The sequence below is a fragment of the Macrotis lagotis genome, chromosome 2 (genome assembly GCF_037893015.1).
Source record: "Macrotis lagotis isolate mMagLag1 chromosome 2, bilby.v1.9.chrom.fasta, whole genome shotgun sequence".
In the NCBI taxonomy this organism is placed as follows: domain Eukaryota; kingdom Metazoa; phylum Chordata; class Mammalia; order Peramelemorphia; family Peramelidae; genus Macrotis; species Macrotis lagotis.
This window is the reverse complement of record NC_133659.1, coordinates 64,283,995-64,411,100: the sequence shown is the minus strand read 5'-3', so window position 1 is coordinate 64,411,100 and position 127,106 is coordinate 64,283,995. Positions and strand designations below refer to the sequence as shown.

General features: G+C 36.4%; 2 protein-coding genes across 4 annotated transcripts; both read right to left on the bottom strand.

Moving 5' to 3' along the window:
• Positions 1–5,868: 5,868 nt before the first annotated feature.
• LOC141512782 (dimethylaniline monooxygenase [N-oxide-forming] 2-like) lies at positions 5,869–53,870 on the bottom strand. Of its 2 annotated transcripts, XM_074221992.1 has the most exons (9): positions 53,762–53,870; positions 53,268–53,461; positions 23,531–23,719; positions 16,848–17,010; positions 14,299–14,441; positions 13,968–14,167; positions 11,665–12,017; positions 9,728–9,800; positions 5,872–8,021 (listed from the first exon to the last, which is right to left on the bottom strand). In XM_074221992.1, the coding sequence occupies exons 2-9, from the start codon at positions 53,397–53,399 to the stop codon at positions 7,676–7,678; spliced, it is 1,599 nt and encodes a 532-aa protein (XP_074078093.1). In that variant the 5' UTR covers positions 53,400–53,461; positions 53,762–53,870; the 3' UTR covers positions 5,872–7,675. The 2 variants fall into 2 exon arrangements, with proteins under 2 accessions (XP_074078094.1, XP_074078093.1); XM_074221993.1 differs by lacking the exon at positions 53,762–53,870 and having other exon boundaries at positions 5,869–8,021; positions 53,268–53,441.
• A 26,783-nt stretch (positions 53,871–80,653) lies between these two features.
• On the bottom strand, positions 80,654–116,829 carry LOC141512781 (putative dimethylaniline monooxygenase [N-oxide-forming] 6). Of its 2 annotated transcripts, none has more exons than XM_074221990.1 (9): positions 116,659–116,743; positions 107,636–107,773; positions 104,180–104,368; positions 100,398–100,560; positions 93,694–93,836; positions 91,632–91,831; positions 90,210–90,565; positions 87,691–87,763; positions 80,654–85,278 (listed from the first exon to the last, which is right to left on the bottom strand). In XM_074221990.1, the coding sequence occupies exons 2-9, from the start codon at positions 107,765–107,767 to the stop codon at positions 85,092–85,094; spliced, it is 1,443 nt and encodes a 480-aa protein (XP_074078091.1). In that variant the 5' UTR covers positions 107,768–107,773; positions 116,659–116,743; the 3' UTR covers positions 80,654–85,091. The 2 variants fall into 2 exon arrangements, with proteins under 2 accessions (XP_074078091.1, XP_074078092.1); XM_074221991.1 differs by having other exon boundaries at positions 80,657–85,382; positions 116,659–116,829.
• Between the last annotated feature and the right edge of the window lie 10,277 nt (positions 116,830–127,106).

The following is a 127,106-nucleotide window of genomic DNA, read 5'->3' as shown; positions in this document are numbered from 1 at the left end:
ATTTCAAGAGTTGAGTACTTAAAATTGTAGTTGCCACATTACCTCCTAGGGCTAGATGAATTTAGACTGTGCCAGAAAGTGGGAGCAGGGGTATGATGATGATGTTTGTTTTTCATTCTTGAAGATGACCTTGTCCTCTTGGAAACCTTCCTATTCTACAATACAGATAATGATGTTTTCCCTCATTGTACTTTGTTGTTGAAAGCAATGGAAATGTAAATATAAATAATAGATTGGTGATTGAGCTTCAGTTACTTTTTCCATAAGAGAAAAAAAAATTCAGGATTATTCTCTTTTTTCTTTTTTTTGTCATTGACATACTGTTCCATTTTAGGATGTTTTAATATTTTGTTGTGATGATGCTAAGAACTGTGCACAGTCGTCCCATTTCTTAAAGGCAAACAGCCCAATGGGATCCTTAACCAGAGTTACTTGACCTTCTAAGAATACACAGCAGGTCATGTGTTTGTGTGCATGTGTGTGTGTGTGAGTGTGTTTTTGTGTGTGTGTGTGTGTGTGTGTGTGTGCTCGCCAGTCACAAATAGCTTGATCAAATAAGAGACACAAATTTATATAATAGACCATTTAGGGAGATAGGTCTCAGGCTCCTTAAGATGCTGAATGTTAAAAATTTCCCATTTCTATCCTGTTGTTGCAGAAGTTATTCTAAGTTCCTATTCCTCAATAATCTTTTTCACATCTTTGACCTTGTTTGATTAAGCTCTGGTTGACTGTCCCCAGGTGGATTATCAGTGGAGAACAACATGATTGCACTATACCTCTTGCATTGTTTTCCTTTTGCTAAGTGTCTACACTTTTGTGAGATCATAAGAACATATATTTAAAACTAAAAGGAATCCATCAGTAATTTAATCCAACTTATTTATTTTACAGACAAGGAAATGAGGCCCTGGTGAAGTTCCTTGTTTAGATAAGTTGCAAAATAATCTTTGTGCCAAAGACCTCTGAATAAACCCAGAACTCTTCCTGTTGTCTCTCCATGTTGAACTTGTCCAGTTCTGAAGCCTGTGATTTCATAGTAAGTGTGGTAGACTATGAACTCCTTTCTTTGTATTGCTAGTTCTTAGTTCAGTGTCTGAAATTTGGAAGACATTTAATAAATGTTTATTGTTTGATAGAATAGACTTGAATTTATTTACTTCTTGTTGGGTCCTACATTCTGTAATTGTTGGATATATACTTGTTATCAGTTATTATGAATTCTTATTAGTTTCTTTAACCACCAAGGGTTGGACTTGTGATTGTTTCTTCAGGGTTCCAGCCTGAAGAATATGCCATAATGAACTCATACTTCCAAACCAGTCTGAAGAATATGCCATATTGAACTCACACTTCCAAACCAGATTTGCTCCATTTTCTACTTGGCCCAGTTTGCCCCGCCTTAGGCAATTATGGCAGCTACCAGTTCTGGGGCTCATTATATTATTGCTGAACTTAATATAGACAACTGATCAACCTTTCTCACTACTACTTATCAAGAGATCCTCCATCCTCTGCCTCCCAGTAGCTAGGATTACAATGTGTACCACCATGCCCAGTGGTATTGATTTAACTTTTAAATTTTCTCGCATGATAAGAAGTTTGTTTTCTTTCTCCTCTCCAGACTTGTGATATTGGAAAGTATAGGGACCTTAAATGACTTGCCCAGGGTCACAAGGTCAGATTATATCAGAAGCAGATTTCCTGAGATCCAAAGTGGTTTCTTTTTTTTAATATATTTAATATTTATTTATTCTCATTTTGTACAAATAATGTTTTTTATACATTAATAAAATATTCTTGTTTAAGAGTAAACAAAATACCCCCCCCAAAAAAAACATAGACTCGCTTGAGCAATAAAGTAAAGGGGAGAGAAAAAAATTAAAATTAAAAAATAATAGTAATAATTGTAGGTATGGCCAGGTGGTGCAATGGACGGAGCACCAGACCTGGAGCCATGAGCACTTGAGCCCACATCCAGCCCCATACATCCAACAATCCGGCCTCAGATACCCAACGATCACCCTGTTATGTGGCCCTAGGCAGGCCACCCAGCTCCATTTGCCCTGCACCCCGCCCCCCCAAATAATGATAATAAAAAATGTGCTTCAGTATTTGTTCCAACACCAACAACTCTGTCATGGGTGGATCACATTCTTTATGATAAGTCCATCACAAAAGTTACTTCCATATTTTTCCACCGTTGCCATTGCTGATCTCAACTGCCTCCTTTTGTATTTCTCCACTACCATGTGCCATATTCTCTCTCTCCTTTCACTCTGACTCTGCTGTAGGGTAGCTGAGTGGTGCTGCAGACAGATCCCTGGCCCTGGGGCCAAGAGGCCCCGAGCCCCCATACCACCCCTTAGGCCCAGCATCCACTCGACCCCATGGTCCTGGACAGGCCTTCCAATCCCAGCCCCTTGCAAGAAGCAAAAAAGAAAATGTTATATCTGACCACTCTCCCCCCATGGTCCATCCTCTCCTCCATCACTCACATCACCCCCCTTCCCCCTGTTCCCCCTTCTTACTCCAGATGCCTATACCCCTTCCCCCTTCCATATCATTGCAATAGCTCATTGTAATTAAGAAAAATCTTATTATATGAAATATCTTGGCCCACTCCCCCTCTCCTTCTTCTTTCTCCCTTTACATTTCCCTTTTTTCTATTGACTCCATTTTTACACCATATTTTATCTTCAAATTCAGCTTTCTCCTGTACTTCAACCATAAAAGCTCCTTCTACCTGCTCTATTAACTGAGAAGGTTCATATGAGTATTATCAGTGTCATTTTTCTATGCAGGAATACATGCAGTTCATCCTCATTAAGTCCCTCATATTTTCCCCTTCTCCTCCACTCTCTATGCTTCACCTGAGTCCTGTATCTAAAGATCAAACCTTCTGTTCAGCTCTGGCCATTCTAACAGGAACATTTGAAATTTCCCTGGTTCATTGAAAGTCCATCTTTTTCCCTGGAAGAGGACATTCAGTTTTGCTGGGTAGTTGATTCTCGGTTGCATTCTAAGCTCTTTTGCCTGGTACATTATATTCCAAGCCCTAGGAGCTTTTAATGTAGTTGCTGCTAAGTCCTGTGTGATCCTGACTGCAGCTCCATGATATTTGAATTGTGTCCTTCTGGCTGCTTGTAATATTTTCTCTTTGACATGGGAGTTCTGGAACTTGGCTATAATATTCCTAGGGGTTGTTTTTTTGGGATCTTTTTCTCAGGGAGGATCAGTGGATTCTCTCCATTTCTATTTTGCCCTCTGCTTCTAGGACATCAGGGCAATTTTCCTGTAGTAATTCTTTGAAAATGATATCAAGGCTCTTTTCCTGATCATGACTTTCAGGTATTCCAATAATTTTTAAATTATCTTTCCTAAATCTGTTTTCCATATTAGTTTTTTTTCAATGAGATGTTTCACATTTTCTTCTAATTTTTCATTTTTTTGGTTTTGAAGTATTGAGTCCTGATTTCTCGTAAATTCATCAATCCCCCTGAGTTCTGTTCTTTGTTTGAAGGATTTATTTTCCTAAGAGAGTTTTCTTATCTGTTTTTCCATCTGGCCAATTCTGCTTTTTAAAGCATTCTTCTTCTCAATAACTTTTTGAACTGTTTTATCCATTTGACCTAAGCTGGTTTTTAGCATGTTATTTTCTTCAGCATTTTTTTGGATTTCCTTGACTAAGGTGCTGACTTCATTTTCATGTTTTTCCTGCATCTCTCTCATTTCTTTTCCCAGTTTTTCTTCTAACTCCCTCATTTGATTTTCAGTCTTTTTTGAGTTCTGTCATAGCCTGAGCCCAATTTCTGTTTTTCTTGGAGTTTTTAGATGCAGGAGCTTGTGCTTCTTCATCTTCAGACTGAGTGTTTTGATCCTTCTTGGGCTCATATGCAAAATATTTCTCCATGGTATTCCTCTTTTTTCTCTGCTTGCTCATTTTCCCAGCCTAAGCCTATTTTTGGGGTGCTTCCTGAGTTTTTGGGACACTCCCACAAGGATCTCAGTGTGTGAGGCTCTATCCTCCCTCCTGGTCTGTGAATGACCATATGCGCCCCCCTCTGCCATGGGGTTGAGGTGGGGGTACCCTGCTGTTCTATGGGGGGGCCTAGACTGCGATCAGGATCTGAATGTGGTCAGAGCCCCAGAGTCCTGTTCCAGGGGCAGAGGACAGAGCTCTGCAGTCTCTCTCTCTCTTCACTCCCCTCCCTAGGTTCAATGGGCTCATGCCCTGGGGGCTCCTGTTTACTGGCTCCAGCTCCACCTGCTTCTCTGTTTCCTGGATCTGGGCTGGGGTGGCCAAGCTGCTCACTGTGTGCCCTGAGGGCTGGGTTAGGGTTAGGGTTACAGAGGTCCTCCGCTATTCCCCCAATTTGTGCCCAGTGCTCCCTGGAGCATAGGTCAGGAAACTCCCCTGCTTCTGTGAGCCACTGCTCCCAGTGCCCTGTGTCTGCCTCTGCGAGGCTGAAGTTCTTTCCCTCTGGTGGGCTACCCCTCCCCTCCAACCCCGGGGAGCAGAGCCTTTCTGCTCTTTTCCAGGTTACCTTGTGGGTTCTATCTCTCAAAAATTTAGAGTCCTTAATTTCGAAGATTTATGAGAGAGCGCCTAAGACACGATCTGTTCTTGTCACCATCTTGGCTCTGCCCCCCCAAAGTGGTTTCTTTATCCACTATACCTCATCATCTCTCAAAATTACCTAGGATTGGTGCCCTGATTAAAGGGCATTCCATGATGAGTAGCTACCCTCTATCAATGCAGATCTCTTATCTTCTATGTAACATATGGCATTGGAGAATTATTGAGACTCCCAAAAGTTTATTGATTTCCTAGACTATGGTCACATAGGCAGGCTGAGGACACTAGTAACAACTCAAATAGCAAGAAAGGGGAGTTAACTATAAGAATGAATTTGGATTGAGGATTAGAAAAGATAACTGAAGAACTTGTGGACTCATCCTTTCATTAACAGTAGGGAAAAATCCTCTGTCTGCTATGGGTTGTGAATTGGTACTATCAGAAGGCAGGGAGAAAGAAACTCAGGAGAGGCACATGATATAATGCTTAGAGGACTGGATTTGATGTCACGAAGACCAGTTGAGACTTAACATTTTTGTGACTGTAGGCAAATCATTCAACTACTGGGGATCCTGAGAGTTATGAGATTAAAATAAGGTAGTATGTATATATATACATATATATATGTATATATATATATATGTACATATATATATACATATATATGTAACATTTTGCAAAATTCAAATTTTCAAATAATCAAATATTATATTGAAGCATCTAAATTATTGCTAAATGAATCTTAGCTCTATCAATTTTTGTATCATATAAAAGCAGTGCTCTCCAGGAACAAAGCCTCTTTGCTTTGTAAAATTCCATGCATTCCAAATGCTTCTAAAGATTTTAAGGATTACTCATGCTTTTTTGAAAGATTTCTGGAAGAGAAAGTTTGGTAAGTTTGAATAAATGGCATTCTTGAAATATGCATTTCCTTTCTTTTCTTGTCCCATTTAATCTGCCCCAAAGTGTCAGCACCTGATTGTAGTTTGGACTGTCCATAACCATTAATAAGAGTTATATTTAATAATTGGCAGAGCAATCAGTTTTCCATCAAGATACAGTCACAAATACCTTAGTCTTTTTCCCACAAAGAATTTGCTCCTGTGACCCTGAAAAATATTTTGTGCTTAAATGCTTTCATTCTTTTGTTGACCTTTGCTCTCCAAATGTTCACAATCTCACCTCTTCAGAATGTTGATAAAAAAAGGATTTCTTCCTGACTGAGAAAGAATACTTATACACAACTGCTTTGAAGCCCAAAATTATGAATAATTTCAATGAAAGCTTTGGGGAACTACAGAGAGAGTTTTGCTTGGACCTCAGACATCTCTATGCTTTAACGTGTCTTGGAAAGTATTTCTATGTTGAAAAGTCTATAATCATAAACTCATGGGAAGATTGTCTCTAAAAAGAAGTCATAAAATCAGTTGACAACAATCCACTTAATTTAATATTTGCAAGAGAGTTTATTAATGTGTGAAGCTTACAAAATCATTGGAGGAATAATTACAAATATAATTAAGTGCTCTGTTGATCAAATTATTTATTGATATGTGCTCCATTAATAATAATGAGATTTATTAATGGCAATTGTCAATAAAACAACAAAAAATTAAGAATTTACTAGGTACTAGCAGCACTAGGTTAAGTGCTGGTAATACAATTACAAGTTGAAAGAAAAATTGTGCCTGCCTTCAAAGAGCTTTTGAATGATGGAAGATAAAACATAAAAGGAAGAGACACAAAGATACCTAAGGGGGTTGGAAAAGAAAGTCTAGAATGTACCTAGAAGAGGGATGAGATATGACTGGTCTAGGTGTCCTCCTTAAATGGAGATTCTGGTAGCAGCCATCCAATCATAGGAAGAGTTTACAGAGACAGAAAGCACTTGGAAATTCTAGGATGAAGAGTGAGGGCATGGTAGAGGAAGTCTAGAGTGTATAGTATTATTATTGTAGAACCAGAAGGGAATTTAGATATTATATATATATATATATATATATATATATATATATATATATATTCATATATATAATTTCATTTGACCCCCTCGTTTTATATTTGAGGAAACAGACATAGCAGACCTGGTTTTTGCAACCAAGTCCTCTGCTCCCCAATTCAGTCCTGTTTTGATTATATTTTTCCTATTCACATATGTTGCTAAATGACATATTAAAAAAGCAGGTTTTCTTGTGACCACAATCGAAAGAATGTGATGATTTGTTAAACCATAAGGGTGGAGTATAAAGATGGCATGGATACTTCCAGTCGATCTCTATTCATCTGTGTAATCACTGTTCAAATATTTCCCTTTAGCATTTTGGAGGCTTTGCCAAGGACTTGAGTTTGGGTACAGAACAGACAGGAATTTACCAGATGGACACAAGATGGGAAGGCTGTCAAGAATGTGACTCAAGAGAAATGATTTTAAATAATCCTCTATTTTGATTATCTTACAACTTAGAATCAAGGAATGTGTGTGTTCTATGGCTTTCCCTCCTATAACTACTACATGCTCATAGTTGGCAATGATATTTATGATATTTCATGATAAAAAGGATAATGTTTTAAACTTTTGTCATTCACCGTGGGAAAGATGGAATGGTAAAATATTTAAATGCTATAATTTGCTCTTTGTATATATCCATAAAGCTGGTTTATAATAACTCACTAATTTTCTTCATCATCCATTGTACTTATCAATTGTAATAAAATTGAGCATATAGTCAGGTAGTTTTCAAGCATTTTCCCATATATATTTATATATGCATATGTGTGTATATATATAGAAATAAGTGCATCTCTCTCTCTCTCTCTCTCTCTCTCTCTATATATATATATATATATATATATATTTTGTCTTCAGTTCTAACATTTGTTATACTACAAACTCCTTGAGGGCAAGATCTGCCTTTTGCCTTTCTTTGTTTCCCCAGTCCTTAGAAAATTGTCTCCTTAATAAATGCTTACTGACTTGACTTGAGATTAGGCACTTGGCGCCAAAGATAAAAAACAAAACACTATTTCCCCTCAAGGAACTTATACTCTTCCTAATAAAATCCAATAATCCTAAACTTTCATAATTACAACCCAGACTTAATGAATATTGAAAAAAAGGGCCAACACAATAGCAATAAGACCCAGGGCTTTCATCAAAGAAGTAAAAGAAACTATGGAAGAATCCTTCACAATGCGAGTCTTCAAAGGCTTCAGAATCCTTTGCTCCTGGGTGAAGATGGCATTTCTGGCTTCCTTCCACTTCCCAGGGCCATCAAGGCGATACTGATATGGATTGCAGGGCCCAAAGTACATCTTTAGGGCCAATTTGGGGTCTTTAAAAAAGAGTGACACAATATCAGGCTTGACTCCTATCTCTGTGGCAAGTTCGTCCAAGTAGTCAATATGATTGGTTTGCAAAGTCTGGCTCTGACTCTTCCCAAACCTTAATGAAGAATTAAAAAAAAAAGAAGTATTATGGGTTATATTCAGAATATTCAAAAAGATCTCACTCTTTCTCTTTTGCTCATTTATTTTTATTATACCTAGTGGTAAGTGTGAGGTTATTATATAATTGCATCAAATAACTTATACTTTTCATTTATGTTTCTAAGGGAAAGCAACTACTTATATGAAATAATTTGGTAGCCATGTACTCAGTTCAGATTAGTGAAATTCAATTAATAAGCTTTTATTAAGCACTTAGTGTGTGCCACTTAATAATGTTTATTAAAATAAGAACTTACTATTTGCAAAGTTCTATGTTAGGCACCTGGGAATATAAAAACCAAAAATGAAAATCATTGTTTCCCCTTAAATTTGATCATGACCTCCATTGTGTGGAATTATTTGCTGAGTTTAGAAGTATCAGTCAATCATAGCATTCTCATTCACATTCCTTTTACTGCTCCCCCCATAGTGTATCTACTCATTTTCTTCTCTTGATCTCAGGCAAAGTGGTGAGTATGGTTTCACTGCATATGAAATGTGACATGGAAAATTGATATCTAAACATTCTTTTGAATAGCCTATCATAAGGTCAGAGTCTTTTTAGTTAGTTCCTTAAAATTTCTGAATATCTTTACAGGGATGCTAGGGTTTCTAAAACTTTATGTCCCAAAGCAGCATATCCAATAACATGTAAACTCCTTAAGAGAATGATTGCTTTTTTGTCTTTGACTTCCCAGTGCTTAGTACAGGCACAGTACTCTGCTTAATAAATATTCAATGATTGAGTAATATTGTATTGTATTGCATTATATGATATTGTATTATATTATAGAGTAGAAGTGATTAGTCAAACCCCTGTTTGGCTTGATAAGTTTGCTGGCTATGTGATAAGATTACATGACATGGACTTTTGTTAAATTGCAAAATCTCCCTTGGAATGGGACATGGACCAGGCAGAAACTCCATGAGGAGCTCTTTTCATTGGTTCATAGTTATAAGAGCTATCTCTTCATGCAAGGGTATTGGAAAAGAAAGAGATCTGTCTCCATCTTTCCAGTTTGGATGATGTTACTGGGAAAACCCAGTAGGTCCTCAAAAGTTGAGAATTTCAGGAAAGATGTAGCTATCTTTGTTTTTCTATTTCAAGAGGAGGTATGGCTTATCCTAAGTTAACTGATCATTAGGATTTCCATCTGTCCCATTAGCTATTTTCAAACAATGGTCCCAAACCTGTAATCTCCTCAGTTTGGTTGGGAAAATTCTTTTCCAGAGAGATATAATGACTATTCTTTGATCTGGGACTCCCATGGTCTATTATTTTCATTTGTATAATATACAAATTTCAAGGACAGTCATCTTTCAACAGAATTTTAAGGCCAATAGAACATTTTCTGTAGGTGGCCAAATTCTTGCAAAATAAAGGCAAAGATGGTTACGCAAATGGAAAGTTTAATTCTGAAGTCTAAAATATTTTATCCCAGCTTCCCATTTTTAATTCCTCATGACACCTAAAGAAATATTTCCTATAAACTTTACTTTAACCTCACCTCCTTCCACTTCCCAAAGCTCTAGGAGACTTCCTGCAATTTAAGCTCCAAACAACATAGGTATGGGAATTGGTAGAAAGCTTTCTATCTCAATAGGAATTAACATCCCTAAGTCAAATGAACTTTACTTGAAGGGTCACATGTAATTTCTTACAGTTGAACTCTTTTTTCCTTTCTTGTCTCGATGCTTGCCCTCATAGTGCTCTCTGAGGGTAGTGTACACAGGCCTAGAACAGAAAAAGTGGATTTGTGGTGATTTGATCCTATAACACTTACTGTACAAGCCAGTCATATTTAAATCGTTTTGTAGTCAAAAGTTATGGATGTAGATTTATAGTGACAGAGTCCCATGATGTATCTGCCAAATTTCTCTCATTAAAAACTTCCCAAGAATTTATGTATCAGCCATGATACTTTAGAATGTTTGAAGGCCAAATTAAATGATCAGTAGTCAGAAACATTTGATGAAAAATGTTTTAATTCTCCAGAAGCAATATTCAACAACTAATAAAATTAAATGTATGTGGCATGGTGGATAGAGTTCTGGACCTGGAATCCAGAAGACTTATCTTTGAATTTAAATCTCATCTTGGACACTTAATAGCTATATGACTCTGGGCCAGTCACTTGCATCTATATACTTCAGCTTTCTCAATTGTAAAATGAATTGGAGAAGGAAATGGCAAATGGCTCTATAGTACTTTTGCCAAGAAAACCCCAAATATGGTCTTGAAGAACTGGACATAACTGAATAACTGAACAAAAAAATAAATAACCAATATGACAAAACCCTAAATGGGGCTTTTATAGATTGTTGGAATGCTTCCTGGGGAATGGAATGAATTCTATGGCAACTTCCTGGGCCACTGAATCTTTCAACAATGTGGCTAAGTTCCAAAGGGGCAACTTTCTCAAAAAAAAAAAAAGCAAGTCATCAGGAATGGGCTCCTGGGTCTCTTGACTCTAAGATAACCAGAGAATTTACTGAAATCAATGAATCCAAATTTTGAAATTCAAATGAAACTTTTTGTCAACTGGAATCCAGTTTTTCATAATACTTTTTTTTAGTCTTTTTGCAAGGCAATACGGTTAAGTGGTTTGGCCAAGGCCACATAGCTAGGTAATTATTAAGTGTCTGAGGCCAGATTTGAACTTAGGTACTCCTGACTCCAGGGCCAGTGCTTTATTCACTGCGCCACCCTTTCATAATACTCTTGAGTGGATTCTATGCTCTTTATGATGATTTCCCCTTTTAAAAGGAATAATGATAATTTAGTGACAGAATAGTAGAGTCTACAGGACTGACCACTAAGCCTCTCTTCAAGTCCACACATACACACACACACACACACACACACACACAACTCTCAATATCTCAGTGCTCCAAGTCTCTCTCTAAAACCAGAGGTGTCAGATCTGAGACTAGCAGATCTCTGACACTTATAGAATTTCAAAAGAAATGCTTAACAAAATAAATAAAAATATAATGCAGCATAGATAATGTTCATTTGTCATTTTCTAAGTCAATATGCAGCCACTACCGGTTAAGACTCAATTGCAGAAAAAATGCTGACTTTCAGGAATTCCCGACATTAATGATATCACAACTCCAGTTCTTATTATTAATAATAATTGACATCTCCAGATTGTTGTAAAGTTTAAAAGTACTTTAGAGAAATTATCTCTTTTAAATTTTATAATAACCATGAGGCAAGTATGAGAGTTATTAATATTCTCATCTTATTGATTAGGAAACTGAGACCCAGACTCAAGTTCAAAAAGCTAATAAGTGCCATCAATAGGATATGACTCCCAAACTTCCTTATTCCAACTCCATTACCTTATCCTCTATGAAACAGTGTTTCCCTCATAATTGTAGCTATTGCATCTCTATTGGTGCCAACATAAAAACAGAGACTGAGTTTTCCTACAAGTGATGAATACAGGCCCTGTAATAAAAACTCCTAAAACACCCAACATGATACTCCTTTTTGAGGGTAATTTTGGTAAAAATATACCTTTTGGGCATCCACTTATTAAGCAAAATATACCAGAATTTTAAATACTGACCATACATATTTGCTCATTCACCTTTGAAAACTCTTGTTACCCAGCGAGCTTGGAGTTCAGAGGTTGGGAAGATGGATCCCAGAGGTTGGATGAGACCAATGAATGCCAGAGTTGATTTCTCCAGGTTAGGAGGGAAAATGTACTTGTACAGTTTCACTTGATTGTGTTCCACTTTGACAATTGATTCATCAAGGAAGGGAAAAGAAATCTTATATCCTGTGGCAAAGACAATCACATCTATGTCTTCCCTAGTTCCATCCTCAAAGATGGCAGAGGTTTCTGTGAGTTCCTTTACTTGGGTTTTTACTTTGATGGCCCCATAGAGGATTCTACTGGGAAGATCATCATTCAACACTGGCTCTTTCATCAGGTACCTAAAACACATAGAACAAAACAGAGTAGTTTGAAGTGGTTCAAGTTGAGTCTATCTTATATGAGTGTGATCCTGAAAACATTTCCCCAACAATCCCTAAAATCCTTTGAAATTTGCTCAATCTCCCTCAGCCCTTATGATCTAGCCATACCCCTATATCATAGCTTCTCCTCCACTAAAGGGGGGATGATAGAGGGCAACATGTATCAGGACAAATATATCACCCCAAAATGCTTAGGAAAAATGCTAGTTAACACTCTTGACTATCCCATTTGGGAATAGACTATTTATTTACTTTCCTTCTGCTGCCTACCTCCTCATTATTTTGCTGCTTTGTAAAACCTCTTCCGAGAGTGCATAGGAAACAAGAACCATGAAAAAAATGTCTATCTGCCAATTTGAAATTTCTTAGGGGTTTATGTAAATAATCTTCATAGAATGGTAAATGAAAATAAATGAGGATAAAGTTTTTAGAATGTTTGTGAATTCAAAATCCTGACCCTGTCCTTCATATCACCTGAAAACTTGTGGGTTTTGTTTAATTATTTTCATGGTGGAACATTTGGGTATTATCTCAGTTTCTAATGTCAGTAGCCAATGATGCGGTCTCTTGGATATAATTGACTAAAATAGATTGTTCAAATATCTCTAAACTTTGACACTTAATGAAAGATTTCCAAGTTTCAAAAAGAAGATAGACATTTGGGGAATTATTATTTTTTGGTCTAGAAGGATTCTTAATATTCATCTTAGCCTACTTCCTTATTTTATAGAAGGGGAAACAGAGGCTAGAGAATTAAAGTGATGTGGCCAAGATTACAAAGCTAATTAATTTACCAGAACCCATATCTATTTGACTCCAACTTCAATGTTATTTCCATTTTCATTTCTTCACTGCCTCTAGTAATTATTTAAGTTTACAAGAGTGAAATTTTAAAGTTCTAAGATTAAAGAGAGTTAAAAGTGTAGAGAAAAAGTTTAGAAGCACTTTTTCCCTAAGTCATTCATGGGGAAAACCTTGTGTGAACATGATCACAATTTCTGATGTTAATAACAGTAATATTATTAGTCATTCTTTTGTTTATTATAAATAATGTTATTCATAATAATGGCTAACATTTTGTCTAGCGCTTACTATGTAGAAAAATCTTAGAAGCACTTTTCTTCCAAGCCATCCATGGGGAGAGCTTTTGTGTGAACATGATGACAGTGGTTCATGTTGTTGTTATCATTATTAACATTATGAATTATTATAATTAGAAGTCATAATTAATTTTATTATTAATAGTTAACACTTAGATAATACTAGGTGACTAGAATTTTAAAATTATTATCTAATTTGATCTTCACATCAACCCTTTAAAGTAGGTTCTATTATTATTATCTCCATTTTACAGATGGGAAACTGAGGCCAACAGAGATTGAGTGAATTGCCCAGGGTTACCTAGATGGTAAGTGTTTGAGGCTGGATCTGAACTCAGGCCTTCTTTACTCCAGGTATAGCATGCCATTTACTGTGCCATCTAAATATTATTATATTATTATTATTATTATTTTGACAAGTCAAAATAGAGTCTTTGATGCATGAACTCCTCAAAATTTCCAAATGGACTAAGAATCATTGACCTCTTAGGGACTTCCAATCTCTTATCCAACTCTCTTAGTAGAACTTCTTTTCTATGAGATGAGCCTTTTGCCTTTGTTTGAACTTTTAGGGATGGAATGCTCAGTCCTTCATTACCATTTCATTATAGGATACTCTGATTTTAAATCAAGTTAACTGCCCTATTGATAGTTCCTGAGCTCTTTGAGGAACGGAAACCTTTGAAGACTATCATGTTGGAAGAGGGTTATAGCAAGAAAGGTTCAGCTTTAGACTCTCTATCCTTCAGATACCAGTGCCTTTGCCTATCAGGGAACTTAGAAAAGAAAAGTAAAATAGTCGCTCTACTTGTTTTCAGGTACCAGACCATAGTTTTCATGGTCAAACCATCGATTCATCTGCGTCTCCATCATCCATTGTACAATCTTCACTGGTAGGGTATTTCTGAGCATAGAGCTGAATCTGGTGTGGAATACCATGTCCCAAGGATAGCCATTGTCAGAAATTCGGCTCATGACCCATGAGCCATGCCTGGTGCTCATAAACACCTGAAAAAGCAATACCAAGGAGTGCTCAACATGGGCCAATTTTGATAGATCATTCAGATGACAAATCCCAAATTATGTTTTGCTTCCAGACTTTCACTTGAGACAAATAAAAGTTATCTAAAACATCACACCTGAGCAGCATTCTTACACAGCTCAGATGCAATATCTGAGGCTGAATTTCCAGACCCAATCACCAGAATTCTCTTTCCCTCGAATCCTTCTGAATTCTTGTACTGGCGGCTATGGAAATACTGTCCTTTAAACTTCTCAAAACCTACAAGGGAAGGAAGAGAAAGAATATGACTTTCTTGGTAGATCATTTATGTCTATGTGACAGCACCATTTTCTTGTAAACTAATATGGATATGCCTTTTAGGTTCAGTGACCATCCTCCCAACCCCTTCCATTCTTTGATTTCTTCAACAGTGCCAGAAGGCAAAAGCAGTGAGTTAATTAACCGCAGTACTAATATTTGAATGCCAGAAATATATTTACCCTTTTGAATCAAAGGACTTTAACATTTGGCATAGGGAACAAAGGGTCAAAATTCAAGGGCTGAGGTTTACATTTTTACTCAGAATAAACAAGTTTAATCAGTTCTTAATCAAACCCTTACCCTGAACATTAAACTCAGCCTGCTTTCAATTGACCTTCTACTTAAGGTTATCCCTTTAAAATTTCAGAGTCCTTTCTAAAATAGGAATACAATATGAAATAGGATGTTGAGCAGATGCTATTGTCACTCTCATTTTGCATGAGAGAAAATTGTCAGTAACAGAGAGGTTACATAATTAGTTCAACAAGATGCAGAAAATTAGTGACAAAGAGGTGAGACCAGGTGAATTCCTTGAGGTAAAGAGTTGTTTGTTGTTATATGACCAGGGTCATGTCCAGTTGTCCTGATCCATATCTGGCCGCTGGATACAGATGGCTCCAGAGAAGAAAGTGAGATAGATGATTCAGCACAGCAGTCCCTCACTTAAATCCAATTCATGTGGAAGTCATGGCATCACCTCTCAGACAGCACAGTCTTCAAGAATGAAGGACAAGCATCACATGCCCAGATTGTAGTTTAGTAATTAGAGAGGTTGTCTTAAGAAATTAACTGGTCTCAGGAATGCCAGGACCCTGCTTCAAGTTCTATTTCCAACACCTTCTGAATGCAAATAAAATTGTTGCTGATCAGTTGTATTTAGTTGTGTTTGACTTTTTATGATCCCATTTGGGGTTTTCTTGGCAAAGACTTTGGATTGGTTTGCCATTTCTTTCTTCAACTCATTTTACTGATGAGGAAACTGAGGCAAATGGGGTTAAGTGACTTGCCTAAGGTCACACAATTAGTAGGTATCTTGAGACCAGATTTGAATTCCTGATTCCAGACCCAACACCCTATCTATCCATTGTGCCACCTAATTGTTTCAATGTATCACCATAGAATCCTATAAAATAAAGATTTTTTTTTTTTGCTTGATGGGTAACCACTGTTTCTCTGGAGAAAGTAGAATTAAGGTCCCTGAAGTCAGGCTTTTCATCAGTTATACCTTTAAAATTCCTCTGCACTTTGCATCTAATAGGTTATTCATATTCTAAATGTTTTTTGAAGCTAAAAAGTTAAGTGAGACCACTTTAGAAGATAGTAGTCATTTCTCTGGTGGCCCATAGGAATCCTAGGATCTGTTGGGAGGAAATGGAGGAAAGGAGGGATAGCCAGCTGCCAGTACTAACTATTCTCTCTTTCTTTGAAATTACAAAATGTCACCATCAATTCTATGCCTTCCACCTATAAGAATCTCTTCTAGAAATCTGACCTTTTCCCAGCTTCATGGGTAGAGGTTGTCCCTCCTCCCATCCACTTTTTCTAAAAAGCCTTTTGGGCTATTAAGTATTCATGCATCTTTTTTTTGGGAAGAGGGGAAAAAGACTCAGGAAGACTCATGGTTCAAAAGATAATCATATTCCAAAACTTAGATCAGAGCCTCAAGGGATGAGGCTGGAGAAATGTCTTATTGCTTGATGACCCAGTGAAGTCTGATGACCTAATCATTTCAATTGAATTGCATAAAAAGCTCAGTGGTAAATCACTGAATCACATATACAATCAACCTGTAAGAATATCAGTGATTTGGGAAACATAAAATTCTTCTTTGTGTTTTTCTTCTTGAACAAAAAAGGGATTGGAATTTTCTTGTTCCTTCCTATGCTTGTCTCTCCCTCCAATATGATTCCTATAATAGCTAAGGCCCCAAAGCTAGCTCATATCCATATTAGAGTTTAAAAAAACAAAGCAAAGCAAAACAACAAATAGACCCCGGGTAATCTCTTTATGTGATTAAATACTTTTTCCTAGTTTGTTCAGGACTCAAATAAGCAAATAGAAACAAAGTCAGAAAATTGAAAACGTTTTATAATATCTACAGAATTCCAATGATGCAGATGACAACCTGTCTCCAAAAGAAGAGAAATTCCACAAATCTTAAGACGTGACTACTGCATTATAGGTTTAATACTTCTCAGGTCGAATTTGAACCAAGGACTTCTTTAACCACTAGGTCTCATCCCATGCTGCCTGTCTTAGCTTTAGCATTGTGTCTAAAATAACAGTGAGGTTTATCTTTTGCTCCAAACACATACCAGTGTCACAAATATACTTGAAAAGAGTTTTAGAAAATCCAAGGCTCACCTGGAAATGAGTCTAGGGGCATGTTGGAGACAATGTGATGACCACTGCAAACCATAACTGCATCAAAGGTAGCCGACTCCTCTTTCCCATTTCTCTCAGTAATAACATCCCATTTGCCAGTAGAAGAAAAATTGTTGTGTTTTTTTACACTGTGCACAGTCGTCTGGAATAAACAGAAAAATGTACTATTAGCCATGGGTTCTCTAAATGAAGAGTTCAGCAAACTTAGTCCTGGTAGGATAAATCTGGCCTGTATTTGTATGATCCACTGCTTGTTTTTATATGGCCCACAAGCTAAATTTTTTACATTTAAAAATAACATTTATTGAGAGCCAAAATGACAGAGTAAGGGTAACAACTCAGCTAAACTCTCCTAACATTTCCCTCCAAACTACTTTATAATAGCTCCTGACTTAAATTTTGGAATAGAAGAATCAATAAAACATCAGAGTAAGACATTTTTAAGTCTAAGACAATATAGAAGATTGGCAAGAGAGACCTGTGATGTCAGGGAAGGATCCTTTCTGAGGTATGACAGAAGTACCAGTGGTGACCCTTGGGGATGGCTGAGAGAGTGGCAGAGGCAGCAGCAGCAGCAGCAGCAGCTTTGGGAGATCTCAGCTCAGGGAAAGTGAGACAGTCAGACAACTGGTCAGAAAGAAATTACAGGGGACCCTTTGTTTGCACTGGGTACAGGTGGTGATGATTGACAACTATATTGCCTATACATAATCCTGAGGTCTAGTTCTAGAGCAGCAAGGAATACCTTTGGATGGTTGCATGGGCAAGGGCCCTGGTCACAGTGCCAAGGTAGAGAGGATCACAAGCTCTTATGGTTATAGAATAGCAGGGGACATGGTCACAGTTTTGGGGTCAAAAGGAGTCCTAGTGCATTTGGCTGCAGAATGGTAGACTCCCTTTTGAGTGAAGATTAGAGCACAGTCCAGGACAGCAGTGATCCCCACCTCTCCGTGGAGCACACTCACTTTGGAAGTACCAAAAACTTGCAGACCTCCAGAACTAGTTATGAAAATAGAATCAAGAAAAAGCCTAAAGTTTGGTGCTTTACTTCCCCACCACAAGATCAGATGAGCCCAACTTTAAAATAAAGTTCAAAGTTAAGAAATAGGCAGGAAAAAATTAAGTAAACAGCATGAAAAAAGAACTTGACCATAAAAAAAGTTGCCATGGTAGTAGGGGAGACCAAAACAAATTAAGAAGACAATAATGTGGAAAAGAGCAACAAACAAAGCCTCAGAGAAAAATGGTAATTGGATCAAAGCCCAACAAGAATCTTGGAATCATTAAAGAAAGAATTAAGAGTAGAGGAGAAAAAATCTGAGAAAGAAAATTATGTGAGAAAATTATGAAAAAAATTACAATATAGTAAAAGAAGCATAAAATACTGAAGAAAATAGCACCTTAAAAACAGAATTGGATTGATGATAAAAGTGGTAGAAAAATTCACTGAAGAAAAGAACTCTTGAAAAAAGCAGAATTGGCTAAGTTGAAAAAAAAAGGATACAAAAGCTTACTAAAAAAATAATTCTTTAAAAATTAGAGTTGGGTAAGTGGAAACTAATGATTTTGGGATACATCAAGACATAAAACAAAATCAAAAGAATGGAAAAAATATAAGAAAATGTAAAATATCACAGGGGCAAAATAACTGAACTGAAAAATGGATCAAGGAGAAATAATTTCAGAATAATTGGACTATTTGAAAGTTATGATGGGGGGACAGCTAGGTGGCACAGTGAGAACACCCACCCTGGAGCCAGTTGGACCTGAGTTCAAATTAGGCCTCAAACACTTAATAATTGCCTAGCTGTAGGACCTTGGGCAAGTCACTTTTAACCTCATTGCCATAAATAAAATAAAAATTAAAAAAAAATCCAGGCTTCATATTTCAAGAAACTATAAAGGAAAACTATCCAGTATCCAGAGGGTAATATAGAAATTGAAAGAATCTATCAATCATTTTCCAAAAGGGATCCCAAAATGAAAACTTCTAGGAACATTATACTCAAATTCTGGAGCTACTAGGGCAAGGAGAAAATATTGCAAACAGTTTGAAAGAAACAATTCAGATATTGTGGAACTATGGTCAGAATCACATAAGATTTAGTAGCTTCCACATTAAAGGACCATGGTGCTTTGAATATGATATTCTAGAAGACAAAGGAGCTAGAATTACAGCCAAGAATAAACTACCCATCAAAACTGAGTATAATCCTGGGGCAGCTAAGTGGCACAGTGGATAGAGCACCTGCCCTGGAGTCAGGAGGACCTGAGTTCAAATCTAACCTCAGGCACTTAATAATTACCTAGCTGTGTGACCTTGGGCAAGTCACTTAACCACACTGCTTTGCAAAAAACCTAAAAAAATTGAGTATAATCTTTCTGAGCAAATAAATAGATATTTTATGAAATGGGACTAATTCTTAATTAAACATTTCTAATGAAAACACCAGAGCTGAATAGAAAGTGTGACATTCAAACACAAGACTCAAGAGAAGTATAGCAAAGTAAACATAAAAGACTAATCATATAAGACAATAAAATTTAACTATTTACATTTCTATAGGGAAAGATTATACTTGTAACTACTTCAACCTTTATCATTATTAGGGCAGTTAGAAGAAGACTATATTTGAAAGAGTGAGAAAGAGGGATGCAATGAGAGAAGAGGAAATCCTGAGAAAGAAAGGGGAAAATTATCTCACATAAAGGTATGAAAGCATGAGCTTTTATAATGGAGGGGAAAATATGGATAGATATAATTTTGAATATATCTTATATATATGTACATATCCATATAAATATGTATATATGCTCAGTGTGTAGCAATCCATATTATCCAATAGGAAAATAAGAAGGGAAGGGGATTAGACATATTGGGAGCCCTTATAAAAGAGAGGGTGGATCAAGGGAGGCAGAGGTCAGAAGCAATTTGAGTAGGGACATGATAAAAAGAAGGGAGAAAAAGAAGAAAATGGGATAGAGGGAAATACTCAGTTAGGAATCATAACTGTGAATGTGATTGGGATGAGTTCACTCATGAAACTGAAGTAAATAGCAGACTAGAATAGAAACCAGAATCCAACATATTATTTTCAAAAGACACATTGGAATCAAAAAGTTACACAAAAACGGACTAGAACAGACTCTATCATGCTAAAGCTGAAGTAAAAAAGGCAAAAGTAAAACTAGACCTAGCAAAAAAGATAAACAGGGAAACAATTTAATAAAATGTCCCAAAGACAATGAGGTGTTATAAATTTTCACAGCAATTATCTCTCATAAAATCCTTATTTTTCAAATATATAGGGATCTGGGTCAAAGTTATAAAAATAAGAATTACACTCCAATTTATCATTGGAAAAAAAAGATATTGAACAAGATGTTTTCAGAAGAAATCAAAGCTATTTATATTCATATGAAAAATGCTCTAAAGCATTGTTGCTTTGAGAAAGGCAAATGAAAACAACTCAAAGGTACCATTTTATACCCATCAGAATTGATAAATGCTGGAGGGGATGAAGAAAAATTGGTTCCTTTTTAAATTGTTGCTGGAGTCGTGAACTGGTCCAACCATTCTGGAGAACTATTTAGATCTAGGCCCAAAGGGTTATAAAATAGAGCATACTCTTTGACCCAACAATACCAATATGAAACCTGTATCTCAAAGAGATTAAAGAAAAAAAGGAAAAAGACTGATCATATACAGAAACAGTTATAGAAAATCTTTTGGATGAAAAACTATCTACTTTCAGAGAGAGAATTTAAGAATTTCAGGTACAAATTGAAGTATAATTTTCTTGCTTGCTTTATTTTTTTCCCCTGAAATGTGGTTAATATGGAAATATGTTTTGCACAGAAGCCTTCTCATCCTGGAAATTCACCCCACTTCTATGGTCCCTTCTTCTGATTGGTTGGTTCCTCCTAGAGCCTCCATTTTAAGGAAAGTACACAGGTTAGTCCTTTTCTTCCAGGTTCCACTCCAGTCTCTCTCTGGTACCTTCTCCCTCCCTTTCACTCCTGAGAAATTTAGATGCCTAGGTATTTGTTTTACGGAAGGTAATATGGATTGAATTACCTTTTCAAATACCTTCCTTTTATGTGTTTTGTTCCCCATTAGAATGTATCGAGGGCAGGATTTTTGGCTTTATTTTCTATTTGCATGCTTATCTCTAAGCACAGTGTCTAGCACATCAGAAACACTTAATAAGTGCTTGTGGATCACTTTACTTTCCCTATTACTCTGCCTAACAATCTTTAGTGGTTCCCTCTGGCACATGGGGATCTGGTCAAGAGATCAAAACAAACTTCTTAGCCTGGTGTTTAACTTCTCCAAGATACTTTTCTAGCTTTATCTCACCCTATTCCCCTTTATTCAATCTATGTTCCAGACAGACCAGCCTACCAGATGTTGTGTGTTCTCATCCTCCCCTCTGTGACCTCTCTGCATTCTCAAAGGATGCCCTCCTTGCCTGGAGAGGTCTTCTTCCACTAGCTGAAATTCTTCTTTTCTTCTGGACCATCTGAGGTACCATGCTCTTCCAACTGACTTTCTCATATTAAGTCAAAATGACCATTTGCTAGACTCTGTGTTAAGTCCTAGGAATGCAAAGAGTCAAAAGCATGATCCCTGACTCCCAGGAGCTCACATTTTAATGGATGAGACAATGTGCAAACAACCATGTAGATAAAAGATATAAACAGAATAAATTTGAGGCAATCCAGAAGAAAGACAAGGAGAAAGGAAGTAAAATTAGGGGAACCAGAAACAATCAGTCCTTCCTTAGATTTTTTTAAAGTATCCTTTCATTCTATTCTTTTATTTATAATGACTTTGCTAAAATCCTAACAAGATTATAGCTTTCTTGAGGGCAACAGCTATGCCATTTTTCATCTTTGCATCCTCAGTGTCCAGCACAATTTTGTGGCCATAGTAGATAATTAATAACTTTTTGCTTAATTGTACTGCTTGCTATTCTGGTTGGAGAAAGGGATATAAAGATCTGATGATTTTTATCTGAGTTAGTTTCAGAATGTTTTGAAAAGAGACTGATGAATGAATTCTCTTCAATTCTTAAAATATTAGAACCAGAAGGGCTCTCAGAGAACATTCTGTTGAGGGATTCTTATCCAGGGAATCTATGAATTTTTTTTTCATTTAAAAAATTAGTTTGATAATTATTTCAAGACAACTGGTTTTCTTTATCATTCTAAGTATTTTTATTTTATGCATTTAAAAATGTCATTCTGAAAAGGTTGCCATAGACTTTACCAGATGGTCCATGGCCCCTAAAAACTAAAAAATTCCTGATCCAGTTTCACATTAGCCCTGAGGAAACACAAGCAAAGAATGGTGAAATTATTTGCCCAAGGTCAAGTATCTAACTGAATCAAGTATAAGGTCACCATATATAGATCACTTGTTAGACAAAGACAAACATTTTGCAATTCTTCAACAAATTGTGTTACAGTGGCAATTACTCTTTTAATCAACAATTAATGACTCTTCAGTGTTTTCAGTTAAGACCTGGGGAAACCTATATTAAGACCTGGGGAGAAGTAAAGATAAGAAAGTAAGACTTGTTCCTTTAGGAGATTACATTCTAATTAGAGAGAGAGAGAAGCAATCAAACTAGCCCTATGCTTGGTGCTGTAGGGAGGGAGACTTTTAAAGAGCAACAACCAGGTGGAGTCCTATTTAAATGGGCTCAATAAGAAATAATTGCTACACTGTGCACACATTCAAAAAAGTCATGGTTTCACTGGTATAATCACTCCCTTTATTGATGGATATTAGAGAAGAGGGGAGAGAGAGAGAGAGAGAGAGAGAGAGAGAGAGAGAGAGAGAGAGAGAGAGAGACAGACAGAGAGAGAGAGACAGAGAGACAGAGAGACAGAGAGAGACAGATAGAGAGAGACAGAAAGAGACACAGAGAGAGACAAACACAGACAGACAGATATAGAGACAGAGTCAGAAAGATAGAGACAGAGAGGAGAGGAGAGAAAAGAAGAGGAGAGATATGAGAGGTGAGAGAGTTAGGGATAAGAGAGATAGAGAGACAGAGAGAAGAAAAGAAGAAAGAAGTAGGTAGTGTAAGTATTATTATCCCCATTTTAGCAGAATAAGGAAACTGAGGCTCTTAGAAGGGAAGGATTATAAAATTATCAAGTGATGGAGAAAAGACTAGTCTTCTGCTTTCCAGATGTGCTTAATCCACTGTATAATATTGTCTCCTACAATAATGAATGGTGTTTTCGTTCTCTTTCTTCCTTTCTCAGGATCCAGTTCTAGGACCTTTCCTGAGTTCTTGTTTTCCATTTTCATTAATCTTTTGGACATTTTCAGTTGGATATTTATAGACTTTGCGAACTCAACATTCAAAATGGAATTCATTATGCCTTTTTCCTATTTTTTGCATTTTTCTTGCAGCACCAATATCCTTCTAGACTTCTAGTTTTGTTTCAAGAGAGATGAAATGAGTTTTATACAAGTGCATATCTAGACAATGGCAGAACCAGGATTCAAATCTGATATTTCTGGCTCAGTATTGTCCCCCCAACCTTGACCCCAGGCCTGTTCTGTCCCCTTATAGCATCCTTACAAGAGGTAAATCTGAGCAGAACTTAGATATATAAGACTCTTCCTCTAATATATAGAGTACCTGAAACTGAATATATTTCAGGAGACCAAATTTTTGGGCAAAAATTCGGAAATATTCCAAGAGTTTAGAGTTGGGTAGGAAGTTTGGGAAATCATCAGGCATCGGGAAGTCACTGAAACATGACATTTCTTTGCAGGTATTGGTGATAACAGACTTATAGATACTGGCACGGCCTTCTTCCACTTCTTCCTACAGGAAAAAATGAGAATTGATTAAAATATAAAAAATTCAAAAGATTGATTCATTGTTTTAAATAATGGTAGGTCACAATTATAAAGCAACTTAGAATCAATATGGAACTGTGGATAGAAGACTGAACATAATGTCCATCAATCAATTAATAAACATTTGTTAAATGAATTCAAGGTGCCACTTACTCTTCTAAGTGTTGATGATACAAAAAGAGGAAAAAAGGTCCCTTTTCTCAAGGAGTTTGCAATTTATTGGGGGAGACAACAGGCAAACAAATATATGCAAAGCAAATAATATATAGGAGAAATAGGAAATATTTATCAGAGGGAAGATGGGAAGATCTGGGTCTGATTCTTGCCTTTTATGCCAAATACCTATGTGATCATGGACCAATCATCTAAACTCTCTGTAATTCAGTTTCCTAATCTCCAAGTGGGGAAACTGATACTATAGTTCTGACCTCATAGGACTTTTTCTCCTCATTTAACAGATGAAGAAACTGAGGGACACAGAGCAGTTAAGTGATTTATAGAGTCATAGATTCACAGAATTTTAAAGTCAGAGAGAGAGCCTTGGAAATCATCCCATCTAAACCCTTCTTTTTAAAAGTGCTCTTTGAGGCAATGTGTGTAGTGGGAGGAATCAGAAGTCCTGAATTCAAGTCCCATCTTCAACACTTAATAATTCATGTGTCTTGTTATCCAAGATTACACATCCATAAGGATGCATACTAGACTTAAATCCAGGTTCACCAAATAACAAATGTATTTCTTGGAAAAAAAATTAAAACTTTATGAAAGCAAGAGACACTTCTCAACAAGATCTGAATAGTTTCCCTATCAGTCTCTGCTACAAAATGCAGTCTGCCATAAGTTTATAGATTATAATCAGAAAGGAAGGATGGATGTTTTAATGTTGATAGTATAACAATGACCATTGTATTTGACCAGTTTTAGTGCCTATATGGATTGATTTTATTTTCATTGCTACATCTTGTGTATCTGTTTTCACTCTCTTTCTTTAGTCTAATGCTTTTTTTCCCATGGCAATATACAGACTTATTACTTTTTACCCAAAAAGAAATGTGATTCATTGGCCCAGGACTGCATGATTGGTCCTTTATACTTCCTTTTATATATAGGGATTCAGGGGGTCACTCTTCACTCATAAATTAAAACTCAATTCTGTATTTAGATGATAAGCAGTTATAATTCTTTATATCTTGGTTTGTTCTTGTTCAATAGTTCAGGCAAGTCTGATTTTTTGTGACCCCTTGGACCATTGCACACCAGGTTCTTCTATCATTATTTCCCAAAGTCTGTCCAAGCTCATGTTGTACACTATCCATCTTCTTTCTCTGCCATCCTTTCTCTTGCTGCTGTTAATCTTTCCCAGCATAAGGGGCTTTTCCAAAATTATGTAACCAAAGTATTTAAACCTCAGCTTCTACATTTTCCCTTCAAGTAAATAGTCTCAATTAATTCCTTTAATTGATTTCCATGTTGTCCAATGGACTCTAAAAAATTTTCTCCAGCACCATAATTCAAATGCATTGATTCTGTAATGGTCAATTTTCCTTATAGGCCAGCTTTTAGTCATACATTGTTACTCAAAGAACCATAGCTTTGACTCTATGCACCTTTGTCAGCAAGGTGATGTCTTTCTGTTATTTTAGTAAGCTATCCAGAAATGCCATAGCTTTTCTTACAAGGAATGAGTCTTGTTTTTTTTTTTTTGTTTTTTTTTTAAGGCAAATGGGGTTAAGAGGCTTGCCCAAGGCCACACAGCTGGGTATTTATTAAATGTTTGAGGCAGGATTTGAACTCTGTACTCCTGACTCCAGTGCTGGTGCTCTATCCATTGCACCACCTAGCTGCCCCTGGAATGAGTCTTCTTAATTTCATGACTGCAGTCACCATCTACAGTGATCTTTGAGTCCAAGATTATAAACTCTGACATTTCTTCCATTTCTTTTCCTTATATTTTCCAGAAGGTGATGGAACCAGTTACCGAGGTCTTAGTTTTAGTTTTTTTTTGATGTTAAGCTTCAAGTCAGTTTTTACACTTTCCACTGTTACCCTCATCATAGGTTTCTTTATTCTTCACTTTCTGCCATTAGAATGATACCATCCACAGATATGCGATTGTTTTTATTTCTCCTTGCAACCTTAATTCAAACATTTGATTCATTCAACCTGGCATTTTGCATCAAGTACTTTGAATATAAATTAAATAAATAAATAAAACACTACAGTTTTATCATATTCATTTTTTTGACTTTAAATCAATCAGTTGTTCCAAGTTCAGTTCTAATCATTGCTTCTCAGCTTGCAGACAAGTTCCTCAGGAGACAAGTAAAACGATCTCTGAGAACTTACAACGTTTTATTGATGATCTAAATTTTCACAGGCTTTAGTGTAGTTAATGAAGTAGAAGAAGATGATTTTCTGGAACTCCCTTGCTTTCTCCATAATCCAGCAAATGTTGGCAATTTGTTCTCAAGTTCCATTGTTTCTTCAAAAACCAGCCTGCTCTTCTGGTAATTCCCAGTTTACATATTGCTGAAGCCCAAGTTGCAGAATCTTAAGCAAAACCTTGCTAGTGCATGAAATGACCACAGTTGTTGGGTTATTTGAACATTCCTTGGAATTATTCTTCTTTAGGATTAGGATACAAATTGATCTTTTCCAATCCAGAGGTCCCTGTTGAATTTTCAAATTTGTTGGTATATGGAATGTAGCATTTTAACAGCATCATCTTTTAAGTTTTTGAATAGCTCAGTTGGAAATGCATTATCTCACTAGTCATTGTTTAGCCCGCTTGACTTCATTCTCTACATCAGTAGAGAACTCTACTGATCTGACTCTACATCGATAACCACACCATCATGCTTATCAGTGATGTCAAGATCTTTCTTGTATAGTTATTTTGTGTGTTGTTGCTGCCTCTTCTTAATCTCTTCTGCTTCTGGTAAGTCCCTACCATTTTTGTCATTTCCTCATACTCATTTTTGCATGAAATGTTCCCTTGATCTATCTTGAAAGATCCCTTGATAGTTCCCCTTAATTTTTAGTGCCACTGAATACTTCTATTCATAAGTATCCTATTCCAACAAAATATCTTCTTCTTAAGTTAGACTCTCCATGTGAATGGAGATGTCTTTCTTTCACAATCATTCCTGGTCTTCACTTTCCATATTCCAAAAGAACAATTTGTTTAAAAGTAGTTTGATAAGAGCTCTAGAGCTTATGTTCTTCTAGCATAAGACTTCAAGAGCCCAGGGTCATTCTGGCATCACCACAGGGCACTGCACTAGGACTTTAAGAAAGATTCCTGGTCCCTGTAAGAAAAATAATCACTCACCCACCCATGCAATCATTTGTATTGGATGATTGACCAATGACAAGAGCCCAATCCTAAAAGTACATCCCTGTTATCATCTTGGTTTCAATTTCATCCCAGGGAACTTTGGGGAGCCTTCTTTAAGCCATGAAGGATAGAAGGGCTGGTAATAGGTCATAACAAAGAGTTTTCTGGTTGACTCTGTAGCTGAAAGGACCAATAACAGAACCCAAACTGAAGCTCACTTTGAAAGGATTACTCTTATTGTGCCTCTCTCTCTTCTTACTAGGTGGAATTGCCTTATCTCCTACCCAGTCACTATGTGTCCTTGAGTGCACGATGCTTTTGTGTGTGTATATGTATATTTTTTACTGATTTTAGGTGAAGGTGAATAATTATCTGGGTAAAGGGTCCCCTTAGTGGCTAAAGTTGGTAGCAGCAACAGCTGGTGAAGGCAGCCCTAAGGCGCAACCTATCAGACCTATCCAAATGTTACAAGGCATTAAACTTTACTGTGCAATAAGTCCACACCAAGAAATCAAGTTGGAGGGGGTTCTATGAAAATTTACTAGGTACCCCTTGACTACACATGTTTCTTAAATGAAAAGATACCTCACGTAAAATTTGAACTTTTTCATTCTAGGTACCAGATATGTAAGAGTGTATGCCCTCAATTTTTTTAGGGGAGGATATTATTTGTATTTCTCTCCTTGCGATGTCTCCTAAGTAAATACTTTGTAAAAACTGATAAATATTAACTGGGTAAGCAATACTGGGGACCCATGAGTGATAGAATTAGATATCACAAGTCTCTCAGTTTACTCCCAGGATTCTGAAGGGAGTCGTATTCATTGCTTTCTACCATTTTGGGTGGGAGTTGGGGAAAATTATTCTAGAGGAGAAGCTATACAATCATCAAACATCTCTTGAACATTTGATTTGTATCAGGTTCTGGGATAGATACTGATTTGTGTACAGTATTCTGAAAATTTGTCTGTTTATCTATATATCATTTATATAAAGTTGAAATTAATCCCATATAGAAAGCATTATCAGTGGTGGTGATGGGGAAATTGGGAAAGGTTTCCTAATAGAACATGGGATTTGATATGAGTCTTCAAAGTAAGCCAGGGACTTTAGGAAGTGAAAATGAAGATGAAAGGGAAGATCATTTCAGGCATGGGGGACCATTAGTGAAAGTCACAGAGAAAGAAGATGATGTGTTTTGTGCAAGAAACAGCAACAACACCAATATTTTTGGATTATTGAGTATGTGGAAGGGGGAAGTGCAAGAAAACTACAAAGTAGGAAGGGGAAAGGTTGAGAAGGACTTTAAAAGATTTAAAAAAAATAAATTTTTTAAAAATTCAAGTAGATAATTTATATTTGATCTTAGAAGTAAAAAAAAAGTTTCTACAGTCCTGGTATGAATTATTTTTTGTTGAACTGTTTCTTTGTCACAGGGGAGAGTTCAATCTTGTGGGTTGGAGAGTGGGAAACAATTATGATCTTCAGACCAAAGGCATTATTAAAATGTCTTTTTAAAGAAGAAAGCCTGATAAATTCATCATTTCTCTCCTTTCAGTGGAAGGATGGTTCATGTTGTTTGGAACTCACAATGGGATTGTTTTGCCAATTCATGATTGTTCCTAAGATGTCAAAGCTAGAAGGAAGTTGGCTCACTAATTCTCACTCTAATACTACTCCCTCTTCTAAAGTATAGAAATGGCATTCAGTGACCGTGGTTAGGACCACAGCTGGTTAGGTCTTTATATAATCTACTCAGGATCATTTCTTGATTATCTGTCTAGAAGCCTTTCTTGCTGTTAGAACAACAAACAGAATCCTGGCTCAAAAGTGGTCCAAATTTATGGTTACTTTTCCAAACAAACGTAGGCGTAAAATGATTGTTTTCCCTGAACTGAATTATGAAACTTCATTTCCTAAGCTGTATCCCTTGTTGTTGCAAGTTGTTATCCATTTTTTCTTGCCTTTGCCACAATTACCACAGAGCCCGTCTCCCCTAAAGCCCCTATTACCTTCCTCGTCTTTCTGACTCTCAGATTATCTCTTTTTTTAGTTTATTTATGAAATTGAGTCCATTAGCTGCATGCAGATTTTTCCTAGTGCAATGTGATTGGAACTTTATCCTAGGACACCAAAATTTAAAGGGCATTGACAGCAGACAGTAACCCTTAGCTATCTTAGAATCTAGTCATCCATATGGTTTATCCAAATAGGAACCGTCAGGAGCTTCTACTCTCCCAGAGGCCATTTCTGACCCTAGTACATTTCCATTTCCCCCCCAAATAATCTCAAAGTGGCCTGGGGTTTCTCTTTTTGATTCCCTTCCACTTTCCCCACCAATTTTGGCACTGTTAAACATTTTCTTCTTGTTTTATATGACTTTGCTTTCTTTTGTTACCCTTCCTATCTGTCTGACAGCTTTTTGGAGCATTGTTCTTATTTTTTATCCTTCCACCTCCTAAGTATTAGGCATTTTCCTTTTCTCATTATCCATCACTGTATCTACTTTGGTGATGTAATATACTCCCAAATATTTCTCTCTATAGCTCCAACTCTCCTGTCAGCTCATTTCATATTAATAACCACAGAATTTGTTATTTGGTTGTTTTCAGTCATGTCTGACTCTTCATGACCCCCTTTTTTTGGAGTTTTCTTGGCAAAGTTACTGCCATTTCTTTTTCAGGTTCATTTTACTATGAGGAAATTAAGGCAAACAGAGTTAAGTGACTTCTCTAGGGTCACACAACTAAGTAAGTGTATGAGGTTGGCTTGGAACTCAGGTCTTCTTGACTCCAGACCTGATATCTTATCCATCATACTACCTGGCTGCTTACCTATAGAACAGTAGAAAGGATAGAGCATCTGGAGTCAAAAGAACTGGGTTCAAATTCTACTTCAGATGCTAGTTATGATCAAGGACAAGTCAGTAACCTCTCTGGGGCTAAGTTACTTTGCCTGTAATTGAAGGTGTTGGAGTTAGTGTACTTTAATGTCCCATCTAGCTGCAAAATCTATGATCTCTATCTAGATGTCTCACCAACAACTCAAACTCAACAAGTACAAAATGAATCAGCTTTTCCCTAGTCTTGTTCTTCCTAACATCCCTAGTGGTGATACTAAAATACAGGAGACTCAGACCTGGAGTTAACTTTGATTCTTTCTTCTCCTTCACAATCGTATTTAATCAGATGCCAAATTCCCCTCCATTTACATTGCCACCACACTTGTTTAGGCACTCATCATTTTTCATTAGGACTATTATAATAATCTCCTGAATGATCTCCTTATTTTCAGTTTCTCTCTCTCTGATCTGTCCTAAAAACTGATGCCAGATTAATCATTCTAAGGCATAGGACAGCCCATGTCACTTATGGAACTTAAACCTTTGGTTTAGTTTCCTTTAGTTCCTTATTGATTTATTAATATTACTAAATAGCACAATGCTTACTAATATAAAATATCATCTGAATAGCAACTTTTATTAATGTTAACATTTTTAATATTAATAGATATTGATTTATTGATCAATAAAATAATTGATTGAGTACCTTATCCTGGTACTCAATCCTATTACTTATTGCTATCACTCAATCCTATCATTAAACATCGGTAGTTCCTTATTGATTTATTAATATTAATAAACACCACAATGTTTATTATATAAAATATTATTCAAATGCAAAATGAAGTTTCATAAAATATTATTCAAAACATTAAAACATTCAATATTATTCAAAAATATTTACTAATATTATAATAGATATTGATTTATTAATCAATAAAATAATTGATTATCTCATTCTGGTACTCAATAAACTAACAAACATTTATTAAGCATCTATCACTGTGCTGAATTCTGGGGATACAAAGACAAAAGCAAAACCTTTTGTTCCCTCAAAGAGCTTATATTCTATCAAGGAAGAGAATTGTGCTTGGAAATATATGAAATACATATAGAATCTGGGGAAAAAAAGAAGAGGAATCAGGAAGGGTTTCATGTAGAATGCATACAGGAGAGAAATCTAGGAGAAACTAGGAATTCTAAGAGGTAGAGGTGAGCTGAATATGCATTCTAGACATCAGGGTTGAGAGGGGTGTTGTGTATGAGGCAGCCAGTGAAAAGGCCAGTTTCACTGGCCCACAGAATATGTGAAGTAGTTAATATAGAATAAGGAAGGTAAATCTTCTCTTCTTTCAAAGCTAATTGTCTTTAGATATGACCTCCTCCACATAGTCTCCTCTGATGGCCCCTATTAAAAGTGCTTGCTTCTTTAATTTTTCCCGAAGCATTGGCTTTCAATTCCATTGGCATATTACTTAATCTATGTACATATAACTTTCTCCCCCCAGTCCTTGTAGAGTATAAAAGTTCTTTTTAGCAGAAATGTGCTAGTTTAGATGTTTTGTATCCCCAGAACTTAATTGAAGTAATATTAATAAATCAATAAGCAACTATCAAAGGTTTAGGTTCAATAAGTGACATGGTTTGTCTGATGCTTAGAAAGATTCATTTGGCAGCTGTTTTTAGGATAGATTGGAGAGAGAAACTGAAAATAGGGAGGTTAATCAGGAGATTATTGTAATAGTCTTAATGAGAGATGATGTGTGAAACTGATTGTTTAGTAATATTAATAAATTTTTTAAATGAGTGAATTATATGAACAATCACTTTGATGACCTTTCCCAAGATCTAGTATGGCAGTAAGATCACATGAAATCCTTGATATATTTTTAATATAAATAATAAAATAATATAAGTTTCCCAGGTGCTGGGAATCTAGTAAGGTATGTTTAGGTATTAACATCTGTAGGAATGTGATGCTGTATATTATATATGTGTGTGAATGAACCAAATATGATGTTTTTAGAGCTTGTACTCAGAACAACATAAAAAATAAGTTAATTAAAACCTTTTCTATTGAGTAAGAATCACTAGGAACTATGCCCTTGGCAAGTTTGAGGTGGGAGTTACTTACATAACCTATCTTCTCAAAATGGAAATATTTCATAAACAACAAGAATTTTTATCTTTTCATATCTTGATTATTTTGTACTGAGCTAAAATGATTTATTATTCTCATATTCTAAATTAGATTTAAATGGGGTGGTGGAAGTAGGAGGAGGCAGTCCTCCCTTCTCCACTTTTTTTTTTAACAAGGCAGAAGACTCACAACTTAAAAGGGAAAGAGATCCTCTCTAACTCTTCTATATTTTCTCTTTTGGCTTAAAAGAGGAAAGATGACAGAATACTAGTAAGTTATATGGGAAAAAAAACCTTTAGAGAACCTCCTCATTTTAGAGATGATACTCTAAACTTATGAATTGTCCTAAGACACAGAACTAGCAGACTAGGGACATGTCTTCTGACATTGTAGAAAATAACAGTGGCAGCAGCAGTCTTATCATTTAGTTCATTTGAGCCTCAAAATGATCTAATAATGATTACATGTATAATCATCCCCATTTTACAAATAAGACAGCAACCTCAGAGGGCTAAGAGTGACTCACACCTAGGGTCACATAGATAATGACTACTCTTGGTTATTGACTTTTATTCTCAAAGAGAATCAACATGACAGCACTTTGTTGCAGGCAAAGCATGGTGCATCTGATGATAGCTGATCGGATCAATATGAGCTTGTGAGGCTCTACCACAGGTTGGACACAAATAGTCTATTTGAACTTTTGAAATGGCAATGTCTCTAAGTATGTACATCTCACTTTTCTTTTGAGAGTAAGTACCCTAGGAGTGAGTCAAACCTATTCTTGATACACTGAGCCGTAATGCCTTTGAGGATTTTCACACCAGACTCATATGCCTTCCACTATCTCCCCAAATGTGTCTGAGCTCATGTTCATTGCTTCCTTGATACTTTTTATTCATCTCATTTACCCTTTACTTAAAGGAAATGGGATTTCTTTTTTTTTTTTTTGGTCTTTTTTAGTTTTTTTTTTTTAAGGTTTTTTGCAAGGCAAATGGAGTTAAGTGGCTTGCCCAAGGCCACACAGCTAGGTAATTATTAAGTGTCTGAGGCCGGATTTGAACCCAGGTACTCCTGACTCCAAGGCCGGTGCTTTATCCACTACGCCATCTAGCCGCCCCAAAATGGGATTTCTTAAAACAGAAAACAAGATGCAGAAGACACATAATAGACATATCTTAGAAAAGGAACAGCTGTCATGGAAAGAGAAATTATACTTGTTTAGTTTGGCCCCAGAAGGTAGAACTAGGAATTTAAGAAAAGGAAAATTTAGACAATACCAGGAAAAAATGTCCTAACCACTGAAGTTATTTAGAAATGGAATGGGTTGTTTTGAGAGGTTATAGGTTTCCACCTATAAGAGGTCTTCAAGTAAAGGGTGATGGCCATATTGTTCTGGAAATTCCTTTGGGATCATGAGATAGCCCTTGAGGACTCTTTCAATTGTGAAACTAATTCTGTGATGGGATAATGTGAACTTCAAGGAAGCCCAAGTCTAGTCACGCAGGATTGTCCATGGTCCTTTTCTCATACCCTGTTAAACATGTCTTTTTTTTTCTGTTTTGGTTTTTTTAACCAATAACCCAGATGAAAGCAAAGTTGGAAACTACTGAATTTGCAGATGACACAGAGCAGGAGGGATAGCTAAGATGCTGATAGTTTCAGGATGTAGAATATTCTCAATAGATCAGAACATTGGGCAAATTGTAATTACACGGAATTCAAGACTGGTGATTATAATAAAGTTCTACTATGGGGGTGAAAAATTACTTTTATAAATGAGACATATATTTATTATATTAGACCATATCTTGTGGATCTCTGCTTTGGTTGTCTAATTGTGGAGAAATCACTTAGCCTCTATCCCTTGGTTTTCTCCTCTATGAAATGAGAGATTTAATAAAAATGCTGACAGTAAATGTCTAACAAACATGACATTTACAAAAATAATAAATGACAGTAAAAATTTACTTTACCAAGTTCACATTATTTCTGTATCAAGAGGGATAATATATGTGATTAGAGATTTTAAATGTATAAAGTGTCCTATGTAAGTAAAATTAAAAAATATTCTGGTTTTTATTTATTCCTTGTCTGCCAAGAAGACACAAAAGTCATTTATCATGACTTATTTTCTGCTCTTTATTAGTTGAAGGAAGAATAGCATCAATATCCATAGTAATAAGGACACAAGCTCTTTGTTTTTCCATCATCCAATTTGGAGAATTCTGTTGCCTTTTAAAAATACTGAACTAAAACATTCGGTTTTGAACACTTTCCATAAACCTTATGCAACTGTTAGTGCAACAAGGGTCTGTGGGGAGAACAGCCCCTCAATTCAGCCAATCAAAGAAAGAGCCAGAAACATTTGTATTTGCAACTGTAGGTTTCTAAAAACAAACACTTCTCTGAATCCCTCCAAGGATAAAAAAAAATCTGACATTTTTAACCAAATGAACCTAAGTTCTGTTCTAACTTACTCTCTTTATTATTTTTAATTTATCTTTGACAAGCTAACAGTCTATGAACTCTTGGGAACAATGCCAATATTTATCAAGGGAGCTTGAAGAGGATGTGGAAATATGTCCAGAGAATCTATTACTATGGAGGAATCCCATGTCCCATTAAATGAGTATCCAGAATCACTATTTTCAAATTTTATCTTTCAATGTCCTTAAAATTCTTTTTAAGACTATAATTTAGGGGCGGCTAGGTGGCGTAGTGGATAAAGCACTGGCCCTGGAGTCAGGAGTACCAGGGTTCAAATCCGGTCTCAGACACTTAATAATTACCTAGCTGTGTGGCCTTGGGCAAGCCACTTAACCCCGTTTGCCTTGCAAAAATCCTAAAAAAACAAAAACAAAAAAAAAAAGACTATAATTTACAGAGAAGATGCCTCCCTGTGTTGATAGTGGGGAATTTGCTGTATCAATGAAATCACATATCTAGTTACTATTTCTATTTATTCCCATATGTTCTTGTGGTCTTGTCTTCCCCACTGGAATACTCCTTGAGAATAGGATTTATTTCAGTCTTTATATTTGTATTCCTAATGTCTAAGATAGTGCCTAGCAAAAAAAAGTAGGTAATTTAATAAATGTTTGTAGATTATCTAGTAATAGTCTTAGTAGTAGTAGTAGCAGCAGCAGCAGGAGTGGTAGTGGTAGTGGTAGTGGTAGTGGTGGTAGTAGTAGTAGTAGTAGTATTGTTGTTGTTAGAGGTAGTAGTAGTAGTGGTTGCAGTAGTAGTTGCAGTGGTAGTGGTAATAATAGTGTAGTAGTAGTGGTAGTAGTGATAGTAATAAGGGGAGGAGGAGTAGTAGAAGTAGTAGTAGCAGTAGCAGTAGCAGTAGTAGTAGTAGTGGTAGTGGTAGTGGTAGTGGTAGTAGTAGTGATAGTGGGAGGAAAGGAGAGATTTTCTTTAAAATAATCATTTAGTTCATTGTGAAGGTAAAGATTTGGATCATCTCTACCCAACATTCATTGTATTATATCGGATAATTGACAGCTGATTGTATATGATTTTAATTGTGATTTAAATGGGTCTATACAAGGGAGTTGCTTACAAATAATTGGACAAAATAGGTATCATTCAGGCTTAAATCTTCTCCTGAGTATAGTTCTAAAACTCTAGAGAACTTTGACCTAGTGGAAATTTTTGATACACAGCAGGCTTCTATATGAGGAAGCAAGTTGGGAGGCCTTTATGGGGGGGGGAATAAAACTACATAAAACTTTTGTTTTTTTATTTCTCCAATACTGTAAGAAGGTAATTATTATAGGAAAATTATTCAGAAGGATATTGTGATTTAAAGGGGACTGTTGGGTGCAGAATTCTTTTTTAAAAGATACTTTTTCAGTACTGCAAGGATGAATTTATTATTGTGGATACTCTTTTGCCAATACAACTTAAAACTCCTCTATGCTTTTCTAGACAGTCTTCTGAGTCATTATGGTCCTTCTGCCAACATGATAGTGACTCTCCTCTGATTTAAACTTGCCTCTCCAACTCTGTAGTCTGGCTTATTACTACTACTACTAGTACTAACCAATATACTATTACTACCTCTACTACCATCACTACTACTACTACTACTACTACTACTACTACTACTACTACTGCTACTACTACTATTACTAACTACTTCTACTACTGCTGCTGCTGCTGCTGCTACTACTTCTATCATGATTCCTACCACAGGTAGGTAGGGTCTATAAGACTAAGTGCTCTGCTGGCATAAACTTCAAGTACTTGGGGACTCCAGCATGTCTCTTCACTATGGTGAACCCTAAGACTTATGGAAACTGTTTCAAAAAAAAGGATGTTCTTTTCATAAATCATGAAAAATTTGGGGCAGTATATATCACAAATGGCTTTGGAATTAAAAAAAAATACTGGTATATTCGAAAGGAAGCTTGGCATCGTGGATAGAGAACTGGCCTCAGAGCAGGAAGACATGATTTCCAGCACTGCTTCTAAACCATAGTGGTTGCAATATCCTGGGCAAATAACTTGATCTTTCAGTGCTTTGGGCAATCCTTATAAACTTATCTTTAGATCATCCAGAAAGTGCCAACTTGGATAGTAGAGGAAGTCCTCTCACATAGGAGTTGCCTATACCAATAAATTTTCAGGTTTGGTCCTTATCCTGTTGTAACATTCATTATATCTTGAAATGGAAAAATTTAGTAGAAATCTGTCTTAGATGTATTGAGTTTTGGATTGTTGCAACCAGTTGTCTGTACTTAAAATGATTTCATCTCTGTCTAATGGATCAAGATATGATAATTAATTTATAAGTTGATTAAGTTAGGAAGGATGTATTCTGAACCAAGGAAAGGAAACTTCTGGTGAGCCAACAAGGGTGTGGTGCTCATTTTTCTCAAAAGGAAAAGGCAGTTTGTTTCAAGTTAGTTCTGTTTAATTTTTTTTTTAATCTTCAGTGAGGAGATATCATTGTTCTAAAATAAAAGCTAGTGGGCACTGGATAAAAACTATTTGTCCTAGAAGATAAATATGTACTGTTCATAAGATTAGATCTCTAGAGCTTAGCTTGAAGAAACCTAGGAAGCCAGATAGGGAACTGAGACAACAGATGTCAAACAGGGTAGGACAAAGTTGTAGAGTGGGTGCTCAAAGCATCAATGTGCTTTGAATGCCTATTGATAAGTGGGATGCAGCTGTGCCATACTGGTCTAAATAAAGCTGACCAATAAAATCTTAGATTCTTAGATTATGAATAAACCTCAGAAGCCAACTAATTTGGCCATGCTTAAAAAGTAATTTCTCTCTCTCTCTCTCTCTCTCTCTCTCTCTCTCTCTCTCTCTCTTTTAGGTTTTTGCAAGACAAACGGGGTTAAGTGGCTTGCCCAAGGCCATGCAGCTAGGTAATTATTAAGTGTCTGAGGCCAGATTTGAACCCAGGTACTCCTGACTCCAGGGCCAGTGCCTTATCCACTGCGCCACCTAGCTGCCCCCAAAGTAATTTCTCTTTGATGCTGTCATTATCAATGAATGGTTTTACAGATTCTCTTGATAGTCTTCATTAATGAGGAACCTCTTGAAGTAAAAAAAAATACATTTTTGGACATATCTCTTTGAAAGGGAAAAATACATATGTGTAGATCCTGGAAAAATGATACTTTTTAATAGGTTGGGTTCAGGTTTAATAAAAACTAGAATGGGGATAAAGTGTGGCCAGAATATGATAAATTGAATACTTATGAAATCTGAAGATGACCCAAAGGTGAGATGGATAGCTAATGTCTTATGTGGGGATTTTGGATTAGTAAAGGCTTCAATAGGCTAGAACAATGAGTCAAATATAACAAAATGAAAGGTACCAGATACAAAGTCCTATACTGTCTAAGTAGAGATTAGAGGACAGAAGAGAGATCTATTTTGGCATGTGTATATATAGTATGGTTACATTAGTAGTTGTGTCTATATATATGTGTGTGTATGTGTGTGTGTGTGTGTGTGTGTGTGTGTGTGTGTATGGCTTTGTATCTTGTGTGTATATATCTATATATATATCTCTATATATATATCTCTATACATACACATGTATATATGGGACTACTCCCATGTGTAGATAAGTGTATGTCTCTCTCTATGTTTATGTTTATGTATAAAACAACAAAATATTGGGAGCATTCAATTTTCTTTGTAAAATGTAATCTCAGGGAAGAACATTACGAAATTGCTGCCTAAAACAGTTTCTCAGGCTATATTATATGCAATTTAGCATCCAGATCAAAGCAGATTATAATCCCATTATATGCTGGCAAAATCCCTAGATATTGAGGTCTTTGTGGGAGCTAATTCACTTTGCTCGTACTCTCATACCTCCTAGATACCCTGTAAATATTTATCAAATAAATAAATGAACCAACAAATAGGCACCATATTTCAAGATGTGAATGGTTCACATTCACAAAATCGAGCCAGTCCAGAGGAAGAGAACCAAGATCATATAGGAAGGGTAGCTAAAAGAAATGAAGTATTTCACTTAGAGAAGGCTTGGATAGAGCATTACGGTCTGGGTCCGCTTCAAATATTGAAGACCTGCCATCTAGAGGAATTGGACTTAGTCCATGTGCCTCTAGTCTAAATGGAATAACTAGTATGGGGGGGGGTGGAATTTATAAGGAAGGAAATTTTGAATCTGGAGATGCAATAACCTAGTAATAATTATAATGCTTATTACAACACTCAGTCTTCTGCAGGAAGTGTTTCTCATCCCTTCCTTCTAGTGTTTCCTCTTTTTCTTGGATATGGCTTACTTTGCCTAAATTTGTATTTAACTCCTCCTTAGATTGTAAGCTCCTTGAGGGTGGGGACTGTCTTTTGTCTCTTTATTGTAATCCTAGCACTTTAAACAGTGCCTAACACATAGAAGGATTTTAATAAATGTTTATTGATAAATGTAAATAAAATTATATATAATAATAATAATAATAATTATAGTCACTAGACCTGCCAAACAAATGGAATAATTTTTTTTAAAGATTGACTGTCCTCATCTCACCCAGGCTAGAAGGTCAGGGACTACAAAGGGGTTTGATTTTACTACTGATCAATATGAAACTCTGTTAGGTGGAACAGTGGTCCTGGAGTCAGGAAGACTAAGCTCAATTCAATTTTAGCCTCAGACATTTCCTAGCAGTATGAATGGCAATAATAATTGAGCACCATGTTGAGGATCAAAAAAGATAATATTTGTAAAATGCTTTGTACTTTATTTTATTTATTATATTACTTTAAATTTACCATACAACAGGCTATTGAATCCTTTCTTTCTTGTTTTCCTTCTTTCCTGGGGGCTTACTCCATTACGTCTGAACATTGTATTTATTCCCAATTGGTTTAGCCAATCTCAGCACTCCCGAGGTCAAGAGATTAGCCACCTCAATCTCCTAATAACTGGATTACAGGTGTATCATCACACCCCACTTCAAGTATTTAAGTGGACACTCTTACATCAGTAGTGCTATAGAAATAATGACTTAGTAGGTTAGAAGCTAGACTAGATGATTATTCAAGCTCCCTTTCATCTTAAGTCTGTTTCTAAGCAGACACTAGATATATTAGGTATCTGTAAGTAATTATTTTTAACCTTAGTATACAGCATCAGGTAGATGCTGTGTTTTCTATACTCTAAATAGTTCATTCAGGTGACTAGGTTCTAATGCTTCTTACTCCATCTACTGATGTCTGACTTTTTTACTGCCTGTTCCCCCTGAGTGGATGCTATCCTTTTTATACTCTGCCTCCTGTCTTCCTTCAAGACTCAGCTCACATACTACCTTCTTCTGCAGGCCTTTCCTAGTTCCTCACACTGCTAATTTCTTCCTTTTGAGATTACTTTCTATCTATACTGTATTTATATACAGTTATTTACAAATTGTCTTAATATTAAAATGTGAGATTCTTTTTCTTTTTTTTTTTTTTGCAAGGCAATGGGGTTAAAGGGTTTGCCCAAGGCCACACAGCTAGATAATTATTAAATGTTTGAGGTCGGATTTGAACTCAGGTACTCCTGACTCCAGGGTCAGTGCTCTACCTACTACGCCACCTAGCTGCCCATTCAAATGAGAGAATCTTAAGGCCTTTTTATGTATGTCTATATAATACTGTACTGACTTCACTTAATAATAATATCTATAAATGAAATAATAAGTTTGTTGATTAACTGAAGTTACTCCACTTTCCTTTTAAAATGAAGTTTAACAACAGTGTATGTTGTTCAGTCATTCAGTTGTGACCAATTCTTCATGACTCCATGGACCAGGGCCCTCTGGGCCCATCTGCCTATTCAAGGTCATGTTTGTTGCTTCTATGATACCATCTATCAGCATCACCCTCTGTCATCCTCTTTTCCTTTTGCCTTCAATTTTTCCCAATATCAGGATCAATTCAAAAACCTTGATTTTTGTTGTGCTCAGTTTTCCTCATAGTCTAAGTCTCATAGCCGTACCTTACTGATAGAAAACCTTAGCTTTGACTATATGGACTTTTGTCAGTAAAATGATGTCTCTGCTGCTGAATATCCTGTTCAGATTTTCCATAGCTTTCCTATGGAGCTAGTCTTTTCATTTCATTACTGAAGTCACTGTTTGTTCTGATTTTTGAGCCCAAGAATATGAAATTTGATATGATTCTATTTCTTCTCACTTTACTTGCTAAGAAGTAATGGAACCAGATGCCATGATCTTTGTTAAGCATCAAGTCAGTTTTCATATTCTTCTCTTTCACCATCCTCAAGGGGCTTCTTAATTCTTCTTCACTTTTTGCTGTCAAAGGGATATTATCTGCTTATCTGAGATTGATGGTATCTGTCCCAGCAACCTTAATTCCAGTTTTTGATTCATTTAACCTGGTCGTTGTATAATGTATTTTGCATATAAGTTAAATAAACAAGGCTGTTTAGTCTTGTGATATTTTCCTTTTTCAATCTTAAAACAATAAGTTGTTCCATGTTTGTTCTAACTGTTGTCTCTTGGTCAACATCCAGGTTCCTCAGGAAGATGATCTGATACTAGCATCTCTTTGAGGACTTTTCACATTTTGTTGTTATCCACACAGTCAAAAATGCTAAAATGTAGTCAATGAATCAGAAGAAAATGTTTTCTTTTTCTGGAACTCCCTTACTTTTCTCCACAATCCAACAAATGTCTGCAATTTGATCTTTAGTTCCTCTGCCCTTTCAAAGTCCAACCTGCTCTTCTGGTAATTCTTAGCTCACATATTGCTGAAGACTGGTTTGCAGAATCTTTTTTTTTTTTAGGATTTTGCAAGGCAAATGGGGTTAAGTGGCTTGCCCAAGGCCACACAGTTAAGTAATTATTAAGTGTCTGAGACCGGATTTGAACCCAGGTACTCCTGGCTCCAAGGCCGGTGCTTTATCCACTATGCCACCTAGCTGCTCCTGGTTTGCAGAATCTCAAGCATAATAGCCCAATATAAAAGTCAGTTATTATAATTTATCCTCAACTGTGGCACCTAGAATTGAAAACTATATCTAGATATGATCTGATTGGAAGAGAATATAGCCTCTTTGATTTGGATGCCATGCTTCTTAAAAGATTTTGTTACCTAAAAAATGAACACAATGCATGATCCTTAATAGCTACCAAATGCTACAAATATGTTGCATTTATACAGAGCTGGAAGGTTTGCAAAGTACTTTATATATGTTATTATCCCCAATTTAAAAGTTAGGAAGCTAAAGTTGAGAGATTTTCATTGACTCATTCAGGGTCTTACAGCTAGTAGTCACATCTGAGGCAAGATCAGAACTCAGAGTTTCTTGGCTCCAAATCTAACGTGTGTATTCACTGGGCCACCTGCCTCTGATAAGGAAGGGAAGGAGAAAAAGCCCCTACTATGTGCTAGATACTTTGCCAAGCCTTCTTTTGTTCTCATTATTCTCACTTTACAATTGAGGAAACTGAGGCAGACAGCAGTTAAGTGACTTGCCCAGGATCACACAGGAAGTTCATGTCTGATACTAGATTTGAACTAGAATTCTCTGTCTGCCTTGCCACTTAATCACATGTCTGTTTAATGGAAGTTTATTGTAGTTCTAAGTCAATGATCAATGCCTCGGCAATATGTACAAAGAAAGTGAGTGTTTCTCCTTATAGGCAAAACTTCATAAGATGATGAGGATGATCAGCTCACATTCCTTTTAATAGAAGACATTAAGTTCTAAAAAGCATTATCTTCACAAGAGCCCTGGGAAACAGATAGTTATTAAGGTCTAGGGCAGACAGAGTAGTCTTTGGCCAAATTAGGTGAGATATAATAATAATTATAAGAGAGAGGTCCTGGGATCCAAAATGGTGCACTCATTTCTTAGGTATCACATTTTAAAAGGCCATTAATGGACATCTAGGGGAAGGTGACCATGATGCAAAAAGGGCCATGATAACTATTCTAGATTTTGAGGGCAATTATAGAACAGAGATTAGGTTTGTTCTGCTTGTTTCAAGAATTTTGAAAAGAGGTCCACAGGCTTTGTCAGGCTTTGTCAAGCTGTCTATGATTTTAGTTGGAGAGGGTTTAGGTTGCATGAGATAACCTCCAAGATGTCTTCTAATTCTGAGATTCACTGATTTTGGGGTATCATGAACCTCAAAAGAAACCTGCCTTTTGTGACTTCCATTCCCAAATAAGGAAGGAGCATGCCATTATTTCAACCAAAGTTTATTTAGCATACATTTCTGAGAATTTTAAGTCTGATGAACTCTAGGCTTTGTAAACTTGACTATAACAAATTCATCCTAGAATTTTGCTAGGGATGGATGTCATCCTTTCCCCTATTTTGGAAAACATAGGACAATATTTGTCCACATCCGTTGATATAATGGTAGCAATAGCTATAACTCTAGCATTTATATGGAACCTATCATGTGTCAGATGTCTTACAAAAATTATCTCATTTGATCCTCATAACAGTCCTGTGGGATAGCTATTATTTCTATTTCAATTTTAATTGAGGTATTTGAGACAAACTGAGGCTAAGTGGCTTGCCCAGGTCACATAGCTGGATTTGAAGTAAAGTTTTCCTGACTTCAAATATATCTCTTCCTATCTCTAAACCTATCTATATCTACATCTACATCTACATCTACATCTGCATCTACATCTACATCTACATCTACATCTACATCTACATCTATATCTATATCTATATCTATATATCTATATCTATCTCTATCTCCATCTCCATCTCCATCTCTATATCATCTATCTCTGTCTCTATCATCTTTATCTCTCTCTCTCTCTATCTCTATATCATCTATCTCTATCTCTATCATCTTTATCTCTCTCTCTCTATCTCTCTGTCTCTGTCTCTGTCTCTATCTCTATCTATCTCTATCTCTATCTATATAGGAGAACCTGAGTTCTAATCCAGCTTAACTAGTTATGTGACTGAGCAAGTCATTTAACCCAGTTTCTTAGTTTCCTCATCTGTCAAAGGAGCTGAAGAAGGAAATGGCAAACCACTCTGGCATCTCTGCCAAGAAAATTCCAAATGGAGTCACAAAGAGTAGGACATGACTGAAATGACAGAATTATAAGAAGTAAAAACAAGGAAATGTTGAATAGCAATTAAAGCCATACTGAATCAAAGGATTATGAATTTAGAACTGGAAGATATCTGGGAGGCCTTTTAGTCCATATGTCTCATTTTATAAAAGAGAAAATTGAAGACCAGAGAGTTTAATGACCTACTCAGCATCACCCAGATAGTATGCTTTTTTTTGCAAGGCAATAGGGCTAAGTGATTTTCCCAAGGTCACATAGCTAAATAAGTATTAAGTATCTGAGACCACATTTGAACTCAGATCCTCCTGACTCCAGGGTCAGTGCTCTGTCCACCTAGCTATCTCTCACACAGATAGCTGTGTTTGGATGGGGATGGGGAAAAGATTTGAACCCTGTTTCTCTGACTCCAAATCTTGTATTCTGTCCAAATGACATGGGCTTCCTCATTAAGTATAATTTTCCTTTTGCCAGAGGTGTTTAAGCCAAGGTGGTTCCATTAGGCAAGAGATTTTGTAGAAGGGATTCATGCTTCAATTAGAAGTTGGATTAGATAATTTCTAAAGTCCTTTCTGTTTATAAGACTCTAAAAATACGAATTTCACAAACTCTAGTAGACTCATATCATTTGTTTGAATCTTAATAATGGAACTCAAACTAACCAGGTTGGGGACCGTGAAAGAAAAGGGGAGGAGCAGTCTAGTGACCAAGAACTCTGAATTTGGAATCTGCACATTGGTTCTGTTCCTTGTCACTATGACTTGTGCTTCTCAGGAGTTCAGTCTTTTCTTCTGTCAAATGGGAAGTTTGGACTCTATGGTCTCTAAAGTTCTTAAATGAAATTCTATAAATAGTTATGCCACCTGCTTATTTATTGGCTTATTATAGCCATTAGAAAGGTTGGTGATCTACTGATGGCAACCTTCCCTAGAAACCCTGGGTACCAATAGCAAGTTGGTTAGCATGAGTCAGTACGACATGGACCAAGGGAATGCAGATACATATGCTACCAAAGCACACTAGGGGGTGTAAGCAAACCTCTGATGAGATCTCTTCAGGTTGAGTTTGAGAAAAAAATTTTTTTTTCTTAATTTGAAATGTTTATCATGATTAAAATGTTTGGTAGTCCAGAAATGTATACATACATACATACACATATGTGTATATTTTAAATAAATGAATACTATCTCTTGAGTGGCAATGCCAGAAACTCCTCCCCCTATAATTTTTATGAAGTATATTGCAGATTAAAAGCACATTCTGAATAGCAGTCTTTTGGGGAAGGTTTGCAGAAGCATTGTTACCCTCATTTTAGAAAAGAGGATAGATAAGAAGGCTAAAAGGAATTTAGCAATTTGCCCATAGTCAACAAAGACAGCTAGGGGCGCATCGGGTCTGAAATCAGGAAGACATCTTCTAGAGTTCAAATATGACCTCAGACACCCTATTTGCCTCAGTTTCCTCATCTGTTAAAGGAAGGAAATGGCAAACCCTTCTAGTATCTTTTCTAAGAAACTTCAAATAGGGTCATGAAGATTTGGGCATGACTGAAGTACATGCATAGACATAGATATAAATACACTATAGATGTTGGCATCATGGAGATCATTTCTAATGGTGGCATTTCAGACCTCAGGAACAAACAGTGAGAACAATGTAGGACAAAAGGGTCTTCAAATTATACGATGTAGATGAAACCTTGCATAAGTTATCCATTTCATCTATTTTCTTGAAAATCCATTCATGATGAAAATCTAATTGACAGCAAAAATAAGTAAGTTATTTATCTTTGTCAGAAGTCAGCTAGATGGTTCAGTAGATAGTGTGGTACCTTTTTTTTTTGCAAGGCAGTGGGGTTAAGTGGCTTGCCCAAGGCCACGCAGCTAGGTAATTATTAAGTATCTGAGGCAGGATTTGGACTTAGGTACTTCTGACTCCAGGGCCAGTGCTCTATCCACTGCACCACCAAGCCGCCCCTATAGTGTGGTACTTTAAATAAAAAAAATGAGTTCAAATTCTGATTCAGATATCTACCCTATGTTTGACTCTGGGGAAATTTTCTGCCTCAATTTACTTACCTGTAAAATGGGGGTAACAATAGCTCCCAGAGCTGTCATTAGGATCTAATGAGATAATACTTGTAAAATGTTTCATTGATTTTAAAATTCTATTATTATTATTACTATTGATCCTTTCAAACCAGTTAATAATTCAGTAATAAATTTTTTTATATACTTGCTTTGGGCCAGGCCCTGTGCTAACTGCACAGGCAAAATACAGTCCCTGTTAAGAAACTCATAATCTAATGGGAAGATGACAAGAAAATAAGTAAACGAGTTATATATTGATTAAAAGGGAAATAATTGATGGAGGAAGGCCATGGAATTGAGAGGAGTTGGGGAAGACTTCCTGGAAAAGGTGGGATTTTAGTTGGAATGTAAAATAAGACAGGGAGGTCAGTAAGTGGATATGAAGGAGAATGCTCCAAGGTATGGTGAACAGCCAGTGAATACGCCCAGAACTGAAAGTTGGAGAGTTTTGCTCATAGAACATCCAGAATGTCAGTGACCCTAGATTAAAAAAATGTGTGATAGGGAATGTGTTAAAAGAAAACTGAAAGAGGGTTGATGGCAGAGTAGGTCATGAAAGACTTTGAATGCCAAATAGGGGATTTTGCATTTTATACCAGAGGATAATGAAAGCTTTTATTGGAGTTTATTGGGCAGCAAGGTGATGGTCTGGGCTAAACTTTAGGAAAATCACTTTGGTGAAGGAAGATAGAATGAAGTGGGAAGAGAATGAAAATCGACCCCCTGGTAGAATATTGCAGTAATCAAGATGTGGTAGCCATGTCAGAGGAAAGAGTGCAGAGGTGAAACTGATGGTCTTTGTCAACAGCTTAGACATGGGATCATAAGAGATAGTGAATGTTGAGGATGATACCTAGATTGTAAGCTTGGAGGATGATGATTCCCTTGAAAGTAATAGGGAAAGCTCATGGTTCTGTGGGTGTTGTGACTGTGGAATGACACCAGGCTCAGGAGAAAATAACTTGACGTCATCTATAGTCTGAACCACAGACTTTCTGCATCCTCCATGTCAACAGGTACCAGTGAGTTCCCATAGAATATTCAGCTAGGAGGGCATTGGGATGCATTGTCTATGAGTCATCTGTTGGGAATAAGCATCCCCTTCTCAACCTCTCTCCCATCAAAGCCCAGGCTTCCCTCTCCACCTCCTCTATCCTCAACCAAGTTGGCTTGTGGGGTGTGTTTGTGTGTGTGTGTGTGTGTGTGTGTGTGTGTGATTAGGATTCACATTTGATTTGGTCCTTTTAGGCTTGGGTCTTGTTTTAGGAAACACATCAGATGGCCCTGTGAAAATGGACCCTGTGCAAAAAATTTTCCCTAGGTCTAGAGATTTTTCTGTGTTTGTCTTATATAGTGTGAGCATAAAAACCATCCACCAAAAGATTCCTTGGTAGGGACCCATGGTCAGTGCATCTTGGGTGGCCTATTGTAGAGGTGTTGGAATAACCTTGGGTTCACAGGGAACTATCCTTCTGCTGTATCTGAGTAGCTTTAGCAAATTCTCTCCATAACCTCTTATTACTCTTTACCCATAGGATGAGGGAGAGAGTCTACCTAAAAATGAATTGGTCCCTTTAATCAGACCTCATAGTGGAAGTCCTGAGTTTTGAGGGAGTTGGAAATACATAGGGAGTGAGAAGGCAATCAGGGTAGGTACAAGTAATGAGTTATTTGAGTTAGATGAAGAATCTTCTAATGCCTCATGATATTTGGAGGTGATTCTTGGTTCTTGAAGGCTTTGACAGGTTTTACTATGCAAGAAAGGTGATGAACTATGGGACTGAGTCTGAGGATCAGCCAAGTAAGCTGGGAAGCCACTCACCAGATGATTAATCTTTTCTTGGCCGTAGCTTCTAGTGAATGCAATCTACTAAGGTGTGAAGAGGGTGGAAGGTGTTAATGAAGAAAATGCTTGTGCTAATGACGTCTCACATCTTTTGAAATAAATCTTTTTGAGTTCCTGGAAAACTAGCCTCTGTTATTTCTGTCTGAGGCCTGGAAGCTGTAGGACTGCTAAGCTGTGTGCCCAGAGAGAACTGAAAGTATAAGGTCCTCCCAGCTCATTCTCTGGGGCCAGGGCAAGCAGGGCATTTAGTTGTTCTTCCCCACTCCCTTCTATGGAATCCATTCTTCATGTATTTAGAGAAAAAAGGCATAAGCTCTCTTTTCAGTCTATGCCAAACTTTAAGAAATGAATATCTAGTCTAAAGACTCTTTCTACTTGGGAAAATTGGAGTGGAATAGTTGATCCTATGATGCATTTAGGAGGCTTCACATCCTCCTGAGAAATGGTAGAGAGGGAATGAGATTAGAGAAGAGACCACTTTCAGAAGGGTTGACTTTTCAGTGAAGTGGAGATCTCTTTCCTGTTACCCCCTTATCCCCTCCAAAATAATTTTTCTAGCCTTGACCTGCTCTTTATCATGCATGCAATAATTAATTCAGTGGCCTCAGGCTTCCTCCCTGGGAAAAGATTTTGAAGGGAGGATCCCTCCTTGTGCTCTTTTCTGACCTTGTTTTCCCCACTCAAGGCAAGGTCCTATTCCAGATGCCACAAGGACACCCACTCACTCTTCTGTTCTACTCAGGTGATTCATTTCATGGCACAATTAAACCCTAAGACCTGAGGATTCCTCCTTTACATTGTCACTGCCCTGTCCTCAACCATAAATATCTCAGCAGTCATGGCTTTAGTTAATAGGAGTCTAAAAAATGTGTGTCTTCGGGAAAAAAAAAAGAGAATAATAGAGAAGTTTGGAGGGGGGACACAGTTTAGGAGGAAAGATAATGAGTTCAGTTTTGGACATGCTGAGAGTAGGATTTCTACTAGATATTTTTTTTTGAGATGCCTGAAGGGAAGTTAGAAATGTGAGACTGGAGGTCAGCAGAGAGGTTAGGATAAGACAAACAGATCTGAGAATCATTATCAGAGAGATGGGGATTAAACCATGGCAGCTGATGAGATCACCTAGTGAATTAGCATAAGGGGGAAGAGAAGAGGAACCTGGATGAAAATCCACCAAAAGAGAGAATTCTGCCCTATCCGCTTTCCCTCCAACCCCCCCCCCCCCCCACCAAAGAAAGTTCACTGAGTTATAAAACAGGTAATAATAAAATCCACCAATGACAATTCATTATCAAACATGTGTTTGACAATGAAATCTATTGGGGTCAGAAATAACCCTGATTGGGTTCCCTGATATTCCCTTAAATAGATTAAGAAGAAAGATTAAATTTTTATATAAATTGTCCCAGTATTAAAAGAAGGGTACTGATCACTCTTACTCTTCCTAACATGAGATCAGACCCAATTGCAACTTTCAGTCAGTTGTTTGGTGCTTGCCGATACCAGGTGTAAATGAAAAATAAAAACAATGGATTGAAACCCTGGAGGACAAGAAATGATTATATACTTCCTCCCTAGGGCAGGGATTAGAGGGGATGGGCCTGGAATCAGTAAGAGTCATCTTCCTGAGTTCAAATCTGGCCTCAGATACTTGGTAGCTATGTGATCCTGAGCAAGTCACTTAACTCTGCCTCAGTTTCCTCATCTGTCAAATGATTTAGAGAAGTCCAGTATCTTTGCGAAGGAAACTCCAAAAGGAGTCACAAAGAACTGGACAAGACCTAAAATGACTTAACCACAACAATCACCTCCTGTGTATGGAGAAGTAAGGTTATTATCAAGGCAAAATATTGTATACATTGTCAGATGCAGTCACCTTATTGGATGCTTTTGCTTTTTATTTTGTCTTTGTCAAAAGAGAAAATATAATTTTGTCAAGAAGACAGTGGTAAAAAGGAAGGAGATTGTTGACCTTCTATTCAGAAATGGTTGTGATTTAAAGACTAAAGATTTAAATTAAATATATTTTTTAAAAATATAAAAATGTAAAGACAATACAATGAAGTAAAATTTTTTAAAAAAGAATCAAGTATGGTGCTTTTAAATTAGCCAGTACATAATAAATGTTAGCTGAATTGAAAGAATAAAAAAATTGATTTTACTTGGCAAAAAAAATTCATTAACTTTCCTTCCAAGGCAAAATCTTAGAATCAGAGGAAATTTCAGAAATAATGTGGGTGGGGTCAGTTTGTTTTGATACAGTCAAGTTTGGTGAAGTAAAAGGAAATACAAGCTAATAAACATTGGAATTAGAAAGGTATTTTTGGTTGGTCACTTTAACAAGCCTTATGGTCTATATCTTGTCTTAGAATTTTCAGTTGGACAATAATAGGATTTGCTTCTCAGGGCTGGGATGAAGATAAAATGAGATAAGATAATACTTGTTATGTTAGTTGTCTGTATATTTTTCATTGACAGTATCTTCCATATTTGTGAGTACTTAGAGAGCAAGCAAGACTAGGCTGTCTAGTTTTCTGTAGACAGCACAGAGAGCAGATCATTCAGAAAAGACTTAAAAAAGGGTCATATCTGTCTAATGGAATGGTTCCAAGGTTTTTATAATGAGTGATCTTTGGGGATCATCTTGGTGGCACTGTGGGTAGAACATCAGCCCTGGAGTCAGGAGGATCTGAGTTCAAATCCTATCTCAGACACTTGATACTAGCTTTGTGACCTTGGGCAGGTCATTTAATCCTGATTGTCCAATTATAAAAAAAAACAAATCAGACAAACAAAAACATGTGAGCTTTGAGTCAATAGTAATGTTGATTGACTAGGTTGTTAGAACCACATCTCAGTTTAACAGTCTGAATGGGGAAAAAAAGTGTATGTATTTCATGTACACATATACATAATCTGAAGCTTTTCCCATTCTAGCTAGCATATATATATATATATACACAGATATAAATATAAATATATAGTGTCTACTATGATCAAAACACTGTGGTAGGCACTGAGGATGCAGAAACAAGATAGAAAAGAATAATTCTTAACCCCTAGAAGCTCACATTTTGCTAGACTATAAAGTCTATGACAGAGGTAGTTGGGTGTACAACCAAGCTTTTCCCTCTGATCTTGTAATATTTAGGTAAGATAAAATATATAAATATTGATAAAGTCATTGCCTGCTAATTCTGAACTCAAATGATTAATTTGTTGCATAGGGAGGCATAGCCTAATTTGTTTGGGTTTTCCTACACCTCTTCTGTGAATCTCATAAGAACCTTGTGAGGTTATTACTCTGCATTTTACAGCTGAGGTTATAGCCTAAAGGATGAGAAGGGATTTGCCTAGGACTACCTAACTAGAAAATGAGAGAAACAGGTAAAGGACTCAGGACTTCTTTTATTTCAGTGACAACTGTACTGCCATGGAATTATTTCATGTTTTTCTGAATAATTCTTTAAAAATGAATTTAATAAATTACACCCCCTTAGAAAGTTCATTAATAGGGGGAATCAACAAAGCTAAGCAGTAACCCAAATGAACAGAATTGATTTGGGGGGTCAGCATGGTATACCTGGAAACAAAGAACATGCATAGTCAAAGGATTAGAGTTTGAGTCTTGCCTGTCATTGCGTGACCTTGTACAAGTCATTTAGCCTTCCTAACAGAAGGGCAGCTAGGTAAGGCCAAATTGCACCAAGTGATGGACCTGGAGTCAGTAAGGCTCATCTTCCTGAGTTCAAATTCAGCTTCAGATATTTAGTAGTGTGTGACTTCGGACAAGTCACTTAACCCTGTTTGCTTCTGTTTCCTCATCTGTCAAATGAACTAGTGAAGAAAATGGCAATCCACTTCAGTGTCTTTGCCAAGAAAAATTCCAATTGAGGCCACAAAGAGTTAGTCACAATTGAAAAACAATGGAACAATAACCTATCATAGGCAGTTTCTTAATATGTAAAATGGAGTTACACTAGAGAATTCCTAACTTTTCTTCCACACTAAATCATATGATTTATCAGAGAAAAGGACCAATAATGAAATGCTGGTCCAGCTGTGTTAACTTTTCCAACAAAAATATTTGGAATTTTCTGAAAAAATAGTTTTAAAGAATCACTGTCATTTTGTTTGAATAAAAGCCAGTAAAGTTGTATGAAGATTTCATAATTATAGGTTCTTGGAGATTGGCATAGAGGCATACTGGAAAAACAATTGGCTCTGCCAGTTCAATATACTTTTAAATTTAATCTTTATTATTAACTTTTTATCCATTACTTTTTTTTGGGGGGGAGGTAGCTGGGGTTAAATGACTTGCCCAGGGTTACACAGCTAATAAGTGTTTAAGAATGAATTTGAACTCTTGGGGCAGTGCCCTCTGTGTCACTTAACTGTCCCAACTTCATCATTTTCTTGAGTCTAGGCAATCAATAAAACAGTATTTATTGATTGATAGCATGTGCTGATTTCTGAACTGTGAGTGTGCACCCTGAAAATTTAACAATCAAGTGTCAACAGACAGTTCTTTTTTTAAAATTTTTTTTTTAGTTTTTTTGCAAGGCAAATGGTGTTAAGTGGCTTGCCCAAGGCCACTAGGTAATTATTAAGTGTCTGAGGTCAGATTTGAACTCAGATACTCCTGACTCCAGGGCTGGTGCTCTATCCACTGCCCCTCAATAGACAGTTCTAACTGGCTTCAACACCTCTGATTGTGAGAGACTTCTAGTCCAACTCATATTTGATCAGAAATCAATTCCATAAAAAAGTAAAAACAAAATAGAAACAACAATCAAGAGGGGGCTATCTAGTTTTCACTTGAAGACTATTAGCCGGGGCGGGGGGTAAACCCTCCTGAGACAGGTCATTTCTCTTATTAATAGCTTTAATTATTAATTTAATTATTATTATAATATACATTATTAATTTACTTTTCAAATCTAGTTCCTTATATCTAACTCAAATTTGTATCTCATCAGCTTGCACCTACTGATGCTAGTGCCAGAGACACTTACTAGCTAAGCAGAATAAATCTTATTTAAAGAGAGTTTTTAGATTTCCTTTGTTCCTTCTCTTAACTAAATAAACATCCCTTAGACCTTTCTACCTGAACAGCTGCTCCTAATGAAGTCATCTGTCTATTAATAATCACCAGCTTCTGGCTAAACTTCTACCTGAATTAAGTTGCTACTTCTACAATATGACTAATAACTTTCTGAGGCACTAATTTTGTTAAGTGACGTTGCTTAAATGATACTCAGTATGTTAGAAATGGTACTTGAACTAAAGTCCTTCTGATGACTAGAGGTCATCTATCAATTCACTATATCATAGATATGATGATTCTTCCCTTAGTAGTTGAGGAAACTGAGGTGTGGAGAGATGAAATCATAACAAAATAATATAACATGTTGCTTGAAGACTTCTCAGGAACTGGAAACTCACTACCTTTTTTTTTTTTTTTTTTTAGCTTGAATTTGGATTCAGATGAAGGCTGTGGTGGACTCATTGTCCTTTGGGATCTTGTCTTGCCCTTTGTAGGTGGGGCTGGAAACTAATTTAAACATGCCAGTGTGTGACTTGTGGTTCATGTAAGAACTGGAAAGACCTCTGCTTAAAAGCACCTATCAAAACCTTTTATCAGGCTAATCATGAAAGAGAATCAACCCACCACATTTGGTAAACAAGGAGATGATGCCACTTACTTTGAACCTCCATAGGCCCCCTATGTCTTCCGTCCTTTCAAAGCAAGTGGGCTGAAGTCCTTCATCCAGGCAACACTTCAGTGAGATCAGTCCACTCACCCCAGCTCCAATGATGGCCACATTCTTTGCCATGGTCTCGTGGGTCAGCAGGTGGATCCAGGACAGCCTCAACAGTCGAAAAGTGCTTCAATGGGCTATTTAAAAATGTTGAGATTTCAGTATTCCAGTTGTTGAATTCCCCCCTCCCACCAAAAATCCCGAGCCCTCTTTGGAAAAGTATATTTCCTATGCTAAGTCGTCTTTTGTTATAAGCATTGTTTGCAGGCCTTGGGTATAATGTTGAAAACAAGTACTTCCACACTATTCATTAACATGAATAGGACAGGAGCCAAGTCTCCAGAGACTTTGTTTTTTATTTCTTCTTTCTCCTCCCCACCCCCTCCTCCTTCACACGCATCCACCTCCTTGCTTTGATATATGGGTATCCTTCTTACCTTTTGTCCTTTCCTTTCCTTATTCTAGCTGGAATGAACTGCTCTCTCCTTAGGCCAGAGTGCCAAGTGACAGGCAGACAGACTCATTTTAAGAATATGAGGAGTAATTGAGAAATGGGAGGAGCTTTTCTCCCCTCCTCCAGCATCTCGTGGACCAGGCTCTGCCTCCTAGAATTAGGCAAGGGGCTGGTGATCTGAGATGAAAGGACACTGAAACCTACTATGAAAGAAAACCCTTATGTCTAGGGCGAAATAGTATTAAAATCATTATGGACTAATGAGACGCTGTATTTTTTTATGTGCTTTCCAGTTTGCCAAATGCTTTCACATTAATTGCTTCATATGGTCCCAATAAAGTATGGGATATAAGGACTTGGTAGATATGTCTATATTCATATCAATATATATATATATGAACATATATATGTATGCATATGTTTATGTATATAAACATGGGATATATATGTAAATGTATTTATGCATGTAAATATAAGCATCTGTGATTTCATCTATGTAGGGAGTTCCATGTGAGGCAATTCCCTTCTCTGACACAGATAATCATCTGCTCTCTAACTTTGAGTCTTAGAGAGTTACCTAAGGAATTAAGATGTTTAGGCACAAGCTCAGGGTAGATCACAGAATCAGTGTGTATCACTGGTAGGTCTTGAACACAGGTATCTTGACTCTGAGGCTATTCATCCACTAGATAAGAGTATTATAATTTCTCACTTTGCATTTGAAGAAACTGAGACTTGAAGGGTTATAATAATAATAATAGTGCTTATATTTAATAAGTACTTTACAAATATTATTCCATTTGATCCTCACAACAGTTCTCTGAAGTAGGAGCTATTGTTTGCCCCATTCTACAATTGTGGAAGCTGAGATAGAAGTTGAATGACTAACTTAGCTAGTAAGTGTCTCGAGCACAATTGGAACTCAGGTTTTCCTGAATGGAAGCACTACCTAGTTGTTTGGACTTTGTTTTTTTTTTTTTTCAACATATTTATTGATAACTTGGATAAGGGCACAGATACTATATTTGTCAACTCTGCATATGATGCAAAGCTGGGATGGCTTTGGAACACACAGGCTACCACATCAGAACCCAAAAAGATTGGGTCGGGGTATGATATTAGGTTGAATAGGAAAAAAAGATGAAATTCAAAATGTTGCCTTAGGTATAAAAACATTGGAGAAGATATGGTTAGACAGAAGTGACTGTCAAAAAGACCTGATATGTGTAGTGGACTTTAAGATCAATAGGAATCAGTAGTGACAGTAAAGACACCAAAAAAAAAAAGCTAATGTCAGTTTGGGGTTCATTTAGGCCACTTCCAGGAATGAGGGACCAGGGGAGGGGAAGATTATAGTTTCATTGTTGTCTTCTTTTCTCAGACCTCAGATAGAGTATTATATTCAGTTCTTACCAATATTGTTTAAGGACCTCCATCAGTCTTTCGTTCTCCTAAGCTGGTGTTCTTCTTCAGCTCATAGTGGTCCTTGGCAGAGCACTTCCTTATGAGTGCTTGGACGAGGGATCCCAACGACCTGGACATCAGTGAGGCTCAGTTGGAAGGGCAGCACCACTCTTGGGTGAACGTCCCTAAAACCTGCAGAACGTTTTGCAAAAATTGTGGCAAGCACCAGCCTCACAAAGTGATGCAGTACAAGAAAAGCTTGTATTCTAGGATGGCAAACCAGTTTAAAAAAAGACCACAAAAATATTATTGAAGCTTGAATGTGTGGAATCCAACAGCAGGTCTAAGAAGATGTTTGCCTTTAAGAGATGTAAGCATTCTTTTGCAAGGCAATGGGATTAAATGCCTTGCCCAAGGTCACACAGATCGGCAATTATTAAGTTTCTGAGGCTGGATTTGAACTCAGCTACTCCTGACTCCGGGGATGGTGCTCTATCCACTGTGCCACCTAGCCACTCCAAGACCTAAGCATCTTGAACTGGGTGGGGATAAGAATAGAAAGAGTCAAGTGATCTAGTTCTATTTCACTATTTTTGTTTTAATAGAAAAAAAAATCCATTCCATTTCCTCATTTTTGTATTTTCTGTCTTGGAAAGGAAGAGGTTTGAGTAAAACCAATACATACCATGTGAAGCTTTTATCATGTAGGATTCTGGAGGTGTTGCTGAGTGTTGTAATTTTAATCTTCTCCTTAACGAGATCTATCTGTCATGGAGAGAAAGCCCAGTTGGACATTTGGGAGGGTGGATGGAGAGTTGGATGCCTTGGATATTAATACTCTGGCTAAAATAGTTCCTGACAGTTTGGATTCCCACGCAAATTGGAGGTGGAGAAATTAGGGGGACAAAGTAATAAAGTTAGGGCTAGTTAACCTCTATTTTATAGACTTTCAGCAAATCAATAATTAATTAATCACCTTCAGGGGCTGCCTTGTTTTCATAATACTAATGAGGTGGTTTCCCATAATTATTTGGGTTGTTAAGATTCTTTGTGGAGAATAATTAATAATGATTGAATTTTCTGGTCATAAAGAGGTAGCCTATTAATTGAGAACTCATTTTACCTTGTTTTCAAAGTATTAATGAGATGACTTCCTACATCTATTTGTGTTGTTAATCCCCCCATGGAGAACTAAGTAATAGTGATTGAAATACCTAGTCATTAAAGACATGGCCTGTTAATTTAAAACCGATATTAATTATATCTAGGAATGAGTGGGAATGACAGCTGGTTAAGTCTGGAGTTCATTGTTCCTTTATTTTATTTTTTTTGTATTATGTTGACCAATATTAAATTTAAGCCCTCTTGAAAGCAGAATGTTTGTGTAGATCTTTGTATCTTGGTATGGTGCCCAGAACTAGTCCTTTCACTCTAAAAGTGCTTAAATGAATGTTGACTTTTCCTAAATTATAAAAAAAGAACACTGATAAGCTAGGTCAGGGCTGTCCTACCTTACATTTAAACGTTTTGATTGCAACAATAGACAAAATATTATGATTCGCCATTTTAGTGAGAGCTCTGCATAGCTACGGTTCATTTACTTAAGTATTTAGTAAATCCACAGGTGGGCTGCAATTACACTGCTGGAAGTGGGCCCCATTTTGGATAGCCCTGGACTAGGCAGTGTTCAAAAGATGGCAGCTAGAATGATGAAAGTGTTTGAGGCTATGATGGAACATGTTCAATGGAACATATTCAATCTTCTGGAGAAGAAAGGGGGATAGGCTTTCCCCTTCATAGTGGTCTTCAAGAAGAGACTGGTGACCATTTATTGCATGTATGATTGTGGTAGATATTTTGCACATGGATTTTATTGGATGATCAATGAAAGTCTTTCAAATGATATATATATATATATATTTATAGTGATAATATTGATAATATACAGTATTACAAAGTGGAAAAATCATTTGGTCTAGTGCCAGTAGAAACTTGCTTTTATATTCTTCCTCTGATAGTAATAGTGTGACTGTGAGCAAGTCAATTAAATCCAATTAAATCTCGGAGCCTTCGTCTGTAAAATCTGAATAAATACTACCTGTAATAACTGTTAGCTTAGTATTTTGGTGAGGATCAAATGAGTTAATATAGTTTTTAAACTTTAGAACTGTATCAAAAAAGGTCCTAGACATCATATTTATTTATTTTTATGTGATTTTTCTTTTTTTGCAATTCCATGTAAAGATGGTTTCAACACCCATTTTAATAAGATTTTTAGTTTCACATTTTCTCCTTCTCTTTCCTCCCCTATCCCCTTGACAATGAGTAATTTGATATAAGTTATATATGTATAACTATGTTAAACATATTTCCATATTAGTCATGTTGTGAAAGAATCAGAACAAAAGGAAAAAAGTGAGAGGAAAAAACATAAAATATAAAACAAATTTAAAAAATTGAAAATTATATACTTTGGTCTGCATTCATACTCCATTCTTTCTCTGGATGTGGATGGTATTTTCCATCACAAGTCTTTTAGAATTTTCTTTGCATTGTACTGCTGAGAAGAGTGAAGTGTATCATAGTTGATCATCACATAATGTTGCTGTTAATGCTAGACATATTTCAAGAAATTATTTTTATTATTTTTTTTACATTTCATGTGTGATTTAATTTAACAACAAACATCAGGAGCACCTTCACTGGGTACAGTTGAGATGCATCTACAAGTAGGTAACAACTCAGAGATGACTTGGGATAGCATGTGAGCAATCTCACCCAAATAAGTCATACTTTTGTTGGTGTTTGTTGTCAAAGATGGCCTCTACTTTACATTGGATTATCTTTGTTATCATCAAATCACTTTTTAAATAAATGTTCAGATAAAACTCAGTTATAAAATGTTGCCTTAAATTATGTTTCCAACCCCTCATTCCCCCCCAAATTGTGCTATTTTGAATGTTTTCATGAAATCATTTTGGCACTGACACTCTGTCCCTCAAAATTAACAAGGTCATGTTTATCCCAATGTCCTTATGTTTTTAAAACAATTATCATTATCATTGCCTAAGAAAACAATTATCTAACTTTTCCACCTTGTCCTCCCAAACCTCTAACAAGGAGACACACACACACACACACACACACACACACACACACAGTCAAACCTCCACTTTTCCAGCTCTTTAACTTGCCAAATAACAGTCAGAGGTTAATTAAATCTTGGAAAGAAAGACCTGATGATAACTCCCATCAAGAAGCTGTTTTAACTCCCTCCCTTATGATAGAAATAGCACATGTAAATTTTTATTTTGTTCTTATAGGGAGTTTTACTGGGGGGAGGAGACTGGGGTAGGAATGAGACTATTAACACCATGTAGCCAAAGGGGAACAACTGAGGCCATTAAAATGACCTCCATCTGATATCAATTATGTCTTGGTCAAACTTATGCTCATGACCTTTATTCCCCTCCTGCCTTTCTTTCCTCACCTTCTTATCAATCTTCTTTTCTTCTTTTTATAGATGATCTGCTGCAGACACTTGTTTGCTCCCATGAGAAGCCTTTTCTAAAGTCTAGCCACTGATTTGGTTCCCAAAGTATTATCAAGGGCAGGTATGGGAGACTAATAATAACTTGGATGAGAATTGGAGTGAAAAAAGTTGGACCATGTAGGGAAACAGTTACTGAGTAGAAGGTTCATCTATCCAATTTCTCTGGTAATGGAGAGATCCACTGAGGTTTTGGTAGGGATGGTTACTGAAGCCCTACTTTTGTCCTACAAATGAAATATGCTCAAGAGTAGAGAGTTCATAGTCCAAGGGAAGTGTCACATCTTCCATCTGATCTGGCATATTATGGTGAATCATCTCCAAGAGCCTGACATTCACCTGTGCCTGCAACTTTACAAAGACTGTCAGCAGCTGCTCTAAGATACCTGCCAGATATTTCCGACTCTCTACTTGCTTCTGTTGGGTCTTTGCCAGGTTCTGCCAAAATGCTACAGATGCCCTAAAGAGGGGCATTATCCCCTTACTCTGTAAGTGACTTTCTTGGATTTGGGATCCTAGGATTCACATTACAGGCATTCCTACTGCAAAACCTGTGGCAGCTACTCTAGGACTCCCAAAATTTCCCAGAGTGATGATGCCTGTGGTAGTGGTTGCATTGGACCTCATGGCACCTTCATTAGATCCTATTATCACATTCTGCTTCATAATATTAGTGGTAATGGTTCCCCTTGCCCAAGGGGAAATAATTATTGATTTAGAAGCAGTGCTACCACTAGGCCCAGCTTGGTAGTAATAGCAACTGTGATAGTCTCTGCTGTGGTTCATGAACCAGTGATAGATCTGAAGACCTTCAAAGGACATAATCTTGACCAAAATGAGTGGTTACCCCACTCAGGAGTTTCTGTTTGATCAGATTGTCTTCAGAAGCTCTCTACCACTCTCCAGAGAACTCACCATGCCTCTCTCTGCAAGAAACTCAGAAGTACCTGGTGGTCCACAAACTCTGCAGTAGGGAAGGGGATCCCCACATTGAGTCCAGGAGCCACTGACTGGCTAGAGGGGTGAGTCTGCACATGATGGCTGGAGGAGTCGAGGTAGCCCCCTTGGGTGATGGGTGGATGGTGGACACAGCTTGTCCCCTGAAGATGCCTTCATCTTTGCCTCTTAGTGAAGAAAAGTCTTAGTCTGGTTTCTGTTCCTTAATCTCTGTGTGCCTTCACACAAGTCACTTATACTCTGGTCCTCAGCTTCCTTATCCCTCAAGACTTGAACAGAAAGAGGAGTCATCAACCAGACAGACGAGAAAATGCTAAGAAGGGCTGCAGGTATAAGAAATACTCAGTTGGAAAGGGGGGGGACTGAAAGGGAGGAGACTGAAAGGGAGGAGGTAGACTGACCAACTGACCATTTCAAGAAATTATTAAGGAAAACTGTTTTGATCATGTAGAACTAGAGAGCAAAATAAAAACTAAAAGAATATACTAATTATGTTATGAAAGAAATTCCCAAATGAAAGTCCCAGGAATATTTTGGCCAAACTCCGGAGCACCTAGGACAAAGAGAAAATATTGCAGTTACCCAGAAAAAAAAAAAACAATTCAAATATCATGGAGCCACTATCAAGATCACACAAGATTTAGTGACTTCTGCATTAAGGGACTGGAATTCTTGGAATATGATATTCTGGAAGGCAAAGGGGTTGGGATTACAGCCAAGAATAATCTACCCAGCAAAACTGAGTTTAATCATGCAGGGAGAAAAAGTGTATATTCAATGAAATAGAGGACTTTCAAGCATTCCTAATTCCAAACACCAGAGCTATATTGAAAATTTTATTTTCAAATACAGGACTCAAGAGAAGCATAAAAAGATGAATGTGAAGATAAATCTTAGGGATTCAATAAGATTAAGTTATTTATATTACTACATAGAGAGATGATACAACAAAAAACTTTCTCACTTATAGGGCAGTTGGAAGAAGGATACATAGAGGACTTGAATGTAAATTTATTATGATGGAATAATTTCAAAATAATCATGTGAAGGAGTGAGAAAAAAGGAATGCATTGAAAGAAGGTGAGATGGAGAAATAGAATGAGGTAAACCATCTTACATAAAAGATATGTGAAATGCACTTTTAAAATGGAGGAGAAAATGAATGAGTGGCAGGCAACAGTTGAACTTTTAATGGAATTTGCTCAAAGAGTGAGTAACATACTCAATTGAGTATGGAAATCTATATTGCTCTACAAGGAAGTAGAAGGGGAGAAGATTAAGAGAAGAGGAAAGATAGATGGGAGGGTATATTGGGGGAAGTGGTGGCAGAGGCAAAACAGACCTTTGAGGAGGGATAGGGTGAAAGGAGAGAGGATTAGAGTTTGAGTGAGAGAGAAAGAGAGGCAGAGAGAGAGAGAGAGAGAGAGAGAGAGAGAGAGAGAGAGAGAGAGAGAGAGAGAGACAGAGAGAGAGACAGAGAGAGACAGAGAGAGACAGAGAGAGACAGAGAGAGACAGAGAGAAATAAGGATAAATTTAAGATGAAAGTGCAGAGTGAGTTAAAAACCAGAATCCAACAATACATTATTTACAAGAATGCCTTTGAAGTCAAGAGAGACACAAACAGACTAAAGGTGAGGGGCTGGAGCAGAATTTATTAAGCTTTAGAGGAAGAAAAAAGCTGAGGTAGCAATCATGATCTTGGAATAGAGCTCTGCTTAAAATGATATTATCTATCTATCTAAAGCCATTAGCAAAGCATTTGTTATGGGAATAAGCTAGAGGTCTTCCCAATGAGCTTAGGGATGAAGTTATGATTCCCATTATCAACACTATTGGTTAATATTTTACAAGAAATGCTAGCTATAGCAATAAGAAAAGAAAAATGAGTTGAAAGAATTAGGACAGTCTTTGAGAAAACAAGCTATTTCTTTTTGCAGATAATATGACGGTATACTTGGAGAATTCTAGAAAATCAAGTAAACAATTAGTTGAAATAACAACAATTTTAACAAAATTGCAGTATATAAAGTAAACTCAAACAGATCATCAGAATTTCTATGTATTACTAACAAATTCCAACAGCAAGAGAGAAATTCCAGTCAACTGGAAGCAACGATAGATAGCATAACTATCTATAACTATAGGGTACCATACACTATAGCATATATACTATAATTATAGTACAACAGTAATATACTGTAGATAGTATAACTATATAGCCTAACTATAGATAATATAAAATATATGGGTGTTTACCTGCCAAAACAAACCCAGAAAGTATAAAAACTTTTCATACAGATAAAGTCAGAATTAAACAATTGGAGAAATATTAATTGTTCATGGGTTTTTTGTTACTGTTTAGTTGTTTTTCGTTTGTGTCCGACTATCCATGGCCCTGTTTAGGGTTTTTTTGGCAAAGATATTAGAGTTGTTTGTTATTTTCTTCTCCAGCTCATTTTATAGCTGAAGAAATTGAGGCAAACAGGTTTAAGTGACTTACCTAGGGCCAGATAGTTAGAAAGGGTCTGAATCCAGATTTGCAGTCAAGAAGAAGGGTCTTCCTTTTTCTAGGTTAGGTAGTCTGTCCACTGCAACACCTAGTCAATTTATTTATTTGGTGCCATACCAATTAAACTTCCAAAAATTATTTCATAGAGCTAGAAAAAATAATAACAAATTTCATCTGGATGAACAAAAGTTTAAGAATATCAATAGAACTGGTGAAAAATATGTGTAGGAAGGTGTCCAGATCTCAAGCTGTATTATAAAGACCAATATAGGGCAGATAAAACTGCAATAAAATCTTTGCCAAGAAAAGCCTGAATGGGGTCACAAAGTTACAGCAACAATCATCAAAAAATCTAGTACTGACTTCTAAAAAAATAGAATCGCAGTTCAATGGAATAGATTTGGTACATGATGCCTGGTAGTAAGTGACTACAGTAATCTAGCATTTGTTAAACACAAGGATTCAAATCAAACTCACTAGTTTACTGTGAAAACTGGAAAAGTCTGACAAAAACTAGCAATTGACAGATATTTAACACTGCCAAGAAAAGGTTAGAATGGTAACATGACTTAGACCTAAATGGTGATAACATAAGCAAATTAGGGGAGTATAGAATAGTTAACCTATCAGATTTATGGATGAGGGAAGCATTTATGACCAAATAAGAGATATAGGGCTTTATGGGATATAAAATGGATAATTTTGATTACGTCAAGCTAAAAAGTTTTCACACAAACAAAACCAATGCAGCCAAGATTAGAAGGAAAGTACAAAACTAGGGGAAAGTTTTTTATAGCTAGTTTTTCTGATAAAGGTATTATTTTTCATATATATATATATATATATGTAGAAAACAGTCAAATTTATAAGAATATGAATGATTAAACTGATTAAACAGTCAGAGAATATGAAAGGCAGTTTTCAGACAAAGAAATCAAAGCTATACATTGTCATTAAAAATGTTCTAAATCACTATTGATTAGAAAAATACAAATTAAAACAACTGAAGTGCTACTTATCACATGGCTAATATGGCAGGAAAACCAATGATAATTGTTGGAGGGAATGTGGAAAAAATTGAGACACTAATGCATTCTTGGTGACGTTGTATGCTGATTCAACTATTCTGTAGAGAAATTTTGAATTATGCCCAAGCAACTAAAAAAACCATGTTATACCCTTTGATACCACCATACCACTACTTGCTCTGTGTGCCAAAGAAATTTAAAAAGGAAAGGACCTAGTCAAACAAAAATAATTATCACAACTCTTTTTTGTGGTGGCAGATAATTGGAAATGAAGGGGATGCCCATCAATTGGGGAGTGGTTGAATAAGATTTGATATGTTATTGTGATAGAATACTATTGTACTATAAGAAAGGATGATTAGGATGGTTCCAGAAAAACCTGGAAAGACTAATATGATGCAAAGTGAAGGAGAATATGATACACAGTAATCACAATATTATATGATGATCAACTGTGAATAATACAGCTATTTTTAGCAACACAAAGATTTAAGACAATTTCAAAGGCGGTAAGATCAAAAATGCTATTCATCTCCAGAGATAGAACTGATGGGAGTCCAAATACAGATCAAAGAATGCTTTTAAAAACTTCCTTCATTTTGCTTTTGTCTGTTTTCTTTTGCAAATGACTAATGTTTTGCATGACTGTACATGAGCAATCTACTCATATCAACTTGCTTGCCATCTCAAGAAAGGAAAGAAGAGGAGAGCATATGGAACTTAAAATGTAAAAAATGTTAAAATTGTTTTTACATCTAAATGAAAAAAAAGATAAAAATTTCTCCCTCCCCAAGAGCTATTTAAAAATGAATTATTACTAGTTGGTCAGTTCAATGAATAAAGGGAATTCAAATTCAGCTTCAAACTTTTACTAACTGGGTGAATCTGGACAAGTCACTTAAATCTGTTTGCCTCTGTTTCTTCATCTGTAAATGGAAATAATAGTAGCTATTTCATAAAGTCATTTTGAGAATCAAAGAAAATAATATCTATAGTTCAGTTAGCACAATGTAGGAACTATGGGAATGCTAGTTAATACTTATTATCATTATTATTATCATTATTATTAAGTGAGGGCAACAAAACCTACCTTACAGAGTTGTTGGAAGGTCTATAGTGTAGAGTTAGGGATAGAGACTTGCTTTCTGATTTCATTGGTATCAGCAATTTCTAGGTGAAAAAACTACTTCTAATGAATAGAGAGCCGTCACTTTTATTAACATAGCATTGAGACATTAAGTGACTTACCTAGGGTCACATAGTCAATAAGTGTCAAAGGTTAGACTTGAACTCAAATTTTTCTTAGATTAAGGTTGGCTCACTATTGTACCATGAAGACAAAGTAAAGTGATTCACAAAATAGAAATATCAACTACAATCATCAACATATTTCAGTTATAATTGTGTTTATGTCTTATCTCTGAAGGTAGGGACTTTTTCTTGTAAAGGTCTCCCCTTTACCAGTCTCTTCCAGGTCAACAATATAGCAAGATGTTTTACGGGGAGGCAAGAAACTCGAACAAATGTGATCACAGAGAATAACCTCAGTGAGCAGAGAAGATTGATTTTATGTAAATTCAATGAAATAAATGTCAATATGTTCTATAAAACATCTGACTTCATTTTCTTCTCTTCAATAGATAAAAATATTTATCTGAAAATTCTGCCATTTATTCCTCTGCTCACCCTCCCCTCTGCTCAATGTATATTCAGTGAATGTAGGAACAATGTCATTTTTATCATTTTTATCATTTTATTCTCAGTACTTAGCATAGTGCCTGGCATTTAGTAGGTTAACTCTTGGTTCCTGATTTGTTGGGATTATGTTAATGAAAGTCTGCTGTATTTTCAAAGTTTTTGAGAATGTTGTCTAAAGTCGAATAAGCAATTATACCATACTATCTGGGGTTTTTCAGATTTTCTTGAATGTTTGAATGACCAGTAAGTCATATACAAAACTCTTAGTGGATGCGTTTGACCTCATTCCCATATCTACTTATCTACAGTCACTCTTACTTTGATCTTCATAAAATTTATTATAACATCTTCATTAAATCCAAGCTCTTTTCCATATCAGTACTCCCTTAGGAATAATATGAAAATTGACCAAACCATTTGACCACTTCCAACAATGCAAAGCAAATTAGAAACAGTCATAACAGTAACAGCTATCACCAGATGATAGAAATTACAAAACCACAGTGTTCTCTGAGGCATAGACCAGAATGATGATTTTTCTAATAAAAATGTTTAAAAGAAATATTTAAAATTTTATGATTGAGCAATAATGTGGATAATCCTGCTTCAAAGAAAGCCAAATGAAGAAGAAAAAAAAATAAACTTTGTTACAGGATTTAATTTAAACTCCCAAATAGAGGGGTGAGAGAGGGAAGGAAAGAAAAAGAAATTTAAACTGAGATGAGAGTCCCAATTTGAACGCTCTTATAGGGTTTAAGAGGATGGATTCTTTCAAAATTTGTGTTTTCATCTATTTCTAATTAACCCCTATGGTTGAGTAGTTGAGACGAATTCAATTTAAGGTAAATATCTGAGTTATAAAATAGTATATATATATATATCTATATCTATATCTATATCTATATATATATACATAATATGCTTATGGCTAAACACTGGGAGGGAAAGTTGGGGAAAGATCAGAGTTTTGGCTTCAGTTAGGTGGGGTTGAATAAATCGGTTAGCCTATCCTTGCACATCATTTTTACAGTTATGGAAACTAAATCAGAGAAAGATTCAACCAGTCTAGATTAGGGAAATCTGAATTAGAAAATAATAGAAGCATCTTAGAAATAAAATGTCATTTACTTATTTTGTACATACTTGTATGTAAGCAAGATTTAGAAGTGATGTTCTCTCTAGTATAGATTGTTTTGAAACAAAACAGAGTGTTTTGAATCTCATTCACTTGCTTAAGATAAGTTTCTAATACTCCAGAGAGACAATGAGGGAGAAATGGGGGTACTGGATTGGTTCTTGACCAAGTAGGGAGATCTCACTCAGGCAGCATAGTATGATAGAATGTAGGAGTCAGAATCTGAAAGAAATGGGCTTAATTTCCAATTCATAGACTTAATACCTACAAGACCTTATAGGGAGGTGGTTTAACATCTCTGGGCCTCTATTTACTCATCAATAAAATACCTTTAGTGCTTGTCTCATAGGGTTGTATTGAGGATCAAGCGAGACAATGCATATTGCAAAATACTATAGAAATTATAGTTAACATATCAGCTCTGAGTATCCTTTTCCCAACTTCCTCTCATACTGATAAATCAGCCCCACCATGACAAAGAAAGTTTACTTTTCCCTCCAAGGTCCTAGGGATACCCTTGAAAGGTTGGGGGTATCTAATGTGATCAATGAATTCCAAAAGTGTACTTCCTATTGTCAACCACCAGTTTCATTGAACCAATTATCATCAATATAGCAAGAATAGAAATATAAACTCCCCCCCCCCAAATCTGGGGACACATTCTCCCTTATAATATTTAAGTCCCTAGGGAGAGTGGACCCAAACATAAAGCAATTTCTAAATAGACTTTTTCCTATAACATTATCTTCTAAACTTTATAGAACTCTGGAACTATGCCCAAAGGGCTATAAAACTGCATTCCCTTTGATTTAATTATACCATTGCTATTCCAAAGATATTCAAAAATGATAAAGGGTCTATTTATACAAAAATACTTATAGAACCTTTTCTTTTTGCTCTGGCTAAGTATTGGAAATCAAAGGAATGCCCATCAATTAAGCAATGGCTAAATAAGCCATGGTATGTGATTGTGTCAGAATGCTATTATGCTATAAGAAATAATGATCTGATTGAGTTTAGAAAAAACATGGAAAGACTTACAAAAATATTGAAGGGTGAAATGAGCAGAACCAAGAGTATGTTGCATACAGTAACAGTAATATTGTTCAAAGAACAACAGTGAATGACTAAGTTATGATCCTCTGGTCTAAGGTCACCATATCTAAATTTGGTGTTGGGTGGCAACTTGTCTTGAAATACCCAAGAGAAGTCTTGTATGGTTATTGGGAAGGATGCTTTTCACCCAAGGAAACACTGCTAATTTGTTCAGGAGCTAATTTCTCCCTTGATATCTGAAGACTTTCTTCTGTAATATAGACTTGAATACCTATGCCCATTTGATGATCAAACATCTGTGCCTTGGGGCAGATCCACTCATTAAGTTGAAAAGGCAAGAGAGAGCAAAGAGATGGGAAGGGATGTGATGTATCTCTTGGTCTAATCAGACATTTTAACTGAAGGACTCAAGGTCAGAGAGGAGAGAGACTGAAGAAGCAAGATAGTAGCTGGGGTGGAGAGAGTTTCTCTCATAGACTGACATATCCTTGTCTTTGTCCTCATTAGGGATGATGGGTTAGCCATGAAGAAGCAGTTGCTGTTTTCATACATTTACTAGGTAAGCAGCAACCAGAGGAGAATCAAGGTGCATCAGGTTTCCTCTGAGTTCAGAACTCATTTGTAAGGAGGAGCTGAAATCTGATTAAGATTTCCTGAGTCTCCCATCTAGTAATTGGTCCTAATGGATGCATGAGCCAAAGATTCCTTGGAAACTTTAGTGTTTCTTATATTTTACCTGTCCCAAAGAGAAGACACCCTGAGATTTCAGTTACATAGTGGACAAAGTCCTGGAGTCAGGAAGATCTGAGTTCAAATCTAGCCTCAAACATCTATTAGTTGTGTGACCTTGGGCAAGTGACTTAACTGCAGTTTCCTCAATTATAAAATGAGGATAATAGTACCCCACTTCACAGAGTTAAAGCTCAAATGTATAATAAGTATCTGAATCATAGTGCACTATATAAATATTTATTCTTCCCCCCCCTGAAATGAGTAAAGAGAATTATGTATTTGCTAGAATTCTTTAGTTCAAAGTGGTTTATTTGTTGGTTGAAGGCAGTTTGGTTTCAGAATGATCTATATGCTTATAGTAATTATAGTAACTAATAGATTTAGCATCATTTTATGACTATTCAATAAAAAGTCAATACAAAGAAGGAAAACTCTGCATACAGACTCCAAGACCACTTGTAAGAAGTTAATATAATTCCAAAAGAACAGCATAAATATGGAAAATTGAAGGAAGGGGTTGGGTTTATTAAGGAAGGTGAGAGCTCAACATTTTTTGATTGCATGAGTTCATAAAACCCCACTCTCTAGAATCCCAAATTAGGGCAGCCATCCAGAGAGGAGAGGCATGGAGCTGAAGAAGGATGGTGGTAATTAGGAGATCACCCACTTCTTGAGAGTCCAAAACTTCCTCAACATTTCTGATCACTGGGGTGGAACACTCAACCTCCAGGCTGGGTTTGAAACTTGTCTAACTTGTACAGGACCAGATTTGTGGAAAGTAACTCCACCTTTGTTGTTATTCAGTTGTTCTTCAAATGTGTCCAAGTCTTTGTGACCCCATTTGGAGTTTTCTTGGCAGAGATACTGAAGTGGTTTGTAATTTCCTTTGCCAGTTCATTTTACAGATGAGGAAACTGAAGAAAACAGGGTAAAGTGAGTAGCACAGGGTCACACAGTTAGTAATTGTCTGAGGCCAGATTTGAACTCAGGAAAATGAGTCTTCCTGCCTCCAGACCCTACACTCTACCCACTGAATTACCCAGCTGCCCAATTATACCTTGGGTAAAATTTATAAGCAGCAGAGTGTGATTATTCAAATCCTCCAATGATATCAGTGATCTCTACTGCTTACCAGTGTGTCTAAAAGTTGAAAGTAGTGGTGTGTCCCCTTTGTATGGGACTCTGCTTAGTGGAAATTTTACTAATGAGAGAAATATTGTTCAATCAAGCTTTGAGAGAGATGATACTTGGAATGCATTATCTTGGAGGAATTCCAATCATTTTGAGATCTCAAGAAACAGAAAAGGGTTCAGTAACAACTATACATAAAAAGTCAAAATGAATGATTCTAAGAAAAGGTATAGCAGGCTAATTTTGTACCTAAGGCAATGTCATGTTTGAGATAATAGGTGATATTTAGGTAATAATGCATTTAATTTTTTTCTGTATTCTTTGTTGTAGGCACTTTTGTATCATCTTTATTACATCTCAGAATTTGAATATATCTATATGACCTGCTGGAATTGTGAGAGTCTTTGCTATAATACTTATCATTTGCATACATATACACTATTTATATACATATATGTATATACATGACAAATATTATAGTAAAGATTCTCACAATTCAAGTAGCTGAATCCTCAGAAGTTCAAAGTTTCCACTTGGATACCTGCTTTCATTTCCAATTTACATAAATCTAAGTGAAAAATATCATTTCCCTGAGCAAAACCGACTTCCCTATTTCTGCTCCTGGCATTACCATTTTTCTATCAGCCAGACTAAAAATCTTGGAGTCATCCTGGATTTCTTCTTCTCCCTCACCCCAGCTGTCTATTCAAATATGGAAATTACCCATTTCTAATTTTCATCATGTCCATCCTTCCTTTCTGTTCCCAATGCTACCCAATGCTACAATAGTTTAAGCCATTCATAATGAATGTGAAAATCTTGCAAAACCTTCCTAACCGATGCCCAATCTCCAGTGTCTCTCCCCCCCCCCAATTACTCTACACACTCCTATGGGATTCATTTTTTCTATTAATCACATCCCTCCCTTACTCAAAAGATTTTATGGGTCCTCATTGCATATAAACTAAAGTAGAGATTCCAGAGCTGTTATTTAAAGCCTTCTACCATGTGGTCCCAAACTACTTTTCCAGCTGTATTCTTTCCATACAAATTCATATCCAGTCACACTGAATAATTTTCACTTCCTGACCCTGTTTAATGGTCTTATCTAGGCCTTTTATTAACTTACTCTTTTTCCTCTGCCTGGAACACCAGATTAAATTCTCAGGTAGGTAGTATAGTGGCTAGAGTTCTTGATCTAGAGTCAGAAAGACTTGAAATCAAATTTAATCTTGTACACTGACCCTGGAAAGGTCACTTAAGTTGTCTGCCTCAGTTTCCTCACTTAGCCTTCTCTGATTCCTCTCTAAGGAAGTTTTCTCTGAACTTTTAGAGTATTAATGTCTTTACCATTCATAGATATCTGTAAGATGTTTATCTAGGCTATTACTGGACATGGATTTAGGAAGATGAGTTCAAATCCAGTCTCAAATACTTTACTAGCTGTGAGACCTCAGTAAGTCATTTAACCCTGCTTACCTCAGTTTCCTCATCTGTAAAATGAGCTGAGAAGGAAATGACAAACCTCTTTAGTATCTTTTCCAAGGGAACCCCAAATGGGGTCATGAAGAGTCAGACAGAACTGAACGATTGAATAACATGGAACTATGTGGGTGGGTCTGTGTTAACTCTGCTAGTCTTAAAAATGAACTCCTTGAAAGTTTATGGAGTATCTTATGCTTATATTTTCCCACAGTTCTTTGTATTAAGTAGGTGCTAAATAAATATCAGTTGGATGAATAAACATATGAATGAATGAAAAATATTTGCTAAAGTAATTCAGAATAAGGAACACAGGGGTGAATGAGGTTAGTATGGGAAAACTTTATGGAAGAGGTGACCCTTGAATAAAATAGCCTACCAGGGAAATAGGGAATGTGAATTATTGAAAAGAAAGAGGGTGGACATTTCAGATAGGGATTGGGGTCTAGACTTAGGCACTGAGTTGAGATGAGCTGGTACAATTTTGTGTTTGTTTGGGGGTGAGGTGTGGGGTGTGGGAGGGGGAGGATTATAGCAAGAAGATTGTCTTGATTCTAAAATGATGAAATGAGATAAATATTAGAAGTATAATACGAGGGGACTTTTGATTTAATCGTCCAAATAGAAGGGAGCCATTGTAGATTCCCCACAATCTTAGTGATATGATCTAAATTTAAGGGTTTTTTTTGGTTGGGGGGTGAGGGTACAGTGTAGGAATCATTAGAAGACATAGAAGTAGCTGGTTGTAATGTTGCCTAACTTATTTTTTGCAGTTGAGGAGTCTGAGGCTGGTAGATCTCTTGAGCTCTGGGATTCTGGAACAAAACTAACCATGATTCCTTCATTGATACAGAGATCTGATGATCCCCCTAAGGAGGGATAAAGAGGAAATATAGCAGCCATGCTAATCATTAATGGGACTGAATTCATGGTCATTGCACTTCCAATCTGGTTGAGATAGCAAGACTTGGCTCCTAAAATAAACAAATGAATGAACACATAAATAAGAAACAACACCAGAAGCAATAACCTCAAAACCTCCCCAAACAGTCAAAGTGGCAAGGGGTGGTGAAAAGGATAGTCATAGGAGGAAGGAATTGCAAGTTTGTGCTCACTAGGTAAATTTCCTCCTTGGTGAGATTAGAATCCATTTAATCTCTAACAAAGGGAGATTTACTCAGCCCTACATAGCAGGGGAAAGATACTCAACAAGAATTTTCAGTGAGGAATCAGCTTCCCTCCCTTTGAATTGCTCATGATTAGGAGGTGAAGTATCAGGGAGTTACTGAAGTTCTTCATGGCTTTTTTAATAACACCAGGCTAATTTTCAAAATCCCTTAATCTCTGGAGCCAATTACTTCTTCAAGGCAAGTTTCAACAACTTTTAAAGAAAAGAAGCCCAGTCCACTCTCATCTCCTACCATGGTGGGAGAAGGATGGAAAGTGGCTAAAATCTGTGTGACCCTAGATGAAGATATTAACCTTTTTGTGCCTCAGTGTCCTCATGTGGAAAATGAGGTGAATGAAGGTCCATGAACTTGGAAAGGAAAAAAGAATCACAACTTCTTTTTTCACTAACCTTTTAGTAGAAACTTAGCATTTCCTATTATTATTCCTATTCCTAAATTCCTATTATTCCTAAGAAATTTTTCTGGAAAAGAGTCCATAGACTTTCTCAGAATGCCCAAGGGGTCCAGGATATAAACAAAGTTAAGAAATCTGGTAGGTAGATACTCTATAAAGTCCTTTAAAACTCCAAAACCCTATGAATCTAGAGTTTAGGAGAACCATAAGTCAGTCAGTCAAACTTTGGAAAGTACCTACTCTGGGACAGGCACTTTTTTAAGTCCTAAGAATACAAAGAAAAGTGAAAGATAGTTATATACTCGAAGAGGCTACAGTCATATGCAACAAGCCATGGACAGGATAAAATGGAAATAATCAACAGAGAGAAGGTGTTTGAATCAAGGAGATCCAGAAAGGTTGCTTGTAGAGGTTGAATGTTAACTGGAACTTGGAAGAAGTAAGGCAAGTTGAAGCATGCAAGGTCTAAAAAGACTGGAAATATAGGGGGAAAATCAGGATTATGGTACACAATGCTATACAGAGAGTTTTATAAGTTAAGGGGTAAGATGTTGCTGGGTTAGAAAAGGGCTCTCAGTAGTAGGAGTGTAAGCCTGGGAAAGGACAAAACTAAGAGGTATTGGGAAGGAAGAAAGAATGGGGTACAATAACTAGCATTTATATAAGGTATTAAAGTTTATAAAACACTTTACAAAAATGATCTCATTTCATTCTCACAACAATCCTGAGAGGTAGATGCTATCATTGGCCCCAATTTAATAGATGGTGAAACTGAGGCAGAGGTTAAGTGAATTAACCATGGCTAGGAGTGTCTGAAGGTGAGCTTGAACTGAGACCTTCTGGATTCTAGGTGCAGGGCTATATTCAAGGGTCTACCCTAGTAACTAATTGGGGATTGAGAGGTCTACCAGGAGTGACTCATTTTCCTCTTGAAAGATGTTCTGGATGCCTCCTTCAATTTCATTTAAGAGTACTTCAATCTTGTTTCACTTCATGGGAAGTGAGAGATTGAGAGATAAGGAGAAAGCATTGTGACTTGCCTTGGGTCTAGTCCTTGCCCATTCAACCTCCAAAGTATAGTATCATCTAAAGGACTTGGCAGTTTATTGGACATGAATGTGGAGTGGGGATGAAGGCAAGAGTTTTAGGGTTTTAAAGCCTTGGAAAACTAGAACTGTGGTGTTACTGGAGAAATTGGAAGCTAGGAAAAGAAATTAATTTGGAAGGAGAGAAAATGATGAAATCTCTTTGGAGCCAAACTGTCCCTGGGCATAGAATGCTTTTCCCCCTTAATTCTACTTCTTGAGATGCCTAACTTCAAGGCTCACTTTGAGAATTCCTTCTCACAGAGGACCTTTCTTGAGTGTCCCTGATGTTACTGCTTATCCTCTCCCCAACATCTTTTGTTTTTACTTTGAATATATTTTCTATTTGCTAATTTAGAGATTTGTTATAATCTAAACCTATTTTTTCACATTGTGGAATGTAAATTCCTTACAGACTAGGTCTGATTTCTTTTTGACTCTGAACCACTAGGCCAGAATAGTGCCTAGCCACAATTTAAAAGAAATGCTTCCTGAACTGAATTCAATTTGAACTGGAGAATTGTTGTGCACAAGGACATGATAGTACATAAAAGAAGGGAAGTTCTGCAGGGGAGTAGAAATAAGGAGGTGAATTTTGACTGAGACTTGGACTGGGGATTTAGCTTTGGAAATCATTAGTATGGAGCTGAGAGTTGAAACAAACAGAGAGAGAGAGAGAGAGAGAGAGAGAGAGAGAGAGAGAGAGAGAGAGAGAGAGAGAGAGAGATTTTGAAGGTGACCTTTTGAAGGTGAGAAGATTGAGAGATGAGAACAGAGAGTTCAGGACTGAGTCCAAGGGTAAATATTAGAGCTGGCCTAGTCAAAGTAGGTGACTGTCCACATGTTTGCAATTTCAGGAATGCTGGGAAATTCTTGCCCAAATAAATACCTCCCACTGACACACTTGAAGCTTGATATTTCACGGAGAGCTTCATTCCTTTACCTCAAGAATCCAGATTTCCTTTTCTCAGATACTCAGTCAATGCACAATTTCACAAAATAAAAGCTCAAAGAGATTTCCTGATTGTTACTGATAGATTAAGATGCAAATACTCATGAGAATGGAACATGAACTTAATTTATTAGACACTTACCCCTTAGTGTGAATTAGTGTGTCAGTTCCTTTGCAGTAAATAGTTTTTGACAGGGAAGGGAATAGGGACCATGAGGTTTCAGAAAGAGGTGTATGTAGAATAGCAGTATGCACAGATGATTTTCAGATCAGAGTACAAGCAAGAATTTTGCTCTTCTCCATGCATCATTCTCTCTGTTTCCTCCTCTCTCTCTCTCTGTCTCTCTGTCTCTGTGTCTCTGTCTCTGTCTCTCTCTCTGTCTCTCTCTCTCTCTCTGTCTCTCTGTCTCTCTCTCCTCTCTCTCTCTCTCTGTTCCAACTCTCACCTCTACGTGAGTGATTTCCAAAGTTAAATCTCCAGTTCAGACCCCAATCAAGATTCACCTACTTATTTCTACTCCACAACCAGATTCCCCTTTTTGGACGTACCATCATGGCCTCATTCTGCAAAATACTGCTATCTTTTTGATCTCTGTTCCTCTTTTTACTGATAAAATTAGTATTAATAGCAAGTTAGACAAGACTTAATGACAACTTGGGAACCAGTATGGGAACTAGCCACAATTGGGAAAACTGGTTTGCTGAGTCCCTGCCAGGACTCTGATCTATTGGGTTACCTTAACTGCATTTTCTCTGACAAGGAATGGATTATCAGGATTATGTCAGTTCAGTAACCTGTATGGATTAAGGAAGGAACCACTGGGCTCTTCAGGCAGCATGAATCAAAATTTAAGTATTTTCCAAGCACAAGGTTTATTAGATGTTGGTCAGGAACCCAGGATGGGACAAAGAGGAAAGACAGATATACATGTTCATTTATTAGCCTTTCTGATGACAGTCAGGTGGTACAGCTGATAGAATGCCAGATGTGACTTCAAATCCAGTCTCAGATACTTACTGTGTGAATCTGGGCAAATCCTTTTACTCCTTCCTGTCTCAGTTTCTTCGACTGTAAAGTGGGGATAATAACAGCATCCACTATCCAGAGTCATTTTTGAGGATCAAAAAAACCCCACCAGAAAATGAGATAATTTTTTGTCACAGTGCTTAACCCATTACCTAATACTGTAGATATTTAGAAAATGCTTATTCCTTTATTCACCTTGCTACCTTAGTAGCAGAATGTGGACTCAATATCTTATTCATTGAACAATTAGAAATAGAAAAAGTATGTAATATGTGCAATTGCTGGGAATACAAAAGCAAAGCATAAAGGGAAACTGGGGGAAATGAAGAGAGAATTTAGGTAGTCAATACAGAGTTGAAGCAGGCTGGAAGATGAGCTAGAAGTAAAGAGTGAGTTGTGTGGCTAAGTCTTTCATAATATATTGTGCCCTGACTAGGATTTACCAATCATAATTTTTTCATTTGTTGCAATAATTCAATAATTTCCAGATATATATATATCCTTTCTACATTAAAACTCTCCCTTGTGGGTGGGAGGAAGGCTGAGAATTCAGAAGTCAAGGTTTTAAAAGTGACTGTTGAAACTTATTTTTGCATGTAACCAGAGAAAAATGAAATAAAATAAAAGTACAAAATAACTTCCTCTCTTTAATAAATATTTATTGAACATCTCATGAGCAATGCCCTAGATATTTTGGAGGATACAGAGAAAGATAAAGGCCTGTTTTGAGTGTCTCTCTTGGTAAAAAAGAAAAAAACATACATGAAATGTAAAATAACAATGTAAGGCAATTACAGGGAGTCAGAAGGTCTATACTACCTTATGTTAGGTGTCTATACCTTTGGCTTTCTCAGCAATTGCTTTTACCTTCTCTAACTCATTTGATAGATGAAGAAACTGAGGCAAGTGATTTATCCAGGGTCACCCAGGGTGACATCTAGGGTCATCCAGCTAGTAAGAGTCTGAGGCAAGTATGAATTGGAATTGTGTGATGCTTTCCTTGAGGCATAGTGAAGAGTGGAAAATATGCTCCTCACTTAATCATCCTGGGTTCACATGGGAGTAACTGGGCAGTGACCTAGATCATAGTAAAATGAGAATATATGGTTGGAGAACCCAAAGTTTACCATTAATGAGTAAGTTCACTATTGCTAAATGGAGGAATCAATTTTGTTTTAAAGACTTGGCTAGCCCAATCAGATCACCAGGGAAAGTGTCTTCTAGAATGCTACCTTTGAGTAGGATCATTCATGTAGGTTGATGTACATGATGCTGTTGATCATACACTTACAGATAGCTAGGATATTTTTAGATGCACTTTTAATGACCTTACTGATAATGCTTCATTTACTCTTTTCTCTTGTAAATAAATGTGCTTAGAAAAACAGACTTGTGGTCTACAATGTGTGATAAAGGCTAAGGGAGGAAATAAAAGGTGTTAAATTCCAAAAACAGGGTACCTAGGTATGGTACTTTTTACCCATGTTGAGGAAATTATGGTTCGGGACTGAAACCAAAACAACACGGTGAAATAGACTTGGAAAAACCAGGAGAAATGGAGAGAGAACTTAGGTAGTCAACACAGAGGTGAAGCAGGCTGGAAGATGAGCTAGAAGTAAAGAGTGAGATTTGTGGAGAAATGGATACCTTTATAATGTGGGCATCAGTTTCCTCATTTGTAAAATTTGAAGATTAGACACAATGATCATTTTTGACTCTGTCTAGATTTAAATTTATGGTCCTGAGTAGCAAAGAGGCAGATTTTGGCTTCAGGTAAGGAAAAATCTAACAATTAGAGCTAACTGAAAATGGAATATTTTCTATTTTGGAAGGTTATTTGAAAGGTTGATGGCAATCAAAGTGTTGTAAAGGGGCTTTCATTGTCAGATGGCATGTCGAATCACAAGGAACCTTTCACTTCTGAGGTTCTGTGATTCTGTGATATGGGGTCCTAGAGGGGAAAGAGCACCCTGTCTCTGGTTTCCTTAGGTTTTTTAATACATGTCTGACCCTGTTTGTTTTACACAATAGCACGAAGGTAAAATTTCAAATTTGTTTTCATTGCTGTCTACCTTGTCTAGTTATCGAATTTCTGTTGATCTTCTTTGAGTGGCACTTTTGTATTGTGTTTGTCTTGGCAGTCTTCTGGATTCTTTGACCAAAGACTGCTGGAATCAACCTCTAATTAATTTTTTTCTCCCCTCTAACTAAATTTTGAGAGCTGTTTGCTAAATTTTCCATGGGAACATTTGTATCTCAGAAATCAACAACTGCTGTTAATCAGGGGTGACTTATTATCTTCTTGATTGCATAAACTTAAGAAAGTATTAATAAAGCAGATTTAAATTTAAACCTATGTGCATTTTTTCCCCCTGGAGACTCTGATTGTATGACATTTACCTGTAGGTACAGGGATTGTTTTATAAACATTGCTTTAGCTCAGTATGAATAAAGTAGACTTGGTTGTTTGTTGTTGCTGAGTTGTTTTCAGTCTCATCCAACTCTTCCTGTTCCCACTCAAGGTTTTCTCAGCAATTGCTTTTACCTTCTCTAACTCATTTGATAGATGAAGAAACTGAGGCAAGTGATTTATCCAGGGTCACCCAGGGTGACATCTAGGGTCATCCAGCTAGTAAGAGTCTGAGGTCAGATTTGAATTCAGAAAGTTGTGCGTTCCTGACTCTTGGTCTGGTGCTTTTATCTATTATGCCGCCTAGGGGAATGTAGCTAGTATAGGGGTGATGCCCAGGAAAGAACTAAGGAGCTGAGGGATTGGAAGTCACAATAAGGATGAAGAACAAAGTTAAGGGACAATGATCAGAGTTCATAAAGATGAAAGTGGATCGTTTATGAGTTATGTTGAGAGATCAAGATTATGACAATCTCTGAAGTGAGGTAAAGAAGGAGGTCTCTGGAAATGAGCCAGTTGGGCTAAGAGTTTTAAGGGAAATAAGGGTGTTTATCAGTATGAATGCTGAAGTCCCTTCATATATGAAGGCAGGTGTTGGGAAGGAGAGAATGACTGTGAGCTAGGCATGGAATTCCATGAGGAAAGGAGAGCATCCCAGGGTTTGGGAGAATTTTGATTGGTTGATAGATGGACAATGAGTGAATTTTCATCTCCTTGACCAGGGAATCAGGAAAGTATAAAATTACTGGAAAAGGTGTCCAGAGAGACTGTCATTAGGAAGGAACTAGTTTTCACTAAGAAAAAGCAGATAAAGGAGGGGAAAGAACAATGTTTAATATGAAAGCAACTTTGTTACCTATGGGGCAAGCATTCCAGAGAGCACGGGTGGAAGAGGTGGGAGCCTAAGACCAAGACCCTGGCTGTGAAATTGGTTGAGGGAGAGGGAGAAAAGGGAGAGGTCAGTGAGGGATGTAGATCAGATTTGAGTGACAGCCTATAGGATGGGAGGACTTTGACAGGATGGGAGCTTTTTATTCATTAATGAATAAATTCAAGTTAGCATCTCCAGGGGCTTGACTTCAGTCAAAGAGACCAAGTGGGGTGAGCTACTGGACTGATGGTCCAATTTCCACCCTTCTTACCCTTAAGTTTTGCTATCTTGATACTTTTGACCTGTGGTTCTATAATTGCTTAGCTATTTACTCATTTCTGGTGTGTTTTTACATCCCATTTTGCCCAGTCTTGCCACACTTGCCATTAGAAGTATTTTGCTCTGTCAAGGTGAAGTCTGCTCAACTCCATAAAAGCTATGAATCTCTTCTGGAATAACACAATGAAAATGTGTTATTTAACTTCCAGAAGTCAGTCAACCATGAAGAGAGAATAGTAATATGAGATCCAAGGAATAAACCAGTGTAGCCATAGAGAAGAGCAGGGAAAAATGATTTTAAGGTGAACTTGGACTTCACATGCTAAATTTGATCAACAAGCATTACATGAAGAACACTGTCCTTGAAGTCAGATCTGAGTTCCTGAACTTAAAAATGTTGGGTCTTTGCTCTGCCTCTACCTCTTGTAATGCTTGCATCTTTTTGAGAAGTCATTTAGCTTCCATTAAGTAGGAAAGTTTCTCTGAATCTCAGCATTCTCATCCATAAAATGGAGAAGCCAATTTTGTGAGGGAAATGTTTTAACTGTAAATATTTATATAAATGTGAGCTACTGGAAATAGGCATGTTACTGGACTCTTCTTCTGAGGTTCACTGCTCATAGGAGCTCATTAGATTCTCTCATGACTGAATATTCCTCTTTTGAACTCAGCTTTGTCTCTAAACCCTTGGTTTGACTTGGAAGATTATCCCTTATGAATCTGATCAAATGAAAACTGAAAAATGTCAGGCAATGTCCTAAAACTACAGGGGAGTTTCTGAGCTAGACTCAGCACACTATTCACTACATTACTTAGCTGCTGCTACTAAATAGGATTGAATAGAAAACCAATTATACAACTGTCACATTATTAAGAAAAAGTTCATAGACCCCAGACTAAGAACTACTGAGTACAATCTCTTCATTTTATACATGAGGAAATTGAGGCAAAGAGAGGTTAACCCAGAGTCACACAAGAAATAAATTACAAGGACAGTATTTGAACCCGGGTGTTCTGATAATAAAGTTGACACTCTTTTCACTGTACCTGAATAGAGCTTCAGGATTCTTGCATTAAGAAATTCATCTCTCATTAACTAATTTATTTTTTCCAACAAGATTGCAAAATTACATCATGATTGCCAATCCCAAGTAAAACGGTCTAATTTTTGGCTTCAAATGTGCTATTTGCTTTAGGGATTGTAAAAGTGTGATCATTATGTGAGAAAAAGGATAATTCTGAGGGTGGGATTCATGAGCCCCGAAAAGGATCCACTGTGTTCTTGGTCTGTCCTGTTGTTGTTCATCCTTCATTCTCAAAGGGGATCAATGATGTCACAGGGTAACTTGCTTTTGAATTACATTTAAGGGAGACAGAGCTACTCAGTCATCAGCCTTTCTTCTTCAGAAACATCAAAGTCCAGTGGTAAGAAAAAAGTTAAGATGATTGGTGCCAGCCTTAGATACAGTGGGTGATCTTGACCTTTCTAAAGTCTTTCCCAGGCCCTAGGCTCTCTGACCAAGGGAGAAGTCCATTAAGGGCCTTAGCAGACTGATATCTTGATGGGACTAGGCCTTTCCTAGCAATTGAATTGTAAAAGACTTAAGGCAGGGACTGTGTATAAATGCCAGAGTCAGTCACCATAGATATAGAGCTGGAAAAGAGCTCAGAGGTGTAACACACACACACACACACACACACACACACACACACACACACACACACACACAAACAGAGCAGCAAAAAGAAAGAATTCCAGCTATTTTCCACAGCAGAGAAAATCCGTGAAGCAAAAGTCTGTTGCTGTTTCTTTAGTGAAAGATATTAGTACAATATTTTGTTAATTCTATTCCTTATAAGCAAAGAAAAGTATCTGACAGGATTTGGTTCCTTCCTCCAAAGACTTAAGACACATTGAACTTAAGCACGTAAAAGGTGACCAAATATCCTGCCCTAAAATTAATTTTGTTTAAAGTCATTATAAAATACTTAGGTGTGTCTCTCTTGAATCAGGAAATAACTGCAATGAGGTGCCCTTGGATTATATTTCTTTCCTTGTTTTAGTTTAGGAGATTAAACTTCTGGAGGCATTTGAGCACCATCCATGAGACCTGGATTTTACTTCTTTACTTCTAAAGAAGTTCTTAGCCTGGGCCTCACAGACCTGCAAGGGGTTCATGGCTTGATTTCAACATACCTATGAACTTGATTAGAAAAAAATACAACATACTTAGCTACCTGTGTATTTTATTTTATGCATTTAAGAACATTGATGTGAGAAAGGGGCTATAGATTTCATTAGAATAACCAAGGACATTATACCCCAGAGGGATTCCAACTCAACCAACAATCGCAAAGATACAAGCAGATACAGCACACTTAGGAAGTATTCTTCCTTGTTCAATAAACACAACTTTCCAGTTCATTATTTCCTTTCTTCCTCAATAAAATTAACTTAGTAAGGTAATTAGTAATGAATTTAACTCTTTTTAATATTCTTGAGGATTTATCTTTTCTGAATGGTTCTTCAAAAATCATTCATTTACGCATAAAACAACAACAAACAACAAAAACCAAACCAATAGCTACAACTGGCTGTTGTCCTTTGTTCTTGACCAAAATGACATCACTATGTTGGGATCAAGGTGCAGTGTGTCCAGCTGTGGCTGGTCGTAGATCAGGCACAAATAGTCTATGTGAACATTTGGATTAAAGATGTCTCTAAAATTACCCATATTCCATTTCCTTTTTTCTGCTTTGCTCATGGAGCATAGTGACTTCTTTGATGTGAGCACATTATGTTGGGCAGTTCTGTGCCAGTGTCTCCCATGTTTCGTGATTAATTTTAAAATTCTTCAAAGGGAATCTTGAGTGTGTCCTTGTATCACTTCTGCTGATCTCTGTGTGAGTGCTTCCTTTGTAGGAATTCTCTGTAAAATAGTCTTCTAGATAAATGCACATTGGCATCATACGACCACAACTAAAAAAGACTGAACATCTAGAATGTACAAAGCACAGTGCTATGCATGAATGGGGACAGAAAATGAGTAAAATCTAGTTTCCCCTCCTCAAAGATATGGAAGTTTAGCATTGGAGCATGTGGTAATAAGTATCATAAGAGAGGTAGGTGGTGTGCAGAGTTTTAGGGAAGTTCAGAGAAGGGCAAGATTATTTCTAGCTTCATGGAGGAGGAAGTTTTATACCAGCTGAGCTTTGAAGGTTTTTAACAGTGGAAATGAAGAAAAGCATTCTAAGAAATGGAAACATTTGTACAGATGCCCAGAAAGGAAGACTCTTGGTGTGTGATTGTGCTCAATAGTCTTTGTGGTTGTTTCAGTTGTATCTAAGCCCCCAGTGTAATTTGGTGCCAAATGAGTATTTAGGAATCTAGATTTCATTGCTAGGCAATGAAGAATTAAGAAGAGGGCAGTGACAATAGCAAAATAAGAATTTTAGGAAAATTACTGAATCAACAGGGTGCTCCTTTGGGTACTCATAAAACAATATCTACATTTTTTCAGGTAATTTCACAATTTACTTTGTAAAACTCTTTTTACACATGATGCATTCTTATTAGACCATAAGCTCTTTGGGAGAAAGGTCTATTTTCCTTTTTTTTTTTTTAGGATTTTGCAAGACAAATGTGGTTAAGTGGCTTGCCCAAGGCCACACAGCCAGGTAATTAAGTGTCTAAGGCAGGATTTGAACTCAGGTACTCCTGACTTCAGGGCCGGTGCTCTATCCACTGCACCGCCTAGCCGCCCCTATTTTCCTTTTAGAAAAAAAAAATCCTTTGATTTTTCACTAAGTAGAGATTTGATATTTTTAATTGAATCAAAAAAAGGATAGGTTGCATTTCTTTTTTTTTAAACAAGGGGTTAAGAGTGACTCGTCCAAGGTCACAAAGCTAAGCAATTATTAAGTGTCTGAGGCTGGATTTGAACTCAGGTCCTTCTGACTCCAGGGCTGGTGCTCCATCCCACTGTGTCACCTAGCTGCCCCCTAGCTTGCATTTCTTATAGGTTTTGTAACTTCAAAAAAATCCAGAAAAAATATTATAAACTTTAAGGTTTTCAAATGTAAATTAAAATAACCTGATATTCTCCATAACCATCATTTCAGGCATTTTGAATTTTGAAAAATTGTAATGAAACCCCACTAAAATATCACAGAACCCAATTTTATCATCATTGAGCAGCTTGTCTAAGAAATAAGTTAAATGATTGCTGACAATGTTCAGATGATTCTCTCTCTCTATATCTACCTTTCTCCTTAACCCCATTCCTATATCACTAAATATCACTAATGAACTCTATTTGCATTCTCCATTGGCATCCCAAATGCATCTTGTCCAAAGTGGAGCTCATCATCTTTGTTCTAAAATCTTCCTTTCCTTCAATTCTATTCAATTGAATTAAATTTTTTTTGGTACCTACTCTGTGCAAGACCCTGTACTAGTCAATATATGAATATTAAAAATAAAAAAGATTCTATATATAGATATAAAAAAGGATATAAAAGAAATACACAGATGAGTAGTATATAAAGAAAAACTGAGATGAGAGAGAGCACCACTCCTCATCATTTCCCAAATCAGGTTTATAACCTAGGAGACCCCCTAGTATGTTCCTCACATACTTTTTTACATTCCACATCCAGTTAGTTGCCAAATCTTGTTCATTTAATTTTTTGATATGTTTTGTATCCATACCTTTCTCTCCATCTGTATGACCATAATCCCTTATCAAAATCTCATGAATTATTATAATTCATCTTTAATTAGTCTAATTAGTCTCCCTGCTTCAATTCCTTCCCTTCATCTCCAATCCATCCTCCATAGGACTGCTGAAATAATGATCTCCCTGTGGAGTAGATCTGAGCATGTCACGACTACAACAACAACACAGCAGCAACACAGACTGTGGTGATTTACCATTGCTATTAGCATAAACTTCTCATTCTGGTATTTGAAACCCTCTGCTAACTGACTTCAATCTAAGACTTTCCAGTCTTAGTTTATATTCCTCCTTTCTATATTCCTATTAAATTGGACTACTAGCTGTTCTTTGAATGTGGCATCGTATCTCCTACCTCCAAAGAAACTGTCCATCCCACTTGGAATGTATTCCTTCCTCTACTTCTTAATTGAATCTTTCTAAATCCTTATTCTTCGTCAAAGTTGCCTTCAATTACTTCCTCCTTAGTGGCAGCTGATCTAATAATCTGTCTTTTCTTAAATTGTGTTCTTGTATTACTTCTCTGAGGACACTTTCTAAGCCCTATTACCGCCACCCTCAGTAAAATGAAAGAACCTTGAGGGCTGGGGACTTTTCATTTCATATTTCTTTATAGCCCTAACCCCCAGAACAGTACACAGTCATAAAAGTGGATGTAGAAGATACCTCATAAATGTTTGTTGAATTGGATTGTCATTCTTTCATACTCATAATGGAAGCCAGCGGTTACATTACTTGGAGTAAATCTGTTCTCATGGCAGATTATAAAGAAACCAATTGCTCTTCAAACAGTTAAACTCAGAGCAAAACCAGCAAGAAACCCAGTATTAGTTTTTCCAATCTATTGGATTAGATCATGGGTTATATCCGTGGGGATTAACTTTTTCTGTATTCAGAAAATGGGGCATATTGAAAATCAATTGAGCGAAAATGCTCAGGAGAAGGTACGTTGGATAGGGTCATTCAACAGCTCATCAAAATACTCTGCCATCTTTAGAAAGTTGAAGACCTCAGGATTGTGCTTTCCATCATTTAACACTTTCCTTCTTTTCTTCTAAGAAAGTATGCTGGATTTGGAATTAGGGGACTTGGATTTGGATCTTGATCACCATTTCTTCTAAAATTAAGAGGGTTGGACTAAGGTTCTTAATCATAAACCTATGATTCTGTGATCCTGAATACCTGAACTAGCCATGCCATGGTGGCAAGACAAGCCTGCAGAACTAGGCTATAACTTGGGGCAGATACATTCATTACTCTTCCCAAATGTAGGTTCATATCAAATTAAAATTAAAGTAGAGGCAAGAGATAGGGTACACTAAATTTCTTATGAATCCATTTTTACTAGTCTCTGCTAGATTTCTTTTAGACTCTTGGCAGATCTGCTGAATCTATAAGAAATAAATCAAAGGAAACAAAGTTCAGAAGCTGAGTGTGAGCTCTTGGTCCTGAGCAGCTAATACATGTTGACTGATTGATTGAATTGGGGGGTGATACTTGTGACTACTACCTCATTGGTATCTTCTCCGTCAGAAGGAGTGCTAAGGTATTGAAAGATGTTTGGATTATTCTTTGCAGGGGTAGGGACATTAGCCTTTAAGTATGCTCTATAAGTCCTGGCAATGATTGACTATTAATGATATGCAAACAGAACAACTAGAAGGAATAAAAAGAGGGAGAGTATTTTAAGCAGTTGAAAAAAGGGTTGTGGTCTCTGGGGGCCACTGATAATCCTTGTCCTCATTGGTTTCATTGTTCGGTCCCACTGAGTCAGGATAGCATTTCTGGCTCCATCCCACTTCCCTGGTCCAGTTAGACGGAACTGGTAAGGGCTGCAGGGTCCAAAGTAAACTTCCACCGCCAGTTTGGGGTCTGTTAGAAAAAGCCACAATACATTGGGCTTTATTCCTATGAAGGAGGCGATTTCATCCATGTATGTGATGTAGTCGGTCTGTAAAGTCTGACTCTGGCCAAAGCTTGAAAGAGAAAAGAACATTGGAGTAGACTTAGAGATGCTACCCAGAAGCACAACTTATCACATGGTTGAGGCAGTTACATAGGACAGTAGACTGAGCACTGGATCAGGAGTCAGGCATCTCTGATATTAGCTATATATCCCTGTGCAAGTCATTTGACCACTGTTCTGCCTCAGTTTCCTCAGTGGGCAGCACTGACCTCACAGGGTTGTTATGAGGATCAAGAGAGATAATGTTGGTAAAGTCACTGCAGTGTCTGGCACCATAGTAGGCACTTAAATTTTTATTTCCTTCCCTTCTCCTACCTTCATTATTCTATAGCAGATTGAGAAACTAAGAAAAGGTCTATATTCTGGACAGTAATTAATAAGTGACTAAATCAGAGATAACAAAGGTAATTAAATTCCACAAATAATCTCTACACTACCAACCTCTTCTCCAGAAGAGTTAATGCATATTTCTTTCTTTCCACTCCCTTAAGCATGGCTAGTGAATAGAATGCTGACTTTAATTCCAAATAGTTTGCAATACACTAACACTCCTTCTGGCTTAGAAGATACCGATGAGGTAGCAGTCACAGGTATCATACCTAGTTCAATTAATTAATCATACAATTAGGATATATTAGGTGCCTGGGACTAAGAGCTCACACTCAGTTGCCAAATTTTTTCTTTGATTTTTTTAAAAAATAGATTTAGCAGATCTGCTAAGAGCCTAAAACATAGTTCAAATAAGGTCAGATCTTACTTCTGATATTCAGATGCAGGTCATTGAGTCTCTTTAAACTCAGTTTTCTTATCTATGAACTGTGGTTAATAATTTGTTGTTTAGATACTTCAATTATGTCTGACCCTGTGACCACATATGGGTTTTTCTTGCAGTGGTTTGCCATTTACTTCTCTAGGGAATTTTACAGATGAGGAAACTGATGCAAATAGGATTAAGTGAATTGACCAGAGTCACACAGCTAGTAAATATCTGAGGATGGATTTGAACTTAGAAAAATGAGTCTTCCTGATTCAAAGTCCAATGCTCTAGCCACTGTATCACTTGCCTGTTCTTAGAATAATAATTGTTGCTGTTGTGCTATTTCAATCAAGTCTGACTCTTTATGACCACATTTTGGGTCTTTCTTGGCAAAGTGGTTTGCTATTTCCTTCTCCAGAGCCTTTGAAAGAAAAGGGAACTGAAGCAAATAGAGTTAAGTGACTTGCCCAGGGTCACATAGCTAAGCTGTGTCTGAAATTATATTTGAACCCAGGAGGATGAGTCTTCCTGACTCCAGATCTGGCACTCTATCCACTGTGTCACTTGCCTGCCCCAGGATAATAATAGCTATCTTACTTAACTTACGAGATTGTTTTGAGACTCAAATGAGACAATTAGTGTAAAGGAACTTTAATTAAGCAATCAGTAAAAATTTAATTTAGAATCTACTATGTACCAGGATACAAATGCCATGTATCAGTATTATTTATAATTTATTATTATTATCATCATCATCATTATCATTACTACTACTACTACTACTACTACTACTACTACTACTACTACTACTACTACTACTACTATTATTTCCTGAATTCACAGAATCTGAGTTGGAAAATAATGTTGATTCAATGCCAGTTCCTCAATTTACCAGCTACGTGACTATGGACAAGACCCTTTCAAGACCCTAACCTCCGAGTTAGGTTCCCTGTCTTCTTCAGGGCAAAGTCTAAAAGAGTCAAGATACTTCTTAAGGTTCTTTAGACCTGCCTCCAGCCTTGCTTACTCATCCAGGTGTAATCCATTAATTATTCTTTTGAAACCTTTCTAAAACATCACTTGGGAGGGTCACTCCCTTTCCACAAGCATCAACATGAAAAAAATCATCTAAATATGGAATGTCAAGTCACAAAACTAGTCCCTACCTGAGTCATTGCTATTAATGTGTAGATCTGTTGCATTATAAGGAGCAAAGTAGCACAGGGGAAATCATTCTGGATTTGGACTCATGCTCTAGTTTGAATTCTGCCTCTGCCCCTTACTAGCCAAGTAACAGTAGGCAAGTCACCCAACATCTCTGGCTCTCAGTTTTCTCATCTGTAGAATGAGGAGGGTAGGGCAGATGACTTTGAAGGACCCTTCCAATTCTGTATCTCTATTCCAATATTTTTGGATATGGAATCTTCCTATAGGATGTACCTCTTGAAATGAATCAGCTGGCACTCCCCATAATGTCTGGGGGTATAGTACTGTGTTCTTGTGTGCAGAGTAGACAAAGGATACCTGAAGATACTATTTCCTTACATATACATTAACCTACCTTTTGAGCTTTTTCCCCATTTTCTCATCAATGTCATCCATCATGGCATTGAAAGAAGGCAGAGTGCAAGAACCTAGATAGAAATGGAGAAGGAAATGTCCATAAATGGTATCCCCCAAGTGAGAACTAGTTAAGGTCCTCTTGATATTCCTCTTTCAAGCACTTAGATTATATCCCTGTTGAATCTTTGGGGCCTACCCTGGTGGTGAAAGCAAATGGTAATCAAGAATAATCTGTTCACTTTTAAAACAATACCTGAAAATCATTATCATATTTGTTTTTATACACTCATTATTGCTAGCTGTGACCCCAGGATGTACTATAATCGGACTTCTTACAGTAACACACCCTGTCCTTCACAAGCTATATGTGGTCAAAGGACTGTTTCTCATATTCTCTCTTCCCCTGGTATTCTGCATCCCTAAACACTTCAGACTGCTCTGGTTCTACTTTGAGAAAATCTAGAATCTCAAATTGAAAATTTACAGAATAGATGAATTATAGTTAATCAAGATTCTTCATGTTCCCATGCTATTCATTGCAGGTTTTTCAAATAATGACTTCTTTGATGCATTTAAAAATTGTCTGATTTCCTTGCCACTTTTCGCTAACATCAATTATAATTCTATGATTATATATGTATATATTTTTAAAATTTTACTTGGAAGTATGATTTCTTCCTTGTAGAGAACCTCCTCTGCAGAAATTTCTTTTGCCAGTGCAACTTAGCATCTTAGTTGTCATTTATCTGTAATTTTAGAGGGTTGACTGAAGCACCAAGAGGGTGACTTGCCGCTGGTCACATAAAAAATATGTTTATGGGGATGTGCATACATTGATATATATATATATATGTATATATGAGCCATTTGCTACTATATCTATTTACATATACATACATGTATATAGATACATATCAAGATATTTAGATGCTTATATGTATATATTAACAAATTCTGAAAAAAGAACAAACTCCTGACACACTTTTAAGTCAAATCTTCATTATTAACCTTTTTTCATTAATATTTTACATCTAGAAGTTCTCTCTCTCCTCTCTTTCCCTTTCTCACTCTCTCTCTCTCTCACAGACACGCACAGCAAACACACATAGACAAATACACACGTTTCTCTAAGAAGCAGAATCTAAATCTCACCATTTCTCAGTCATTTTCAAATTTCCATTCCATGCTGTAACCATCTTTCTCTTCCTTCTCCTCCCTCTTCCATTGGAACTTGGATTCTCCCCGAGATCCTGAACTCTGATTAATGAGGCATTTCCTTATCTTGCCTAGAGCTCAACCTCCACTTCACATCCTGGCCATTAAACTCAGCTGAACCCCATTACTTTTTAATTTCTCCTTATGTTCTACTGTCTATCTCATTTAGAATCTAAGTTCCTTGATGACAGGATTGACTTGTTTTCTTATATTTGTATCCCCAGCTCTTATCAATGTGCCTAAAAACAATAAATGCTTTATCATTCATTCATCATTTATTCCTGATTATAAACCCAACCTTCTATTTAAATGTATTCTCTTTATTTATGCTAAATTCACATGAACTCTACAGAGCTAAGAAATGAATAGAAAGCAAGTCATTCTGCAACCTCAGTTTCCTCATCTCTAAAAATGAAGGTGTCCTCTACAGATGAGAGCTGAGAGCAAGGGCATGGTGGAGCAGGTTTGTACAGCCTTTTGAGAACCAATTTAAATTTTTCATTGGGAGCATTAACACCTCAGAAATTGGCAAACATGACAAATCATGTTTAATGGTTATTTTGTTGATTGACTAGACTTAAGAAAGTGACAAAATGGTAATGATGAAGATTTAACTTAAAAGTATGTCATAGGTTTATTTTTTTTTAGGTGGGAAGCTTGTTAAATGTTTACTGGCATTTTGTTGGCTTAAGATATTTTCAGCTCAAACATTTATAGAAAGTGAAATAGATTGAGATTATCCAAGTCCTTCGAGTTCTTGAATAAAATACTTTAGATTCAATTATTATTATTAATTATAGAACATTATAGAATATGAACTTACATTAAAATTATAAATTATAGAATTATAAAATATTAATTATAAAACATTACTAGTAGTCTTAGAATGACAGAAGTCAATTTATTTAAGACATTGCCTTCCTTTATCCAGCTCTTATTTTCTTTGTTTACCCTCAGCAACAGCTATGTAGACCCTGAAGGAAATAGGTTACTAACAAAGGTAGAGTGTGACTGAAAACTAGATAGTGTTTTAAGGCAATCTTCTTTTGAATTATCCTGACTTTTCCTTCAGGATTCATTCATAAATATTATGTGTGGATATGTTTATTCATGCATGTATATGTATATATATATAAACACAAATATACATAATAAAAATTACATATATATAGATATATAGGTACACACAGATGTGGATGTATATATGTATATATGCATGTTTGCATGTATTTATGTGGGCTTCTTCGATCTTCTTCCATTTTATTTTTGAATCCCTGACATGAAAATTAAGGGACTGTCTACCTGTAAGGACTTTAGCCGCCCAGCGTGCTTGTAGGTCAGTTGTAGGGATGGCAGCACCGAGTGACTGGACGAGACCAATCACAGCCAGGGTTGGCTTCTCAAGGGGAGGAGGGAAGATGCCTTTAAACAGTGTCACTTCATTATCTCTGCTTTTGATGATTGAGTCATCAAGGAAAGGGTAGGCGTAACCATAGCCAGTTGCAAAGATAACACAGTCAATGGGCCCAAACTTTGTCCCGTCCTGAAACACTGCAGATGTCTCTGTAAATTCCTTTACGTTGGGCTTGATGGTCACTGTACCACAGATGATGCGGGCTGGAAGTTCATCATTGAACACAGGCTCTTTTCTCAAGGTTCTATATAGAAAGGATAAACAAATGTGCCAGGAATGATAATCCTCCTTTATCTAGGAATCTTATAAAAGTCTATAGACTATGGAGTTAAATTTTAGGATGCAAAAATGGACATTTGGGGTTATAATAATAATGACAATGATAAATATATTTATTAATATGAAACTTACTAAGTATCAAGTACCTACTAGTATCTCATTTGATTTTTACAAATTATATTCCTTTGTGATGATTCTGCTTCTATTATCAATAATAATCCACAATTCTACTCTTAATGTACTTACATAGGTTATTTGCTTGGTTAATCACCAAATGGATGAAAATAAAAAGGGATCAAAGATATGAAAGTTTCTTTAAACCTAAAATCATGGTACAATTCCAACATGATTTTAGATTTCAAGAACCTTTCATATCGTTGATCCCTATTGAAATAAATGGAATAAAAAACAAAATGACAAAATCACAGTTATTGGCTCTAAGAATAGAATAACAAAAAAATAAGAAAAAGGCATTGTGTAAGAGGGTCATGCTTTCTTATTTTAAAAAAGGAATGTAATGGCTTTTTTTCTCTGAAAAATTAAATTCTTTCTTCCTCAAAAGATATGTGGTCAAAAATGTGAATGTTTTCCAAAATAATTACAAATTGAAAATGACCTTTTAAAAACATGTTATAAATCACTAATAATAAGAGAATACAAATTAAAACAATCTTGAGTTTTTATCTTATATTCTGAAAACTAGCAAAGTTGATTCCCCCCACCCCCTTCCAAATAGAAAAATCAATTTTGAAAGAAAACTAAAACACCCCAGTGAAAAATTGAATTGTTCTCAAGAAAGTTAAGGATAGAAACAAAGTTCTAATATACCAGATTATAGATAGCAGCATTCTTTGTGGTAGCAAAGAACTGGAAACAAATTTGGAGCCTACAGATTGAGGAATGGACTGTCTGGATATATATCATATTACCTATCTGATCCTCAAATGGATCTCACTAGCTTGAATCAGATATATGAATAAACAGAGAGTAGTAGTCATAACCATCCCCTCACTTTTTAAACAATATCATACCCATTAGAAGGCATCAGGCCATAGTTCTCATGTTTAAATCGTGAGTTCATCCTTTTAACATATAACCAATCTGAGACAAAGCTAGGAAGAATGTTCCAGAGAAAGTTTTGGAAACGAGTTATGTACACCATATCCCAAGGGTAGCCATCATCCCAAACACGACTCATTATCCAAGAACCACTTCTGGTGCTAATAAAGACCTAGAAAGAGAGAAAAAAAAGAATCAGTGAATCACTGGTGAAGAATAGAAAGGGAACCTTGCAACTATAACCTGGGCAATCTTCATGCATCTCACTCACTCACTTGGATAGAAGTCTCTTTAAAGAAACTCTTGGAGTCAACAGAAGTCCATAGCTAAAACCAGATAGGAGAATATCTAGCATCTTCCAATCCTGAAAGTCCGCCAGCTAGTAGTAGGAACTCAATAAATACTTTGTGAATTAAATTCATTAATAGATTTTAAATGGAATTGAATTAGGCTAAACTAAAATATAATGGGTGTGATGTGAGGGTTTGTTGTCTATATGCTTTTGGAATGGGCTGAGTTCAGAAGAAAATCCCTACCTTCCCCTACAGAGAATTTTTTCTGGATTTGAAAAAGAGCAGTAATCTAGACTGTTTGGAGGTAGGATAGACTAATATCAATAGCATGCAAGACCTTTGGAGGCATTATTTCCTTTGATGCTCACAAGCATTCTGAGTAGCTCATATATTATGATATTATTTTATTTTTTAGTAAACCTATGATTTAATTGATAGAGTACTCAATGAGGAATTCCCTCTCCTACAGACTAATATCTACTTTGCCTTTCATAGTCTTTGAAAGTTGCCTGGACCATTGAAAGGTTAAGTGACCCATAGCCAATATGTAGAGGCAGATTTTAAACCTAGGTCTTCTTGTCTCTTTATCTACTACACTATAATTGCCTTTCATTTTCATTTTGTATGTGAAAAATAAAACCAAACACAGAGAGTCTCTGTGACCTGTTCAAGACAAAAATATTGGAATGTGGTAAAACTGGGACAGTTAACAGCAATATATTTTTTCACATTAAGATATTGCTTTAATAATTACAAAGTATCCATAATTTCATTCAAATCCCCACAAAAATCCCATGGGTCCATGATTTAGATATAAAGGATGATGTAATAAAGAAATTAGAGAAACTTATCAGATCTATAGATAAAAAACTAATTAATGAGCAAAAAAGTGATAGATTCATGAGAGATAAATGGATAAATAAAAATCTTTTTTCTAGACAAAATCAATTCAGCTGCAGATGGTGTTTCAGTTTATTTTTGTTGTTATTGAGTTGTTTGAGTCTTGCCTGGATTTTCTTGACAAAGATACTGAAGTGGTTTGCCATTTTCTTCCTCAGCTCACTGAACAGATGAGGAAACTGAAACAATCATGTTAAGTATTTTTTTTTTTTTGCCCAGGTTCATCCATTAAGTGTCTGAGGCTGTATTAAAGCTTCTCTTGACTCCAGGGGCTGGTGCTCCAACTTCTTAATATTTTTAAAATGAAGGGCCCAAAGAAACCTAACAAACCTTCCAGAGTTAAGGCCCTTATTTTCACCAACATGTGAACTTTTTCTTCTCCTACCCATTCCTCTGTCTCATTGGAAATTCCTTGGGAACAGGAACCATGGCTTGTGTGTTTGTCTTTATATTTTTTACAGGATCTAGTTGTTTCCTTATATATAAACACTTTTCAGTAAATATGTTAAATGACTGAAGGATTGCAAAAATGACAACAAGGGAAGGGAAGTTTCCATGAAAGAGGTATCCTTTGACATAGACCTTCTATTACAGCATCATGTGAGGCTTTCATATATGTGAATCTTCATGACAATACTTACAGAATGTACTTGCTTATTGGTGTACGACTTCACTTAAATATCATATGGAAAACCAATTAGGTTGTAAGAAGTCAAAAGAGTAGATGGAGTTTTTTTTTGGGGGGGGATGACAGGGTATACCCCCATCATTAATCTCTAGCAATGTATTGGCCATATTAGAAAGAGTCTAAGTTCTTTCTGAAAGTTTTTTATTTCCATACCTGTGATGCTGTGTGACTGAGCTCAACAGCAATATCTGATCCTGAATTCCCCAGGCCAATCACAAGTACTCTCTTCCCCTTGAAGGCTTCTGGACCCTTATAGTCCCGACTATGGATATAGCTGCCTTGAAACTTTGCTAATCCTGTGAGAGAAATGGAAAGTAAATTAAATTCCTAGACATTTTCAAACCAGTTTCCTGGTTGTCTCCTCAACCTCCTGCCACTGGATCCAGACGTCACTTTCTATTTTCAGATTTTGCAAACATGCTTCTCTTCCCTACTTTGCTGCCTGTCTCTGATATGTTCCTTTCCAAGATTTTGGAGAGCAGAACTTGACTTCCTTTGTTTGTATTTGTATTTGTATCTCTAATATTTAGCACAGCATCTGGCTCATAGTAAATATTTAATGTGTTTTCATTCATTCATTCATTTGTTAAAGGCATTATGTAGAAATCAAACTATTTTTGGTTGAAGCTTTACCTTTAAGTTCTAGTTGCCTAATAAGTGAAGAAAATCATACCAAGATGCCTTTGCAGGTTGTAGTTTTTGCCAGAGAAGTCAAAGGATCACTAGAAATTGCATATTATTCCATTCAGGTGCTTTCATGATTTCAAATTCTAAATAGAATCTGAAAGTAATATTTTTATGTTTAGTTTTTTTCTTTTGTTCATGGGAGTCATTTAACAAGGCCTGGGGGAAACTGCCCTGAATTTGGAGGCAGACCAAGGTTTGAATCTCTACTTACCACTTGTATTATTTTAAATAGTTACCCCAATTAATCAATCAATAAACCTTTCTTAATACTTATTATTACTGGGTTCCAGGTACTGTGTTAGGAGATACAAAGACAAAAGTAAGACATTAAATTTACATTCTTTCTGAGGGGACAGTAAGTGGATATGAATGTTATAGGATAATCAGAGGCCAAAAATTCTACAAGGATCAGACAAAATTTTTGAAGCTTATCTGGGTCTTGCTACTTGCAATTTAGAGGGACAGAATTTCCTTCTAACCCTTAGAGAAATTGACTGTGATTTACATTTGGGGAGAGGAGATCTACCCACCAGGATTGTTTGGATTTAGTGTGGATAAAACTGAGAGGGTAGCAGGAATAGTAGCCTCAGGGATGACCATCAGGTCTTCCTAAAGAAATCTTGCAATATGTATTCTGGAATTTAGGACTAAATATGGCAAAATGAACTTAAAGCCAAACCTTAGCTTTATGAGACAAAGATCCCAAAGTCTCTCTGATGCCTGAATTAAAGCAACAATCCAAAGAAAGTATTTACTCTTTAATTCTTCCTTCTCCTCCTCCTGTCTGTTGCTAATGTGGTTTTTTCACCATTCTTTTTTTTTTTTGCTTCATGTGAACAATCACCAATTGGTGAATTCCTGTCCTGGATCACCGTTTCTTGAGGAACTCCAATCATGCCCCTCACTTCACTCCTGACTCAATCCTCTCTCCAGAATACCTTCCTCTTCCTCTCTACTTTCCATTCACCTATGTGTTTTATTATATCTTACTATAAGGTCCTTACTTATATCTTATATCCTTCTATCTATCCATCTGCCTATCATCAATCTATCCATATACATATCTATCTCTACACATCTATGTATCACTATGTATATTTCTATCAATCTAGTTATTCATCTAGCCATCTTCCCATCATGAGTTATTTGTACTGCGTGTATTTGTTCTGGGAAGAGGGATAATGTTTGGAGAAAGGACAGAAGCAGTTAAGAAGGAGGTACAAATCAAGAAAGGCTTCATGCAAAAGACAGTTCTTGAATGGAATTTTGAAGGAAACCAGAAATCCTAAGAGCAAGTCACTTAATTCCTGAGTCTTAGATTCCTCTTCAGTAAAGGATGAGATGAATTTTAAGTTTCATTCTAGTTGTAAAATCTGATTCTATTATAACAATCATATTAATTATTAATAGTAACAGTTAATAATAAATAGCAATTGAAATAATACTTAGCATTTATATAATGCTTTAAGATTTACAAAGCACTTTATAAATATTAACTCATTTTATTCCTCACAAAAATTATGAGGGATGGATGCTAATATCTCTTTTTTACAGATGAGAAAACTGAGACAGACAGAGATGAAATGAATTGCCAGAATCACACAACTGGAAAATTTTTGAGGCAAAGTTTAAACTCACTTCAAACTGACTCCAGGTTCAGCATTCTAATCTCAGTGCCCCCTACCTGCCTTTACTATCTCTGTTATATATAGGCTTTGTAGACAAGAACATGGATGAAGGTATTATTCACAATGATTGCTAGGGATTAATTGTCACAGACTGATATAATTGTAATGATCCAGAGTAACTACAGAGAGTGATGATGACAGATTGTTTTGATTAAGTTGGTCAGTTTAGGTTTCATTTTGTGGAGACTTGGTCCATATCTGAAAGACTAGAAGTTCTCTATGAATTTCTGGGCTGACTTTCTTACCTACATTACATGCTATAAAAATTGACAATCAATCAGTAAACATTTATTAAGCTCCAGGTACTAGGGACAAAGGTAGCAATGTTGTAATCTCTACCTTTAGGTAGTTTATATTCTATCAAGAGTGATTAATATTTATGTATGTATATAAAATATTTTTTTTCACTCAATCACCCTCGTTGTGGGTGGGTATTAGCAGTGGAGAGGATTAGAACAGATAAAATGATCTATGGGAAGGTATAGGTCCCACAGTCCTACTCAAGACCCTGGTCAAACCAAGGTTGGACACAGATGTTTTCCCTTGCCAAATTGCACTGGGTGCTCTGGATTCCCCTAGCTCTCCTGTGCTCATTTTTATATAGGCCTGTTCAACATGATATCCCTCCCCTTGTCATTTTTCAATGACATTAATGTATTATAGTCAATTGAATCCTAATATTGTAAAGATTTGCAGTTTATTTGGGGTTTGACTTTCCCTTTAGTGAGTAAACTACAAGAAACTAGCTAGGTTGTTATTCTATATAACTTTGCAATCAAAGACAAAAATATTACAGAGGGAATTGAAAACTTATCATGCCTTCTTTGGGAATTCTTCAAAATATATGTAGTTTCTTTATCATCCTGTAATGTGAAAGAATTGCTCTAGGAATGTCTGCCATACTTGCTAGTACTTGAGTTAAGGCATGGTTCTGGGAATGTTCTGATTCACTGTAGACATTCCTTTGAGTTATTTTTCCTGTAGAATTTTGGCTGACACATCCACACACATCTTCTTTTTTAATATGTTCCCTAGTGACTCTAATACATACACTTGTTCATTGGCTGGATGAGGAGAGGAACACACTCTAAAGCCAAGCTAACAGTTTAGAATGAACATTAAACTTGTAACCTTAGCCTCACTGTTCTGTAAGCCCTGGAATAACAGACTCAGAGGCATAGTGCAAGAACACAGGAGGGAACAAATTTTTTTCCTCCTTTTTCTTCCCTCTTTCTCATCTCACAGATCTGAGATATTTTCCTATATTATCTCTCTTTTCACCCCTTTCTTAAATGGCAAGGTGGTCCTTCTTGCCAAAACAAACCCCTCTAAATTCTGAAGTGATCCTATTGCATCTCATCTTCTCAAGCAGATCACAATCTCTATCACCCCACTTTCCATTAATATTCAATCTTTTCTTGTCTAAAGTCTGCTTCCTACTACCTGTAAGTATGTCCATGTCTTCCCCCATCCTCAAAAAACCCTCACTAGATCTGTCCATCCCCACTAACTGTGATCTTAAACTTCTTACTTTTGTTGCTACACAACTTGAGAAGGCTTTCTATAATAGTTGCCTCCTATTCATTTCCTATTACTCTTGTCTAACTTTCTAAAAGTCTGACTTCTGACCTCATCATTTGATGGAGACTTCCAATTTCAAAGTTACCAGTGATCTCTACTGCCAAATCTGATGGCTTTTTCACAATCTTCACATGTCTCTTAACCTATCCATCTTTTGACACTGTCAGTCAACTTCTCCTTGACATTCCCCTTTCTTCAGATTTTCAAGACATTTGTCTCTCCTGGGATCTCCTCCAGCCTTTCTGATCCTCTCTCTATTGACTTGACTTTTCAAATCCTCTACTGCATAAACATAGAGCCTTTAATAATGGGGGATTTGGCAGATTTGCCTTAGGGAATCAACAAAAGGGCAAGTAGGCTTTTTCCTTCTTGTTCCAGTAACTTTCCTCCCTCTATCACAATAAAATGTATTCATTGACTTGAGACTGCAATACCTCCATCCCCAGACTGTAGGTGGTTCCTTTATCCCAGAGTCCTCCATTTCCTTCCACCTACCCGGAGGGGAAGAATGGAGTGTCCACCTTGGCACCTACCTGTGAGAAAACATGCCTATTTCCATATCTAGGTAACTATGAAGGTTTTTGTTGTAATGGTTACATATTAAAAGTCAGGATGGAGCCCTGTAATAGGTAGGAGAGCTGGCTTTGGAGTTAGGCAGACAAGTTCAAATCCTTCCTTTGATACACATTAGCTTTGTGATCCTAGGCAAGTCACTTAACCTTTTAGTAATCAAGATAGTTTTCTAAGATTATAAACTGCGGATATTTAGTGAGTTGCCTTGCTAGAGTTCACAATATAAAGGAAATCATAATCTGGTAAAAAAAAAAGAATTTCCTCTGTATTCCATGCTTACTAATGAACTTTCCTCCTATTCAAAGATCTGATAGGTAATATGTTCCATATTTCTCTAATTTTTAATGATGTGTCCTTTTCCATCTAAGTCACATACATATTTGGATATTATCTTTGTACAAAGTGTGGGGTATTTGTTTTTCTCTTTTCTTCCTTATTGTTATCCAATAGTCTCACAAGTTTTTGTCAAATAACGATTCCTTATTCTAGTATCTGGGGTCTTTGAGCTAATTGGAGGCTAAAGTATCTGGGGTCTTTATGTTACTTGGAGACTATGATATTAGAAATATTTGCTTCTATATGTTATATATCTAATTTACGTCAGTCATTGAGCTCTTTACTTTTTTTGAACCAATATTCTATTGTTTATTACTAATACTTTGTAGTATAATTTGAGGACTGACACTTCTAGACTCCTTTCATTCCCATTTCTTTTCATTGAGCTTTTATCCTCTATATGAATTTTAGTATTTTCTTTAGTTCTGGCAAGTAATCCTTTGGTTGGTTGATTGATATGGCATTGGATGAATATGATATTTTTCTAATTATTTTGGTCTGTATTTCTGTAAACTGTTATTTGTAGTTGTATTTAATATAGTTCTTATGTATATCTTGTAAGGTCGACTCCCAAGTAGTATACATTTTGTAGTCATCTGCCTCTTTCTACTTAGTTTTCCTGGTAGTGTATAGAAATGCTGATAATTTTTGTAAATTTATTCTATATCCTGTAGGTTTTGCTTAAGTTATTATTTCAATTAATTTTTAAGTTACCTCTTTAGACTTCTTTAAATACACCATCATAATATCTTCCAAAAGTAATAATTTTGTTTCTTTTTTACCTATGGTTATTCTCTTGATTTTTTTTCTTGTTCTATTGCTACAGCCAGCATTTCCAGAACTATGAAATAGTGATAATGAGCACTCTTTGTTCACTATTTAATTTAATGGAAAAGATTCTGATTTATTTCTATTATAAATAATGGTAGCTTTATGCAAATTCATATAATAAACACACACATATATGGATTGTATGTATATATTTTTGTATATATGTACATCTGTGTACATATATATATATGCATACATCTCTCTCTTTAAATAAATAAATAAATGTGGGGTGGCTAGGTGGTGCAGTGGATAGAGTACCCGCCCTGGAGTCAGGAGGATCTGAGTTCAAATCTGCCCTCAAACCCAGCTGTTTGACCTTGGGCAAGCCACTTAACCCCATTGCCTTGCAAAACAATAAAAATATAAATAAGTAAATAATTAGATAAATAAATGTGTCTGTGTGGTGTGTGTGTGTGTGTGTGTGTGTGTGTGTGTGTGTGTGTGTGTATCAGCTACATGATACAGTAGTCAGAGATCCAGGTCTGAGTATAAATCTGCCCTGAGACACTTATTAGCTATGTGATATTGGGTAAGTCACTTAACTCAATTTGCCTCACTTCTAGCATCTGTACAATGACCTGGAAAAGGAAATGGTGAATCATTCTATTTTTGCCCAGAAAACCCCAAATGGGATTATGAAGAGTTGAGCATGACTGCAATGACTGAGCAACAGACCCCAACACAGTGATATTATTTTGGCCTTGTTTGAGAATGAAGGACATACTGATACATACAAATATACACATATATACCTACATATACATGAAAATGCACAATTATGGGCAAATATATACATATAAAACATGCGAGTATATAATTTCTCTTTAAGGAAAGGTTAATTTATTCCTCTTTTTTAGCAAAAAAGTAAATGTTTGAATCACAAATATAGAAAATATCAATAAAACTTAAATTTTTCAAAAGTTTGCTGTTTTTTTTGTTTTTGCAAGGCAATGAGGTTAAGTGACTTGCCCAAGGTCACACAGCTAGGTTATTATTAAATGTCTGCAGTTGGATTTGAACTTAGTTTCTCCTGATTCCAGGGCCAGAGCTCTATCCACCGTGCCACCGCTGTCCCTGCTATCTATTTTTGTTCCCTTTTTTTTACTCATTTGTTACCTAAGCAAAATGTTGCATGAAAACCTATGTATCTTTTATACTTACCAGGAAAAGAATCAACTGGTAGATTGGGGTACACATGGTGTCCTGAGCAAATCAGCACAGCATCAAATACAGATGATTCCTGATTTCCATTCTTTTCAGTAACAACATCCCACTGTCCAGTGACTGAGAAATTGGCATGTTTCTTTATGCTAGTGACAACTGTCTTAAAGGAACCAAAATAGAAAAATATCCCATATAAATACATACATCTACATTTGTGGGTATGCATACATACATATATACATGTACAGAGGAATATATTCCTTATGCTACTGAGAATATTGAAATCTTTCATCCTGAGCTCTCTCTCCTCAGATTCTCTTCATTTCAAAACCTCTTGGCAACACCCTCTCAGTCTCTCTTCCTCTTTTCCTAGTCTCTAATGATGAGGTGGTCCTTTTCTTAAAGATCCACCTTTTCCCAAAGGTTCTTACTCTCATGTCTTCCATCTACTCCAGCAGATTGTCCCCTAAATCATCTCTTTTCTCTTTAATCTTTTTCTCAATCTATTGGTTCCTTCCCCTTAGCATTCAAACATATCCAAGTCTCTTTCTTAAAACAAACCAGCAAAAACCTTTTCAATCCTTTCACATCTTGGGACCTATCCTGAGTTTTCCAGTTGAGTTATATATTCCTCCCTTGCCAGGACTTGGCAATCCATCCAAACTGGTTTTCTTGGCAATCTTTACACAAGGCTCTGTCTCCCAGTGCCTGTGTTTTTGTTGTACAGTTCATCCCTCATTCTTATAATGTACATCCTTTTTTTTTTAGGTTTTTGCAAGGCAATGGGGTAAGTGGCCCAAGGCCACACAGCTACATGTCTGAGGCCGGATTTGACCTCAGGTGCTCCTGACTCCAGAGCCGATTCTCTATTCACTTCGCCACCTAGCTGTCCCTAGATCCTTCTTTCAAGCTCAAATTTCACTTTCTATGTACTCTTGCAAGAGTCAAACGATCAATAAACATCTATTAAATGTCTATGATATCTCAGGTATTGGGCTAAGTCCTGGGGATAAAAAGGGAAAAATTCAGCAATCCTTGTCCTAGAGCAATTTTCATTCTAAGAGGAGAGATAACATGTAATTGTAAGTAGTCAAAAAAGAGAAAATGTAACCTTGATGAGGGCAATGGAGGCAGAGTTGCCAAAACTTGATTACTGAGTAGATGTCATGAATGAGGGAGAAGGAAGAATTAGATGAAGGCTCTGAGGTTATGAATGTAGGTGACTAGAAAGATAGTGGTGCCCTCAATTGAAATAAGGATCTTTGGAAGAGTTGTAGGTTTGGATGGGGGGTGGAATAAAAGGGGGAGAGGTAATATGAGTTCTGTTTTGGACATGTTGATTTTGAGATGCAATAGAGACTGGGTCTTGAGTTCTCATCATAGAGATGATAGTTAAAATAACAACTGTTATGATTACTGAAAGAACATATAGGGAGATGAGGACCCTGGACAGAACCCTAGGGAAACTCATGCTTGGAGAATTGGGTCAAGAATGATAATTCTGCAAAAGATGCTGGTAATAAAAAGCTGGTTAGGTAGGAGGAGAATCAACAGAGAGTAGTGCAATAAACATCCAGAGAGGAGAGAGCAATGTGTAAAAATTCAGAAGCGGAGTAGTCAGCAGTGTCAAATGTTTCATGGAGATCAAGAAGAATTAGTATTGAGAAAAGAACCCTGGATTCAACAACCAAATGCTAATTGTGTTACCCTGGAGAAAATAGTTTCATCTTAATAAGGGGGTTGAAATCTAGAGATGTGGAAATGAATGCTCAGGAAGAGTATGGAAGTGAGTACAGAGCTTTTTCCCCTATGAATTTAACTATGAAAAAAAGGAGAAATAGAGAATATTAGCTTGAGTGATTGAAGGCTTGTTTAAGGTCAGAGAAGATCAAGGCATGTGTATAAACAAGAAGGAAGGAGTCATTGTATAAGGAAAAAATTAAAAATTAGAGAAAGATGGGAGGTACCAAAATGGTAAGCTTCCAGAGGATACAAAAGATGCAGAATCATAGAAAGAAGTAGAGAGATTGGTATCCACTAGAAGAAGCAATAACTCTCCCTTTATCATCTCTACGATGATTGGATTAAAGGAGAGGAGAGTGGTTAATTGAATCATCTAAATAGATCTTATCTAGGGCAGCTAGGTGGCACAGTGGGTAGAGCACCAGCCTTGGAGTCAGAAGGACCTGAGTTCAAATTTGGCCTCAGACATTTAATAATTACCTAACTGTGTGATCTTGGGCAAGTATATTAACCCCATTGTCACCCCCCCCAAAAAAAACAATTAAAAAAAACAGAACCACATAGATACTGTTCCAGACTGTTTTAATATCATCACAAGGATGATCAATATGATTCAAACTATACAACAAATTCAGAAACAAGTCAATAATAAGAGCCAAACCCTCTTTGTCCCCCATGCCAAGAATTGTCTCCCCCCTCATCTCTAATTCTACCTTCTTCAGGGGATCTTGTCTAATTTCTTCAACTATTATAAGATTAGGAGATCTAAGATTACATTCCATCTACTAAATTCAATTCACTTACATGTCATGGCATCACGTCCCTGATGCTATGGCCCCTTTGAAAATGAAGGATCATCACCACCACCACTACCACCACCACCATCACCACCACTACCACCACCACCACCACCACCACCACCACCACCACCACCACTACCACCACCACCACCACCACCACCACCACCACCACCACCACCACCACCACCACCACCACCACCACCACCACCACCACCACCACATTTTGTATGCTCCTAATTAATTTCATGCTCTTTTCTCTATTAGGATGTTATCTCCTGGAAGGCAAAGATTTTTATCTTTTTCTGTGTCCCTAGAGCTTAGCTCAGTGCCTGGTCCATGGTAATTGATTAATAACTGTTTTTTGATTGATTGATAGACTGCCTATAGAGTGTGGGATACAATCCTCTTATGCTTGAGATGAGAATGTCTTGCTGGCTGAGGACAAAGACCTTTTGTCTTCTATTCATTCCGTGAATGGTTATATGGGGAGAAGCTCCTGTATAATCTGAATTTAATCAGTAAAGTCAATTTAATCTATGACATACTGGCACACTTAACTTTAGCATCATTTTGGTTAATAATCAAGTGGAAGGATTACTCCTCACAGAAAATATATATAAGCAGAAATCCAATACATGACTCAGAAAATTTCCCCCCCACTTCTTTTTTTATAAAATTGGTAGAGTTCTAAGAATGTATCAAAAGTTATTATTTTTTGAAATATTATATATAATATTTATTCCTCCTCTGAATCTTGTGTGGAGGTGATATTTGCTAATTTAGTTGAAGATAAAGGAAGCAAATAGATTCAGCATTTATCCAGATTTTTTCTGCACTTAGTGTCACAATCCCCATTATGAGACATATTACTTTGAATTTACACCTTATTAGAGGGGAGCCTAGAGTCAGCCTTTTCCTACAGCAGTCTAAATCACTATTCCAGAGTTCTTGGATTATTCTTGGAATATCAGGGTCACAATAGGTATAATGCTAACTTGTGCCTTTATGTCTCTTTTTGGCATTTTCCTACTATTTCTTATTTTAGAATACTTTAAATCCAGGATGGAGGGAAATGTTCCTCTAATGAATTATCACATGAATAATTCACATTTAGGTCTGTGAAGGATTTGAACATTTGCCCTCTATTTCCATAATGGGGTACTGTTTGTACAAATATACCCTCTTCATTCCATACATTTCAATTTTAAGAACAAAATCAGATAATGGAAGCCATACCTCAAATTGTATATATCTTAAAAGATCCTTCTGTTTAGCAAACATTTTTATGTATTCCTGGAGCTTGGTGTTATGCATATAGTTAGGATAGTCATCAGGATAAGGGAAATCTGGGAAACACATCATTTCTTTGGAAGAGTTGGTGAATACAGATGGGTAAATGCTGGCCCTTCCTTCTTCTGCATGATCCTAGGATGAAAAGCAAAATTTAAATAATAAACTAGAAGAAAACTTTATGGAGTCATTGTACATTAAAATTGAAAAGAATTTTATATATTATCTAATCTAATCCCCTTGTTTATCAGATGAGGGAACTGAGGAGCAAAGAAAGTAAATAAATTGCTTAAGGTTACAAAGATGGAATATGTAGTTCAAGTCCTCCACTTCTCACTTCAATTCTAATAATTGTTCATTGGTTATATCCAATGCAAAACTCTGAAGAAGAGCCAGGTCATAATCATCATTTATCTTTCCACTGCCCTCTCTGTTTTATTATTGTTATTTAGAAGTTTTCAGTCATGCCTAACTCTTTGGACTCCAGTTGGAGATTTTTTTTTTGGGGGGGGCAAAGATACTGAATAATTTTTCTATTATCTTCTCCAACTCATTTTTCCAGTTCAAGAAACTGAGACAAATTAGAATAAATACCTTGTCCAGTGTCACATGGCTAGTAAATGTCTGAAGCCAGATTTGAACTCAAGAAGATAAGTCTTCATGACGCCAGCCATCTAGCTGCTTTCTGTAACACTCAATTTTAGGTCTTCATAGGTAATAATGGACCATAATTTGCTTCCATATAGCAACATAAGTAAAATGTTTGTTTCTAAAAGATGACCTTTGATTTTACCAGAAACTTGAGCTTGGCAAAAGGGTTATAATTTCTAGAAAATAATCTGTCCTTTTAGCCTCATCATATTAAACTCTAAATATTTAGTTAGGTGGCTTAGAAAGACTGATTTTCAGTTGTTCTGGAAAGCTCTGGTAAGAATATAAGAAACTGCCTTGTAGACTCTTGGGCATGTGGATCAGAGGGTCCATGTTAATTTTTACATTACAGACCAGAAGTTTATTCTCTTGACAAATCTCTGACAACTTTCCCAAATTTTCTATCAAAATAATGCTTCTGCAGACAAAAAAGAAATTTGTCATCATCAATATCTTCATCATCATCTCACAGATTTTTATCAGAAAAGGACCTCAGGGGTCAACCAAATCAATCCTCCTATTTTATATATAGGAAACTAAGTTTATAAGGGTTAAATAAATTGACCAAGGTCACAAAAATAGTTGGGGTCAGGTAAGATTGTAACCAAGAACTTTGAAATCAGGGCCACTAGCTTTCTTTCCAATAGACACATTTATATTTCATGTTGATGCTTATAAAGCACTTTCCTATATAAATATTTTTATCTCTATTTTATGTCTTACAGAACTTGATGTTAGATAAGTTAAGTGACTTGCCCATGTTAACAGGAGAGGTTTTGTTAACAGACCTCAAAATGTCAGAATCCAGATCTTCTGACTCCAAATCCCATTAATCCTCCATCTGACTAGACTGTCAATATGGAATGTATTTGCCAAAGGACAAATATTTGTCTTTTTTAGCTTATCAGGTTAATTTACCTGAGGTCACAAATGGAAACAGTATCATTGGGACTCATAAATTAGCAATTATTCTTTTCTACACCCAAGCAGTTACAACTTTGTAATAAATCTAAGTAAATGCAGACTTTGTCAGACGTCATTGCTGTTGTCAATGTTGTTGAGTTGTTTCGGTCATGTCCAACTCTTTGTGTTCTTTCTTGGCAGAGACACTGGCATGGTTTATTATTTCCTTCTCTAATTCATTTGACACAAGAGGAAACTCAGATAAACAGGTTTAAGTGTATGAGGCTAGATATGAACTCAGGAAGATGAGTCTTCCCTCCTCCACCCAGTTCTACATAGCTGCCCTTCAAACATCATTAGGTGCTTCCCTCTTATGAGTCCTTAATTTTCATCTCTGCTTTGCTGTAGGTTTGATAGGAGCATCTCTGACCTTTTATGCTATGGTTGCTGTGGACATCTATTGCTGTGGGGGTTCAGGGTGGAACCTGGAACTCCAAGCATATATCTGATATTTTGACCATTTTGATGCTATTTTCCAAAACCCCTTTCTACCCATGACTCTTGTTTAGTTTTTTTTTTCCCTCAGTAAACTAGGCAGGTTTGAGTTTGGAAGGGATGAATGATGAAGAGACCATCTCTCTCTCTCTCTCTCTCTCTCAACATGCACGCCCAAATTCATCTTGCCAACATTTCACAACCTCAACTTTTGTTGACCTTTGTTCAAATACTCCGAAATCCTCCTCAAAGCCCTTGGGCACCCCCTGATTTTCAACTGTCTGTCAAAGTAAGTTATTTTTTTCCTGGTCAAACTTCCTCACAGTAGAAAATCAATTTTGTCCTACCCAAAGTTGATACCTAAAGCTTCTGGCTCTCAATTTAATCTATTAAAAACCTCTTATTTTATCTATTCTAATCTATTAAACCTTTCAAGCTTGAAAGGCCTAAATCCATCTTGCTGTCAAAGTATAAACCCTAACAGGTTTGAAAGATCTCATTTAGAGGCTCAGTGACAGACTGGGTGGATCTTGACTGAGGATGAACCTAGTAAACTTTGGAGTCACTTATTATCAAAAGATTGATCAAGAGGCAATAATTGCTTTTTTTGGCAACAAGACTATTTACTAAAGAGTTGGAGAGAATTTCAGTGGTGTCCATGGTTTAATTAAAGAGGCAATTTAATATAGTAGAAAAAAAGTTTTGCAATCAAGTCCTGCCTCTGATGATTACTTTCTGTAAGAAAGACAATTCACATCTTTCCTGACCCTCCAAAATGAGGCCATTGAGTTTGATGATCTTTGAAATCTCTTCTGCTATAGATCCATGAACTTATTTTGAAGAAATATATTTGAGTAATTTCCAAATAACTCACAGTAGCTATAATAATATTTAGCTTTTAAAATATGCTTTAATATTTGCAAAACACATTACATGTATCATCTCATTTAATTCTCAAAACAACCCTATAAGATAGGTAGTCATAACCCCCATCTTATATGTGAGGAAACTGAAAATGAGAGAAGCAAAGTCATTTTTTTAGGATCACCTAGCTAGGAGGTATTTGAGACAGGTCTTCCTAACTTCAAATCTGACACTTTTAAGTATCATCTACTCCTCCTAGTCTAGCGCCCTCTACTTTGAGGTCTCATCATAATGCTGAGAATGTCTTGGATGCCACTTTCAGTTGGAAAATGGAATGTTACAGACTTGGATTGATATGATTCAAGTCCAGTGAGAGAGAATGAGTTTTCCTTTGCCATTTTGAAGCTTTTGCCATCTCTCAAACACCAAGTTTAAATTTGGTTTGTTTTATGTCAACTTTCCAGTGTGGCATCATGAAATTCAACTCACAGAGTATTTCCATAGACCCCCGATATCATCACTCTTCTCAAAGCAGATAGGCTCAAGACCTTCTTCCAAACAGGCTCTAATGGAGGCCAGGCCACTCACCCCAGCTCCAATGATAGCTACTTTCTTCACCATGGTATCCTATGGGAACAGAGGTTTAAACAGAGTTTCTTCACCAAAAGGGTTAGTAGGAAAGTTCCAGATTGTTCTATACACCCAGACATGACTCATATTCATCCCCCTTCAAACTAGCATATACATAGAGTTATATTCTAATAGATCCAATTCTATTTATTCTTAGAATGGCCTTAACATTAAACTGTCAACCCTAAAACCTATAGCATTAATAATATAGAGTTAATAACACATAACAGAAAGATGTAGATTAGACAAAGTTTTATTCTCTAGGATTTATCATCAAAACCTTTAGGTCATCCAAGATTATCACAAAGAAACAAAGAATAGGGGAAAATCATTGACCATCCCTAGTGGTCTAACCATGAGATTACACAATTTTTCTATCCAAAGATTTCAAAGATTAATATAAACTCTGGCTATCTCTTCTAGGGAGAAAGTCTCCTTGCAACCTGAGCATTGTTTTCTTAGTTTTCAATTAACAAAGGTAGAGATGCCTTGGAGTCTTAATTTCTTACTTAGTTTGTCAAGATGACTCATATGAAGCTCGGAATTCTCTAAAGGAAATTAGGTTTTTTTTTTATCACAATATAGTTTTGAGAAATTTTTTTCACAAACCTCCATTTTGATCTCAGCTGACATTATTATGGTAACTATAGATCAACTATAGAGGTGTAGAAAAAATAAGGGGCATATTGGAAGGAGAAGTAGCATATCCTGGAGATCTAGTTTCGCTTGGAAGAATGGATAGGCAACAAACTTAAGGTCTGTTTATAAGAAGGGGCAGAAGAATAGATGATGTTTTTACAGAATCAAGAGGAAAGTTACAGAGATCACAAGAAAAAACGGGGGAGTCCCCTTTGATTAAATAACCCATGCAAATAAATGCAAAAGTGAGGAAATAAATAATAACATTGTCATCTATTCTATTTTTTTCTTTCTTCTGGAACCCTTTTTGATGCAGTTTTATGATTTCAGATGTTATTTCCAGAGGTTCTCTTTTAGGAATTTTTCCTTTCTAGTGGAAGAACTTCTTAACCCAATTTTTAAAACAAGTAAAAACTCATATTTTTCATCACACAAAAATAAACACTCCAGAGTTTCTTAGAACATGACAATTTGTATTTAGTTATAAAGAGAAATAAGACTAGTTTTGTTTTTGCCATTATCTTATTCTTTTAAATCATTTATACTTCCATTTGAAGGGTATTCCACTTAACAAAATATATCCATAAAAATGAAGATTTTTCTTCAAAAGTAAATTCTTAGGGGTGGCTAGGTGGTGCAGTGGATAGAGCACCGGCCTTGGAGTCAGGAGTACCTGGGTTCAAATCCAGCCTCAGACACTTAATAATTACCTAGCTGTGTAGCCTTGGGCAAGCCACTTAACCCCATTGCCTTGAAAAATCTAACAAAAAAAGTAAATTCTTTAAATATTTATGAGTTAATTTTGAACTTGTAAATATACATTTGATAATCACTTTAGAACAGAGAGTATCCTAGTAATTTTACAAAGAAAGCAGTTTTACCTTTTGCTAGTATTTAAAATGAATCAAAAAATCAATAACTGAATAATTATTTTCTCTTTAAAATATTTCAAAAGAGACTACAGCAACATGTGGCTGACAAGACTATTTATTAGCCTAGCTGGTTATTAGAATTTTGATAAATTTGACCAAATGACTTAAATTTCTAAACCTGATTTTAATAAAGATCACCTGACTTTATCATAGCAATTTATAATAAAGATCAGGGACATATGCTTTTTTATATATATTATTTTTTATGTTTTGTCTATCCATTTCCAGATAGAGGTCATGTGGATAACCAAATACCTTAAACCAGACTTTAAAACTTCCAGGTAAGACATTTTCCAAATGTCAGTTGGGAAAACAAGACAAAAAGAGTCTGACCTCAGATCGAATGAACAGTCCCTCTTTTAATCTTGTCCCAGTGAGCCTGTCACCTGCAGTGACCAACTCCCATTGGGTTACTGGCATCAATAGACTATTGACTCAACCTAAATTTCCTTGACATTTGGATTTCAGACTCAAGATAGAAAGTTAATTTTAGTCCTATGATATCTTTATTAGCAATTTCCCATAATCAGTGAGAGATTTAGCTCTAAATTTTATAGTCTAAAAGATAAGAAAATGCCACATAGTGATCATAATCTTGTAGTAATAAAAAAAATCACAAAATTTTATCCATGTTATACAGGTGATTTTATCACCAAAAGATTTATATGTATAAATACAATAATCTCAAACTGCATATGGAAACAAATATTTTAAAAACAACATTCTCTATTAATATGCTCACTTATTATCCATGTTCAAATAAAATGACCAACACATCATTGCTTCTGGAATCCTTTCAAAACAATATCTTTAGGTGTTTCTTAAACAATTTGCATATATTTCTACAGATGTTCTGAATTTCAGATGTAACCCAAATATCATTACAGAAATGGTGAGAAAGAAAAAAATGAGTAATAATAAAAAACTTCAAATATAGTAAGCCCTACTTACATAAACGGGTTGAAAACAATATCTCTAATAATATATTTATCATAGAATTATTATATTATATTTTAAAATGCAAAGTGATTATTACAAAATTCATACCAAATATACTAATCTGGCCTTTTGAGTCAAATGGTGTACAGAGGACCACCTGCAGGCCAAAAAAAAAGGGTCTTCAAAAATTGTTCTTCATAGATCAGGAAAGGAAACTATTTTTTAAATGTTCCTTTTTTTTTTTTTGACCAAGGGGCATTCATTTCTACCATCCGATGGGAAATGACTACAGATGTCATCATCATATTCACCAGGGTAATAGAACATTTTTGGTCACAAAGGATAAAATCAAGGATAGATAGTATCCCAACAACAGACGAAATGACAGATATGATTGAACTGCCCATACATGAGGGGAGGTCACTAAAGTTATCTTACCCAGGTTGACCTGCTACCTGTTCTCCTAATAATAAATCTCTACAGAGAAACAACAAAAGGATCCTGCAGAGCAGGAGAGGAGAGCTGGAGAAATAAAAACATACTACAGAACAGAGATTAGGACTACATAACTGTTAAGTATGTGGGGTTAATAATAAACCTTAAGTAGGAAGAATAGTTTTCTTCCCACCAGACTGAAATGGAAAAATGTCTTTTTCATATAGTTTTTTTAAAAATCTCATTGGAGTTGCGGGGCAAGGTCTCCGATATCATCCAATGTCCACTCAGGTTTGGGGGCAGTTTTTGGATGTGACAGATATATCCAGACATCTATCCCTTGGAATTAGTAGCTGTGCTGGTGGTAATACCTGGAAAGGTCCCTCCCAGTCAGGGAGGAATGTTTTCTCAGATGTCTCTTCCAGGGGATTTAAGAGGACTAGCCTTGGATGATAGATGTAAGGAATGACACTGAGAGACAAGGTCCTGGACTTGGTGAATCAGTTGACAAAACTTAAGATATTCTTGAAGATAAAGTGATGCCAGAGGAGATAGTACAGCCAGTGTTAAGAGGTTGGTCTCCCCATAACTTCACATGGGGAAAATTTAGTTTTTCTCATTTGTTGGAACTGGAGAGCAAGAAGGGCAATCAGAGTTTAGTTTTACTCTCCACTGGGGAGTCCATTAAAATAGCATATCAGAGGTTAGTTTCCCTTACAGTTCCTTCAGCATTCTAATTGTTCTCTCCACCAGAGATGAGAGGCACAGTGTAAATGCTCATGAATTTCCCAGGCTTCCAGGATTGCTCTATGGCCCTTGCCCATAAAATGAATCCCCTTGTTACTATGAATTTTCCAAGGAATTCCTCAATAAGGGTTGAGCTGTTTGCATAAATTTTTCCCTACAACTCCAGTGGTTGCTGCTCTACAGGAAAAAAATTTCCATCCAACTAGAGAACATATATATCATACCTAATGCATACATATAGCCTTTGCATGGGGCAGCAGGATGAATTCAGTCTGCCAGATCACAAATGGAGAGAAGGGGCATGGAAACTGCCTAGGGGAGGTTTGAGAGGTTTGGAAGGATTATACAGAGGACAAATCTGAAATTTAGATACCACATCCTCAGCTATCTTTCTTGATATTCCCCATTTGAAGTGAGCTCATAAAGCTTATTAGCACCCCAAAGACTCAAATGATGCAAATACTGTTGTAATGGATGATGTAGTTGGCAGGAGAGGACAACTCAGAGTCCATATTTCCAAAGTTCTGTTTCTGGGTCTCAGGTGCACCTTTGTGCTTCCCATTGGGTATATTGTCTCTGGAGAAATTAAGGCTTCTGTCTTTGTTAAAGCTTCTAGATTAATTGCAGGAAGGGCTTGGAAGATCATTTGTAGGAATTAGGGAAGAAAGCTTCCTTTGCTATCTTATCAGTCAACTGATTCCCTTGAGCCTCAGGGGTGGAGTTATGAGAATGGCTAGCAGTTTTAACAATTCCCATTTGCTTAGAGAAGCAGCCTCCCCCCAAACTGGAAACTTTTTTGCTATTTTAATGGACTCCCCAATGGAGATTAAAAAAAATCCCCTTTGCTTCCATAACATCCCCAAATCATGTGCCACTCCAAAAACATATCCTGCTATCTCTATGGATACTAATAGTCAGTCCTTTTCCTACTTCACAAGCCCCAGATACTGCTTCCAACTCAGTTTGCTGGGTTGAGTGAGCAGAGGACAGTTGACCAGATTCTAGTAGCTCATCTACTATGCTGATGCCATAACCCTCATAGTTCCTTAGACAGGAGCCTTCTGTGAACACTGTGTAGTCAGATTTAGGAATGGGTGTTTCTGTGAGATGTGCTCTTGGGGAAACAGGTGATCTCAAATTGTGAAGGATCAGGTTTGTGGTCTTTGTTCACAGACTGGTTTGTTTCCAAACTTGGGGCAATTTTTGGGAAACTTAGTAGGGTTAAGTACTTTAAGTCTTTTGATGGTGACATGGGGTGCAAGTCAGTAAAGGGGTTTCAAGTTTTGCTAGACAACTGATAAATTTTGGGTGTGATATGAGTTGAGGAATGGCTCAACTACATGAGGAATAACAAGGTTCACTAGGGAGTCCAGTATGATAACCTGTTTAAGAGTCTCAGCTATGGCAATGGCACTCCTTAAGCAAGGTGGCAGACCTCCAGCTACAGCATCTAATTGCTTACTATAGTACCACATTGGTCTACATCTATCCCCATGTTTCTGTTCAAGAACTCCTGCTGCTTCAAGAACAAAAGAAAGAGAATAATTAAGAAGATCTAGGGAGGGGGACTTATAACCTCACACTGTTCTTCAGAAAGGCAAAGAGAGTCAGGAGTTTGATATTGCAGAGTCATATACAAGGGGTGAACTAAAATAGAGAATTTGGGTATGCAAGGCTGATAGTAACCAGTAAGACTCTAGAATACCCTTTGCTGTCTCTTAGAAGAGGGTATGAGAAAATCATGGATTGCCTTAACTTGGGAAGGAGCAAGGGAGACAGTACCCTGATATATTAGATGCCCTAAAATTTCACAAAGGTCTGCCAAAACTGCAGTTTAACTTGAGAAACTTTTTGATCACTTAAAGCTTAGGATGTGAGACAACAACAACCTCCTCTCCTGAAATTAAATCAGGGAGCACAGTAATAGATCATTCACATATTGAAGGAAAATTGAACCATGGGAAAGGAGAGAGGTTATCATGCAAATCACAAAAATGTGAAGAGGCTTCTACAAACCCCTGGGGCAAGACTGTCCATGTAAATTGTCCTTTCCATGTCAAAACAAAAAGGTATTGATTATTGGGATGAACAGGAATGGAAAATTGGGAGGTCTATCACATAGATCAACTACAGTGAGCATAGTAACAGAAGGAGGAATGAGAGATAAGAGGGTTTGGGGGGTGGGTATCACAGGAGAAAACAACAGGACAATGGCATTAACAGCACATAAATCGGGTACAAGCCTCTAACCCTTATTTCCAGCCTTCCTCAACTGGAAAAATTATGTATTTGCATGGGGAGGTGCATACAATAATCAATCCTTTTGATATATAACTTTGTTTAAAGTCTGTGCCCATAAAATGAATCCCCCTGTTACTATGAATTTGTATGAAAGTTCTAGCATCTTCAATAGCAGTGCAATGAGGTGGATACTGAGCAGTGCATGGGAGAGGAAGAGAAGGATCAATCTGGAGCTTTAGTGGGATGTCTGTCACAATTTGCCCAATGTCCAAATGATGTGTGGTCTATAACTGGAGTGGGACCTTGGCAAGGGCCAATGACTCCCTCCCAACAGACTGAAGTAGCAGAGACAGGGTTTCTTAGGAACTGAGGTGGGAGAGCAATGATTTAGCTGATAACAGTGGTGTGAATCTGAAAACAATAGATAAGAAAGAAAAAATATCACAACCAAGAAGGTGATAAGGGACTTTAGGAACTAGAAGGAAAGTATGCTGAAAATGGTCTTGTCCCAGAATAAAAGAGAGGAGAAGTTTTAAATGCTAGGAAAGGCTTGTTAAACACCCCTACCATTAATATTCTCTGAGGAAGAGAAAGGGGATTTTACCAAGATCCAGAACTGATAGTGTAACCCCACTATCTACGAGAACACAGATGGAGTGGCCATGTATTACCATGGACAATTGTCCTAGAAATGTACAAATGGGATCCTGCACATCTACCTCAGAGCACCCCTAAGGCAGTGGGGAAGGGCTTTATAATTCTTGGTTTTTGTTGTGTTTCAAATTTTTGCACTGTTTCTTCCAATGCCTTGATTTCTTGCAATAATGACAAACCCTTTTTACTTGATTCTCAGACTGACTACTAGTACAAATGGATTAACTGCTTGAGTTGCATAGTATACATCTTATCTTTCCGTGATCTCAAATCCCTTTTTTTCCCTGGAAAAAGTAATTGAACTACTAAGGTTTGTGTTAGCCGAGCAGTTAGTTCAATTATGAATTGGGGATGGTTAGTTTGCCATTCTGATTAGGTAAGTTTAATTATTCTGTGACAGAGAAGGTTGAAGATTGTTAAAGAGAGAAACTGAGTCTGTCCTCCTCCTTGATAATGTTTTAAACTAGAATTTGCATGAAAAGCTTCTTATAAACAACCAAAAAATTGAAATACTATTCCATCTTATTTTTGGCAAATGCCTGAGATTCCAGGGCAATAGGATTGTCTAAAATTCATCACTTAAGCTTATTGTATCTTTATAGGGGGTTCAGGAAAATCTTTTTTTTAATAGCCTGCAATTAACCTTTTTCCCATAGTTGTGAGACAGTATAAAGTTTAATATCAGATGTAACCTGTCCTCCAGCTTAACTAATTTAAAAGGGTAAAATCCCAATAGGTTCTGGATTTGGGATCTTATCTGGAGATAGGGCAACCTCATTAGAAACAGGATCTCTTGAAGCAAGAGAAGGAAGAAAGGACAATGGGATAAATAGGAGAGGAGGAAGAGGAGATGGAGGAATGTGGATGAGAAGAAATAATATAGGAAGGGATATTGAGGTGAAATTGAATAGAATAAGCAGAAATATAAGGAGGGGATGAGATAGAAATATCAGAAAAAGAAATTGAGGAAAACAGAGTAGATGGGATATTAGAGAGAAGAGAAAGAGATGAAATTATAGAGGAAGGAGAAGAAATTGAGGCACAAAGAAAAGAGGTATTGAAGGGTTTAATATTGGGGAGGTAAGGAGATGAAACAGAAGAAGTAGAAGAAATTGAGAAGCAAAGAGAGGAAGGAATGGTACCTAGATAAGAATGAGGGAAAATAGGAGGAGAAAAGGGGGATTAGAACAAAGAGGAGAAGAAAAAGAATGAGTGAGAGTGAGCAAAATTAGAACAAGGAAGAGAACGAAAAGGAAAAGGAGAAGGAAGAGTGAGTGATGAGTTAGGATGACTTTCAGCAGGGGGAGGAGAAAGACATGCAGAGGTTTCCTTAGGACTACAGAGGGAAGGATAGAGGGGATCAGATCGTTTTATTGGAATTTAGATTGAGACCTAGGTTTGTGATGGAATTGATCCACCAAAACTAGAGTCTTTAGGAGGAAGAGAAGGTAAACAGGGCAATGAATAAGGGGGAGGGACAGAAGCTGAAAAAGGAAGACAAGCCAGAGCTTTTAGGCAGGGTAGAAGGATAAGTTTTGTATAATATGGTGGTTCTATAGGGAGAGGGGCTGAAGTCAAGGTCAGAGAAGAAATATAAACAGAAGTAGGTGAGAAGTTTGGAGAAGTGGCTAACTTCTCAGGAGGAGGGGTTGTTGAGGAAGACGAATCATGTGGGGCTAAAACTTTTTCCAAGAAATTTCAGGTTTGTGTTTACTTTGTAGCATCTCACTAAATCAGTGATGGAAACATTCCCAGTCCTTCTTAGAAGCCTTATTAGTTTTTAAAATTAATTTTGTTATAAGATAGTTCAATTTAGCTCTTTTTAAAGATCCCCATCTTGACCAACATAATTTAGGATTATCACTCGTTAATTTATATTAATGCTGACAAAATGAATGAATGGTCATTAGAGTCATATAGAAATGAATCATATATGTTTAGTCAAATAGAAAGCAGGTATCCTTCCTATTGAATCTCTAATCCTAGATGTAAATTGTTCCATGATCATATACAGCAACCAATTAAACAACAATAACCAACCAAAACACACCAAAAGACACAATAAAACACGAATAAAATACATATAATATAGACAAGGGATGCAAATTCCCTGCACTTCACTAAAAAGGTGCCACACAAATCTAACCACTAGGTCCCTGCACCAAAGAAATGCCACACTAACCTTTGAGAATTCCTAAAACCAGGGGGCGGGTTTAACCAGAGTTAAACTCTCAGGGAAACTTCAACTTCAAAGAAAACAACAGTTCAATTGAGTTGAAAAATAGCATTACTCACCTTTAGAGAAAGACACTTAAATTGTGCAAGACTCAAAATATGTCCTGGTTTTCTTGAGATCCCTTCTTGTGATGTTATTAGGAAGAAAAATATATTTCTTTCCAAATCATGTGTCTGGATTTGGTCTGCTGCACAAAAACTGTGAACCGTATAACCTGTAACCTTAAGAATGTAGAGCTAAAATAATGTAATAGAAAAGCATAGATTAGATATGAAGTTTTATTCTCTGAGATTTACCATCAAAATCTCTTTATTTCCAGGATGGTCACAAGGAACTGGGGGGGAGGGGGAGAGACATAGGCATATTTATCGCAAAATAAAGAATAAGGATAAAATCATTAACCATCCTTAGTGGCCTAACCATGAGAGTTGTGCCGTATTTCCACCCAAGATGATTTTTTTCAAAGATTAACATAAACTCTGGTTATCTCTTTCTAGTAGGAAGGCCTCCTCACATCCTGAACATTGTCTTCTTAGTTTTTAATTAGCAAAAGGGAGATACCTTGGAGTCTTAATTTCTTACTAGGTTTGGCAAAATGACTCATATAAAGCCAGTATTCTCTAAAGGAAATTAATCCTTTATCACAATAAAGTTTTGAGAAGTTTATTTTTTTCCACAGAACTCAGAAACCAAAGTCTAAGAGCTAGAGAGGACCTCAGAAATCATTTATTCAAATTTTTTTTCATTTTAAAGATCATGAAACTTGCCTAAGGGGACAGGCACAGTAAATAGCAGAGACAAATTTTAATTCTATTCTCTTTTTTGTTTGTTTGTTTTTTTATTTTTCATCATAGGTCTAGTTCTGTGACCTTCATCTAAGATCCAACTACTGTTTTGCCTCTAAGCAAAATGCTTTCCTCTGGGTCTAGGTATTCTATTCTAAAAAATGAAGAAAGTTGACCAATTGCCTCATCAAAAATTGAAGATGATACCTTTTCTCTCTAAAGACAGAAGCAAGTAACATAATTGCAGGAATTCTTTAAGATCTATGATTCTCTGATTTCTTACAATGCTACCTGATTTGAAAAGATCTTTTGACTGGAAATATGCCAAGATTCTGAACACTGACCAGAACTATATATATATACGTATATGTATCTGTAATTTGTCAATTGACTTCCATGGATACCATTCTGCTTAAGATGGAAGTGGTCCTGGCTTTTCCAAGAGACACAATCTCTTTTTTCCTTGAACTTGTTTTCTTACCTTTGGATCAGTTAGCCTTGCTTCTTACAAATCATGAGCAGATCTAGAAAGGTGGGAGGAAACAAATGTGATTTTAATAGGTTGTGATGTAAAATTGGGAGGAGTTACTCTTAAAGAGAACTTTCCCTTTCACCTGATATTTTATACAAAACAAGTCCTAGTAAAACCTGTGGGAAAGGAATGGGATTCGGGCATAAGAAGTACCTATTGATTATAATTGGAGAGAATAAATTTAGTCACTTCCCAGCAACATCAGAGTTGTAAATTGAGATATGTGGGAGATTAAGGGAACAGCCATTCTTTTGTTCATTAATGCTTTGGCACAATGAAGAACACAAACACAGGTGCAGCACCTGGATTCTAAGGACACCTCTTATTGGATTCTGGATTGAAAGAAAGTTTTGTTTGTTTGATTCTAGTGGGCAAAAGTAACCTCTGAGAGTGATAGCTTAGTAAAAACAATAACCAAAAGGACATTACCAGGGTCAGTCCTGGGCAAAATTACAAAGTAAAAAGTTTACCTTGGGGCAGTCTTCCATTAGTACCTTTCTTCCTAAGTTTAGGACCTCTCCTCCATTCCTTTTGCCTCTTGCAGAGCACTGCACTGTCCTTGCTGTCACTGTTGAATGTTAATCTCTGATCCAATGTCACCTGGCTTTCACTGCTGCCCTTGTCCTATTGCCAATCCCCAGTAAGACCTGCATTTTACTGAACTATCTTCAATAGCCTAGAAAGTAAATCTTTAATGGTGGACTTTTGGATATGCTAGAGAAGGCAATGTGTTGACACAAGGTCCTACCTGGTGCCTCTCAAATCAAACTGTGAGGGATCAGAACCATGTGTTACAACTTCAATTCTCTGTATATAGAATAATCAGAAGACCTGGTCCAGAGAACAAAAAAGAGTTTATTTGCTCTTCTCAAGAAAAGGACACAACATCCATAACATGAGTTATACATCTAGGAGGAGTGCAAAGTGCCAAGGTGGGCAAGTCCCTTTTATCTTAGTCCCTAATGCAGCCCCAACCCCATCGGTCCTCTATTGGTTAGATAGCTGGGCTCACAAATTTTCGCAACTATAAAGCCAATCAGAGCATTTTAAGTCCTATTTGCATAATGATTCAGATTCAGTTTTACCCTATCAAAGAGAAATAATTTGTTTTACCCTATCAGAGAGATAATTCTGTATCCTTCCATATATGGGTGTCGATCAACACAGTGCTGTATAATCTTTATTCCCACCTGACCTTGGAGAAGTAAAAACCTTGCAATTCTTGCTGACATAGCTTTGGGAAAAAGGAAGACTCACTGAAAATGTGAGAGATGCTTCACTTAGTCATAGTCCCACTCAAAACCATTTAAACATCCACCTACTTTTTAATTGTTAAGGCCAATGAAGAGTATTAAACACTGAGAAAGAACACTTGGAAAGAACACTCCTAAAATCAGATATTTCATTTGTTATTTTCATAATGAATTCTGGCAGGAACCAGTGAATAAAATGAATAGTAGTTCAATGTAACAAGGAGTTTTCTAACAATTCTTGATAGACCTAGGACCGTAATTTCAGTATTTTAGGAAGCGAACACATTCTGTCTACTAATTCATGTTGGTATCTTCTCTACAACTTAAAGCCTAAGAGAGTTATTCAGAACATTGAGAGGTTAAATAATTGTTCTAGATCAGTCAACAAGTATGTCAGAAGTAAGTCTTGGGTTCAAGGCTCCAAAATCATTTCTCATCCATTTCTATCACTATTCATTGTGGATTTAATTGATATTGGCATGCTAAGGAAACCCACTGCAGAGTAGCAGTGCAATTAATAGACTTCCCTGCCTAAAGTAGAGGTATGAAACATATGACTTACAATACTCCAAATAATGACTAGAACCAGATAAAAGTGTAATGGAAAAAATATGTAATAAAATAAAAAATACAGTAAAATCTAGATAATATTAATTTGTGGTTTTCTAAGTTGATATGTGGCTCACATGAATCCTTATGGTATGTATGGTTTATTGGCTCAGGTTTTGAGTTTGACAGCACTGACCTATGTCATCGATAGACTAAGTGTCTAGGGTCACTTAGTAATATATTAGGACTTGTATCCAGTTCTTAGACCAACTCTCTATATTTGCCATACTGCTTCTGGAACAATTTGAGCTATTCAGAATGGAATGGGGTGCCTACTGAGATGGTCAGCCCTTTATCCCTGGAAGATCAGGTACAGTCCAGAGGCAGTGTTGAGCAACAGAAAAGAATGAATTTGGAATTGTAGGTATCCTGGCCTTCAACTTATTTTAGACTTTAGTTTCCTTGCTATAAAAGAGGAGGTTGGAGTAAATGATCCATAAGGTTTCACTAACTCTTAAATCTGGATTCTAATTTTGTCTCAGTAAACTTTTTTTCTTTAGGTATTAAAATAATTACAAATTAACACTATTTCAATGACTTCAGAAAACTTCTTTCGATTTATGTGGTTGATTGAATTTCCCAAGGTCATTGAGAGGGAGTTTTTATTGGAGAGTTGAAAGTCAATTTGTCAGTAAATAATGACTAAAAATGTGCAGTTTTATGACATAGTGGAGAGAGTGCCAGCTCATAGTCAGGAAGATTTGAGTTCAAATTTAGTCCTCGATATTTACTAGTTGTGTGACTTTGGGCAAATCACATAACCTTAATTGTCTCAATTTCCTCAGCTGTAAAGTGAGTTGGAGAAGCAAATGACAAACCACTCCAGTGCCAAGAAAACCCCAAATGAGATCAAGAAGAGTCTGAAACAATTGAATAACAATAGAGATTACCAAAAGCTCATGTGCTTACCACCATTTGGGTTTAGATGGGTTGTGAATCTATTCATTTTATTCATTCATTCAACAAATATTTATCAATAACTTCTCAAAGCACTATGGTAGACCTTAGGAGATTAAAATACATATGAGACAGGACTCTTGTCTTCCATTGAATGAAAAATTCCAGTAGAATAAGGACTGTAATCTTTTTTTTGCTTGTTTTGTATTTCTCCAATATTTTGATATTTTTCATGACATTATTGTGCACACAATTAATCTCTTTTGAATTGATGAAGATAAACTAGGTCCTTAAACTCCAGGCTAGGGCTAGCCCTGCTAAGAAGTAATTTGTTTTTCCTTACTTCAATTTGGAATGATTTTTATAGCTCTTTCAATAAGATAATTGGGATATTTCCAGGCAACAATTTTTTTTGGGGAAATTTCCTAGTAGTATTTTGTAGGTACTAGATCAGAGAAGATTGGAGATTTAGTGTCAGAAGACAATAATAGTCTCAGTTATTAGACTTATGGGATGCTATTTTTCAACATCATTTTCAGTCTGGGACACATGCCAGAGACGTCCTTTACAGAATTGTGTCTCCTTTCTGAATTACCCTTCTTGGTTCTCAAATAGGGCCTAATATGGCTCCTTGGCTGCTTGTTACCTGATCTTTCACCCAGATGTATCTTCCCTGGGATGAACTATGTTTTCTGGACCTCTCTTTCTACTATTTCTTTTATTGTTTTCAATTAACTATGATTCCAGTGAGACTCCAGAATACTAATTGATGCAAAAGTATTTATGAACAATAATAACTTTTAAAATATACATTTTATTGACATTTAAAATTTTAAATTATTTACATTTTCCACTAAAGACATTTTGTTTTTCAGTTTTTTTTAAATAAAAGAAAGATTTTATTTATTTTGAATTTTACAATTTTCCCCCTAATTCTTGCATCCCCACCCCCCCACAGAAGGCATTCTGCTAGTCTTTACATTGTTTCCATGGTATACATTGATCTCAGTTGAATGTGATGAGAGAGAAATCATATCCTTAAGGAAAAAAGATAAAGTTTAAGAGATAGCAAAATTGCATAATAAAATAACATTTAAAAAAAATTAAAGGTAATATTCTTTGGTCTTTATTCAAACTCCACAATTCTTTCTCTGGATACAGATGGCATTCTTCATCACAGATACCCCAAAATTGTGCCTGATTGCTGCACTAATGGAATGAGCAAGTCCATTAAGGTTGATCACCACCCCCATGTTGCTATTAGGGTGTACAGTGTTCTTCTAGTTCTGCTCATCTTGCTCAGCATCAGTTCATGGAAATCCTTACAGGCTTCCCTGAATTCCCATCCCTCCTGGTTTCTAATAGAACAATAGTGTTCTATGACATACATATACCACAGTTTGTTCAGTCATTCCCCAATTGACAGACATTTACTTAATGTCCAATTCTTTGCCACCACAAACAGCACTGCTATGAATATTTTTGTACAAGTGATGTTTTTAGCCTTTTGCATCATCTCTTCAGGGTATATACCCAATAGTGGTATTGCTAGATCAAATAGTTAAAAAGACATTTTAAAAAATTTCTTAAAAACTAATAAAAAAAAAACTTGACATTATATGGAGTGTTTCACATAGTTTCCTATCTTTGCAAAGAACTAGGTAGACATTTGAGCAGTTAGGTGGTATGATAGATAATGTATCCCTTGCTTGGAATCAGGACTCTTCCTGAATTCAAATCTAACCTCAGATCCTTACTAGCTGTGTGATACTGAACAAATAATTTAACTCTGTTTACATCAGTTTTCTCAACTGAGAAAATTAATTGGAGAATAAAATGTCAATCCATTACTGTATTTCTAACAAGAAAAACTCAAATGGAGTCACAAAGAGTCACACATGACTGAACAACAAAACAACAGGGAAAGGTGTTTTCTCATATCTCTTCTTTGGAATCACGATTGGTTGCTATAGTTTTGCCACATTCAATTTCAGTTATTTTATTTGATTCTTTTTATTTCTGCATTTATACTGTTGGAGGCATTGTGTAGATTTTCCTCCTGACTCTGCTTATTTCAAATTTCATCAATTTATATATCTTCCTATATTTATCTGTATTCATCATGTTCACTTCTTTTAGCATAGTACTATTATAGTCACATGCCACACTTTGTTTAGCCATTCTCCAATCTACTGTTTCCATGTCTTCACTATCACAAAAAGTGTTGATATATTTATTTGAATAGTAATATCTTAATGTTATTTACTCCTATATGGAAATTTGAACTTTTAAAAATTAACTATGCCAAACTAGGAGAATTAAAAGGAAATGATAGAATTTCAAACTTCAATAAATCAGTCTAGAAAGCAGAGAAAAATTTCCTCTGAATGTATTTGATGAACAGGACCTCTCCAGAATGTTCCTCTGATGCCATATATGAAAACTGCCAATGAAATAAGCATTGCCTCTTCTGAAGCCAAGAAAAACTGGTATGTGCAAATGTAACTATCATACAAGTTAGAAAATGATTAAGGGGCAGCTAGGTGGCACAGTGGATAGAGCACCAGTCCTGGAGTCAGGAGGACCTGAGTTCAAATGTGACCTCAGACAATAAGTGCCTAACTGTGGGAGCTTGGGCAAGTCACTTAACCCTACTGCCTTTAATAAATAAAATTTAAAAAATGGTTAAGTATATTTCTTTAAAATGTATTCTTTCAGAGAAATACTGAGACCAGACATTAGAAATAAGGATGATGGATTTTGCCAGAAACTTACATGAGACTGGTAGCCAGATAGAAAATGGTAGAAAAAAATGAAACAGGAAAGTTAAACAGCAACAGCAGATATGTCTTTTCAGATTTATTAAGTGTTTTATCTTTGCGACAATCTTGTGAGTTCAGTGCTATTATTGTTCCCATTTTACAGATGAGAAAATGGGGAAGCCAAAGGTTAAATGAGTTGTATAGATCACAGAGACAGAACCGTCTAATTTTATCCAATACTTTACCCATCATGCCATTGTTCAAGTCAGAAGGACTGATCCTTTTCTCTCTCCATTTGATTTACTCTTTTCTTTCTCTTTTACAAGTATCTTATACTATGCTTCTATCTGTGTTCTATTGTTTTTTGTCAAATTTTCAATTCCTTGATTTTCTTTTTTTCTTTTAGTTTTATGATCTGAGGTCTCAGGGATGCTAAGTTGCTGGATCTTATATTTACCTAATTCATCTCTGTTTTTTTCCTACTTTTAAATTAATTCCTATTTTTCTTGTCTGGATTTTTAGTATATAATATTAAAAAAATTAAAATTCCCCCATCATATGAGTCATTTTGGTAGATTTGGTTTTGTATTCAGCTAATAATATATGTACATATATGTATATATTGAAATAGTTGTTTACAAGCCAATAGGGTTAAATGACTTACCTGAAGTCACACAGCTATGTAATTATCAAGTGTGTGAGATTGGATTTGAACTGAGGTCTTGCTGACTCTAGGACTGGTATTCTATCCACCTAGCTGCACCACCCCCACTGCCAAGTGTTTAAGATGTGCTCTTTATTCTTTTATGTTTTACAAATTCAAAATTTCCATTTTCCCCCAAATTTCAAGGAGGTCTGTGTATATGTGTGAAATTTATTGGGGGGGGGGGAAGGAGAGAAGTGTTCATCACTATTGAAATCTCTTGTATTTCAGAGAGTTTTAGGGATCTGCCTCTTTGTCTTGAAAGGTTCTGAAGTTGAGGTAATGCTTGATAAGAGATTATGATTGTCACTCTCCCCAAGATCCTGCTTATCTGGTATATTGGATACTTGAGCAGTCCTTATAATAGTAGATAGAGAAGATAGGGAGTTAAAAGAATATTTTCTAGGGAAATTGATTTAAAAGTCAGAGTTTGAAAGAGGTTTTGGAGCAATTATGCTAGCAAATGAAAGATAACTAGTTAAACATTATTTTTTGTTTGTAATTCTTTTGCACTTCCAAGAATAATTCTACATAGTTGGAAGACAGAAGGGATTGAGGTTCTGCCAAAGAAAATGTTTCTCTAAATTAAATCAATAGTTTTCCTTAAGCTTTATCTAACTTTGACTTCTGACCTTGAACAAAGTCTGTATTGATTTGGATTCCTGTGTGTGAGTGAGTGAGTGTGTATAAGAGCAATGAAATGAGAGAAAAGGAAAGATGAACTCTGAATGATTTTCTTCTTCTGTGCATCCTAGTCCAATGGATTCCAGTGCCTTTTCCAAGAAAACCCCAAATGGAATATTGAAGAGTTGGACACAACTGACATGACTGAAGAACAATATGTATATGTATATATGTGAGTCAGACACACAAATGTTTTAGACTTAGGAGTGCAAAAAATCAACATCACAACTAAAAGATCAGGGAGGCATGTTTAGGTTTATGTTTGGAAAGACAAAGAGGAGGGCAGCTAGGTGTAGACAGAGCATTGTAAAGTCAAGAGGTCCTGAGTTCAAATGTGTATAACCCTGGATCACTTGACCCATTGCCTCCCAAACCCCAAAACTAACCAAAAGAACCTCACCCAGCTTGTCATCAAAAAAGGATCTGAAGATTTTAAGGATCTGCAAGGTAAATTGGAAACAATTTCATATGATTTCAAAACAGCTAATGCTTCAATGAGACAGACATGGCTTTCATGAAAAAGGTGATATTTGAACTGAATTCTGGAGAGCTAAGATTACATGTATAGTAATGAGTTAATTCTAAGTGACATCATAAACAATATTTTCCATAAATCACTGTTGCCTTTTGTTTTCTAGAATCTCTCATTTTGATGACTCTCCATTCCTACCCCTGAGTTATTCTGAAGAGGAATGGGCTCCCTCAGGAAGGAGGGGTTTACCCCTTATGAAACATCATCAAGTAAAATCTAATTGATCACTTCATGATGTGTGGTCATCAGATTCCTTTTAAAGTATGGGTTATGTTAAGAGGCTACTGTAGTAATTTTCAATTCTGCAATTCTTTGATGTTGGCTTAGTATTAATTGCATCTTTAGACAAACCCATACTTCAATCTCAGTTCATATATAGATCTGCCACTTAATACCTGTGTGATTTTGATGAACACTTCTTTGCATCCTGTTCTGTTAAAATAAGGGATTAGAATGCATGATTTCTAAAGTAACTTCCAACTTTAAGCTCTCTACTTCTATGATTAAGAGTTTTGTAATTTTTCCACTTTAAGTGAAGATTCTGCTGTACCCGTTACATTGAAAGCATCTCTCTTGCACAAACTGTCATTATAAACAAAGAATGTCTTGGGGCTGAAGCAATTTAATATCCATTCAAATATGTTTTATGCTGCTACACTTCATTAGGCTGCTGGGACTAATTCAGATTGACAAACAAATTCAGTGTTGGAAGGCATTCTAGCATGCTTTTGGCCTTTCCTATCCTTGGCCTAATGGGATTGACTACTAAATAAACTACTAAATTACTAAATAACTACTAAATAAACCTTTCTGTTTATAGTTGGCTCTTTTATGGTATCAAGTCTAAATTTTTCTCTTTACAACATCCCCTTTTTGCTTCTGATTGTGCCCACTGGGGTTAAACAGAAATCTGACCCTTTTGCCACACAACAGCCTTTAAATCTGAATATGATTACCATGTTTGCTCCTGATCCTTCTTTTCTTTAGGCTAGACAACTCTATTTCCTTCAGCTGATCTCTATCAGATTTAAGTTCTTTTACCATTTTGTTTGGCTTCTTCTGTACCCTCTCCACCTTACCAATATCTTTCCCACATTGTGACGCCCATCACAATATTCCAGTTATATTTGGACCAAAGCAGAGAATAGAGATCATGCTAGACTACTCCTATTACTTTCTTTGGTAGGGTTACTGAAATAGTAGACCAGGGGAAAGTTGCAGATATTATAGCTTTTAGTAAAGTGGTCAAAAAAATCTCTTGTGGAAAATAAGGCAAGATTGCAGGGTATGGAATTGTTTGAATGTCCAATGTCAAAGTGCTTCAATTAATGATTCGTTTCACATTTTCATGTTTTCGCCACATTCGACTGTGAGAGGAACTTTTTTTTTTCTTTCGCATTGCTTATCACAGTGCCTAGAAATTTGCATTGCCTAGAACTTAGTGCTCAGAATTTAGTATTACTTAATAATTGCTTGTTGACAAGCTAATTCAGGAATCTTTGTTATTTGTCAATAGTAGGGCTGTCCAGTTTTAGATTTCTTGTACCTTTATCACATGGCTTTCAATTAGAGTGATCCTCTCTGAACAATCTTCCTTCTCCCCTCTCTGAACAATCTTCCTTCTCCCCCCCAAAAAACCACACTGTTGAGAAAATTTCATCTCCAACTTTATAACCTTTTTGGGGAGGGCATTCCTTTTCTTTTTTTTAAAGAAAGATTTTTAGTTTTATTTTTACAAATTTCCCCCAAT

What these genes read in the sequence shown, in the direction of transcription:
- LOC141512782 (XM_074221992.1), bottom strand. Translation starts at nt 53,399, where the DNA reads ATGGCAAAGAATGTGGCCATCATTGGAGCTGGGGTGAGTGGACTGATC. An exon ending in GCCCCTAGACTCATTTCCAG is followed by an intron (nt 14,442 to 16,847) that starts GTGAGCCTTGGA and finishes CTTCCCTTGTAG; the next exon opens with GTTTTGAGAAGTTTAAAGGA. An exon ending in TGTGTAAGAATGCTGCTCAG is followed by an intron (nt 14,168 to 14,298) that starts GTGTGATGTTTT and finishes TTGCTTTTTCAG; the next exon opens with GTGTTTATGAGCACCAGGCA.
- LOC141512781 (XM_074221991.1), bottom strand. Translation starts at nt 107,767, where the DNA reads ATGGTGAAGAAAGTAGCTATCATTGGAGCTGGGGTGAGTGGCCTGGCC. An exon ending in TAAGATATATACAATTTGAG is followed by an intron (nt 100,561 to 104,179) that starts GTATGGCTTCCA and finishes GGTTCCTTTAAG; the next exon opens with ACAGTTGTCACTAGCATAAA. An exon ending in TCAGTCACACAGCATCACAG is followed by an intron (nt 91,832 to 93,693) that starts GTATGGAAATAA and finishes CTCTCTTTCTAG; the next exon opens with GTCTTTATTAGCACCAGAAG.